The sequence below is a fragment of the Amia ocellicauda genome, chromosome 12 (genome assembly GCF_036373705.1).
Source record: "Amia ocellicauda isolate fAmiCal2 chromosome 12, fAmiCal2.hap1, whole genome shotgun sequence".
Lineage (NCBI taxonomy): Eukaryota > Metazoa > Chordata > Actinopteri > Amiiformes > Amiidae > Amia > Amia ocellicauda.
In genome coordinates this window covers 5,221,682-5,365,860 of record NC_089861.1, presented here as the reverse complement: position 1 = coordinate 5,365,860, position 144,179 = coordinate 5,221,682, and the positions used below count along the sequence as shown (strand labels likewise).

Here is a 144,179-nt window from a genome sequence, read left to right as displayed (position 1 = left end):
AGTTTATAAAACATTCAAATTGCCTCTTCTTTGCACAGTTGTTTATTGCTCTCATTAAGATGTTATGTCCTTCCCCTGTTTTTCCAGACATAAACGTAATAATATTGCAGCATCTTACCAATTTCAGGTTTCAGCAGCATTAAGACCTGAAAATACAACCATAATCTTTTTAACACATCTTCTGTACTAATGAAACAGTATTTAAACAATGTTTTAATTTTAGTATTAAATCTTAATAGTTGCTTAAATAAAAAGCTAATTTGCTAGTGATATTTTCTCAAACCTTCTGAAGAGGAATACATGGATATACATTTAATATTTTACTAATCTGATTATTTTCATAATGATAGTACACAAATGTCCATACATTTGTAAACAAATATTAAACCATACTAACTATTTATTTGCTAACATTTATATAGGATGAGACAATATAGATATTAGGCATCATAATAATAACTTGAATGAGCCAACAATAACAACAACAACAACAACAACAACAACAATAATAATAATAATAATAATAATAATAATAATACCACACCAGTCAGCAAATGTATAACATTTCCTTAAACAATTATTTAAAATGCAATGTTACAAGAAGGCAATAGGTGTCAACCAGCTGACAGTGTTTTTAAATGTTAGGACCAGTGTTAGGAAATAAGAAGCACTAGTATTTATTTTAAAACTCCTAAAAAATTAAAAGAGGCAAGTGCCTACAGATATGCAGACAGGCTGCCAAGTAACCTCAACAGAAAGCTATTGTGAGCTTAAGAGGCGTGTAATAAATTACTGCACATTTTAAATGTATTAGCGCTTTTGGATGACACAATGCCATTTGTCAGATGCTGACAAACAAATACAACTGACTGCCTAACCAGCAAATTGCCAAAGGAGTATTGAACTGAAGCATGCAATAAAACATGGTTGTAATAAACACTGGGTATAAATAACTACTTGTATGAATGGGTTTAGAACCACAAATCCTGTACTTTTTAATTACAATCACATGCAACAGGGTTTATTGTGTTTTGGAGTGCACTGCATTGAAAACATTGGAGTTATTCCATATAAGGCAGACAAATGTACACATTTTTCTGAAAAGTAGGTATTACTCAGCCGTATATTAATGTCTTTGTGTCATGATTTGGTGAAGGGATTCCCTTGGCGTACCTCATTGTACACAAGCACATTTTAGATAGATCACCAGGAAATTAAAAAGACCCCATGACAGAAAATCTCTCCATGTAATACAAGACTGTAACACTCGAACAGGAAATGGAGGGAGAATTAAAACAACGCAGAGGATTGACGTGACTGTGCGCAACATCGATCACTCTAAGGGTATATGAGAATCGAAATTAAAAAAAGCTTCCTATTCTGGTTGGACAAATATACAAAGGAAGTAACATATCTACAATACGATTTGGCAAATACACCACTGGTTATTTTGAAAGACGAGATTGAATATCTGCCAGCAAAGGGAAAATATCGCCCACTATAAAACAATTAAGATGTACACTGTGATATTATAGAACTGCGCTTTTGGCCGTGATGTGACAGCAGGATAAAAATAACATTCCTAATCAATCTCACATTTCTTTTGTCTACCGCAGGGACAGCTGGCATGATTGATGGTCTTTATCATGTTTCCTGGCATCATGGGACACATCCAAGCCAGTTTTCTGCGAGAGTTCCAGCCCATGCCCAATCCAGTTGGCATAACTCCCCCATTATTCACTGCTTTCTACAGAGGAGAAACACGAGTAAATTATCAATTGATTAAGGAGAAAAAATGTTTAATTAGTGAAACCCTGATCACCGAGGGCTCAAGGATAATTCAGCTGTCAGTTCCAAATGATCCATAAACGTGGTTTTAAATTGATGAATATGAGGGCGACCATATATCCGGATAGATCGCGTCTCACTGGGACCAATGTTGGAGTCGCCTGGTATATGGACTTTGTTTCCACGTTTCACACTAACGCATTTTACTTAAGATATCAGACAGTTTCATGTTGATAGTTAACAACTCAAGACTACACACTATCGTGCTGTTCTTTTTCAGCTGAACTCCTAACTATGCAATAGGGTTGACAGTCAACAACACATACATAAGAACATAAGAACGTTTTCAATTGAGAGGAGGCAATTCGACCCATCGTGCTTGTTTGCTGTCCATTAATAACTAAGCAATCCAGTCTGCCAATCTAGGTGTACAGGGCAGTTAGTTTGGAAACAGGAACATAGTATCCCAGACATATACTCTGACTTGGGGATAGGGAGACAGTTTGTCTATTGGAAGGCCCCGATAGAAGATAGCAATCAAGGAGAGAGGAAACTGTGTTTATTTACTCAGCCCTTCTCCGGACCATTTTGGTCTGCAATGCTGAGAACATTTATTTATCATTCTTATCTTGATTTAATTTGATTTGATTTTGTTTTCATTGAACTGTCCTTGTGTTCTGTCAGCACTGACTAAATCTGGACACTTGATTCTCCATATTTTTAATATACTAAAATGGATCCCTTTTTGTATATTTAAAATACATGGAATGTACTTTAAATACAGACTGTAAACCATATATTTATATTATAAGTTGAAAATAAATTGTGAGGTTAATTTCTACTGTATATTTTTATGTACCCCTTGTATTTAAAATATACACAAAGGGGGCAGTTTTTGTAAAATATGAGGATCACACTAATTGTCTTCTATATATTAAACATAAATGTTTGTTTCAGATGTGAAGGGCGATGCTCTGGGTTACCACAGGCTAACCATAGCTTGTCAATGAAAGGGTGAGTAAAAAAAAACACCACTACCCTCACAGTTTCTAACTTATGATTTTAAGTGCAGCCACATACAGTGTGTCTCCTAAAATGAGACCATTACAAAATTGCTGGTTAGGCTGTCTCATGTTTCTGATGTGATCTCTGTGCATCACAATTATACTAGCAGTTGCACAGAGGAATAAGACGTTCTTGATAATGCAAGAGATTTAGAGCACTATAGTTCCCTTCTTTGGTCTCTGAAATCTTCAAGGTAGTGGCGTTAAAAACCTTATAATGATCAACACACTCTGCAATATTATTTTAGCACCAAACGCAACATAAGTCACCAGAATTAAACTGCAGCCTAAGAGCATCCCTTTCAAATCTTTTCAGTTTCAAGTGACATCCGTATGATTTATAGACACTAGGCTGTCTAAAAGTACTCCTACACATGCCCAGGACATTATACAGTTTACGCACACTTATTCATACAACTCGAATGTAAATCTAGCTTCAGAAGTTTCCAACATGAAAGGAGATGGATCTATGTTTTGCAGACACACATCTAAAACCGAACAGACGAAGTAGATTTTTGAGACGGGAATGATTGAGGGCCTTGCTGGGGATCAGTTCAGTTTATAATCTCATCCGATCGTTTTTCAAACTGTTATTTATTAAGCAACTTTGAGAATGTTAAAAGGGGGGAAAAATTAATAAACAGTGTTTCATCCTTTACACAAAGCTTTCAGATCCATTTTCTCACTGTTGATGTGAATGGATAGATATTTAACTCTGTGGGCTTTGTCAAAGTGTACAACAAGATTAATACAACCTTTGCAAGGATTTACATTTCAGCTTGAGAATGCATTACATTGTGATGCATCTAAAAACATGCATTAGTCTGTCCCTTTTGTGTTCCTGCCTCACTCCTCTTCAAAATGCAATAAATATACCATCCTCTAGGCTAATTTTGTTTACTGACAACTACTACAACAATCTATGCGTTTAAATAGCTTTTTATTTGAACTTTCATTTCATTGTGATTCGGTAGCACAGTTGTAATTGGTCAACTTATCACTGTAATTCTAATTCAGACTCACAAAACAACTCTAATTGTAATTTTTAATTACAATTGATCACATGTCTGCTTTTCATTCCTGCATTCTTGGAAAGGGAGCGTTTAGCCAACAGCCCTGAAGAACAGACATACTGCTGAAATGAAAACCACTAATTGCCATTGCTTGTGTCATTTACTGATGCATTAACTGCTAACCTGAGGCTTCAACAGTGTCTGCTGGACCAATGCTGGAATATGTCCCCACTCTGTCCTTTATTTCTGCCTACCCTCATTGTATTTGTTTAAAAAAGTAGATAAAGAGGATTTAAGAAACTCCCTGTGATTGGTGTTCTGCACTAAATTCATGAATACAAAGTACAGTATTGATCACAACAAATTAGGATGAGTATAGAAGATAAATCTATAGGCATAGTAAAAATACCAAGCATGCTTTATATTCAAGTACATTAAAATGTGTTCTCTGCTTTAATTTCCAACTGATAATGGAGGTAATGAAACAAACAAATACAAAAACATATCTGCAAAAGCAAATATCTTGAGAGAGGTTTTTTGAGTTTATTGTGTATGCTTTTTAAATACCAATATACACCAATCATTATGACCACCTGCCTAATATTGTGCAGGTCCCACTTTTGCCGCCAAAACAGCCCTGATCCGTCGTGGCATGGACTCCACTAGACCTCTGAAGGTGTGCTGTGGTATCTGGCACCAAGACGTTAGCAGCAGATCCTTTAAATCCTGTAAGTTGCGAGGTGGGGCCTCCATGGATCAGACTTGTTTGTCCAGCACATCCCACAGATGCTCGATTGGATTGCCCATTTTTCCTTCTTCTAACACATCAACTTTGAGGACAAAATGTTCACTTGCTGCCTAATATATCCCACCCACTGACAGGTGCCATGATAACGAGATTATCAGTGTTATTCACTTCACCTGTCAGTGGTCATAAAGTTATGGCTGATTGGTGTATATGCAAAAAGTAAAATTATATACTGTAATGTAACACAGTGTCAAGGCGACAAGTGACATAGGACTTAATATATATCAGAGATGGAGAAAAGATCAGGTGTCTTGGGACCCAGACCAAGAACCATAAACCATTTCAAATGGGTCGAGATCAAGACCAAGGCCAAGATAACATTTTGAACACAAACTAGAGCTACAAGGATAATAATGACAAGTTTTTAAAGAAATGCAAAAAAAAAAAAAGTTTTTAACCCTTAGTGCATTAGTAAGGAAAATGTATTAAAACAATATAGTGGAGCAGAGGACAGCAACTGTCACTGTATTGAAATGTTTATGTTTTTAATGAAAACTAAAAAGTGAACTATTACAGTCGACGTGAGTGCAATTTTGTAGTGCGAGTGGTTTGTTTTCAGTGTTTTCCACCAGATTTTGAAATGAGGTCAGTTACATAGGTGAGCGAAGGGATTCATTATGCATTGCTTAATCCTACGGGTTGAATGGGGATTCTACACTTTCGCTGGTACTTTATTAATTTACAATAGATCAACCATTTTCTCAAGAGAACTATTACAGAAACATGTTGTGTGGAAGGGATCCAGTGAGTTGGTTCAAAGGGAGAGCCGAGTGTCTGGTGAGGACACTCTGAATGTTACCCAAGAGTACTGGATGATACATAACTTACATAACATACATAAATAATTCTGAATGTTAAAAACGGGCACATAATCCTTATATATTAAATAAATAAGATGGTGATTTATGTGCTACTATGCCGACATGCTGAGACCGAGACCGAGACCAAGGCATCAAAAATTGGACTTGAGGCTGGACTGGAGAGCAAGACCAGGTCATGAGACTCCATCTCTGATATATATATATATATATATATATATATATAACAATGTTACTTGATGATTATAGCTGTCAAAGTAAAATGTTTTGCTCCTAAAAATAATGTGTTTTATATGTCAAAACAAATATTTGAAAGTGTCCACTACCATTTCCTGTAAATAATCAAGCAAAAACCTATTATATTATTATAAATTACTAATCTTTACTACACTGAAAACCATTCTTTGCTAATCATTTGCAGGACACACTCATGTTGAATTACTTAATGGTTGTCATTTCTTGTATAGATTAGTATTAAAGATAAATGACCAAAAAAACATTAAAATATAAATAACCCCAGATAATCATGGCTCCACTTTTAAACAAACTACATCACTGAAATGTAATACCAGTACACGTTTAAAAGACAAATTGCATGACTTCATTTGAAATTGTTCCAAGTTACTCCATGTATTGTGAACAGTTTCTGTAGACCTAGGGCAGTAAGGTTATGGTTTATAGAGGAAATGTTAGATTAAAGGTGATTAGGTTTTACTTGATTAAGTGTAAATGAAACACTTAAAAAGCTAAATCAAATAAAAAGTGTGTAAGTACTGTTAGTGTCGTGACCCTGCAGAGGACATATGAAATTATGATTTACAAAAATCTGGTAACTTGTTGCCAAAAAAAGTTATTTTGATCAAACATTTTATTAAACCTAGATGTTTCTTTTGGAGCCATTTATGAAAGCAAGCAAGCGAAAAGAATGCATCATGTCCATTACAGTCAATCACAAGGCTTATTGAATTATTCGGTTATGGGTTATCCTAGCCCTGTAGGTTGAACAGGTCACAGAATTCTCCCAGCTACACAAAAGGGCCGCCTGTGATCTTGTTTTAACTGATGAAACAAAGCAGTACTGCAACGTTGTTTTAAGAAGATATCGCATTCAGATTGTGTACGTCATTTTAAGAAAATAAATACAAATGTTCCGTTTGCCATTGGATTTTAATTTTTATCAGCAGCTCACAAAACAACTTTGAAACCCGTGGAAATCCACCTATTTAAAATGGGTCTTCCTTCAAACAGGCTAATTGAATAATAATATAAAAAAATATCAATGCAGAATAAGCCATTATAACAATAGGGTGATTTTGCTGTTTTTTTATATTAGACAAGTTCAATAAATTATTGTGATGACTAGCACGGTTGTCCCATGACAGAATGTTTCAGCTTGTCCTTTAGACCTACAGAAGTTACAGAAGTACAGATTCAGCCCTGTGTATAGAGCTGTTGAAGGGACTGGCATTGAAGGCCAGTAGAACCACACTGTAAAGGGAATGAAGAACTGCGCTGACAGCAGTTGAAAGAAGTAGCAAGAATACCTGGGCTAACCAAGAAGCTGAATATTTCTACATCAAATATTTATATTTGTTCCTCTTATTTAACTTTATTCGAGAGTCCTCTGCCTATTTCATCTGTCTATCTCACTCCAATCCAAGCCAAAATCATCCATGTAACAGTTTGGATTTTTTTTTAATTTGTGACCATGTTATGTTTGGATTCAAAGTCATTCTCATGTATCTATCCTGGACTTCTGTTTCTTTGCTCCAATAAAAAGGCTCCTCTGTATTGGTTTTACCCTTGAAATGTAGTGTAAATGTTGTTGATGTTGAAAAAAGCAAATAATGTCATTTTGGATGAAGGCATCTGAAAAACAACCTTGAATGAAATAAAGAATAGTATGCATATGGGGTTAGTTTGGTTTTGGTGCACAATACAGTGCCATATGATGAGATATCAAGTGACACTGAATGTAGGCCTCAAGGAAAGTAAGAATTTAAAGATGTACTTGATTATATCTATCATACTTTGGCAAATACACATACTTTTGTTCTACTCTGGGTTTAGATTCAATTCCAAGCAAGCCTGCTGCATCTTATAGCTGCAATAATAATAAGAGATCCACTTAATTGATTAGTCTGTCCCGCGACCCACATGGATAAGCGGTTTCGTAAATGGATGGATGGATGGATGATTAGTCCGATTCTGTCTGAATCTTTTTTTTTTTTCTCGTGCCAGAAAAGAGGATTCAAAGAAAAGAAAAGGAAAAAACTAAACCTAACTTAATGAATGCACTGAAACACTTTTTAAGTTTCACAATTAATAGAAATTGTGCTCAAATTCAAATGTTCAAGTGTAGAATCTGGCCTTAAGAGTGTTTGGAGGATTCAGCAAAATTCAGCAAAATAAAATGTAGAATTAATGTAGAATTAACTGGGAATGAATCTTTTAATCAAATATAGGTTATGTCATAATACTACAGAAAGCGGTCCAGATATAAAGTCCATGCCCATTGGAACACAGCTTTTCTGAACTTGGTCCAATCTGGAACCTATTGACATTCCACTGCATTAATGGAACCACTTGTTCATATTGTTGTTTTAATAAATATATATACATATCATGTCAGACACAAGTTATGAGCACGCTTTTTACTCTTTAATTGAGATTCTTGGCCACTTCATAAAGATTAAAAAATACCAAAAGTCATCTTTCTGGGGATCTTTGTCTTGCCAACTCCAGGGCTTAATTTAGCCTCATTCTGATATTCTAATATAACAATTTGACTTTCTCTGTAGTTATGTAGAAATTATAACCTTTGATATAATGGAATTAAGCTTGTCTTTACTTTACTTGTCTTTACCACGAGTCACATCTGGGTCAATAACTGACTGTGGTTTCTTCCCTAAATGATTTAATAGTATAATGACTCTCATAAACTTTAAGGCAGGTGAAAAAGGCCGATGTCACTGCCCTTTACACAGCTGCTACTGTTTAACATTGTCTTTCAATTTTGAGTTTGCCAGCTGCCTCAATACCACATTTTTATGGAGGTCAAAGAAAAAAAAAGTTACAGTATTATCATTCGTGACTGTAGAAAATTGGAATAGTTCACAATTGAAAGGAAAGTAAATGTAAAAATAAAACTATCAAGAAACAGTATTTTTATCTGCCTCTCTTAAACCTTCTGTTTGCAGTTTTACATGCTAATTTATTTATTTATTTATTTATTTATTTATTTATTTATTTGAAGAAAGAAAGAAAATCAGGTTTTGTGTATGCTAAAGTGAGGTAGTACTTTTACTGAAATGATTTGAATGACTAAACTACTATTTGTCACTTATCAAAATACAATGTGTTATGTAAACAAGTAAAGCTCAGTCAGTCATAACAATATAATAAGTATGCAGTGGTTTAAATCATGCATTACAGGAGCTGATGTTGTAGCAGTATACAATATAGAAACAATAATTAAACGAGCAAATCAAAATGGTGCAGATTACTATAATATTAATAACTATGCAGAGTACTGCAAAAGAAGTTAAGTATAAAGTAGATTAGGAGATTGCAGTCACAGTTGAGTTTGAGGAGACACCAAAGATAAAGGATGTGAGGTGGATTCTCCAGGAATCTTCTTAAACAGTAGTTAACAATCCCTGGTCCTGGAGTATCCTTAACTTCTGGGTGTGTTCCAGCTGAGCTCTAAATTACTAAATTGAACACTTAACAGAAATAAATTGTTTAATTGTACCATGGTTATTTATTGTCAGCTGTTAAACCCTTTTAATAAGGCAATTGTTTATTTAATGACTCACTGAGGGCTTGGTTGGACCAAAACAAATACGAAAAAGGCATATTTCAGGACCCAGGCAAAGAACTATAGTTCTAGACTAGGGCAAGTCACCTCTGGTCCTGGAGAGCCACAATGTCTTCTGTTGGTCTATAAAACCTACTGGATTGAGGCTCCCCAGGAAACAGGGCTGTTCTAGTCAAATATTGACATAATGCTATTGTCAATAAGCTACTCACAACTGGCCAATGAAAGTGGTGGAGGAGACATCCATTATTTTTTTGGTTAATCCACAACATTACTGTTACAGGCAGTGCTCTGTATTTCGATGTTCTGGATCCCTCAAGAGCTAAAGACCAAGACTGTATCCTAATTGTCACTTGGACACACTCTGTGCTCTCCTCAAACTGCACATGATGACACAGCTGAGCTATCACATCACATGCTGGCCCTTTTAAAACTAACCAGACCTAAACGGCTCCCACACTCAACGCCCCTATATGGCGATTAGTTAGTTAGCATGAGTTGTTGAAATCTACTCAACAAAATAAATGAATGGCAGAGATTTCAAGGGTACTGGCTGCAAGAATGCTCCTCTTGTACTGATGTAATTCTCATTCCCAAATGTAATGATACAACTCCTGATATTCGAGTCCTTGGTTCGGCAATGCCACTTTGCTTGCATAGCACATCGTTCGTGCTGGATAGTGCAGCGTAAAGGAGGGTTGTGCCTGAAAGCGATGATCACAGACTTCTTGTATTGCAAAACGCCCCACAGGAACACTGAACTGCAGTGCCCCTATTTCTTGGCAGCCTCTCAAGCAAGCTTGAAATCATGTATTTATCAGCCATTTGAAGCCAAAGAAGTCCATGCATTTTTAGGCTGAAGCCGGATGCCAGGAAAAGCTGTGATAGATATAGTAGTATGATGGAAAAGCTTCCAAGGTCAAACCACCAGATGTGTATTACAAGAAAAAGGGGGGTGGAAAATACATGGAGAAGATGTCCGATGTGTCAGTTGGGGATCGAGTCATGACGGTAAAAACACACGCACAAATGCTTGTTTTGTCAGAGGACAAAAGCCAAGGGGGATGAAGAATCCCCCCCGGGAGCAGGGCTGCGCCGTGCACTGCCGTGTATTTGGTAGAACAGGAGGTGGTCTGATTGCAATGGCTGGGGTTTCAAGGATCTGTGGCTTTTTGTGTTGTGAAAAGGGATTTAACTGTTGTGTGTGTCCCGGAATCCTAACAAACATGTCAGGGGCTAATTTCAGGCCTTAGACGCAGATACACAAACATCACAAAGCAGCTAGGCTAAGGCCTAACACGGATCTCAATGAGAAAGGGACCTTCTCTATTGACAGGCAGCTGGAGAATGTGCCTGTTTAGAACGTTCCTCCATCAAGATTCAAAGCACCCTCTGGCAAGCCGCGCATAAAGAATAAATGAGCCCTGAATTCCTTTATCCAAACCTATCATTTGCCATGACTGCATGACTGACTACTGTATTTTGTACTCATTTTAGCTCATATTTCCCCGGACATATGCTTATCATATTTTTTGGCACTTGTTGTATTTATTGTAGGTTGTAATGCTTTGAGAAATGTTTCTTTTAGCAAATGTAAATTGCACTGGGTAAGGGTGTCCGCTAAGAAATAATAATGATAATAATGATGACAGTAATAATAATAATATTGACTCATGCCATTTGTGTACTTTACAAGTCTGTAGCCTCTTCTGTTTCACTGTTTAGCTCATTTCTGTTCAGTTTTGTCAGTTCTTGGTCACATTGGAACAATTATCTGGTATGACATAACATATATATTAAGTGAAAGCGATTCTTAAAAATGTCATTTTAAATATGTATTATTTATTTAATTCAACAGACCACCACATGTATCAGCATAATCATGCATTTGTGCATTGCTTATGATCCTCATACAAAAACAAGAAAAATAAATCAATATAGGCTCATATGTTTTATTAGTGAATTATAAATATAAATCACCTGCAAGTTTTATGGTTATATATGACATGTTATGTTACATGCTATGTTGTGTTTGGATGCTGCATTTTTTCTGTAAATAATTTTCTCATAAAAGCAACAATCAAAATCAATAACATAAAAACTGTCAGACTAAGCAGTCAGGGTTAATTATGTTATTGAACTTATTCTTTTTAATACCACTTGCAGGTCTTAATTGGCAAATAGAGCTGCAACTATTAGCATTTTGATTATCTGTCAACATGAGATAATGAGAGGAAAATTGAAATGTGTGAACGCAACATTGAATTAGAGTCAACACTTACAATTTTGCATGACAGCTTGAAGAACACCCTGCAATTGAATGAAGGACCTTGTCAACCATATCACATTCTCCTCCAGAGAAGGATACATATATCTGTATCATATAAAAAAAAAAAACATATTTCCTTTAAGTTTTTTGTCTTTGATTGTTTGCAAAGTGAACCGAATGTAATATATTGATAGTTCTACTGAAATGTAACAATAACATAAAAACAGGAGAGGAAAAAAAATATATAGTGAATCTATTGTAGAAACCGAAAATTAGTTGAATGCCACTGTTCTGTACTGATATCAATAAACGAATAAACTCAAGTGGTGTTGGTACTTTTGTTCCATACCTAATTTGTTAAGTCTGCAGAATGATAGGTTATCAGTTCCAACATTACGAAACACACTTTCGCAGAACACAATGTGTAGTAATCAGATCCATTTAAAAGATTAAATATGCATCCCAAACCTCTTTCATTGTTTAAATATTATTAAAGAGGAATGCAAATTGCAGCCTGTTCTTCTTCAGTCACTTTTGGCTGTTTGCCTAGAATAAGGCTTTATTTATTCTTTTATGACAGAACATGCACAAACATATTTTGATTTAATCACTCGGCTGTTAGTTTGCCATTGGATCCTTGTTGCTTTCCAGTCGTCTCACCTTAACTGCGATGCTGGATCCTTTTCAGCTTTCAGAGATTCCCCGTTGTGCAAGAAACAGCTGGCCAATGACATGGAGATAATGGACAGAACTATATTTATTGAGTAGAGCAATGTCTGTTGGGAAGTTGATATTTTCTTGAGTAATGAGTGTAATGACTAACCCCCCCAACTCATCTGGGACATAGATCAGCCATATTGTTGCAGGCACCAAGTATCTGTTACTGTGTGGGATCTCATACCAGTCCTTCTGGGTTACTGTCCAATGGCAGGTTATGTTATTTACCATAAATGATATAGGGATATAGTGTTCCCATGTTCGTTAGCTGACTACTCACTGGCACAGTGACAGTATTACTCTCGTTCTGCACTGGAGATTGAGCAACACACTGTTCACTGCACACAACAGGTATTTCACACACACACACACACACACACACACACACACACACACACATACACTGTTCTACATTTGAAATTGAAAACAATTGAAATTTTGTATCATATATATACAATACCTTTTGAACTCCACCTCTGTATTAAATCAATGCGATTTCCATTTGCTTTAGATTGAGATTTCTTTAGATCTTGCATACCTTAGTGGAATCGGTTCCAACACCAGAGACTATTTTACAATGTTGCATTTTAATGTGTCTGCAGTCTAACACAAAGAAACCTGAAAGCTTGACACGTTGTATCATTCTACTCAATCACCATCCCCCACTCCCACCCACACACATGTGACAAGAAAATATTCAAACAAAAATGCTAATAATGGGTTTTAATAGAAACTCTAAAACTGGTTTCAATTGGGAACAACAGCCAAGACAGATGCTATCACCCCCCCACCACCCAAAATGTCTCCATACTTCATCGCTAATTACATCTGGGGCATTGAAACAGACTAGAACAATCATTAAACATATGACTGGATAGATCTGAAACCTTTGTATCCTGGAAAATGTTTTTGAATTTACAGTGATTTCCTCAGTCTCTTTTCTATCATGTTATCCATATGATATTACCATTCTTATGAGAGTAATCTTTATTAAGTACATTCATGAATACAATTGTTTTGCAATTAAACTGTTTTCTTATCTGATTTATATGGGGATGAACACAAGACACCATAGATGTATGGTGGTCAAAAGTACACAGAGAGTATAGAGTATGTAAAGAGTATGAAGAGATTTGGATTATGCAATTTAAGTTTTATTCCTTACAGGAATATTACAATTATCTTCAGGGAATAATACAATCATTCATTAGGTGTACTCCATCATAATAAAATATTTAACCCAACTTCATTATTCATAAGCTTAGTTTTAAATTAACAATATAGACCAGATGGGATCCTAAAAACAAACTACATTATATTATCCCTTAGAGCCTACAGTTAAGCTTGTTTCTTGATTATAGGATGTTCTATTCTCTGACTAAACCGACCAAAATTAATAAATGACCTATTTAAAACCCACAGGTAAAAAAAATAAACATCATACATAGATCGCACCAGTGAACCAACTGCTAAAAGACTGGTTTACAGGAAAGATAAGATAGTAGTCCTTGAGAAAACTAAAATAGTAGACAGATTGAAAAGACACAGTGAAATAAGAACCTCGTGCCACAGAAAAATGTACATATTTTAAACAATTTTTGGAGATTGATTTGTGCAGCAGAGACTGAGAAAAGAGAATGAGGTCAATAGAAATCAGAAAAAAGTAAAGAACAGGGAGGATACTGGGAAACAAATTACGGCCAATAAATTAAGTATAGAGGTGACATCCCACATGGAAAAGTCCATATTTATTACATGTGTTTATTTATTTATATTGTATTCTACATATATTAAAAATACATATGACAGCTTATAACATATGTATTATAGTTATGCATGAGTTTTCCATATGGGATACTTAAAGATTTAGAAGTTTGTCATTTGTATCCCGTGGAGATTCACGACTCGTGACAAACAGACAAACAGCTCAGGAAAATTCACGTGCTGCCCATCTTCTTCTAATTAATTACTCAGTGTGGTTCCTGCAGGCTGTTACTGGGAGTTCCTTCATAGGCAGTAGTTGTGAATTTCAAGAGGAATATTTAAAAATGCACTAAAAATAACAGATTTACTTCAGTTTTGTCAGGAATTGTCTGAATTGGAGATGTAAATGAGCAAGAGTGAGGGACCAAATATTGACCCCTGATGGACACCAGTGGGGTTGAGGCAGGAACTGTTATTGAGCAGACTATTTCAACTGCACTGGACACCAATGTTTGTATGAATAAACCAGGCAAACTTTTTTTTAATAGATAAGAAAGGTTACCAACAGCCCATCATTGCTTTGCTTGATCTTAGATTCACTTCTAAACTGTTTTCCTGATGCCCCTATTTTCAGTGTAAAGAAGCGTCTCTTGTTTTCAATCCTAAATGCATCTGCTCTTAATTTCCACCTCATTCCTCTTTCCATTGTTCAACTTGTGGAAGTCCTTTGGGTTTGCGTTTGTCTTCCTTTTAAACAAAGCCTATTGTAAAGTAAATTAAAATCCATGTTTCCCACTACAGCAGAAATTAATACTAGATAGTGTTTCCTGATTTATACAATAGGATATTCACTTCAGATGGTCATTCCTTCTCTAAAACACATAGCTCATGACTCACCACCACTGACCCTATGAAACCCATGGAGGGGCACAATCTGTTATAAATCCATTCCTGTCAATGCAGAATAAGTTTTGTATAGCTTAATTAACAATGGAACTATATGTATATGTGTTGAGATTCTTTGCTGACAAATGATCGAATTGGGAATTGAGCACATCCAAACTGGAGATTAACAATTTGGCCAACTACCATTTCGTCAAGGTGGTCCAAAATTTGACGTATATGATTCTAGGCAGCTGTTGATCTGGGAGTTTCAAGGAATTTAATTCACGGCCTCTACGGAAAGGTTTTAATTATTTTTATTACAATTGTTGAGTTGTCAAGTGGAGCATTGACTACACACTGTTACCGACCCGCACCAAAATTATTAAATTGTAGTAGCGAGAGGGAAAACATGAAATGTTAATGTGGCACTGGCAGTGACTGAACCACATCTACACCACTCCCCGTTTGCTTTAAAGTGAGGAGGGAGGGACTCACTAAACCCCTCTCTCTCCATGCAGGTTTGGCAGACAATCCCAGATATAAATTCCAGTAACAGTTGTAAACCCCCTGCAACACTAACATTTCAAATCAATGTATCTTATGAAATGTAAAATAATCGTCCACACTATTTTTATATATATGTACTTTTTGCTGTTGTTTAAAATATACAAAAAATTGTCTACAGCACATTTAAGGATTAAAAAGTTCACCTGGATAGAAAACTTGTGAAAAATGTAATATACAGGATAGGTCTGATTGACTATAAATATCTTTATCCTGGTTTCCAAAATAAGGAATGTAGAGATGTTCATTGCTATCTCCATGGAGAGAGTGTGGGACCAAGACATGTTCAAAGAGAGACGGAGATGGCATTCAGGGAAGAGGCGAATCAGCCTCAGCAGACCACCGTACTCAGTCTGGGACATAGTGTTGATCAAGTTCAGGGCGCTTAAGAAGGTGGCAATGCAGTTCCTTGAGGGTAGGCAGGAGGAGTTTGTACCTGGGTTCATAATTATATTTGCTGATGGATCTATAGCTCTCCTCACAACCGGTCTATGCTCGCCACTGAACCAGAGTTTCCTCTATCTCCTTGATTTTCTAACAGAATTGCACAATAACCGGGAAGTCACTAAAAAATAGAGATATCCCGAGGGTCGAATTTTGCTTTATATGTAAAATGGCAGATATCTGGCTACAGAAATCATGGCACAGATTAAATCCAACCTTTGACCTCACTTTGATGGGGACTTTTTTCCTTGGCAGAGGCCTCTTACTTACTTACTGGCCTTGCAACTGAAGGCTGCGATGAAGGTCTGGTTTTATCTGGGCCATGGTCAGGACAGCACACATGACAAATGAGTGCACCATAGGTGACCGGCCTGTAGAAGTCTGGTAAACTCTGAGAACTTAAGCAATCATTTCTGTAAAAAGGAGTCCATTTGTTTACATTTCGCAGAACTCAGGGTCCTTGGGAATTCATTTAGATATAGATTCAAATGTGCTACAGTAGGGGTCACAAAAAGGGTTTAAGTGTTACAGCCAGAATAATGAATCAATCAAGGTTGATCCTTGAGAAATGAACCCTTGAGAATGTTTTCCCTCATTTTGTGTCCAGTCTCATTTGAAAAGTAAACCACTTCATTCATTATATCATTTTAGAAAGTTATCTTTCAAAACAGCATTGGCAAGGAAGATGAAGGACAGATTAAACTGTAACCCGAGAAAGGAAACATTTATTTATATATTTATAAATTCCTGGGTATAGCCTGCTCTTTATATTAAAAAAACAAACAAACAAAAAAAAACCTTGGTAAATCCCTCTTTGAGTTTGCTACTATAGTGTGCATTTTAACTGTCTGTCATCTAAGATTACAGGCAACCCTAGAAAATTATCAACTACTGTGATAAATCACCTAAACAGCTTATGAACCTACAAAAGGTAAGCAGATCCAAATAATGAAATGCAAGTTAAATGGGGTGTTTTACGAAAAGAATGGTCTTGGGCATATTCCTAAAATAAATGGAAGAGTGCAACAATTGGTACAAGTAGCTTAGTATTTAAGTCCATCATGCTATTCCATCTGGTATTGATTATGCCTCATTTCATATTCAAAGATGATGTGGACACCACACAGATGTCCTAGAAATTGCCAAACTATAATTTATAACTTTAAACTTGCTTGCTACTGTATGCACACACACACACACACACACACACACACACACACACACACACACACATATTAAAGATACTGAGACATAAATCTGACAGCTTAGCTTAAAGGATTAGTCCTAAATACTTCCACTTAATTTAGTAAAACGAAGGTGTTTTTAACATAATTTAAAGATTCTAAAACCCGATGATACATAAATGCAAATTTAAAATAATAATTTAACTTTAATTGTCTGATTTTATCAACATAACAAAAGCTTCTAAAAAGATTCACTTAATTCACTGCTCTGAAATAAGACTAGGAAGCAAGCGCACAGTCATTGGATCTTTACTGTTTATATTGCAATGGACAGCAGGGATATATTAGCCAGGAAGACCTTGGGAAACTCTTTAGATACAGTGGTAAACAGACAGGAAGAGATAGCACTCATGGTGCCCTTGCTCCAGCATTTGCCTGTTACTAGTTTGAAAGGGCCCACAGTCAGTGTGTGTGTGGGGGGTGTTTCTTGTTAAATCACATGACTTAATTTATTTGGCAATTAAATCTTGTAAGCTCTTGTGATGTTGTGTATAGTTAGCATATATATGTTAGTGGTTAACAATAAAATACATGTAAGTCACCTTGGATAAGATGGTGTAAAATGTTTAAATAAATAATGCATATTCTTAATTTCAGACTGTCCTATAACTCACCTACTACAAAAAAATAAGCATTACTCCCTTCAATACATCCTCTTAATGCTATACCGGTCATTTAAGGAAATACACTGGAGGAGAATAAAACTTCAGCTCCTCAATCCAATCTTGTTTTTTCCTCTAAGATGGTAGTTTTGTATTTGTCGTTTATTATAATTATGATTATTTTTTCATTTTATCCATAAGTGATAACTTTCCTTGTAATTCTAAATGCACAAATAAACCTTTTATCTGCACTAAAGCCCTGCACGGGCCTCAAATCTAGGCCCTAGCCCGGCCCTGGCCCGAGACGCTCAGGCCCCAGCCCGGCCCTTGTCCGACACCTTATCGCAAAATTATCGGCCCGAGTCTGACTGGAGCCCGTGTTTTTTTTTTTTTTTCATTACACAGCCTATACTACTGTTGCAGCCATTAAAATAGTTCAGTTTTGTTTTTAATGCCAAAGTAGTTATATTTATTTTAGTTTCTTTATTAAGTTAATTTAGAAAAATGTTTGGAGCATTTTTTGTTTGTTAAATTCAAGTTTTTGTTTTTCAAAGTGACGACCAAGCAGGCAGCGGCCGACAGTGAGTTGATCACGTTTGATCAATTTAGCCTCTCAAATCAACACTTGACTTGCCTACAATAAAATCGATAGATATAAAACACTTCAAGCATATCACACAATGTTAGTTTAAATGTTTATTATCACCACCACAGTAAAAAGGCATTTTTGACAAGCTGACGAGGCTGCTCTTCTGCTCGCAATGGAGTGAGGAAAAATGAACGAAGGGGCTGTACGATCTAAACAAATACAATAAAACATGCAGGTTATCAAGGCGTCACCACAGAACATGGCCATTCTGATTTCCAATAGTTTCCAACAGTTAGACTAATGAAAATAAAGTCCAATCAATCGAAAAACAAGACAGCCTCCTAGTCTTAACATGGCTACAGCCAGAAAAACAGTCTCTTACAGAGCATTGTGGAGAAAAAGCACAGCGTCCACAGTGGAGGTTTCAGTCCAGTCCTGCTTCTTCTCTAACTCTTCCAGCTGCGCTGAAGACACGCTGCCGCTGGCGGGGACACTAAACACCGTGCGAGCCTGTCTGCGCAGGCACGTAGCATGCTCTCATGTTGTCCTTGGGAAACCTGTGTGCGTGTGTGTGCGTGAGCAGACTGTGTCATGCATGTCAGTGTGATAGATTATATAACATCTTTCTATGTTTGTTTTACCATCATCAACTTCTCATAGTTTCTTTTAATTAATTAATGTCTAAAATATAAAAAGGAGGAGGAGCCTAAAACAGGCCTGATTCCCGGCCCGCGTGTGAACTATGACGTGAAAATTGGCCCGAAGTCCGGTCCGAGGGGTGTAAATAAGTCGGGGCCCGTCGGGCTCGGGCTGAAATGCAGGGCTCTAATCTGCACCCTAGCCAATGCTTGGGCAAACATGATGAGCTTCCATTGAATCTCCCTATTGTTTGGGGTTGGTATTTATGACTGGAAATACGCCCCACAGTTGCAGTTACGTGCGACTGTTGATTAGTTGTACATCAAGGCAAACTTAGAAGGGCACAGATATGAGTCATTCAGCTTCCAAGAATAACAAAAGTGTGCCAATGCTATCCCCAACCCGTGGTTCATTCTGACCACCTAGGGAATGCCTGCCTACTGCCTGGAAACTAGTTGTAAAGTCCCCTTGTTGTGAGTTTTCATGTCTGCCAACTCATGATTGCTCACTACCCCACACAAATACTTTCAGTGATCTTGTCGATTATGAGAGAAGAAATGCTGAACTTATCTCTTGTTCTAACATTTTTTATGTTAATCTGCAATGCAAATCACTTTGTAAAACCCACAGAGACCAATACTTAGATTGAAGAAAAGAAATCGTGCTTACAGATAACGTTCATGGTCATACAATAAGTTTCGGAATGAGTGCGTGTGTGTGCGTGTGCATGTGTGTGTGCGTGTGTGTGTGCAGTTACACACTGATTCGGAATAGGAATTCTTTGCCTGAAAGTGACCAGGTTCATAAAGAGTGATTTTTGTTTCTTCTCTCCCAAGGGAATATCATCATGACAGACTTGGCAACCCTGCCTGGGAAAAGTCCTCTGTACCTCCTACACAGCGGGAATGATTTCCGAAAATCGAATTTCAAGATTCAAAGAGGTCTACAGGGCATGAGTGACATTTTGATTAGCGTTTTGTGCTGTTAGCCCACTGGCATGCACAAGTGCCTGGCTTTCACTGTCGTAATGTGCAGCCAGATGCGTCCTTAAAAGGTTGGTCAAGTTGATTTAAATCTGCTTTTCCCACTCAGTATGAAAAAGTGGTTTGCTGCACTTTACACTGGAAAAGGAAACCCGAGCAACTGTCACGCACTTGGACTCCGGAGGAAAACATGAATGTGTGTTAATGGAACACAGTAACAATGAAGCATCTTGTTTTTCTTTTATGAACAGAATGTATATTTTCACTAAATATGAATGAAAAGGCATAAAACTTGTTTTTCTTTTCTTTTTTTGAGCAAATGTCTGGATATTGGGGGTGGCAGGGTCTTTAATTAAACCACTTAAAAACTTACAAACATAATTGCTCCTGCATTTATTATGTTTGTTCAGAAATGCACATAGTTTAGGATGATGATAATTTCCCAGGAGAATATTAGCACAAACAAATGCCTTTATCAGAACTAAAATCAGTGTTAATAAGTTTCTTGTGTTTTTGCTGGAGGAGGTCGTTTAATAGCTGTCAATCTCAGTCTTTCGTTTTCTTTCGTTTTGCTGGTGATAAATGTCTATGTATTGTTGACTTTTGAGTGTGATCTAGTGATACATTAGAATTTGTGCAAATAAATTATAACCATTGGTGTACACAATATCAGGTGTATAATTTGCATGAGTTAGCTAAATGAAATGCTTTTTCATTGGACTTTCTTGACTGTATTCAATTGCTATTTATACTGATCATAATTCACTTTCTCTGTTTTCCAATTATTCAAAGTGCAATTTGTTGTTTGTTGAGAGGTTGCAGGGACAGAACAGCAGTTGAACTGAATTTTTAAGAAACATGTCACAGAAAAAGCAGAGCTCAAGCTATGACCTAAAGGGAAGGAGTTCTGCATAACTGTCAATGACAAAGCAATGATGTGGTTTTGCTAAAGCAATTATGGATGCCTGGCAAATATTTCCTAGAGAACACAGGATCTGACCAGTCAGTAAACTTACAAAAAGTGCAGTTGAATGCATTCCTGTGGATGTTTATTAGTAAGAACATACTGGATATTGGTGTACTCATATTCACCTGGTTTAAAACCTCAAAAATGCTGAATAACTAACAATAACAGCTAACAAACTATACACCCCAGACATCCATTTACCATATACATGAATATATAGCTTAATTTGATTTGCCTTTTGAAGTGTATTTCACATTAACATGAAGAATAACATATTTTAAAAAACAAAGAATTTCAGAGCAACAGAGAGATATAACAATTTATTTTACCACCTAGTTGACGCCTGTGATTACTGGCATAGTCGGCAGGATCTGGGTTTGGAGGGGAGATAATTTAGATTTCCAATTTTTGTGGATGTACTTTGGGGACTGGCTCAGAGATGGGATTAACAGAATGGAAGGAACACATACAAGTATTTTGAGCATGCAGCAATTAGGTACAGCTCAGAATATTGATATAGTCATGGGGGCTTTAACTGGGCATGCAAAGTGAGAGGTTTGTGTTTTGTGTACCGGTGACTGATATTATGTAGGTAAAATAATTAGGAACATGGAAAGTTTATTTGGTGATCAGGTCCCATTTTCAATTTTCAGGTAAAATTTCTTTGTTGAAAGCATGGAAAGGCATGTATCCAAGCTTTTACAATGTGTCAAAAGATTGCTGCATTTGAGGAGCCAGAAGGCTACAGGGCTAGCAAACATGACGTTAGATTTCCAGCTCAGAGTAAGATTGTGGTCTGAGCAAGGACTGGACCCAAGGGGAACAATTACTGTGGACTTGTAGAAGCACTGATGGGGCCCATAGCGATTGTGAAACATGGGAGAGTCACTGTAAATATTCTAAGTATGAGTGTGATGGAGTAGGCCCATCCTTCTGTTAAGAAAAAACCTTCCAAACAAACAAAGGCTTACCTGGGGTGGGGTTGTGGAGCGGCCATCTTGGGGAAAGTAGGGGAAGGTTATGGAGGCCGTGTTGGGAACGGACTTTAGAGACCTGGGTCGCCTTATCGCTGACATGGGAGGGGGTTCATGCTATTGTTTAGAGTGTTTATTTACTTTGTTTATAGTTTAAATTGATTTTATAATCATGCATCACCTTTATTATAAGTTTGGTATTTTTATGTAAACCTTTTGTGGAAATATATGTTTAGGGATGTATGTATTTAATGTTTCTTTTGTCATCCCTATTCTCTAATGGTTGGGTCTAGGGGGTGGGGCCAAGCTTAAGGAGTTCAGTAGGAGAGAGCTGTGGTCCTGTTTTGAGGATTTGGTTATTTGTTTTATTTTTTTTTGTTTGAAATTATTTAGTCAGTGTGTTAGCAATGATTACACTGGTTTTGTTCTGGCTTTTTGACCAAAAGACAACAAATGTCCCTGTTTTTGAAGCCTTGCTATCCTTGTTCATAACTGTCTGACATTGGGATCATCACAATGAGTTTGAAAGGATGCCCTTCGGGTTGTGTAATGCATCAACAACATTCCAGAGACTAATGCAACAATGTCTTTATGGTCAAATTGAAGAATTCTTACTGGTTTAACTAGATTACATAATTGTGTATTCTGCAGATTTTAAGCCCCCTTGCAACATCTAGAGGAAGTCTTTGCAAGGCTGTGGAGGCACAGGCTGAAGACCAGACCAGTCTAAACTGTTTTAACGCCAAGTGAGATTTTAAGGGCATGTGGTGAATTGTAATGGGGTAATGCAGTTCACCTATATCATCAATTATAAAAACTTTGCTGTGAAGTAATTGGGACTGGAACCTTTTCATAGATTAATGCAATTGCTATCCCTTGTTTTAGTGTTTCTTTACTAATTAAAGGGTGATGAATAGTGTCCACACAAGCTGTCAATCTTGAATTCAAACAGTCAGAAGTGCTTAAACAGCTGCATTTGAATTTGTAATCCTTTAGCTGGGTTGTCTTCTGGAAATAATTATTGTGGAAAAACAGGATCAGGTTGTCAAATATCTAAATAAAATAAATGGATATGATAGTGCCAAGTTAGACGTTTTATTGGTATTTCTGTCCTGCTTTGCACTTTTGCATGAGATCTTTTTCTGGCAACATTAAACATTTTGAATTCCTGCTTTTCTGTTGCCTAACTAACTCAACCCCCCTGCCCTGGACTTAATCACACAGGCTGATAGCTCAGAAGGTTTCACATTTGTGACACTGACTTCTCAATTTGTAGAAAACATTTTCAGAAAACAGTTGTGTTCTATTTCCACCATCTGCCATGCTCATTGTAAAGCTCAAGGAGACAGAAATATGTGGGACTCTGGCCAAGAGTACGCATTGTATGGCGTTGTGATTTGTGTGCAGAAAGAGCAGGTCTTGGCGGCAAACCAAGGATGACTTGGCAGGTGAGTCATGTAGAGAAGCTAATTGGTTCTCAAAAACTATGACAGGAAAGTCAGCTGGATGGGATGCACATGGGCTGCAGTGACCCGCAGTTTTTTCCGGTCCACAATGCTTGGGAATGTCCTTCCAAAATCTTAAGGTTGTTTTCATGATGTGAAAGAGGATATGAACAGAGGCAGACTTCATTTTTCCATCATTAATCCTCCTCACTTGTGTGGAAATGTGACCTCAGTTAAACAAATAACATTAATCTGAATGGATTGGGTGGAATGGCAAAGTGGTGTTGTCGAAATATCTGAATTTGAGCTGGTACAACAAAGTATATACCTCAGTCACCCAGGTCTTCATGATTGAGTGTCTTAAGGGGTTACAGAATTGTTACACGTGGACATCCTGAACATACCCTGACATCATTGACATTATGTAGTGTCATTGCATTGTAATGTCTCAGAAGGGCTTTAATGTTGTTTTGTCTGTTATCTGAAGCAGTTTGCAGCACCTTGTCCGGACATTCCTGCTTGAACCACAACCAATTAACTTGTGTAGTTCATGGAATTTGCGATGTGTGATGCAGGAAAGTTTTTCCTCTGTCGCCAGTTTTCCTCAGGTCAAGATGTGTTGTAGGTTGCTGTATTTGTTGTGCAGTTTCCTTTTGGGGGGCAGTATATTACTAGTTAAATAAATAAAAAATAAATATTATTGCAGCAGTCAACACGTGGCTATAGTAGGATGTGTCTGAAGAGGTGGAGTCAGGGCGGGTGCTGCCAGTGACAATTCTAGTTAATCCGTGGAGGTAGATGAAATACGGGCGTTTTCATATTATATCATCCTTTGCCTCTTTCTTTTGACACAGTGCGACTAGGAGCAGAGATGAGCAGAGCAGACAGCAGGTGCAAAAACTAATGTTGTATTTGTCCCCTCATTTTTAATTTATTATTGTGGTTTCTTATGTTATGTTGTGGGGGAAGCAGCAAAGGTATTAAGGTTGATCTAAGAGCCTGATCTCCAAAGGGCATGGTAAGGGCATACCTCTGCCTGCCATATTCTTTTTATGAATAATAACATGATTGATGGATATTTCAATTTGCTGCTTCTTGTTTGCATGTCGATGCACACTCAGCTCACAAACCTCACAGATGTCTTTGCAACTGCACCTTTGTTTGAGAAAGGTAGGATGATCTCAAACAAGGACAAAACAGATGAGCTCTTTTTGGTCTCAGCGGGTTAATTCTAATGCCTCTTGAAACAAGGAAAAAGGAGCATTACGACCAGATTGTTTGTTTGGATAAGAACTAAACTGAGGTCACACAACCGTCTGCTCTGTTCTCTGACCCTGAAAGGTTAGCGCATTGGAATTTCCTGAGATGACACCACAGTGCAGTCAATGGAGGTATCGTGCCGCTGAGACCATTGGGGAGAAAGCTGTTAAGGGGAAGACATTGTGGATGATATGTTTACATTATGTTGTTTAGGAAGGAACCCATAATCAAGGCGCATGGTTGCCTACAAACATATTTTAGCCTAAAAAGGTAATTTAAAAATCAGAACAGAGATTTTGTTTTGTAATTTGTTATACTCCTACCATTGGGGGATTTAAAGAACTTACTTGTTTACAAAAATGCTTTTTAAAAATAAGCATAAAGAAATAACTTTCCTTATACTCATCCACCCCACTTCTGCTCAACATTAGTCAGTTCAGACCAGCTATCAGCAGCTTCAGGGATTACTACATTACCTGAGCTCAATTAAATGAGATTCAACACCTATTAAAATAAGCCTAACTTGCTGCATTCAAGATACAGGAAAGGGGGTAGCATTCACATCTATTGGACTTAGACATCCAAAACTTGGATGTCCATTTGACCTGTCATGCCTGTTTGATAGCTAGTAACCCATTGCTCCAGAAAGGCATAGTCCAATCAGTTTCAATCTTTTTTATGATCATGAGTGTTAGTAGCACCTACCCATTTTATACTACTTTCCAAAACAGGCCGTTCTGATGGTTCTTGTTCACACTGTATGATATTAGTCCCACAGACAGTCTCCAGTTCTTTAGACATCAAAGCTTGTTGTGTTTGTTTGAGAGAATGTTAATGAAGATTCATCACTTAAAATCTTGTAATCCTATGATATGAGATGTATACAAATTAAGATGTAGATTAGCCTGTTAGGCGTCTCTGAAACATATTTGGTGTATCAAAGCTTGACAACAAAGAAGGTCGATTGTGGTCAAAGAAACCTAAGACAATAGGAAAGGTAGCACTGGTCAACAAATGTAATTATCATTCACTTTATGCTGCTAAAATAATTAGCAATGCTTTATCCCATTAACTGAAGAGCCTTTTAAAATGTTGTTTTCATTGCAGTAAAATTGCTTTAAAGAGCTGTAAATCTCGTGCAGGGGTTATTTGTGTGTGCAGATCGCTGTTTATGTAATGATCTAATCAAACTACTAATCTATGTGTCTGCTGCCTTTGAAGTACCTATGAACACAGCTTAGACCTTCAACAGCCTTGTTTCTTCTAGCATTCACAGAGGCTCAATGAAAATTTGATCTTGTGAGCTGGTTAAGACTGGAATCAACGTACTTTTGAACTCTCTTAACTACGAATGGGAATACACCAAGCAATAAGCGTTAATGCAAAAGAGATTTTCTGGAAAGCATAATAGTGCAAAACTGAACAAACAGCAATTAAATACTCTACAGTTCCTTTAACTAGATTCTTAAACTCCATTTGCCCAATATAAATTGGAGTAAATCTCATTAAAAGATGTAAGCTATATATGTTTTCTACACTGTGTATCTGGTTATACATTTCTCTTCTCTTCCCCATTTCTGTTGCTATAATGTGACTTTATAGCAAGTGTGAAAACCTTTCCTTACTACCTTTATACAACACCCAGATTGTGTACACGAGGATAAACAAGACATAATTAATACTCCAAAATTGTTTTCTTTAAAAAGGGGTTGTGGTGGGGGGTATTTGTTTAGCTGACCACAATGGAAAATCCAGTACTCCATTCTCTAAACAATTTAAATTCACATTTCCGAAGAGCATTACATTTCATGAATGTCAGGAATTTTGCAAATTACTCCAAGATCTATTGTTTTAGAGCTGGACTGTTTCTGCTCTGCTTCCTTACTTCTTCGAGGAGACTCCTTGGGAACATTCAAGAAATAGACTGGATGTGATTCTTGGATCACTAAGGTATTTGCTACCAAATACACATGATGGCTGGTAATGCCTTCTATTTGTAACAAAATTCTTAAGTTCTAAAAACGTATGTTCATTTATTCTTATATTCTTGGAATATTCCAGAATGTACTCCCAATGTTTCATATGTCTTAATATCATACATCTAAATCTGAATCTATAGCGTGAGTTTGGTTCTGCTGCATTTACAGGCAGTTATTACACACTCCTTAATTTTATAAAATGATACTCATACGTTTGGCTGAACTATTCAACTTTGAGATGGAAATTAATAGAAAACATTGCAAAATAAGTTAAACAATTCACACATTTTCGTTATTGAGGTCTTTCATAGTTTATTACAAATCATCCTTATTGGAACAGAATACAAAACACATTTTGGGTTTGGGAATATTTGGGAAGCACTAGAACATAAGAACATAAGAAAGTTTACAATCGAGAGGAGGCCATTTGACCCATTGTGCTCGTCTGGTGTCCATTAATAACTAAGTGATCCAAGGATCCTATCCAGCCTGTTTTTGAATGTTCCCAAGTTTTCAGCTTTAACCACATCGCTGGGGAGTTTGTTCCAGATTGTGACGCCTCTCTGTGTGAAGAAGTGTCTCCTGTTTTCCGTAATACACTTGCAATTACGAGTAGGCTACTGTACAAAATATTGAAAAGCATGGATTACTGAATTAAGTGTCTATAATATGTCTGTTGTTTGTATCACACATGTATCCGGTATACCTTCAAGTTGGTTGTCAAGGTTAATAAGCTTTAGTCTAATATCTAAAGCAATGACCCCAAAGAGACCCTGCAACTTCTCTCAAGTCGTTCCTATGAAGTCTTAAGATCAAACTACATTTTAAGTTAACAACATGACTTTCTCTGCCCCATGACAGGCCGGTATTATAAATACACCAATTTCCCAAAGAATGCTTGCACTGTTAATAATTGCCTTGTCCACTTACTGTACGAAAACATGCTCGTCTGAGCTCTGTTTGGGAGCTTTCGAGCCACTTTTACTCTTCAGTGTTACTTAACCCGTTTACATTTCACTGAGGTTTGGAATTCCTGACGTGCTTTCAATAACTGTTCTTTAATACAAAAGTTTTACAATGGTGTCTGTAGATAAAACTGAGCTGAGCCTGATACTATATTTTGTTTGTTTGTGCAGCTACAGCCTGTACCACAGCAATGAGGATGTATTGAAGAACCTGGGTTGTTTGTTTGCAAGAACAAAAACGTAATATTTGTTCCCATAAATTACACTGCGGTTAGCAATACTAGGTGTTTTAAGATTAATTTCTTCTTAAACTGGCTCTGCTGCTGAAACTAACATATAATCCAACTCTTGGCGTAACTCGAGTCCCTCAGCGTACCTTTTTCACAGTATCTATTAGTCAGCCCTAACTGAATATCTTAGAAAGTCAACTCCCTCAACAGAGTTTCAAAGTCACAGTTCCACGATTCCTTTTGAAACATCAGCCCACTTTCATTTCAAAGGTCATTTAAATGCCATCTAATACTTCACAAATCCTTCCTTTTTTTTCCTTTGGAAATATTCCATGAATGCAAAGGGCACACATGTAGTTCCTGCTTTGACCTCTTCAAAGAAAGAAAGCAGAAAATTGCTGGTCACCCCATGTTAATAGATTTCAACTGCACACAGAACACATTAGACATGAAAGGTGTTCGTTTTTTTTTTTGTTTTTTTTTAACACGAGCTTTACTAAAACAAAACATGATTTGCAATAATCTACAACACATTGAGGAGGATTCGTGAAAGGGGAATTGTTGCCAAACATATTCCAATTACTGAGCACATATTTCAGAGAGAGTAGGAGTAGTTATTTATAGCGTTCAGGTCATTATCTAATGTTAATCCCATCAATTTCTTATATCTTGTCTGCAGTTTCTTTAAAAACAGGTATGCTCCTAGTATACCACTGATAGATATCTTAAGCAACCATAGAATGTTATCTCATATAAACAAATAAAAAATGGACGTCCGACAAACGTATTTAACGGCAGAGTTCTGGGTCACTCATTCACTGCAGCTTCACTAATTGTACTCACATACAATTACAGCATGATCGCAGTAAGGAAATACAAAAAACCTGGGACAGACGCACACCACGGTGGAGATCCTCAGGTAGCTGACAAGCTTTTTCTGTTTGGGTGGTTTTTTTTCCGCTTAATAATCTAGGATTCACAAACAAAAAGTCACCCTGATCCCTATTCAATAGCTTTGATAAACTTCCCAAGAAGACTTATTTCCATACAAATTAAACCGGGCCAATGAGTCTATCCATCTTATTTGTAGCAGCTACTGGGGCACATCAGCCCCCTTGTGTATTAGGACTAACCCAGTGTGAGTAATTTGCTTGGGACACATATCAAAGCACCCAGGTCAAATGGCACAATAGGCTTTGACCCAGAAACCTGCATTTTTGATTCTTTTGATTTATTATCGTGCACCAATGCCTCCTTTTTTCATCCGTGGAACGTTCAGCGAAATTTGCAGCAATTATTGCATTTATAGTAAACTGCAACTTAAACAAGGAAGAAGAAAACAGGTTTGTAGTAAGCCCTGTTCCTAGCCTTTTCTTTCAGCCATCAATATGATTTAGAAACATGTCTGCTTTAGTTACATTTCAAGCATGTCCAACATCTACATCAAAATCTTTGCTAAATTGCTGCTTAACCAATTAGTAGCTCTGATCCCGCCAGTGACAAATAATACAAGAGTAAAGGATGGTTACTTTGTTTTAGTTTTTCATTACATTTGTGTTTTTTAAGCAGTTACACACATTGAAACTGTTTCTTCAGACATTCATACATGTGAACAATAAGTGCTCAACATGGCAATAAGAGCAGTTAAACAAGAACAAGTTTTGGAGCACACACTGACAAGTCTAATTCCCAGTCCTCAGTTGGAAACCAAGAGCAAAAAATGTCCTTTAATTCAAGTAAATCAAGTCAAGCCCTCGTCTGCCACAAAGTACATATCTGGCTCCTCTTTATATCAATTTATTTTTTGCAAAAGTAGATCCAGCGACATGTCTTCCTCTGTATTCGAGACTGATATCCCTGAATGCACAAAACACCCTGTAATTTGAAAAGGCACTTTCATGTAAATTGAATCCATAGCAGACAACTCATCTGGGGGTATGGTTGCACATGTATTTGTAAAATATAGATATCTGCAAAAATATCCATCCAAGCAGTCTTGGGGGATAAATTGCTTTAACATTTTACTAAGGAAAACAAAAGACACAATTATGAACATGTTTGGGAAAAACACTATGTTACAACCACACTGGAAACTTTCAAAGGCTCTTATTTCTACTGAATAGGGTGACACATTTCATATAGCATACACTACTGAATATATAGCTTTTTTTCTGGTTCATTTACAAAAACAAAAACAAGAATCTATCTCACTAATGAATACATTTAGAATATAATCCTTCACCAATATAATTAACTGTAAACAGTGTCAGTGTTGGAACAAAGGAGTCCAGAAATAAGTCTTATCTAAAGCTGTGCAATGTCTCTCCTGGACACAGTCGATTAGTCAACATTTATCACACAGCAGTCAGACATTTTTCTTTAATGACAGTCTGTTGTTTATATTGTAAATACTGCTGTTACTATTAATACTAATACCATTAACAATACCAGTACTAATTAAGATAATAGGTATGTTTTAAAATAACAGACACAGGTCCTAATTATTTATTCTGCATTCTGATGTTGGTCGCATGTGTAAACCCTAACACCAACCCTGACCCCAACCTTAACCTTAACCCTTAATATAACCTAAACATCAGAAGGGCACAAGGTATTCATTTGCAATTCCTCTGACATTCAATCATTAATTAAATAGGAATGTGTGGCCATTATTCTAAAGGGTAATGCAATAAGAGAGTAATAATAATAATATTAATAATAATAATAATACAATGTTTGGAATTAAAATGAGGCAGGCATTCAAGAGTAATGTAAAACAATATGCTGAGATAGGACCTTTCCCCACATATTTGGAAAAAGTACACAAGGTTTTACAATCAACACAAATGTCAAGGCTTGGGAAATACTCAAGGCCTTGGCTTTACTTGAACATTTATTTGAGCCGCAGTTGAGAGAAACATGTGCTACTCGTGTTTTAAAATGAGTTGGGAGCCAAGCTAACTGAGGGAAGAAAGGAATTTCTTCCATTTAAAAATGGCTTGTCATTCAAACTTGAGCATGAGAAAAAACAACCCATCTTTACTAGGACTAAAAAGAACCAAAACAGAAATGTGAATAGAAAAAAACAATATTTTAATAAATAAAGTATATATAAATATATGTAAGTAAGTATTAATTGAAAGATAGGATAGGGCTTATAAATAGCTTTGAAGCAGATGGGACAAGGAGAGAGCAAAGACAGACAGAGATATTGTGCATACTGTGCACACAGGCACCAAAACAAATTAATGTCATCCCTTTCACAAGGAGCACTTATGTTCCTTAAACCTACATTTGTCCCTGTGTATGGATGTATGTATGTAAATATGTATACAGTATGTATCTATAGAGAAACATATACACAATTAAGAGGCTGAGAAGGTCTACTAAGAATTGAAGCTTTGTTTTTTCTGTCTGCATGCAAAGTGAGGCCCAGAGATTGATCTTGTAGGAACAGTGTCTCCAGACACAGGGAAGCAATGCATCAAAACTCTGTCCAGCATGTTTCTATTCACCTTGGATCATTACATAATGTAATCATACCTGAGCATTTATATACATAGACTGACATATATATATATATATATATATATATATATATATATATATATGTGTGTGTGTGTGTGTGTGTGTGTGTCAATATATTATTGAACTCTTACACATAACTCCCTGTTCTGTTGGTCCTGTCTTAACCTGGGAGGTTCAGAGGGGGTGACGTTGCTGTTTTCAGTACTATTGTGTACGTCAGATTCTACACAGATGCTTTAATAAAAGATATTCTTTCTGCGTGACAGTTTTGGCCGGCTGGGGGGTAAAAGCCGCCTGGGAAAACGGGATTGAAGTGTCTACAAAACATTAGCATTACCCCCACTTGATCTGTGCCGGGACAAGGTTGGACTGAGATGTTTAAAGGCTGACAGGGCGCCATGAATTCAGTTTTGAACCGGGCCCAGCGATGCTGAGAGTAGGGGCTCTTGTCCTTGTCTGCCCTTTCATTGTTGCCAAGTTCCGTTAGGGCAATTCTGATGTGGGAACAAGCTGTGCACACATCCTTAGACAAGTGAGAGGATGGGCTCCAGTGAGTTGGGGTCCTATAATAACCCTCATACAAATTCCTATAGACCTCGTCCTTTGGTTTCCACATTGACTAATGCTCATGGTTAATAGCACGTGACACTCGATCCTGTCCGTTTGTTTCTGAGGTTTGCTGAGCTGGGAGCACCACCTATTCAGCCAGAATACAGGGTCAGCTGAGAGATTTCAGTAAAGAATTAAACCGGTTTACAAATGAGTAACTTTCCTATTGTTTTGTTATCTCAAAGCAAGCCTCTGCTGTAACTCCCTGTGAGTATTGTACAGAATGAAGGGTAAGGAAGCAGGTTTAAGATTTTGTCTACCTTTCCTACACTGAGATTTCCTAATAGACCACGTTCACTTTTTATACTCTGTCAACCTCATTAAAACCATTAGTGCCTTAGTTGAATATTTAATGAATGTACAATAATGCTTGATATCAATATAAGACTGAATAAACTTTGCAGTACACTACTATACATATGTATATATTTAATATATGCATTAAAATTCTATATAATACAAAAAGACATAGCCTGTTTCTCAAAATAAATAAATAAATACATATAATATATTTACAAGCCATTCCTCAGACCAGGAAGGTTTTTTCTGGAGCCAAGAGTTTGGTTGGTCGTTGGATAACAAGCCTATATAACTTTACTGGGGACTCTTGTGCAAGAGAAATTGGACACATACAAATTTATGAAAACAAAAGAAAGTACAGCATTGTAACGCAAACAACTTTCGCATGCAGTTTCCAAATTAACTTGAAAACAAAAGTCTTGATTGGCACTGGTAATCGGCCACTTCCCTACCACTGAAACCAGCTCATTTGAGTGAGGCAGTAGTGTGTTGGTCCTTAGCTTTCAGACCAGTATTTGATCTGCTCTCGGTTTTTGGCCACTGTGCTTTGAAGTGCTTTTTTCCTGATAATCCAGCTCCACCACTCTTGCTAATTATAAACCCCAAGCTGTATTAGTTTGAACTGCTGCACCTGCACCAACAGAGCCAGATTAAATTAATGATTTTCGACCCTATCTTCTTCAAATTCAATTTAAATTACCCAGCGATGTGGCTGAAGAGACAATTTGGGAACATTTAAAAACAGACTGGATAGGATCCTTGGATCACTCAGTTATTAATGGACACCAAACGAGCATGATGGGGCGAATGGCCTCCTCTCGATTGGACAATATCTTATGTTCTTATACCATCCAGTATTAGAAGAATTTTTGTTATAATTATTATTACTTATAGTAGTGTTTATACCAGCAATAATATCACTAACTTTAGTAGCACAATTCTGTTACTGTGGTTACAAACTGGCAATTTAACTGGATAATATATTGCACACACATAGAAACACAAAATAATAAATCAGTAGAGTGTGGCTGCAACATGAGTGAATTACTCCATTGCGCTCAAAAGCATATAAAATATAACATCCTCAACTTGCAGACCACACACACACACACTCACATACAAAATCTATGTAATACTGTTGTTAAGCATGTTATATCAATTAACTTTTTTAATAAGAAACAGCTCTAATCATTTTAAATGCAATCCTTATTTTATATGGTCTCATTACAGAAGCCAAATTACCAATTCTGCTTTTTATTGACAGTTATTTTTTTATCATATTATTAATAACGAAGGAAAATCGCACCTGTATATAGACTATATACTGAAGACAGAGATATTGTATGTTTAAATATTTAAGTGAAAACTTATTCCACAATAGGTTGCCTTAAAATACGCCACAATAAAAACTACCAAAGCGTCATCAGTAGAAATGTGAATCCATTAAAATGACACAATGTATTAAAATAAAGTATTAGTCTAAATAAATTCCTTTGGAAAACAATCCTGTTATTAGAGCAGATAAAAGCATTGGATACTTCCAGTAAAGTCCATAATGGCTGATGAGTAAACATTAAAAACATTAAGTTGTTATGATATCGAAGGTTCCACTTGGTTTTAATGCTTTATTACACACATAACTATGATATGCCTCACGAACATATGAAAAAACAGCCTCAGCAACAACTTACGTCTTACCAGCTTTGTGCTAAAGATTTTAAATAACCTTAAACTTTAAATGATTAATCACCCAAACGTTTAAAAGCTCTTCCCTACAGTAGATTGAGACTGAGACGTTTGCTCTCACATGGGAAATGCACTAATGCTTCTTCTGCATATTACTGTAAGTACGGCCCATACTGTATGAACAGCGTTCTGTTCAAAAGATATGCTGCCAGTTAAGATAAGTGGGACATCTGGTCATGTGCTTGAATACAATTGGGAAAGGGCTATTAACCATAAGCTGCTGATGTAGAGTACATTTATGCAACCGTTCAACTACAAATGCAAAACAGATTATGCTGTGCTGGCAGTATTCTTGTGGTGGCACAGTCACAGAAGGTGAGAAAGGGGCTCAATGGTATATTTTGTTTTAAGTTGTTAATTTGGGTGTGTGATTTAATTTATTTTGGTTATATGCTTGTTTTTTTGTATGATTGGTTGGTTTGGGTTGTCTATTTATGGTCTATATGAGAGGGATTTAGTAGGCATTAGTATTGGTTAGATCTTAAATGGAAGTGAATGTGAGATATGTGAATGTAACTCCTTCGATATTTGCGTTTGATATAGATCTCTTGTCTTGTGCTACTGATGTGTAGATTGTTAAGAACATAGGAACATAAGAGAGTGTCCAATCGAGAGGAGGCCATTCGCCCCATCGTGCTCGATTGGTGTCCATTAATAACTAAGTGATCCAAGGATCCTATCCAGTCTGTTTTTGAATGTTCCCAAATTGTCTCTTCAGCCACATCGCTGGGGAGTTTGTTCAGATTGTGACGCCTCTCTGTGTGAAGAAGTGTCTCCTGTTGAAGAGAGGACGTCCTGAGATCCATCTGAGTCTGCCACTGGGAATGGGGGAAATTGATGTTCCCCTCACTCACTAATAACAGGGGTAGCATAGCCTATTTGTGGGAGTTACACCCGTTACACTAACAATTGACCTATTTGCTCCCCTGTCGAGCACATACCTTACTATACACTCTCACAAATCTTTTTCAGGTTCCATCTTTAGGAGAACCAATTGCTTATTGCCCGGTTAATCAGGTGCCTTGTCCCAGATTATCACATGGTGCTCTTGGCTCAGTTACTTCTAGACGCTTTCTGTAGCCTCTCTCAAGAAAGAATAATTTACACTGTGTTACAAAGGGCAATAGGATCAACGTTATATATTTTTTCAATAGCAGTTCATATTACTATACTTATATGTATAAACAACTGTACAGGTAAAAATGTTGTAAACAAGGTCCAGACATTAGGAATTGTCAGGTTATCACTACAGTTTTTCTTTATCTTAGTGTTTCCACGACGTAAAAATAACAAGACCGATTAATTAATTAACAAATCAATCAATCAATCAATCAATCGATCAATCAATCACAATGGACTGGCGTACCAGCTAGAGTGTACCCTGCCTTGTACCCTGTGTCCACTGGCTTAGGCTTTGGCTCAGTGGGACCCTGTACTAAGTGTTTTTTGAAAATGGATGGATGGGTATTTCAGTGTTTCATTTGTTTATGTTTTTATTAAACTATAAATATTTATTATATAGTTTCCGAGATTGTTATTTAGCTTAAAGAAACAATCCCATATGACCCGACTGAGTTAAAACTGTGCGTGAGTGTGTGTGTAAACTTTTGACTGCCACCCCCCCTCAGCCTTCACTCAGTTTATCAAGATAAATCTTTACTGTATGATCTATGCATACAACTGCATAACTTTTTTTTTTCTCAGACTAACTACTGTATAGGTCTGTTGCCAATGCCCCAGAGGATGCCAGACGGATTGGAAAAGATCCACCTTGGGGACGAGACCTAAACTTTGCCACATCTTCCTTTGTGTGGCTCACGGCCATGCTGACTCCCGGAGCCTCTCAACGCGATGTCAATGGTCTTGAAAATTGGAAATGTTGAAAGACCTCCTGCGGTGTGTGGCTGTCTATACAATTTCCTCGTCCGCAGGCCGTGGGGTGGGACATTGGCAGAGCTGCTGTGTCTGGTGCATGCCTGAAATGAACTACTGTAGGGAAGCCAACCCCCTTTCACTCCCCCAGCTCCCTCTCTGAACAATGAAGTCCCTGCTGCACAGCTATACTTGATGCCTGTCAATACAAAGAGCTGGTTTTTGCTGCACTCGGATTTGTTAGGACATTCTGTGTAGCTTGATCATTTCAAATAATTTAGTTTTTTAAAGCAGGAACTAAATTAGATTTGGATAATGGATTTTCAGTAGATTGGGAATAATAATAATAATAATAATAATAATAATAATAATAATAATAATAATAATAATAATAATAATAATAATAAAGGAAATTATTATTCTTACTGCCCAGCTTGGACTTTTTCAAAATCGAATTCTTGTAAATCTTGTAGTTGATGTCACAAATGGCACAGAATACACAAGCTGGGATTGATAGACTACGTTTTATGCATATCTTCTAGAATCCACCAGCAAACTTCTTCCTCTTCTTCTGCTCTTCCTCTTCTTCAGTGATGCAGTGATCAGAGCTGCAGCAGTTCAGCCCGTTGCGTCACCGGTGAGGTTTGGGTTAGAAGTGTCCTGGAGAAGGCGCACGCTTCCCGACTCATATTTCTTCCCCAAACCTCCTGCTTTGTATAAATAGCAGCAATCCTGACCGGACCAGCTCCAGAAAGAAAAAAAAAACAGGGGGAGGAGAAGGAAGGCCAGGGGGACACCGTTAAATTGTATTAACCATGCCATGCCCCACTCTCTGGCTTTTCACGCCATCTGAAGTGGCTGCGAGCTGGGCGCCTGGTGCTGCTGTTGCGAAAGTTGTGTGCCAGGCAACACGTGAAAGAGCTGCGTCCTGAACTGCGCTTTTCTTCTTGATTTCTCCTTGTCATCTGCTCCTCTTGACCTTCTGAATTCTTTCATTAAACTCGGATACCTCCATGCATCTGAATCCGCCTGGAAAAAAGGGTGCAGAACAGTGTGGACCGACTCCCAATAATCAACACTGACTAAACTTTTTTTTTTTTTTTTTTTTTTTTTTAAGGAAATACTACCAGACTGGTTTGGGTCTCGGATTGCAGAGAAAATATAAAATGCACCTCCTTGGATTATCTCTTTTTCTCGTCTACACACTATTGCTTTACAGGGACCTCGCTTTTGAATCAGGTCATGATTATTATGAGTATGACCAAGATCAAGAAGATACCAAGGTAATGTTTATTTTCTATTGCTTTATGACATAATAATAATAATAATAATAATAATAATAATAATAATAATAATAATAATAATAATAATAATAATTGTAGTAGTAGTAGTGTGTATGGTTTATTTAATAGTTTATTTTTGTTGTCTGTTTATCAATCTGTAAAACACTGCGAAGGGCACAATACAAAGCACAAATTGATTGATTGATTCATAGTAGTAGTTTACGTTGCTGAACATTGAATAGTGTATACAACATAAGGGTTGTATATGTGTTTTTATTATTATAAGTGAGTGGGTAATGTTGCATTCAGGTAGTAACATGTGTATTATATTTCCAAGTAGTTGGTCTGTAATAGTAATAGTTTTACTCTTCAGTTTTGATGCTTAAAGTGTCAGGCATGCTGTTGAGCAAGTACCATATTGCTTTATTCCGTGTTAAAGTAGCACACAAATTGCAATAATCCTAAAAACATACAGCCATTCACCGGGGTATTTCTAGACTGGTGCAGGAGATTTGATGGGGTTATGTGGAAATGTGCCGTGAAAGTGTACAACACAAATGATTATTTCACGTCATGTGTTTATGAATTTAATTATGCATGTAATCCCGTGTACAGTGTACATGTGCAATCCAGTGTGCGGTGTTAATTCCTTGCTGTGTAATAGATCACAAGTCACAACCGGCATACCTGCAAGATGCATTTTATGAGGAATTTGCCTGGTGTGGAGTGTGATAGAGTAGACGAGAGGTGGCAAGTTTCTTGAAGAGGTGGAGAGGCAGGTGCCAGGCAGGTCATAACCTGTATGTGGGTGTGCTTGCATGGGGGGAATAAATAAATAGACATAGGACATGATTCGTGACACGTGTGTATTGTATGCGATACACTTAATAGGTACTTTGTGTGTGTAAATAAAAATGTATATTTACCTGAGCACAAAGAGCCTTGCAATTACAAAATTCATATACTTGAGTTTTTTAAAGAACAGGCACATTTGTCAAAGTGATCAATACATACCTAAGAGTTGAACAAAACTTGAACCAGCATTTATTCATCAGATAAAACGTCTATATTTCGACCAATATATTACACTTTACCCTGCACTGGATGAAGAGGAGATTGACAAGGGATGGATGGATATTACATTATTTTCCTCACAGTTTATTACTCATGCATGTTGTATAGGAGACTCCATGAAACCTCACCTGTGTGAAAGGCTTTTCAGTAATGTTAGTTTTTTTAAGTCACATTTCTCTTACTCAGACAACTGCTTGGGGATTTCACCTGGTCACAATGGATTCATGTTTGAGTTTCCCACTTTTAAAAAGACCCTCAGAAACTGTAGGGCATTCAAGGAGACTATTGTGTAACAATTATGAAACTGAAGAAGATGGGACTGGAATCACTCTAAGGATGATGTAGCTGGTTGTATTTGCAGAACAGTAGATGGCAGCACTTTTCCCACTGGTCCAGAAAATCCTGAACTGATGTCTCATTGTGGCAAAAGGGGGCAGTGTGAAGGGGAATGATCCTAACTCCATAGCAGATAGTAAATACCCTGTCTGTGTCAGCATTAAGGAGCTAATGCAATGCCACTCTTTAAAAGGTATTCTTTCTTGTAAATTCTCCCTAGCTTTGCAGGTTCAAACTGTTCCCTTATGAGATGTGATGGAATGGTAGACTTCTACCAAATGACTCCTGCCTCCCACATTGCATCGCACAATTATCGGATCATCTCTGTGTGTGTGTACCATGAAGGGCTTTGCGATGTCCTAGTTATAAAACATGCAGTGGTCTGTCCCTTTTTTATGTCAGTGGCATCTAGTAGCCATAGTTGATGTAGAGGTTATGGGTCGAAATAAGTAGCTGATAAGGAAATGGTCTTGATAGGTAAGGTGCACTAAAACATGCCAGCCGAGTTGAAGAAGAGACAACCTCAAGGACTGGCCCTCCGTTGGTAGCACATACCAACAGTGTCTAATATAGCTTAACAAAAACTGATCTGTGGACACCAAGCGCTTCCCCACAGTTCCCTCTCCAGCTGGACTCTGGCTCTCTTTACCCAAAGTGATTGTAAACTCTTGTATAAACCAAACACTTGAGCTTGCATTCCTATAGCTAGCACACAGACTCAGTAATAGAGCCCCCCCCTTCTCCATAATTCACTCATCTGCATGGGTGATAAAAGGCTTTCCGCACGCTCCATCCGAGTTCCACGATTGGCCTCTGAGGATTCGACACAGATGCTGTGCTGTACAGCCCAGTGCGTTCATACCTTTGCACTGAATCTGTCATGGCGTTGACTGAGGTCTGCGTTATGAAATGGCAAAAATATGAGGTCATGCGCAAAGAGCCTGTAAGCAATAGGAGTCACTTGGGTAGTAATGTGTATTTACATTTCTTCAGTTACCCAACGGTCTCCAGTTACCCTCAGTGAAGCTGTAAACCAGGCCCACGCTGGGGATTGAAACCCTGCTACCTTGTCATTGCAGGGCTCTCCTGCTCACCTCTGTATGAACTTTATTCTCTCAGTTTGGAAGCGAGGCGCTGCTGGACTCGTCACGATGCATTATACAGTCAGAGAAGGCTGTCAGGCCTGCCTGTGCAGTTTTATACACAGTACCTGCTCCATGCACTTGGCTTGGTGTTTGTTCTTGACATGGCCAAAGTCCCCAAATTCCCTGCCCAGATTGAGTTTGCTCTTCTCCTGTGGTTGCACAATTTATACCGGAAAGGTCTGTGCAAGTATTCGGGATGAACCCCCCTTTCAACCACCATTTCAATATCACACAATCTTCTGATTAAAATGAAACTGATTCTCGACAGACATGCATTACAAACTAGTTCCTGAAGAAGTTAGTATTGTGCGTAGAAGTAAATCTTTTGGCGTTTTATTTATATTTGCCCTAAGTGGATTCTCCAGCATCCCACTTTTATATTTATTCAGTGTTAAAACTACTGTAATAGCAGTCCGTTATTACTGGTTTAACTTCTGGCGCATAAACAAACAATTCGCAAGATGCTATATTAAGAAAAATGTATAACAAGTTTAGTGTTGAGCAAAGGATAATCTGTTTTTATTTAGAACTGCGTGAATTATATTTGAGATGGTAAATCCATTTTGTGGTTTAAAATATTGTTGGCAGCCCTTCAGTAAAACCAATATATATATATATATATATATATATATATATATATATATATATATATATATATATATATACCAGAAATGATCCCAGATGCAATATATCACAATGGTCTTATAGAAGCAAACAACTTCCTATAGTGTAAGCTTCTATACTCCCTCCAGCCTTGATTAAATTATATAATTGAATCATGATTAATTACTTAGCAATTCAGTAATATGAAATAGGGCTCATTCAACAGTGCTGTGATTTTTAAGCATGTATTCTGATTTTGTACTTGGGGAATATTTTCTTATGGTTGTGGTACCATTCTGAATATTTTTGTAATAATTAAACAGAAACCTAATCCCATACACATATGGTTATAAAGAATGTTGCATACCTTTGTCAGTATCAATCATGTCCTTTATGCACTTAAGATCCAATTACTTTTCATAAATGTAAGTATTAGCTAGTGGCATTTTCATTAGATTTGTGGCACCATGATATTGGTGGCTGGTCCTTCTTATACATTGTATGTTCGCAAGGAGTGTATATTTAGGCAAAGCATTAAATGTATATTTTTTAGTAACTTAATTTGGTTTTGTGAATTTAGTTAAAATCCCAAACATTTTGTAACAGTATTCTCCCCCTCTAGAATATTGCAACGGCTAGCCTATATTTAAACCTAAATTGAGGTTTTGATGATAATGACAGGAATCTCCCACCACAAAGTAATGGAACTCCACAAGAAAATATGAAGAATGAGTTTATATGTCTATGAAAGAAATGATAGTTGCAGAATTGTGGAGTAGACTGGGGGGGTAGTACCCTCTATGGTATGCAATCAGTCTCCATATTTCCCTGTGCAAAACGCTATTGCTACAATTCAGAGGGACAGGATTGCTCTTTAAAAAGCATTTTACTTTGGGTTTCACCTCCACGCTCCAAAACAAATAAAAACATTCATAAATATTTCTTCCCAATCAGATATTGACGCACCTGTGTCTGTTTTCAGAAGGGACAAATGAGAAGTGTTGTTGTTCAGATAATTCAGTTTCCACATATGCTGTCATAAACTAGATTATCTTTAACACATATACACATCAAGATGTTTATATAATTTAAAACATTTTCTCTTCACTTGTTCACTGAAAGTAAATTGAGCACAACATGTATCAAATGCTCCACTCTGAAATATGGAAGCAAAATGTCCGTCTTATGAATGAGGTTTGGTGTTGCTAATAAGAACTTTTACCAATATTTACCTTTTACCATAGGTTGACATGAGAGACTTTCATGTAGAAGCCATTTAGTGTTTTAAAGCAAACTTAGGCTATAACCTGTAGCTGCCACTGTGAATTAACATTTACTTTAACAAACTTTCCAACTTTTTAGCATAATAAAATCAGGTGACGCTTCTTTCTGATAACTCATTTCCTGCTTGTTGTTTCCCCAAGTCTAGTTTTAGTTGTGGATACATATGAGAAACAGTGGATTTGTAATGTGGAAAAGGTGTATCATCACAGCATCAAATAATCACACCACAAACGTGTTTTCTTCTTAAAATGGGCATGCCAGTTCCCCTTGATTGTATCAGCCATAAGAACATTGTAATCAACAACCTCACACTTGAGAGCCACTTCCCTGCATGAACAAAGTGCCTTGGATATTCCATTGTAGAAAAAGGAAATACGTCTCTCTACAATGAAGGCACTGCTAAAAAAGCGCACCGATAATAATTCAAATTTCTGGTGGCCCTGTCTTTGATTGAAGCTCAAACAATCTGGTATATTCAAGCACATTAAAAGTCTGATACGACTATAGAAGGCAAAGTTGTATCAACATGTTCTTATTGATGGGAAATTGAAATCTCACACTCGTTCACTGTCAGCTGTGTTTTCGCTGGAAGACGCTTCGGCCTTTCGGTCCAACAATAATAATCTATTCAAAATTACTGTTTCACATTGCTCTCCCAAAATAAGTTGGCACAGTGTCGCAACCTCATTTTTAGCATGCATCAACCGATTATGAAACAAAGTTACATATATTTGAATTATGTTTGTGTGTAAGCTATAAAGATTGACCTGACCCATATTTAGGATTCGTAATTGAACTCTGTGTCAGGGAAATAGAATGATCAGTTTATTGATATTGCTGAGAACAAGTGTGAGAACCAGTCTCGTCCCAAGTTAAACTTTATTTAACAATAAGGTGTAATTACGAGAAAACCCACATCTATAGCAGGTGATGCAGACCAGCAGTATTGACTGAATCCTAGACCTACAGCTTGGTTCTGCTTTGAAATGATGTGCTGAAAGTTCAAAGCTGGTAAAACTCAACAACTGTAGGATCATGTATGAAACAGGCACTTGAAAGGAGAGAACGACTCTGCTCTGTCTGCCTCCTCCACACGGTACCTGCATGAGCTATCTAAAGAATATATTGCAACCATGTGCAGCATCTTAAGTTCAGAGATGTTGAGGGAACTGTAAGTCTGCCTGCTGAGATGAAGGTGATTTGCTGTCAACAGGTAATCAACAAGAAGGACTTTTACAGAAGCGAGATTAATTGAGCTGTAGAGGTGGACAGCTGAAAGGATATGTGTTACCTGTGGTAGAGGTGACTGAGTTTAATGATTAGGATCTGGGCATTTTAAAGGCAGTGACTGTGAACCAGGTTTCTCTTTCTACCATTACATAAAGCAAGCTGTTCTTTGTGTGGGATCTCTTACGTGATTTCAAACCGAATTATAACATGGATGTAATAGCGCTCTTAAAACTCTGTGTTTTCCATTTCTCCCAGTTAGCCTCGACAGTGTAGTGTGAAATAGTAATTTCAGGAGTTACCCACAACCTTTCGAAATCCACCGCATGTTAGTAAGGACACAAATTCATTATCACTATCAATTAAAAGCTTCCTGTCTGACCTGAATCAAAAAATATGAAAATCAGTTCCAAATACATTTTATTTGCAGAACTGTTAATGTTTATTGCACATTATAGGTTTCCCATAAGCCTTACCAAAACACCATCAGCTGTCTAAAACACACATTTTGGCCCTTGTATTTACCCTTTTTTGACTACCCAACTAGATTTAGCCTCTTATTACTTCTTTTTGCAAAATGTTTATGCCCCAAGTGATTTAAGTAAGACCTATCTTATTAACTATACCAGTCATTTGAGTTTTTGAATGTTGCTCATTGGCTACATTTGCTACATTTTGAATAACTCACTGTAGCTCGACCTTTCTAGATGTGCACCTGAATTGTGAATGTGAATTGTTGGAATCTGATGCGTCTTATGAAATGGCAACAGATTCCCTTTTGACTGGGCCTAGCACACACGCTATAGTAACTAACATCTGCAGTGGAAGTCACGTTGTCTGTAAAGTGTTACACTTGTGTCGACCGGAAGTTTTTGTGCTGAAGCACTGAGTGTTTTGTGGCTTATTATTTAGTTTTATCAACCCCCAGAGGAGCGTTTCACAGTGTAAGCACGAACCCTTATGTTTGTCTTACAGTTCCTCAAAAATGCAGCTTAAATGCTTTAGCAATGAAGCATGTGATGCTTAAACGGCCATTTGGGGAATGCTCCTCGACCGCAAACGTCTGCGCAAAACAGCTCCGAAAAGGAGGACTTAAAACAAAATAAAAGAGCTACCTTTTATCTGATTAAGATCTTAATTTTGTGCAGCAATACTTCAGAAGCTGTCTTTTGCCAAACAAAAATTAGGCAACAGGTGGAACAGTTTGTTTTGCTAAGCCTTTTCCAGTGAGACTTCCTTTCTTTTGTACGAACCATAAGTATTTGGTGCTCTACACCAAAGCAGAAGGACTTTAGCCTCCCATTGAAGACACGCATCAAGCATTAGGAAGAACGCCTCAGCTGTTGGCATGCTCCAGGACATGAACTGCGCTCCCATATGGTCTTCCAATCATATTCAGTTTGATATCTGTTTTATGTCTTAACAGAGTGATATTTTTAACCTCTCTCAGGCAAACTGGCTTCTTCTTTTCTGCTTCCAAGACAAACGTGTAAAGCTCGCGAGCAGCCAAGGTCAATAGTGACATCTCCAGATTTCATCTATCGAAACACATCAACTGTAATTATGAGATTAACTCTAGAGCTCATGGGCAATTACCTATAAATGAAATCTTTAAGAAATACATTGGGGAGCCCTTTTATCGACCTCCCTTTTATCCATTGGCAAGCTAAAGGCGAATTGCTGTTGTAACATCATTACATTATATCCATCCTATAAACAAAGCATTCCTTTCACACTGCGAGATCTGATTTTACAGAATGAACATTGGAGGCGCACCCTAACCTTTAGCCACCCTTCAGACTAGACTCCCAGGGTATAGATCATGGCACCTAAAGCTGAGATGATGCTATCTGTTTAATTCAGGATTATACAAACCAAAGTCAAAAGTTAAGACATTATCTGACAGTCATCTAATTAGTGGATCAAACTACAAAAGGTAGTGGCAGTATTTTGCAGTATTATTCTTTGCTAATACTTGTCATGACATTTGAAAATGTGGGCAACAGCACTGAAATAAGAATCAGGCTCCCTGTCTTGAGGCACATACCTCACAACTGTGTTATAGTTTCTCAGCACTTCACTTTGAACACCTTAAGTCAAACACAATGTCCGTGGACAATTGAGGATTTCCTGGTGAGATCCACACTTGAAATTGTGTGCTGTGTGTGAAAAGCACACTTTCAGGGAAAGGACGTGAATGTGCATTTGGCCGTCCTGCACGGCTAGTTAAATACGAACACATGTCTGCTCCTTTGTGTATGATGTTGTGAGTCAAGTGTCGGTTCTCAGTGCAAATACATTGACAGCCAAGATGATCTTTTACATGGCCCAGTCAGATGTTGATATAGAATACAGATATAGAAACAAAATTAAATATATGAAACATTTTCTTAGGGGAAAGAAAGCACAATGTTCTTGTAATGTTAACACTAATTAGCTTTGTGGTTCAGCATTGCGGCTCTGGTTAGAAATCTGGATGCATGCTTTGCTCTTGCAATGAACCCTGCAGCTATAAAATGACAACTTATTAGGAAAAAAAAAGAAAGGAAATGGTGAAATACTGGGCATGATTTAGCAGCTCTGAACTGATTTTCACCTTATATTACTTACTGTGGTTAACTTTGCATTACCTTTCATTAACCTCTGTAAAGTCCTGTGGAATATTCCTTTTTATCCAGCTATGATGCACCTGTTTCAGTCAATGCACCCCCCCCCCCCCACACTTTTGTATGAGTTATCTCTTCCTACCTTATGGGCACTTTCTGAACAGTTGAATCAAGTGTAAGTACATAACATGGACACATTTGTCTGCAGTTTTATCTTTATCTGCTGGAAACCCATCTCGATTTCTTTAAACATTTACAGTGATTCACTAATTAAATAATACTTGTAGCCTAAACAAAGTGCTTTCAGTGGATTAAGTCATCTCAACACAGCATTCTATGTTGTTGACCAATCCGCATAGGAGGTTTGTTTATGGAGTTGAACGAACACAGCAGAACCTTGCTTACAGATTTGTACATTTTACATTTCTCCAAAATAATTGACTCTTTTTGATTGCAAAGCAGACTACAGGGAAGGAACTCACTTTTCTATTCAATATAAGGCCCTGCATGCCTTATCAACAGTGGTTGCTTGCTGGGCTATTTCTAATCCTATCGTTAACATACTTTGGCAATCATTAAAATCCTAATCCCTTTCATTCACCTCATAATGTTTTGTGTAGAAAGGAATAACAAAGCCTGTTTTATGTGCAGCGCCCAGCATTAGTGCATTCATTTAACCTTGAATTTAAAAATCAAACTAAACGCAGACCCTTCTAATATAGGAAAGCTAAACTCTGCCTGGTGAGGTTTATATGCATTGTTTAGAATATTGTCTAAACCTTCTTTGAATTTTATGTTTGCTGGATCTGTGTATGAAATCCATGTTTTGTGATGAGAATGGGAGATCCAATGAGCCACTAAAGTATTGCAGAGGTGTTCGGTATTATTTGTCAATATTGTCCTAGTGCAGATTTAGCATTGGCCATCTTGTTTGATGTTGGATACAGTGCTTTTTCACATTTGTGATTTTAATATTTATATTATTGCTTGTATCCCCTGTAGGTGAGGGAAAATATTATGTTGTTTAATGACTAAATACAGGATATGGTAGATACATGGACAGCTCTCTGTTTTGCTGTTGCAATAGAAGTGTTTTCCAAAGATAAGTAGGATGACAAGGTAGGTGGTCATCTAATTATGATTTTCCAAATCTGTAGTAGTTATATTGCTCATGATTCACCATAAGCCCACTTAAGTAAGACTTGTTTAGGAAACACACATTTCCTTGTTGCCTCAAAATACCATTAGTTCTCTAAGCCACAAAAAAACTAAACTCAATAAAATATGACAAGTGCCCACACAGATGAGACCAAATTCAGTTCAATGAAAGGTGTTAATGTGTGTGCTGTCTTCACGGGCATAGTTCACATCACTTATAAAACTGACTAGGCCAGTGAATATATTATGAACTATATGTTTCTCAGGAAGCTAAGGCTCTTGGGTGTCAAAATCTCTTATTTCCAAAAAAACATAATTTGGCTTTCAGCAAATACGTAACTTTATTCAAGAGTGTGCAGACCCTGTCACAGTTGTAAAGTGCTAACTGGTTTCAGATGCTAAGTTTTCCTAAACAACTGAAATATGTGTGCTCATTTGTGACATTCATATCCCACCTCATAATTCCCAAGTTGGATATATAACAACAGTTCTTGGCATTACTGGATGAGAAAGATGTTAAAAATAACATTCAACGACCGTATAAACATGCATATTTCATATGGCTATACTATCGGCATGCCTAGCTCCAAAGGTAACAAGTGCAAGTTCACAGTCATATTTTAGGCTGCCAAACTGCATTATTGTTATTACCTTCCTCTTTCATTTCATTTTCCTATTCATTGCTCCAAAATGTAGACTCCATAATGTAAGGTATTTTATTTCACTGCCTTCATTATTGACTAATGCCAGAAGGTTGGTTTCTGAATAGTGAATGCAATTGTGTTGTTGTGTTTGGGATGTTTGTCTTTATAACTGAACATCGGTATGCTGTGTCTGAAGGATCTTGGAAGAAAATAAGTAATTTATCTTAGGAGGAGGCCGCATGGATGTTTAATTAAAGAATTTAAACCAAACAAAAACAATTAAGAGATGACAGAAATGTCAACCTATTAAAGAATTTGGCACTGACAGGTCTGTTCCAGAAACGTCTTCTTCAAATGTCACACTGTTGATGTGGTTGTTCATTTTTTGGCCACATAATAGTTTTGACATTTCCAAACTATTCCCAAGAATTGCTATTTTAATATGTTATTGTGTACAATTCACAACACCACACACATCATGTAAAGGCCAGTAAACATATTGAAATGCTTTACTTTGGAGCTTGAAGAGCTGAAGTTGAATGACTACTTCTACAGTCTTTCTGTAAAAGCTCAAAAATACATTATTGGACAAAAATAATCTTAGGTTCTATTCAATTTCACAAAGCTGGCAAGAATGTCTGATTTAGATACCTGGTCTGGTTCTACTTTAGAAATCTGAATTGTAACAGGCTTTGTTCCACTGATGATGTAGGTTGGTAGGTTGGCAATAATTTCCTCTAGAGAGAAAACCAGACTAGCTAAATAGAAACAGCACGAGTATTTTTCAGTAAGAAGATGTAAGATGAGTCCTGCCATCTATAGTTTGTTGAGAAGCTTTTAATAGAATGGAAGGACATTCCGCATTTAATAGGAAAAACAGAAAACCAAGAGAAGAATGTTGTATTTTAGATATATTTGAGATAATTATTCACGGTGCCTTTCATTAAGTTGCTTTTGTTCCACAGGGGCTATGAAAGCTGAAATAAATTGTTACCATATGCACAGTACAGCGTAAATAATTATTTACAATTATTGTGACATGATGAAGCACAATAAGTGAAATCAAAACATTCTTTACCCCTACAATCAAAATGTGATCAAACTCTTTCCATGCCTATTGCTATATATTTTGAAATTCGTATAAATCATAGTAACTAAAAAGTGACATTGCTGAGGTCTTTGGCATAATTCATGTTGGCCTAATTCAACATTGTTCCTTCCTATGCAATTAACTGTACTGTGTAGGAATTAGTGGGAACATTTCCTACCATCCTACCACTGACACTTCCTAACTGCTCCCAGTTTCCCATGAGATGTCAAAGATCCTATTAACTTTTTACACCACTAGAAGTAATGATGGCAAACCTCATAACATTATTGTAATTAGAGCATAAATAAATCAAAATATTTGCTCTAACAAGTTATAACAGAGAAAACTTTCATACTGTATTTACAATCAACAGTTAGCTCTTCACACTTACAATGTGTTAGACTGTCATGTTTGTGTTTTTCAAATCCTAGAGCTGATTAACATAAACTGTCAGCAACATCATTAGGTATGGAAATCCCTACTTTGTCTTTATCATCTTCGCAGACACAGATTGCCCTTCATGTCTGTGAAAATGAAACATTTTTGCTACGGACATTTATTATCAATGAGCCTTCAACTCTTCAATTATTGTTTCTCTTCCAACACTGATGTCTTCTTTAGGTTACGTTAGAGCTACAATACATCTAAGGTTTGAAATGTATTTATTTCTTATTAACTAAAATTAGGGAAGTGTATGCAGGTTCAGTAGGCATTAAAGAGTAGTATGTATATTAATGTTGAAGTATATCAGATATGTCCACCTTGGCTAACTAATCAGCAGAAATTGAGCTATATCTGAATAAATCTAAAGATGAGTGAACATGTGATGAAGCACATTTCGAAGAAACGTCACACTATTAAAAGGAAATCCTTCTACTTGCCTCAAGAGAAGTATCTGAGCAATGCATACTACCAGTGCTCAGTCATCATTGCTCAGAAACCTGGTCACTAAAAGCAGAAATCATACAGAAACTGCAAACAATACCAAGAAGCATGGAAAGATGTATGGTTGGAATCACTAGAGGGTATAGAAAACCGTTTTAAAAAAATACACACACACACACAAATATATATATATATATTTTAGGTCTTCACTCATTTACAGTATGGGTGGGCCCAGGAGAAAGATTAAAGTGTTATATTATATCATATCATGGGTTATTAATGCACCATTGCCATTACAAGAATGAGGGCAGAAATAATAAACCCAAGCACTTGTCCTATTTATTTTTCTTCTGGAAAGGGTCAAAGGGCGTGAAAGAAAGGTAAATTGATCCTGGTACTGTTAAAAATATGTATGGATGTTAAAATGGGAAATATGTATGGATGTGGAAATAATAATTACAGGTATTACTTTGACAGCTGTAGCAACAAGAAAGGAAGTACTGTGCTTTACTTTTGAGAGCCCTGCTATGTTCCTCATAAGCCTTTCTGATCCAATAAGATCAGTTAAAACTGCATTATAGACCTTTCACAAACCCGATGTATGAAGAAAGATGGAACACCTGTGTGGGAACGCTGAGAACTGGGTGGCTCACTTTAGGGTGGCTTAAACTATTAGAAATCTCTCTTTGTGTGAGAAGATCAAGCCTGTAAAACCTAAAACAAAGGAGGAATTCCAACTTCGGAAGTCACTGGCATAGTTTTGAGAATCGTCTTTTAATATTTTGGAACGAATGCCTTGCTACTCTTTTATTATGGAAGCAACTTTGCAATTTCATGAACAATGGCTTTTTATTTGTTTAATGTTACAAAAACTCCTTAAGAAATAATCCAGACCTCGCATGATCTGTTATTACATTAAGCAGGATCCGTGTTTTTTATCCACACTGGATAATTTAGTGTTATTAAGTTTAGCACTTACTTCCATATGTGTGTATTCTAAAATAAAGAGGCAGATGCATATTTACACGAAGCAACATGTTCTCATGGCTTTTTCCACCAATTTTGCAGCCTCGTGAATATGCCGTTCTTATTTTTAAACATCTTGATATTTCACTGATACAGTTTGGTTACAACTGTTTAGCTTGTACATTTGCTTAGTTTTGAGTCTCATTCAATTATACAGACGTGTTGTGGAATTCTAAGGTCTTCCCAATCTTGGGTTTTAATGAAGTCCTTATTTTTCAGTCTTCTGGCATGGTCAGGCATAATCCAAGGGTATTGTTTAAGTCACTCTCCTCCAACTACAAGTGTACAGATCTTTCATTTGTTTTATCTAAGTAGATGAGGTCACCTCCCATGAAGGAGATAACATTTTCATCAGCTTGACAGAGACTGAATGAAAATTAAACATGTGGCAACTAAATTAGCACTGGTGTAAAAGTAAGCAGTGCTGGAACTATTTGTTTGGATAAGATCCTGTTTCTCTCTCTAAGGAACTATAACCATATATTTTGACCTGCTCTGCCTATTAGGAAAGGATTCCATAGATGTATGCTTGTGAAATATTTCTGAACTAAGCAAAGGCACCTTTTGAAAGTTATATTTTACATAACAAATGTAGAACTTATGTTACTGCTAAATGTGTTACTGCTAAAAAGGATGTCTCTATTGCTCAATTGCATCGATTCTGAATCGTAAAAGAGAGTGTTGTCAGAGGAAAACAGATGAAAAGAATTGTCCTGAACGCTGGATAACATGTGCCAGATAATGACCCTGCAAACACATTTCCTACAGGCAACGTTGTGTGAGGTCGTAGTTTGTAGTCGACAAATACAACATCAGGAAAAAAAAAACTGTATAGGTGCCTTACCCTTCATTCTGGCATAGTTAAATAAAGATAATTTTATTCTGATATTTTACAATGTTTTGAAAACTTCCCCTGGCATCTACAATTTTGTGTTGCCACAACATCGTATTTAACATTGATTAGCTGGGAAGGAAAAATATGTATGAGCATGAACTATGAAAGGGTCTTAACAAATTAAAGACAGGATATGGGAAAACAGACTTAGAAGAACAATACATATAATATAAGTCTCTAAAAGACCTATAGGAATTGTTCAGCGAAGAAACGGCACATACTTTAGCTAAGGAGATCGGTAATAATGTAGCTAAATTATTTCCTAGGAACTGCACATGGATAGGGTTATTTTTCTTTATTTCTATAGCCAAGTTTGATATTGACTTTCTGCAAGTAATTGTGGAGGTCTTTCCTATTTCCTGGATCCATTCCTGATTCCTACTGATTTGACACTGTTCTGTATTGGTGGCTTTGAACTGCAACATCAACCTCCCTTAGCTGCTGTCTGTAAGCAGCTGAACTAATAAAGCCAGTACCAACGCCAAACCTGAACTTGCCATTGAACCGGACTTCTCTGCGCAGGCTTCTTATGTTGCCTCTGCAGCACCTACATTCATCACATGCATGGTCATCTGTCTAGAAAGATTACTGCAATAAAGACAATTAAATACTCCATTGAAGTCCTAGTATTTTCTGATATTGAGTATTAATATGTAGGCCATGCACTGTTTATCTGAAAATATCTGGCAGCAATAATATAAAAGGTGATATTCACTGCAATAATTTGTATTTTAGAAATACAACTAGCTTCAGTTCTTTCTAATATCAGTTTTTGTCATCTTTTTTTTTTTCTTCCAAGCAGCAGACCTTGCAATGCAGCTCATGAAATAACATACATTCAACTTTAAATCTCTGATAGAAGAAAGTACATGCAAGTAACGTAATACACTGTAAATCCCTGAACAACCAGGAACATTGTGCTTGAGATTGTAGCGGTTCCATTCCTAGTTTCATCTGTGTGCTTCTTATAGGTTAATAAACAGCGTTAAGTGTCAGGTCCGTGTGAAATTAAGATTGTGCAAAACTGCACAAACAAACCATTGTCCTAATGAGCTAAATAAGGGATGTCTTTGTTTTTTCCCCAACCTATACTACAGTGTAAAATTGCTCAATGTAATCTCCTTAAAGCAGTTTGTGCAGTGGGATTATTTGAGATTAAGTTTGTATGCAGTTTAGCAATGTGATAGGGAGACTGCAGGTTTGAAATGTGGTGCTGGCAAGCTGAAAACCTTGGCTTGGAATGCAGAAGGTATGTTACATTAGCCCTGATGTCCCAATAGGCTCGAGCAAGGAAAAATGCCTGGGGTTCATTTGCTTTACTGCACCAAAGTGACCCTAAGTGACTAGGCCTCCAGTGAGGGCCAGCACAGGCTTAGAGAACTAAACCTCAATCTTGTTTCAGTAGTCATGCAAAATGACAGAAATATGTCAAGAGGATGAAATTACGTGGCAAGAAATATGTCTCTTAAATGAAATAAGTGGCTTTGGATGCATCCCTGGACAGACCAAGTCATGTAAAATAAAGTGTATTCAATGTGTATTCAATCAAATGAAATATTTGGTATGGCTGAAAGTGTGCAGCTGGGAAACATTAGACCAGAGTAAATTGAATATTTAAAAGCAAGTGAAAAATGTGATGAACTGTAAATGCTAAATTATGGAGAGGAGTGGGAGTAATTAGAGAACGAGGCAGGTTAGAATTTGATAAATTAGCACTTTTTAAAATTCCAGTCAAGGCTCTTGTACATATTAGTACTTCTATAAGGAAGGGCATGTAGCCATAGTTGAGTCCTCTGAAGCAGATCTACAACTTTCTATTGTTTTTAAAAAGGTAGGACAAACAGCAGCTTATCACAATCACTTTCCTGCCAGGAAGCACTCCGCTCTATTTATAATCTTCTCTAACCTCCCAGGCAGTAGATCAATGTATTATCCAGTGGGAAAATGCATGTTGGTGGCAGGAATTTCATCATATCCTAGACCGTGCATGTTGGGTACAAGAAAACACAATTGATATATGTTTCCCCCCAAGCTTTGGCTCCGTCAGTTAGACTTACACACAACAGCACTGCTAGATTCTTGTAGTTGTTTTACTTGCGTCGAGCAGGAAGAGCTATCTGTCCTGAAGGCTTTTATCCAATTATTACTTCAGTCAGGCGGGGGGGTACAATGTGACAATGGTTGTCGTAAAAAGTCGTTTGCAGTGTCTGAGCAGGGAAACCGTGAATTCTACGACGATTTAGAGTTGGGATTAATTTAATGCCAGGTTTCCCACTATTATCTCTGCCCTCCTGTTTCTAGCTACACCGCACTTAAATGACAGGCTTTAGTTTGAGGTTAGGACTGTGTCAGCAGAGCAGGGTTGTTTTTTTTAATGCAAAGACTCATTTTCTTTTCAGTAAGGAAAAGGCAAGCTGTCACTCATTCTGAACTACTGTAGGAAAAATGGCTTATTGTGTTACTTAAATAACATGGCAGTTGTCCACATATAAAGACATGTGTATGTGTATATGTATGCATCTCATACATTCAGCTCATTACTCAGTTAGTGCACCATTTCCCTTCCAAAGTTATGCCACAATGATGCTCTTTTTTGTGTAAATGTTGTCATGGGTGCTTTGATGACCCACTCAGACTCGAACAGTCCTCATCTCATCCTCTCATCTACAAAGTAATAAGATTTATTTCCGAAGCAGCAGTAGGGCTTTACTATCCCTGTCAATTGTAACTTTCCAAACAGCAGAGTTTAGTGCATTGCAATCGTGTTACGCAACCCGAAAGGAAATCCAAAGAAATGTAAAACAAAAAAAACGCTGGAAACAGAAAAACATGTCTGCATTCTGCTTCATTACTCACTGTTGTTAAATCAGCTAAAGTTGCACTTAATGTCTACTGTTGTTTTAAAATGTACACAATAACAATCAAGCAAGTGGCAACAATCAAGGAGCAATCAAGCATCATTAATTTATTGTGATTTTATATTTGACGAATTCTACAAAAATAATAACCCCCAAAAATAATTTCCATTGAGTCAATTGTTTGTTTTTTGGTGTTTATCTCACCCATTTAGTATGTAACCTGAGGGCAATGTAGGGCATGGGCAGTTGTTCTGTAGAAATAATAATAATAAAACAAACAGCAAAATTGGGGCCTGGACCAAGAAATGTGTGAATTTGTTTATAAAACTTAGTTTCTATTGTTCCTGATAGGAAACAGACTATGGATATTATCTCAGGAATTGGTCTAAACAAAAGAGAGGGGAGAAATCCAGCACAATAATGTTTTTCAATCTTTGCTGGAGCATTTATGCTTCCTTAACAAAACAAAACAAAAAAGTAAAGTAAAAAAACTGTAGGTGGGAGCGTTTACTTCCTGTACAAAATATAGTCTTCCTATTCATGTTCCTTTGATGAGGAATGTAGTTTTGTGGTGTCATGCATTGTTTACACTGTTCATTTAAAGATACTACTGAGAACGAAAATAATAATCTTAAATAATTGCGCTCACCGCTGTTTCCCCTGAGAGATACTGAAACTGTACTGAGAAACTTCAGATTGGAGACCTATTCATGCTTTTGGTAAAAATACTTTCTAGTGAGGATAAGTTTTAGATATTGTGCCACTAGGCGAGATTTGCATGTGACTAGGTATCCTCCCAAGTTATTCAGTGCTACAATTCATGAGTCATAGATTTGGAACAATGAAACATTAAATTGGTGCATTTTTGTGTCAATGCATAGCATTTGCTGCAGGCTTTTGTAATTCTTGGAAGGATATGGAGTATGAACAAATCTGGAAGTGTTATTATAATGTACAGCTTAAAAAATAACAACCAAATACATAAATTGATACTATTCATGAAAAACCGTGGAATGTTCAGTGTTTTTTTAATAACTAATATTAATAAAATAAGGCTAAGTAATAACAAATCACTGTTTCAAAAATGAACCAACCTGGTAAACAAGTTCGTAAGAATAAAAAACCTTCAACTATTGCTTTGAAAATAAAATTCAGCTCAGTAAGATTATATTTCACTTGTTTCCTCTTTAAAGTAAGTGATTTGAGAAACTGGATTAGATTCTTTAAAGTTAGGCAGTTCTTGTTGTGGTCCAAACTTGCAATTTAATATGATAAAATTTGATATGCTGGTATTGGTTTATGCACTTGCCATGTAGACATACCCAGCTTGTGACTGTGTAAAGCTTCTTTAAATAACTTACAGGGAACTGGAAACACTTATGGAAAACCAGCAAATAAAATAATTTCCCATCTTGTACTATCTTATTGAGCAACGCTTGTGTGATTTAAAGCTTCATAGCTCCTAGTGGCCATGTTGGATTGCTTCATATGAAAGCTATGAGTGCCTCATTTGGTCTCTGATGCGGTCAAGGTGTCATAAGCTGTGTCTAGATGATCAGTTTCAGTGTAAGACGTGCATGTGCAAAGACACAATCCACCCTCATGACTTACTTCAAATGTGAATCCATGGTTGTGATTTAGCTTTCCTGACTCACTTGAAGGCTACTGTTGATGTCTTCTTAGGACATGTGATCTGGGATGCTGTCTGTCCATGTAGATCCTTACAAGCCAAATCACAAAGAGTTACCATTGAGTAGTGTTGACTTGGACCAGGTTGTTACCTAGACCATATCCCTTCCAGATCTGGATCATTTGGCTTGGAATGTGGCTTCTTGTTTTCAGAACTGTCAGAGTCAAAGTAACATAAGTCAAGCCTGATGTCCACTAATATGAGTACTATTGATATGATGTAAATACCTAAATGATTAAAATGAGTACAGACTGCATGGAGACAAGCACATCAATTATTGTTCTTCTTCTCTGTACTCCCTGGATTACTAATATATTCCTGCTCCCAGACAGATGACTGACTCAAAAAACCTGATATAGTCACAACCACACAAGCTGTCTCAGAACTTTCATAGCAAAGATGTCCTGTGTGTGCGAGGAGAGCTGTACAACTGGGGAGGGTGTGTGTCTGGCCCGATAAATCAGTGCTTGCATTGTAAATGTTGGTGTCTCCAAACACACAATTATATTTTTCTTCTGATGATCTATCATGATCTGTCAATGCAGGAACTCATGGTTGTGTTTCTCCCTCCTGACAGAACGCATGCTACCTAAAGAGTGGGAAGACTATACTTTTTTCTTCTTTTGTTTCCCATGGAAATGCTTGTCAAGACAATTTTATTTTGGTAGCAAAAAAGGCATAGTGGGAAGGACTTTGAAATGGTGATATTGTGGACTTGTTGCTACTTTGGACTGAATTTCACCCATTTGATATATTTTTTTACATAAATTACTTTCTGTGGTAAGCTGTGTTTTCCGATTCAGTGAGTTGTGCGAACAGCTTCGGGTTGCTTTGATGCATAACTGTCTGCTCTGCTCTGCGACTTGCCAATATAATCCATCTAACCACTGTTAGAAACACTTCAGTGCAATTTGCCTGGCATAGTGAAAGCTTGGATAAAAATAAGAAATATCAATTGCACAGTAACACCCAAAACACACCTTAATAATATAGATTAGTTGCCAAGAGACTGAACTAGATATATGCAGTGAGAGGTTCAGAAGAGAACAGAGAATTGATGTTTGTTAAGTCCAGTCATCAAACAGGCCTAGCAGTGCGTTCTTTACTGTGCCGAGCTCAAGCCTAGAGATTGTCCACTGGTATCCAGAAAAACACAATGCTATAGCAGATCATTGTCGACCATCTATCTTTATAGTGTGTGTGTGTGTGTGTATGGGGGATTTAAATTGAGCAATTTGAATTGAAAGATGAGATGGCACTAAATATCCATTAACGGGTTGTTATTAGTATTGAAACAATGCTGTACACTGCATTGGGGCACTAATGAGTATATGTTCTGACTTTAATCAAGGAAAAATAAGAAAGCATGTGCAAGCAGTTATAAACATCAGCCTACAATGACAGCATTGGAAAAGAATGATTGATCAGCCTGCACTATTGAATTAATTGGTATCTATCGCTCCCCCAAACCGCGTGTGATCTATTTTACATTTTTGGAGACTTATCTTTTCAGATTTATCACCAGGGCCGATCAGTCATGAGGGTTAGCGGCCATGCTTCCTGCAATGCTCCAGACAGGAGTATCACTTTCCATCAGCAGTCCCTGGCAGCCCATGCAACAGTCCACACGTTTTCACACTTTCCAAAGGTGTCTCCCGAAGGGGTTGCATGCTGCATACTCACACTACAACTACTGTGTTTAATGGAAATTGCCAGACCAGCTACAACCCTGCTCGTTTTACTAAATAAGCATGGCCTTAAGAGTTGGTGGGCGAAAGAGGATTGTGTGAGAAAGTGTTGTGAAAACAATGTAAAGGCCACGGTTTGTATTGTCGCAATCGATTTCATTCCAGGGAAAGAAATGCCGCAATAGTGTCCTCACAATGTGGATGTCCTCAAATAGCTTTGAGTACACAATATTAAAAAAAATATCTGTTTTGTAATAAGTCTTTGTTTCATATGGTAATTTCCAAATGTTAAAATGATTGGGAATCTGTCAGTATTTAGGAGGTTAAGGAAAAAGCAGCGAAATATTGATTGAACATGAAATTACGAAAGCAAAATTGGGTAATTATATAGGGAGGGCAATAGACCTCCAGACAGGAAACACTTCACATTGGGTTTCTTTGTGCAGTTTGAGTGGGTGCAATGTTCATTATTACAATGACTTGCATGTCAAAGCTCAGGGTCACTGCTAGCACAGAACCAATTTATTCCGGGCACCCATGAGTTATGACACTTTTTTCCTTTAACTTTACAACAGCATATTCCCCTGGCTTTCTCTCTTTCGTTTTCCTGTAAAGTGACGCATCTCATAGTACAGCGATCTTTGAACAAATGCGTCCAGGTCATGCTTTAATGCCAGTGTGGTTTCAGTGCAAGTAAGAATAACCTAAATAGTTTATAAGAGGATAATATCTATGTGTACAAACAGTGATAACCTTAAACAACTGGTTTATTAAAAAAAAAAAATCACAAACACTTTCCATTGCAAACTGTTTTCTTTGTTTGATGGAAACAAGAACAGATTCACCCCCTGTTCATTGCTTACCATTTTCTTTCTGGGGGATCCTCTTTCTGGGGGGACCGTGGGTTTTGCGGGGGTGGCATGTAGTAGTGTGGACAGGTAGTTGTTTGTGGAGTGTGTTGATGGCTGGGAAGGTTGTTGCAGGACACAGACTCTTAACTGTGACTTTGCACTGTGAGCGCCACATAACGAGCCAACGTGTTTCTTTATTCGTTGGATGCAAAGCCTTTGAACAGAAAATGTGGACAGTGGACAGCTCTCCAAATGTAGCTATTTCCCCCTCCTCCTCGATGAAGAGGTGGCAGAAATACTTGATTTACAGTCCAGTAATACAGCCTTGTGGTTTCAGCTGAACAGGCAGCATATCAATATTTTATGGTTCATTGAAGACACTGCCTTTATATATATATTTGATGCAGATGTTCATCTTTTGTTCTTCTTAAGAAGTCTGAGTCACAGGCTGTTCTCACCCCTGATGGTAAAGTAATATTGTTTTTACTTCTTGTCTCATTGACGTTGTTTTCTTCGTAATTGGTTGTGGCACGTGTTGTTGAATGGATGGTTATGAGCCTCATAATGTGGGTTTGCAGAAGTCATTTTATACTCCAACCCCAACTGTGTTCACAGCTCTTGAGGCTGAAGTTCATTTATCTGTCGGGCCGCATGTGGCTTTTGCATTTACCTGTCCGGACTCTTCAAACACCTTGGTGAATAACTGAGTCTCATGTAATACCTTTCCTTTAGAAATAATGTCGTCCATGCTGTATCTGTGGTTTTGTTGATAAGATGGAGTAATTTGCTAAATCGCTGGTCAGCTTATTTGAATTCACATGAGCGGGTTGAACTGCATATGAAACATCGGACACGGCCTCAGTATAGCTCATTTTGCTATTGCTATAACTGTTTCTTCTTATATATAAAGTCCACATTGGCCTGGCATATAGAGCTGCATGTTTCACTTTGATCTTGGATTGGCATGCAGTGCTCAGCCTTGACACTTGGCCTTAACCCAGGGAATGTAACATTTAAACTGGCCCTGATCGGTGGCTTTGAATCAAACACTGTTTCTATAATGCCGATCTCCAGTTGTTCTGATATATTAAGAACAAAATAAAGGTTATACACAAGGGCAAACCATGTGACTGATCTAGAACATGTGGCTCCTATGACACCAGAATCCCACCCAGGAGATTCATGAACTTACCTGTGTAAATTGGAAGTTGTAAAATGTATTTTACTTTGAATTGCTTTGTATAATGTAAATTTGAATTTGTAATGTTGATGCCTTGTACTTAACTTAACTGGATAAGGGCATCTGCCAAAAAAAAAAATAAAAAAATAAAAAATAATAATAATAATAATCCCAGTGAGTTTGAATAGCCCACCTAGGTGCGATGTTCTTGAGTAGCAACCCCAAATTGTGGTACTGGATGGGCCCTGTCCAGAATCTTTTCCATAGCCCTATTAATCACTGACACTCTCGGAACTGGCAAGAGTAGTTCAATTGGCCCCATTAAACAATAATGAGCTCAATGAGCTAGATGAATGCTCAGGTGGAATATTAAACTGAAGACACTGCGACCCTCCAAGAACTGGTTTTGTACACCCTGCTAGAGAACTGAATCATAATAACCACTGATTTTGTGTGTTTCTCCTTCAGGACCAGGTGTCACCAGATATAGAGGAGCAGTTGCGCTCTGCTTCCAGTGTGGATGAACTCATGAAATTAGTCTATCCGAATTATTGGACGATATTGAAGTGTCAATCCAAGCGAGCTCTGCCCATCAGAGAGCCGGCTGCCTCGGACTCGAGGACCGGAGAGCCGCTAATATTCGCTGCAGCTTTTTTCAGCATGGAGATTTATAAAAGTAAGTTATTGTCAAAGGCGATGTTCATGTTGTGTATCTGAGGTCTCACTACAACTGGATTAAGGGCAGCACTACCAGGGGAATAGGCATTAGTCTTGTAAAATCATAATGTGCAAATAATTCAGAGTGCAGAAACAAATTGCAGTGTTGCAAACGAATTGCTTTGAAGTGGAAAAAACAAATACAAGCATGTGACCCTTAAGAATATCCTCCACTAAGGCTAAATTAATCCTGACCTTATTATGTTAACTTTTATTTTTCCAATATTTTGAATCCAGTTGTAGTTCAAATGACCCAGTTTATTTGGCAGAATAATAATGACTAACCTGTTGATTTTATCCTTTTTTTCATTACTACTCTATTTTTCTTTCCTACCATATTTCAGCAAATAAATAATTGTCCTTACCTGTGGTCTGCATAAGAGTTTATTAGCAATGTTTATGTTATACTGGAGCCAAGAAGACTATTTGCAGAGCATTGAACCTTATAATGTCTTATCTGAATAAATTAGCATAGGTCTTGCTGCCGTTACTGGCTGAGATTCTTTTTTTACTATTGTCTTGATCAAACGTTGCTCCTGTAAACATTCAAAGATGCAACACATGTATTGCAAATGTCTAAAGATGTACATGTATTCTGCTGTCTGATCTCTCAACATGCATTTAACAGGTATTGAATCTGAGTGGAGAAAGACCGAATGCATGCCGCGAGAAGTTTGTTTAGATGTGGGAAAAGAGTCTGGGGGATCGACAAACACCTTCTATAAACCATCCTGCGTGTGTGTCTACAGATGTGGGGGCTGCTGCAACAGTGAAGGTCTACAGTGTGTGAACATTAGTACCTCTTACGTCAGCAAATCAGTAAGTTCTGACATGAATACCGACGGGGGCACACAGCACCAGCCACCAGTCAAGCGACTAGTCCAGACACCGCCAAGGTCAAATGGTGACATTTGCCGAAACAGATCAAACGCAATTGTCAAGTGTCGGGTCCTGGTTTGTTTGTATCACTGGCGTTGTGCGGCAGTGTATTTTGTAGTTTTATAGCCATGCACTCGAGAGCCACGCCAGAAACCTCACAACTTGTGCGTCATTGTAAGCTGGACATTCGCTGTCTGTGAGTCGGGGGCGATTACTTAATTAGACCACTGCTTATCGGCCTCTGTGCTTCTGAAGACATGCCGCCTCGAGGTGTTTGGACTGAGTCTCGTTGGCTTAGCTGTTAAAGCACAGACACACATCCAGCTTCCCAATTGAGATAAGTAAAACAGGGTGTACAATTATATAAACAAACTGTTACAACATCATGAGTGCTGAGTAATGATTTTCGTCTGTTTTGATAAACCTAGTCATTTGACCTTTTAGGATTTAAGTAAATAATGACTCCTGTTTCTGCTTATACTTGCTATTTTTTTTTGTCTGTGGTCACAGTTAATACTAAGTGAAAGGTTTTTGAACATGTTTTAGAACTGTGTGAACGAGTTCAGTGTCATTATGCTGAAATGGGCTGCATATGGCTGACATACCTTTAAAATGAAGGTAATTGACACGTCCTGATGCAAAAACAAGTCACCCCCCACCCCTCCATGTCTAAATCTGGGACATTACGAACCTTGCAAAAGAAAACAGTGGTCAGAGTTAATAACCTGAATGCCTAACTCCTCCTGAATGCCGTGGAAGAGCGCATCATCCAAGCTCTGCGGAAATTAAAAAGAACGCAATTTGTTTTTGATCCAGCAAATATTCAGATGAGACAAATAAATGAAAGAACCCAAGTGGAAGTAAAATTCAGGGGCATTTAGGACTTAAGATTAGAGGCACTTCTTTATAGAGAGAGGGAGGAGTTTGCAATTGGAGAATAACCCGGCATCCTTCAAGAAAAGGACTTTTAATGCGATAGTTTGCGATAGTTTGATAGCAACCAAATGAGAAAGACGGACAGAGCTGTGACCTTTCCAGGGCTCTTATGTTTTAAAGCACTCTTAAGCTAGTAAAAGCCAGACGTGCAGAACTTGAAGCAACTCTCCTGGAGTCACCATAACTCACTTGTTGTTGGAGTGGAAAGACTGGATTATGTAGCCAGGTGAGCTTTTATAAATGTGATCTGAGTACAACTATCAAGTTTCACCTGCAGTCTCACCCTGACCATGGACAAGTTGTGGGGCCTGCACCCTGTCACAGCTACACATTCACAGGCTTTGTAAAGACAGGCATTTCAAAACACACAAGGAAAGTAAATAGCATCACAGGACAGAGCAGAGGGGTAATCATTTACGACTCTTTTCACAAGAAGAACCACTATATAAAAGGTAAAGGGCACATCATTAGTGATTTTCAAGTCTTACCTTGTAACTGTAAAAGGCCTATAAGAATATATATTTCAGTCTGCTAAGAAATAGAGTAATAGTATTCCTGGGAATCTGGCTGATAGATATTGGAAAATGTAGAAAATAACAAGGAGTTGTGTCACAATGGAATTTACAGTTTTCATCCAGGAAGATGAAATGGACTAACATTACACATACAATGGGTAACGCTGGCCAAGCAGGCTGTAACGTTGGAGAAAGCAAAAACAATACAATACGAAACAAGGGAAAACAAACACATCTATAGTGTTGCAGTTTCAGCTGACTAAAAGCAGATCTCCACTGACCTGTAATAAGAGAGGTGACATGAGTGCGTAGCTTGAATACTTTTATAGGATTGCTATGTGTACTGTGTGCTCGACTCCTTTGTTTAATACTGGATCGAGGAGACATTTTATTGGAATGACACAGATGCCAGGTGTCACTCATGCACTTCATCCATATTGAAATGGTTTTCTAACAAGGTGTGTTCCTTCATATTCATTTTCTCTGGCAACTATTTCATTTTCAGGCACCAACCTAAACACAAAATGAAAACACAATACATTGGCACATAACATGCTTTCGAACACGATGGAAAAGGTCTCATTTTTTCCAGAGAGGACTTCCGCTCAAAATGCTAGGAATGCATTTGTACAAGGGCAGATCTGAATGTTTGAAATCCACAGTCAACTGTGGTCAGGAAAAATTCTGCAAGTGAACCAGACTGAATGTAAAAACATAAAAACAACAAAAACAACAACACAATTGGCTTTTCATTCACAGCACTCTGATTTGAAACACTTTCAATTGAAATAGTTACATAAAGTAGCCCCATTCTACTATTTTTATATTTCTTAGCAGACACTCTTATCTAGAGCAACTCATAATTGTTACAATATATCACATATATTTAGGATATTTAGGAAAAATCACATTATTTTGACATCAGATTTATTCAGCTGGGTTTTTACTGTACCTTGTACCTTGCTCAAAGGTGGTTTCCCCAACGTACAACTGAACTCACAACCCAGGAGAGCTTAGCGGTTTATAAAATGTGTTTTGTGAAACTAGACAAGCTTTAGCCTAGGTAAAATCTATCGATTATCTGTTATTTGAGTAACTGAAGAAATCCTTATATACATACATACATACATACATACATACATACATACATACATACATACATAATTGCAGTATTAATTTATAATTGAAACAGAAGTTCAAACATACCTTTAACATATAACTTATCTTAAACATGTACCACAAAGACTACATGGAAAAGCATCTAATATAGTTATTGTGACCAATCAGGAGTGAGCAAAGTGTAGCGATAAATCCAGTCAGTGGGCTGCTTTACGACGTGTTTTATTTGCTCCTGGTGCATGAGTGCTGGCCTTGCACTGTCTAATTGATCCGCGTAGACCTTCAGTTATTTTGACATGTAAAGATATGACTGTTTGACACCTTCGGATTCCACAGGGTTTCAGGTGAAAGGTTACTGGGCTAAGGAACTGTGACCCATTCCAGAGGAGGTTTATATATGCATATAATTAGAAAATCATATGTTCTTCGTACGCAAACGTTCATCAGTTAGCCTGTGAAGGGAAGAGCACCTCCCTGTTAGTTAGGTGGTGTCAGTTCCCAGGTCAAGTCTTCTTGTCAGATCATCTCATTACCGCGATCAGGAAGAGAGAAGTGGTTTTAATATTTAAGGCAGGCCCAATGAACCTGTGCCAAGTCTTTGTGGTTGAGAAGAACTCTGTTGTTCTGCCAAACAGTAAGAGTGCTCTGACCGTCAGGCCGTGGTGTGAAGCCAGGAACGGGTCAACAGGATTAGTTTTAATGACCATTGTGGACTGTGTGTCAGTGCGTGAAGAAGTAGAAACAGCTTTCCATCTCTTTTCCCATCAAGACTTTCTAGATTGTTCAAGGACTATTTTCAGAACTATTTATATTTCTGTGTGTGTGTGTGTGTGTGTGTGTGTGTGTGTGTGTGTGTATTCAATCACTATTTTGGTAAATAAGCTCAAACCATGCATATGCATTTTATACACAAATGTACTGCAGATGACTCTATATAATTTACTCCACTGAGGGTTTCTAGTTGAATATACACCAGCTGTACTATTAAGGGGTCCTCAATTATACCCTCACTCTACAGGGCGCAACTTCAATCCGCTTGTGGTCTGTACATCAACTGTGTAGCTTCAGGTCAGGAGTTTATTGAATACAAAATGATATGCAGATGAAATTATGATTCTAGTGAATGTTATTGCCCAACACATTCTGAATTTCACAACATTAAATCAGGCAATACATACATACATTAATCTAAAACAGAATTCATTGTTGAGGCTTCTGCTTTTTGAGAAGTGTTTTGTCTTTGGAAATGTCAAACGGTTTTCTGTTTTTGACAGTTTCACTGATTGTATACCTTTTTTCTTCTTTCTTTCTCTTCTTGTTTTGTAGGTAATTGAGGTAACCAGTCCAGTGCCTCAAGGAACAAAGCCAGTCACAATCAGCTTTGCAAACCACACGTTATGTCGCTGCTTGTCTAAGTTGGATGTCTACAGACAAGTGCATTCAATCATTAGGCGGTCTCTACCAGAGTAAGTACTTGGCTTTTATATCCAGTGTTATTGCTTTATGTGTCTACCTGTAAAGTACTGTTTTATTCTTAAATCTTCAAGCAGACAAAACACACGGGGCTAGATATTCGTAGGGTTTGCGCTCCAAAATGCTAATTATTTGCCATATTAAAAACCCCGTTCTGTGCGGTGCAATCCATTCTGCGCCATTCACCCTTTAATTGTGTGTGAGGCGCAAAATGGGGGGAGTGGCTGAAATTATGCGTGATTCCTGCTATATTCCTAGCTGTGCGCCACGCAAAAAGCAGATTTGTGACGCGCAAAATAATGCGTTGAAAAGGGTGGCATTGGCTCCGCGCACAGCACTATTTCAGGGGACAGCGACTGGACAGCAAACAGTCAACAATGGGGCTGTCTGTTTTTATTGATGTTTGTATGTGTGCTGCACCAGAACAAGTTCCTAACAGTCTCTTTTTTGACAGAATGGCAGTACATGCATACATACATACATACATGGGAAAGGCAAAGAGCCTGCAGGGTGGCCGGCCTCACACAGACACAATTTGCCACCTCATATGTTCTCCACATGTTCTCGGGGTTGCGGTTGCTGGGTGTACAGTGCAGCATTGCTGTCCAAATGTCCACAGACATGCTGCATGCTACTAACTACGTTTTCTGTGTATGTATGTATGTACTGCCATTCTGTCAAAAGAAAGACTGTTAGGAACTTGTTCTGGTGCAGCACACATACAAACATCAATAAAAACAGACAGCCCCATTGTTGACTGTGCGCTGGAATGTGCTGTGCGCGGAGTTAATGCCATGGTTTTCAAAGCGTTATTTTGCGCGTCGCAAACCTGTTTTTTGCGTGGCGCACAGCTACAAATATAGCAGGAATCACACATAATTTCAGTCACTCCCCCCATTTTGCACCTTGCATACAGTTAAAGGGTGAACGGCGCAGAATGGGGTGTTGAATATGCCAAATAATGTGCATAAAGCAATTTGTGCCGCGCAAAGCTTACAAATATCTAGCCCAATAACAACGTGTTTGTTTAAATGCAAACCATTACTTAACTTGATTCACTTGAAGTTTCTTATTTCCAATAAATATGAAACAGTGTATTGGTGTGCCTTTTAAAATATATTCAGAGTGTTTAAATATTTATGGTAAAACTGAATATACAAATCTTAAAATGTTTTCATTAAAACCAAACAAAATGTGTTTCTTGGATTCATGGCTTATTTATGTATTTATTTTTCTAAATAAAACTCAGACTGGTTGAATAGGTATATGTGTAAATATTTACTAAACAACAAACATTTACAAAAATAACATCAACATCAGACTGTCCAGAATGGTGTTGTGGATTCTAAGCTCAAAATAATTTCCTACCTTTGACGGTTTTTGTTTTGGTGCTGACCGTAAGTCACAAACCCCGGGGTAAGGAAGGTTATAAAATAAATAAATAAAAAAGTACTGTTGTTTGCTTCTTTTACAAAATCAAAATACCAAAAAAAAAGACCATAAACATGTACAAATCTGACTGTTACAGAAGAAATGGACAGGTAACACCGGTAGCATAAGGAATTTAAATTCCATTCAGAACATTCTTTGACATTTTATTCTGATTCATATGAAGCTGTGTTAGTTGGTGAAAATTGTAATCAGATTTAGAGAAAGAGATTTGTCCGATATTTTGGGCATATTAAGCTATATTTCCCTGGTTTAAATTTACACTTGAGTTTGGTGAAAGATGAAGTGCCTCCTCTAGAAGAACATTTGTCTTTGGGATTTTGGGGGTTTGTTGATGCCTAAGAAAACATTTATGTTCCATGAAGCTGATGTGTGCAAACAGTTGAGCGGTGTTCCGTGACTTCAGAAACATCTGGGTTTTTTTTGTTTCTCTTTTTTCTGTCTTTCTTCAGGTTGTTATGTATCCAATTAAGCTATTTCCTTACAGTCTCCTGGTTTCCTTATTCCACACCCCACCCCCCAATGGAAGCTTCCTGCCGTATCGAATTGTAACGAAATTGCTTTCACCCCCGCCCCTAGTTTTCCATTGTGTTGTGTGTGTTTATCATCCCAGGACTGCTTATGTAGCTGAATTAGTGTGTTCTTTGGATGCCGTGGCTACATTTGTGCCATTTGCAGTTTACAGTAGCACTGACATCCTCCTGAGACTATACCATTTCACCTTAGGTAATTTAGTGTGGACACTTATAGTGAACTTCCTGTAACTCTGTTGTTATAGAGATAATAGAGGAAATTCCAGGCAGGATTTTAATGACCTTTCCATCTTGGGCATAGTAAAGCACAACTGGATATAGTGTAGCAAAAGACAATGATTCACATTTATGTATGTATGTATGTATTTATTTATTTATTTATTTAAGTGATTATATTTATGTACTAAGATGAGCACTACTATTGGTCTTGATTTATGGTTTATTCATGTTTTTAAAATAGTGTTTACCTAATTCAAGAGCTTGCTTTGGGGAGATTATTATGAAATTAAAGCTATATATTCATGTGCAGACTTTAGTGCGAATCTCTGGAATTTGGTGGCCGTCGTTTTGTGTGTGTGTGTGTTTATTTTCCGTGCACAGGGTTAATATCAATAAACTTATCATAACATTTTGTTCCGCCGTGGCCTCCGTAAACAAACGTGCGCATGCAAGCTGTCTATAACCACAAGTCTGTTCCTTTGTAACACGAGGAAGGAAAATAGGCTATTTGGAAATGATAATAAATTATTGTGATTGGTCTTGGCATTTACAGCGCATACTTTTGAGTTATATCTGAGGTTTGCCCGTAGTATCATGCAGGGCATGTTGTTTATAAATATTTCAGTCTCATGGATTTGCAGCTCCATCGCAAAAAAAGTCCACTGTCAAAGAGATTTGAAAAACAAAAAGCATGGGGAACTGTATCCCTTGTGAACCTTTGGAGATTCAGTCTGTGAGTAAGAAAAAGCAGATGTTCTTTAGAGAGAAAAACATTCCTGCTTTCTTTAACAGTAAACTAGGAAAACATGCTGCAATTTTCACATTTCTTTTCTGTTATGCTTTTGTAATGTTCGTCTTTTGCATTTACAGTGAGGGAAAAAAGTATTTGATCCCCTGCTGATTTTGTACGTTTGCCCACTGACAAAGAAATGATCAGTCTATAATTTTAATGGTAGGTGTATTTTAACAGTGAGAGACAGAATAACAACAAAAAAATCCAGAAAAACTCATTTCAAAAAAGTTATACATTGATTTGCATGTTAATGAGGGAAATAAGTATTTGATCCCCTATCAATCAGCAAGATTTCTGGCTCCCAGATGTCTTTTATACAGGTAACGAGCTGAGATTAGGAGCACTCTCTTAAAGGGAGTGCTCCTAATCTCAGCTCGTTACCTGTATATAAGACACCTGTCCACAGAAGCAATCAATCAATCAGATTCCAAACTCTCCACCATGGCCAAGACCAAAGGATCCAAGGATGTCAGGGACAAGATTGTAGACCTACACAAGGCTGGAATGGGCAACAAGACCATCGCCAAGCAGCTTGGTGAGAAGGTGACAACAGTTGGTGCGATTATTCGCAAATGGAAGAAACACAAAATAACTGTCAGTCTCCCTCGGTCTGGGGCTCCATGCAAGATCTCACCTCGTGGAGTTTCAATGATCGTGAGAACAGTGAGGAATCAGCCCAGAACTACATGGGAGGATCTTGTTAATGATCTCAAGGCAGCTGGGACCATAGTCACCAAGAAAACAATTGGTAACACACTACGCCGTGAAGGACTGAAATCCTGCAGCGCCTGCAAGGTCCCCCTGCTCAAGAAAGCACATGTACAGGCCCGTCTGAAGTTTGCCAATGAACATCTGAATGATTCAGAGGAGAACTGGGTGAAAGTGTTGTGGTCAGATGAGACCAAAATCGAGCTCTTTGGCATCAACTCAACTCGCCCTGTTTGGAGGAGGAGGAATGACCCCAAGAACACCATCCCCAACGTCAAACATGGAGGTGGAAACATTATGCTTTGGGTGTGTTTTTCTGCTAAGGGGACAGGACAACTGCACCGCATCAAAGGGACGATGGACGGGGCCATGTACCGTCAAATCTTGGGTGAGAACCTCCTTCCCTCAGCCAGGGCATTGAAAATGGGTCGTGGATGGGTATTCCAGCATGACAATGACCCAAAACACACAGCCAAGGCAACAAAGGAGTGGCTCTAGAAGAAGCACATTAAGGTCCTGGAGTGGCCTAGCCAGTCTCCAGACCTTAATCCTATAGAAAATCTGTGGAGGGAGCTGAAGGTTCGAGTTGCCAAACATCAGCCTCGAAACCTTAATGACTTGGAGAGGATCTGCAAAGAGGAGTGGGACAAAATCCCTCCTGAGATGTGTGCAAACCTGGTGGCCAACTACAAGAAACGTCTGACCTCTGTGATTGCCAACAAGGGTTTTGCCACCAAGTACTACGTCGAAGGGGTCAAATACTTATTTCCCTCATTAACATGCAAATCAATTTATAACTTTTTTTAAATGCGTTTTTCTGGATTTTTTTGTTGTTATTCTGTCTCTCACTGTTAAAATACACCTACCATTAAAATTATAGACTGATCATTTCTTTGTCAGTGGGCAAACGTACAAAATCAGCAGGGGATCAAATACTTTTTTCCCTCACTGTACATCTGTGATGCCTTTATGTTTTAGGGACAACAAAGGGCTTTTCTAAGGTGCAGGCAGGCATATATAGTAATTGTTCAGTAAAATGAGAATTTGATAAAATATCATATCAGTGTCCAGGCAGTGTGCAGACGTGTCTGGGGATCTTAACTTAAACTTAATGAGTGTAATACAATTCTGTTTGCTTTATACAATAGAAACAAAATAAATGTGTGTCAGGGCTACCCCTAGAGATACACTAATTTTGCCCCAATTCATATTGTTTAAAGTTGAAGCTGAGAACATTAAGCAATGCAGCCTGTCATTTACAATATATATGAAAATCACACAGTAAAATTTCATTAATAGACACATTCCTACCCCTCAAAAACGGGATGTGTCATAACTTACACTTGGTTCCCCGGGTTTGTTTTACATTCCTCCGATGCATTGTGACTTTTTCCATGTTGGAGAGCAAGAATGTATGTTGTGCATATCCCCACATAAATAAATGGGGCTATCATTGTTCTCCAGATGTTCATCTTTTCTCACTAAGACTGTGGCAAGGGTTACCCGATACAGCACAAATACACATATATGTTATACATTTGTATTCTAATTTCATAGCAGATGCCCTAATAAACATTATTTTTACACACAGTTACCCATTTATGCAGCTGAGCTTTGTAGTTTTTTGTTGTTTTTAGTGGCACAATCTTACTGTAGCTTCCAAAGGTGCATGATGGGTAGAATGGCCTCCATGTGTTCCCTTTGGCATGGAACTGTAGCAGGGAGCTTCCACAGAGCGAGCTGATTAGAGTTACACATTCCAGTTGGTTAGTAAGGCTACACAGCTTAGTAAGTCCCATCCATTGCCTTAAGTGCCATGGACCTTTTCCATCAGTCCAAGGAACATTGGAGACCGTGCCAGTGAGAGAAAGCACTAACAGAGAGCCTATCTTCATCCTGATAGTCAAGAAGGTCAACAGAAATAAATATAAATACATATTATATATATATTCCTGTAACCTACCTTAACGAGACAAGTCATAACAACAAATTATCTCCCTAATAATGTATGTAGCTTTTGCCACTGGTATAACACTATTCATTGCTTATGGTTTTAAGTTGAAGATGCTATATTATATTCTAGTCTATATTATTTGCTTCAAACCCAATGTTTAAAACATACAGCCCCCTCGGTCTGCATCATAAGCTTTAATATCTTGACTAGATTCAAAAGTACATTAGAAAGACACAGCTATTTACGATGAATTTTTTAAATACTGCATATATCTAGATTGTGAGTACAAGGTTTAATAGTATAACGTTGTATTAATGTAATTAATTAATCATTTATTTTCGGAACGTTTCTGACAAACATATGTGTTAGTACATTAGGGAGACGTTGTGCAGTGGATTGTGGGAGCAGTACTTTTATTAACACATTTTAGAAATAACCAGCCAAATAATAGCTTATGTTTAAGGCTAAAGTTAAACAGTGTGCATATTATAAAAGCATGACTTGTTCATTAATGTATAAACATTATACATTATATTACCTGATATGGTTTCAGGGTAAAAAAATACTTTGGGAGACAGCAATAGGGATACACACTGATTATACCTTTACCCAGGAGCAAAGGTTTCATTTCAGAATTGGGGGAACGTGTCCCTTACACATATAGAGCTGGGGATACAGTATTGGGGGGGTAATTTAACTTTCTCTCAACATTGGGTCCCCCCTAAACCTGTCTGTGCCTTTACCCCTTATATTTGTATTGTACTTCATTGCGAAAACTAACAACAGGCCTTTTATCAAAGCATAATCTGTGTATAATAATATAATTAAAAAATGATTATGGCATATACACACACGTGTCTCCTTTAGGTCCGAAGTTTTTATTTTGTCTCTGTATTGAAGGTTATATACACTCACCTAAAGGATTATTAGGAACACCTGTTCAATTTCTCATTAATGCAATTATCTAACCAACCAATCACATGGCAGTTGCTTCAATGCATTTAGGGGTGTGGTCCTGGTCAAGACAATCTCCTGAACTCCAAACTGAATGTCTGAATGGGAAAGAAAGGTGATTTAAGCAATTTTGAGCGTGGCATGGTTGTTGGTGCCAGACGGGCCGGTCTGAGTATTTCACAATCTGCTCAGTTACTGGGATTTTCACGCACAACCATTTCTAGGGTTTACAAAGAATGGTGTGAAAAGGGAAAAACATCCAGTATGCGGCAGTCCTGTGGGCGAAAATGCCTTGTTGATGCTAGAGGTCAAAGGAGAATGGGCCGACTGATTCAAGCTGATAGAAGAGCAACTTTGACTGAAATAACCACTCGTTACAACCGAGGTATGCAGCAAAGCATTTGTGAAGCCACAACACGTACAACCTTGAGGCGGATGGGCTACAACAGCAGAAGACCCCACCGGGTACCACTCATCTCCACTACAAATAGAAAAAAGAGGCTACAATTTGCACAAGCTCACCAAATTTGGACAGTTGAAGACTGGAAAAATGTTGCCTGGTCTGATGAGTCTCGATTTCTGTTGAGACATTCAGATGGTAGAGTCCGAATTTGGCGTAAACAGAATGAGAACATGGATCCATCATGCCTTGTTACCACTGTGCAGGCTGGTGGTGGTGGTGTAATGGTGTGGGGGATGTTTTCTTGGCACACTTTAGGCCCCTTAGTACCAATTGGGCATCGTTTAAATGCCACGGCCTACCTGAGCATTGTTTCTGACCATGTCCATCCCTTTATGACCACCATGTACCCATCCTCTGATGGCTACTTCCAGCAGGATAATGCACCATGTCACAAAGGTCGAATCATTTCAAATTGGTTTCTTGAACATGACAATGAGTTCACTGTACTAAACTGGCCCCCACAGTCACCAGATCTCAACCCAATAGAGCATCTTTGGGATGTGGTGGAACGGGAGCTTCGTGCCCCGGATTTGCATCCCACAAATCTCCATCAACTGCAAGATGCTATCCTATCAATATGGGCCAACATTTCTAAAGAATGCTTTCAGCACCTTGTTGAATCAATGCCACGTAGAATTAAGGCAGTTCTGAAGGCGAAAGGGGGTCAAACACAGTATTAGTATGGTGTTCCTAATAATCCTTTAGGTGAGTGTATATATATATATATATTTATTTATTTATTTGCATAATATGCTTGAAAATATGCAAAGTATTACAAGGTTTTTCTATAGCAACTCCAAAGCTGTTTAACAGGACAGCACTTAAATAATAATAACCAAATAACTAACAGTAAGTTAGAAAGTTTCTTAGATTTGTATAACCCAACCGGACTATAACCAAACATTTGACATTTCTCAGTAGAACAGGTTAAAAATATCTACATGTTTCAGAGAGTTTCTTGCACCTCCTCAAACTTGTTTATATTTGATTGTTAAGATACCATAAATAATGCTCCTGCAACAGCATGCTTCATTTAACTTTAAAAAGCACATGCTTGTTTCTTCCATTCCCTTTAGATATCTTGTGAGTCTAACCCTGCACTGCTGTTTTGTATTATGTAAGGTGCAAGTGCATATGTTACTCATCAGGTAGCATTTCTGTAGAATACAATGGTGACCGCTGCAAGAAATCCTGCCTGTCTGCAGGAATGCGTTCTGTCCTTTTAAATCATGGAGCACATGGTAATTGAAAGCACACTGAGGAAGTCTCCTGAGCGTAGCTTCATAAAACAGTCATATACTTTTTTCAGGATTTAGGTAAACAGCCCTCATTGTATGCGTTCTTGCATCTACGTTAAACAGCTCTGTGTGCTTGGATCAATTGATTGGGTGCAAAACATTTTCACGGTGTAATTCTAATGCTATCAGAGAGTAAGCAGATAATTGCACCTGTCCTGCCTCTACACATAGTTGGAATTACACCTTGGCCCTCTTACCCAGCTCTTGTAAAAGATGAAAAGCTGGCTAACACAGAATATTATTGTTTAGAGGTCTGGAATATTAACAAACCCTGTATAAAAGTGGCACATTCAAAATAGTGCCTCCTTGACTATTATGTAATAGTGATGTTTTTAATTATGTTCCCTAGTTGGTTTGTTTGGTTTGTTTTAGAAGGGGGGATGGTAGTAGCTTTTTGATGAAAAACAAATATTTTCATTAATCAAAACCAAGTGATTGGATTGTCGTCATTATCCACAGTGAGATATTGAAGCATGCTGACTTCAGCGGGGAGGAATGCGTTCTTCGTTCACTGGCCAATGTCGTTTTGCCATTTGACAGGATTAGTGCTTGAGCGGGCAGAACATGCTTCTGTACTTCAAATATAGGAAATGACGTGGCTCCTGTTAGTATTTGGAGGTCGATATACATGTGTGTAAACCCTACCCACAAGCGAACATTAAAAAATTAAAAGGTTTCAATATAGTGAGGCTCTGTCAGTCACAGCGAGAGGCCACCGTACCTTGAGGAGGTAGGTGATATCATCGATCTTGTTTCTCTCTTGTGCATACAAAGACTGTTCAGTGGCAGGGCTCAATCCAGGGTGTATGGTTATGAAAATATGTGTGTTTTATTCAACATAAATAGCCAGGCGTTCAGTGGCTTGCGTATCATTTTGCTTTACAAACTGTAAATCTGTAATTTCTGATTTCTACCCATAGACCTTTCCAATACACTACGATCATATGAAAAGATGTGGTACGGTTGAGTGTACTGGGAAACAAGGACTGCAGGAAACATGGGGGTGGGGTAGTAGAGGGGGCTACGTGATAAAGCCCCCTCATTTTTAAAATATACCACTTCACCACTGCGGATGTAATTCCAAAGAATGTGGGACATCGGTTTATCATAAAGTAAACCCTATTTAGCAGCACAGACATTTTCAGACATGAACTTAATTGATGTTCTCTTCAGTCTTGCTACTTGAGGAGTACGTGTTCACAGTGGACGCAGACTGCCAAGGAAGGAGGAGGAGGTTTGGAAACTTTGGTGGCTCCAGACCCCTAGGACTCAGTAGTGGATGTCTGCTGCTGATAAGACTCCAATTCATGTGCCTTGCCATGAGAAATGTCTTTTAATTCCTGTAAATATACCCCCCATGACCAGACCTAACCTTTCGCCTAATGCCCCAGAGTAGTATCAATCTCCTCCTATTTAATCCAGATGCAGTACAAGCCTGAGTTAAATTTTAGCTGTTGGTTTCATACTGCACTTAAGAATGCTGATCAAAATCCCAGTGAGGTCACCTGTAATACTGCCCATAAACTGATGACATCACAGTGTGTAAACGCTGCTATAGAGAAGCCGTTATATATTAAGAATTTTGTGGGGTGGTATCTTAATTGAGATTAAAGATTTCAGGGTCCTCTTTCAAATTCCTGCACTGTTCGGGCTCAACTGATATTGGTCACGGTTTGCGATATTGTCAAGATGTTATCTATGTCCGTGTATAAACAGCAATACCACTGTAGGGTAGCAGGGTGGGCTCCACAGAGCAGCAAGAGGTCATATGCAGTTCTTCATGCTTTAAAATATATTTTACTTTGCCATTGATATTGTGGAAACCCTATTTTAATCTGTCCACTTACACTGCCAAAACAAACCAAAAAAAAAAGTCTGGAGAATGACAAACAACTCGATTAAAGCCGCACTGGGATAACGAATGGCATTATCTTTGCAATCTGTCAGAGCATTTCAATTCCAATTCTGTATATCCAGCCGTTTACCGGTGTGACACCTGCGGCACCATGTTCCTTGTGGACTAGGGAGGGGTTTTCTGAACTTGCATGATGTGGGTGTATGTTTAATTGTGTGACAAATGCCTCTTGGGAAAGGTCAAAAAGTGAATGTTTTTTTTTTTTTTCTATTATTTTCCACAGGCTGCTAAGTATGTTTTCTGGCACTACTTCCAGGCTTTGAAATATATCAAATCAACACTCTGGGGTACTACGAGTTCAGTTCAAACGTATTTTTTGGTTTTTTGGAAAGGGCATGGAAATTCAGAATTTCAGTTTGTGTTCCAGATTTTTTTCTGTTTTTCTTTTTAGTTTACAGTAGATCTAGGCAGGTTTTTTATTTGTGCTTTACAGCCGGGCCAACTCAGTCTTTCCTGCAAAATACTGGTAGTTCTGAGTCTCTGATCAGCGATAGGGAGAGCTTTTATATAATTCTCCCTCCATTGAGACTTTAGCCAAATACTCATTCTGCTGTTCGTACTCGCAGTGGCAGATATTTTAAACCAATCCAAACCATGAAGTTTTGATCTTATTTCTTATTAATCCTTTAATGCATCTGCTAAAGTAGTATGCCTGCATAATTTGAATGCTTCTGGTTTTGCTTTTTATTCTCAGCCAGCTTTACAATTGTATAGTACACGAATGTAATTTCCTCATTCTTTTCTATAGGAAGCACATCTTTCTGAATAGTAGACTAGTTCGGTGAACTGTTTCTATTTTCTCACTTCAGGTCAGGGATCTCTAGCTATTGTTTTAGACCAGGGCCAAAATCAAAATTGAAAACCAGCAAAGGCCATTCCTTGATGGTGTTTTTGCGTAAAGCCACCATCCAGCACTGGATTTAGTCATTTGCAATTGGCGTGAGAGACAAAGTTTGAACTTGATCCCAGCCTGCTCCTGAAATCCCTTCTTTTAGTTTAAGTTCCTGTAATGACAGATGAAAGACTGATATTCTATTTTACTAGCCCGTATATACAAGCAAACCGTGAGATACCGCAATAAACAAAGATTCCCACAACAAAACAAGTTATTTCGGGTGGCATAATATGAAAGAAGATGGTCTTCGCTTTATTGTGTTTGTTTGTTTTAGCACAGTAGCTGCCATGCTTCTGATTTGTTCTAGTACCTGTATGTGCAGGTTTTCAGCACAGCCAAACCACAGCCTGCTACAGTTCATTGGATTTCCGATATCATGTCTTAGTTTCTTCCCCTGCAGACAAATGATTGAATGTGTTGTGAAACCACATGATTAACAACATGGAAGGTGTCATCTTTCTTTAGAAGTTGTTACAATAAGTCCCAAGACTAAATAAAATGAAAAGCACTGCTTAATGTAGCCTGGGGATATACTGTGCCGGATACAGGCATTATAACGTCTGACTGGCAGATCTGTGATCTTTAGGTATGCGTTTCGAAGACTTCCTGCTATGCTACACCTTTATTATTTTTTCCAGAACCTACTGGCAATATTTATGGTCTTTAGAACAAAGCAGGGTCAGAGGAGCTAGTCCAAATTAAATGTCTTTTTAGTCCAAATTCAAAATATATATAGGTGCTGTACTCTCCCGTGGAATGTAATCATTCTGTCTCCTGTGAAGAACCCCACAGTGCCTGTTTTGGGTTTGTGTCAGGTCTTTAATCCTATGGAGCACTGACTTAACGAAGAAGTTAAACAAAGAGTTGTGTTTATATGAATTACACCTACTTTTAGTCACCATACTATGAACTGGTTGGATCTTCAGAGAACTATGGGTCATAATGGAAACAACCAAGGCAAAATATAACAGAAATATGTTTTTTTTTTTTTTAAGCGAATGTGCAAGTTATGATCTCACGATATCTGTTCAAGTCTGAAATCAGCACTGTGTAGGTGGATTTATTTATTTAAATGCATTTAAATTGTACATGTGATTTGACAATGTGGCCATCTTTAGTGCACATTGCCTCACATAAATAACTGAGCAAAGCAGAATTAAATAAATAAATAGATACATACATACATACATAAATAAATAACACTACCCGCAGAAAATATATTTCAGGTGTGTCCTTGTAAACTGGAAATTCATTGTCTTCCATTCTTTGAATTAAGAAACGGTGGATGCCAACTACAGCATGTGCATTTTATTAAAAGTGAGTTCCTTAAAGCAGCAGGTATTCCTTAACATTTTTTACTGCATTTGTAATCCCTCTTCCACTCCTACATTTTAATCCCTGTTGACATTTACCGCACAGATAAGCCAAGGCAGGGTATTATTTCTGACCAGGAAGTATTTAATAATATTCACAGACCATAAAAAAGAAGGAGGTAAAAAACAACCTTTAGCATAGGCAGTGCACAGCTTTATGTTCAAAAATATGGCAAGCGTTAGTCAATCAAATCTCAAAGAATGTATTTCACATTTGCTTTTGTTTATGTCCTGGCATGTGGTATTCAGGGTTACGGAGAAAAGGTGACTCTTCACCAGACACAACTGGTTTCGCTGTTCTGAATGAATATAGTCACCACGACCTCATACCCTACATCAGTTATTATATATGAATGGATGTAACTAATACCAGCAACATATTTTGGTTTAGGTTTAAAGCAGTGGCCTCGAGCGCTAAGTCTGATGATTTCAACGTGGTACCACCCCCCTGGGCTCACCAGGACTAGGGTTGGAGAGTTTTAGTTTAAAGGCTTTAATGGGTTATTCTTTCCATTAATGAGTAAACTATAACACAACACTGCTTCTAATAAAGATTAATAATAGAGTTTTAACAACAGTGCATCATGTTGCGTACTGATCATGATTTATCTTGCAATAGATGTCAAAGCTGGGAGTTCCTAATGTGCTTGGTTTGTGTTTACAGTTTTCTGTGACAATTGTCTTTGTTATTTACTCCATTTATGGCAGACTGCATACAATGCACACGCAGGTTTTCGAGTGCTGTAAAACCGGGTGCAGCTGCCGATTAATCATATCCTAAATGTGACAGGAACAGGGGGAAGTCTGTGGGTCCTCAGCCCATGTCAGGTGCCCCTGGGACCAGTCTCTGTGAGCCTAGATCCTGAGCTTGAATCACAGTACTGGAGAATAGTGAGAAATACAACACTGCTGTTTCTTGTTGTATTTGGTGCCAGGTGTTTAATATGAAAGGTGTTTAGCTCTGATGCTGGGACATTAGTTCAGATGGACCACATCATGATAAGTAGGACATCATGATGTTGTACAGATATGGAACAGTCCGACCATTGCTGGATTTTCAAAAACAAAACTGTATCAGGGTTGCTCATAATCAGATATAATAATCAAATCTAACCATTGTGTCCTGTCAATTTATATGATCACTTTCTCTGTAACACATCTACAAAATAATTCCCTGGATTTGAAGTTCCTATTCCCCATGACTATCCTGTAAAACCAAGCGAAAGCTGTAAAACACATTGGAATCATATCGTAATCCTTAGATTTTATACCTATTTTGTAATACATTCCCCATTCTCTTCCAACCCCAGCATGTTACACAAGAGAGGCCTGTTTTATTGCTTCCAAATAAATATGACGTTGAGGTTTCCATGTATTCTACTGACGCAAATGCCTCCATACATTATAGATCATGTTTATGCTCATAATATACTTCTGCATTTTTTTCTGTACCGCACGTTTAATTCGATTATTTTGTTTATTTATTTTTAGCAATTGCAATGCCTTTGGGCAACATTTTTAAAGAATGCAACTGATTAGTGTTTCAAATGGAGCATAGCTTCGGGGATTGGAAGGCCAATTCCTGTCAGACAGGCTCCATGTGTTCCCTATCACCACAGCAGTACTTTGTTTTTGATTTAAAATGGAAGCAATGCAGGGAAGGGAGAGAGGGACAGTCCAGAGTACCCGTTTCTTGAGTTCCTGTTGAATTAGCCTCTTAATGCATGTTCCATTTCCCTTACAGGTGTCACGTGGCTAACAAAACCTGTCCCAAGAATCATGCCTGGAATAACCGCCTCTGCAGATGTGTGAAGCAACATGACTTTGGCTTTCCTTCACAGTACTCAGGCTCTCGTAAGTGTTATTGCATTTTTTTCCCCCCTGAGATGACATCCCTTCCCTGAGCAGTATACATTCATGGCCATATACACCATTGTATTGAATGATAACGTTTTATAGAATTAAAATCCCTGTGGCTTTGCATTTAACGTGTGGGAGTCTTTTGATGCACAGGTGAATGTGATGTGACTTGACTGACGAGCTTTCATTCTTAAAGCATGGTTTTGGTGTACAGATGTTGCTTGAAGCTCTCTTTGCCTAATATAGGATGAGACCTCAGAGATAGCTGCATTTCATTAAAGTCTTCAAATAGTTCACAGGTGAATCTGAATAACCTGTTTCATGTTAAAACCGCAATTCTACAGTCCAGTCAATCCAACTTAGTAGGTACATCCAGCTAAGTGGCAGGCAATAATAATTAATTAACTCATAAACTGCTGGCTCATTACAGTGGAAATATATTGGGGAGGCAGTTGATTTGAAGCAAAGGTCGATAACTATTCTTTGGTATGATTTTGTATATAGATTGTCAGCACCCTGCTCTACCTGCAGAATACAAAGCAGTAAAAGGGAATAAATCATTTTTGAATATTGTGACTGACAATATTCAGTATGAACTATCGACATTTCCTTCAATTTAGATTATTTTGCTTAAACCACCCTCATAGGGTAGCCCCTCAGATTGTTAAATCTTCAGTAAAATACAGCAGTTTATTGTCCCTGTGGGAAGCAGTAATAACCCTAAAATTATTTTACAGCGAAAGGATAAAGTATTTATATGTTTAGAAGGCATAAGGCAAAGCAGTCATTAAAGACATATCTCTTTTCCCCCACTCCTTGTAAATAATTAATATTGCCATATGTTATGTGGTTTTTGGCACATCATGTTTTCTGAAAAAAAAAAAAAAAAAACAGAATACATATTTCAGACACATTGCCTTGTTTGAAACTTATAATGAACGTAAGGTTTCAATTTTATATATGTTTCAGCGATTGTGAATGACTTTCCAATCCTGTTTGTCTGAGCCTTTCACTCTCCTGTTTTCTGTAAACAAAAGGCAGTAGGTCTGAATAAACCGACTTGAAAATGATTAAACTCAAATCAACAAGATACAGTAGACCATTTTAACATAATACAAAAAACACGTGGTTTGATTTCATGGTGTAAGAGATTATATGCTCCCATTAAGTGTATACTTCAAAGAGTAAAATAGTCTGTTATAAAGGAGATTCATGACTTTAATGATTTCAATCAGACATCAAGCTGTGCGCAATGGTCAGTGTGACAATGCTTGTGCTCCGCTGGGTTTATTACTCAAAGGGGGAGTCCTGGCCAGTTCTTCCCACTGACACTGACGATGATTGAAAGCATTTGTACATCAGATTTAGTAACGTTTCGGTGATGTCACACAAAACGGTAACAGAAACCCATCCACTGCACGGTGAAAACAATCCCCAGAGATCGTCAAGAGTCATGAATCAGAGTTGATCCTTGCTTCTAGTTGTAGTCGTTTTCCAAACAAGCCTGAATTCAGCAGAAGGCATTACATTCATGAATGAAAAGTGTCTCACCAACCCAAAACAGTGGATTATTTAAGATGGCCATGTATCAAGAAATCTATTGTAGTCAGTCGCGGTTTAAAAATAATGAATTGGAGATGATTTGGCTGATTAGGAGGTGAAAGTGAGGAATTGCTGTAGGTAGTGTATCAGAGTTTAATATTTCAAAGGATAATCATTCCCATGCTTTACAGTTTACTTGCATGCCAGTAATTGAAATATTGTAATAATAAAATCATAAGGACTTTGTTGTTCTTGAAAGGATTTTCTTTTTGTATGTGAATTACTGACTTTACACTACATTTGCTAGTAAAAAAAAAAGTATAATTAATCTTGAGAATGCCAGTTTTCTGTTATTACAGATGTTGATATCAGGTCAGTCTGAGAATTAATCAGACTATTTGAAAAAATAAAAGTATTACATAACTTGGTCGGAGCTCTTAAAACTGAAACATTTGAAATGACTAGAATTCAGAATCAGACACATTGCATTGCTGGTTTACGGTACATAATTGTAACAGAATTAACTTAAAAAGGTAGTTTTTTTGTTGTTTTATTGTTGTTGCTGTTTTTCTCCAAGAATGCGAAACATTAAGAAGCAGCTGTCAGGGCCACAGGGGACACGGAGTATTGCAAAGAATGAAGGCCAGGAATGTGCGATTGAGAACAGTTCATCTCTGAAACAACAGCAGAATCTGAAAACAAGACGGTTCTCTAGCGTCTCTCGGCTGATACCAACTCTTGTTCAAAATAGTGATTAACTGATCAGTAAGAGTGGAATCCAAAGACATTACTCAGCAGGCAAAAACTATAAACTGCTTACAGATGCCCCGGTTTATGCTTCACACTCACAACACATTCATATATAGTTTCTATACAAACTAAAAAGTGTTGGGAAATCATAACCAATCAACCCAGTTTCTCTCAATCCAACTGAAACCCACACATCCACGCACAACAGAGCGTGCACCGTTGATAGTCATACCTGAAACAAGGACTCTCCTCATTGGATAAGGCAGAATGCTGCCCTCCAATCAGAGCTTTGTTGCGGTGATAGATACATTTATTTCAAAACTGAATTTAGATTTTACAGCTACTATAAGAGAACAACGATGATATTTTAATCTGTTGTTTTAATAACTGTTGATGAGAATATGAAACAGAGGTAATTTAATTGTCCTAATAGTTTCTTTGCCACCTGTAAATACACAACAATGTATAATACAGTCTGTGAAGATGTAGTGTCTCAACGGGTATAAAAAAAGCTAGGGTAGAAAGTAGGTTGACTCTTACAGTCTAGACAGTGCTGGTTCAGATCTGTGCTGTGACAATTGAATGACCTGAATTGTTTTCTGGGACAACCATCCAGTGGTCAAGTTCTACTGGGGTCATAGTTGGCTTTGCATTCATGCAACGGTGATGTAGGTTAACTCTGGCGTAGGTTATGTGACGTGCTGAAAACATTAATTAATATCTTCCTACATTTTTATGCTTTCTGTTTCCCAGACTCTTTTGCCGGATTCGATGATATCTGCGGACCAAACAGAGAACTGGACGAGGAGACCTGCCAGTGTGTGTGTAAGGGACGCTTGAAGCCCAGCAGCTGTGGACCTAACAGAGAACTGGACAGAGATTCTTGTCAGTGCGTTTGTAAACTACTGCCATCTTCATGTGGACCTAACAGGGTTTTCAATAAGGACACCTGCCAGTGCGTTTGTGCGAAGGCCTGCCCAAAGCACCAACCGCTAAATCTTACAAAGTGTGCCTGCGAATGCACCGAATCTCCCAACAGATGTTTCTTGAGAGGGAGAAGGTTTCATCATCCAACGTGCAGGTAAATCAACCTTTTCCGCCACCATTAAAACTTGACAGATTTGTATACAGACACCTAGACTGAAGGTTTTGGTTTGTTCTGTCACTATAGAACTATAGCTTCGGGAACAGAAAAAATAAAATTAAAAAATCCCTAAATCGCTAGGCTTAATCCACACAGACTCAATCAAAACTTTGACCCCAGTTCCAATTGCAAACAGTAACACGTTGCAGGTTTTAAACTATGTAGAAGGGAGAATTGTGTGTCAAATAAAAAGTCACCTTCAAGGACTGATGATTAATGAGAAATCTGGTTTATTATTACATCATGCACTCTAAGAAAGTGATAGCATGCGAGATGCATCAAAGGAAACTGAAAAAGAAAAGCGGTTTCAGTTGATCTAATTTATGTTATATAAGTCTGTGGATATATCAAGTTGCCTAGACAGAATTATTAATATGTATGTGTTGTATTGTCTTCAGCCAGATAGAAATCTGAAAGAAAAGTGAATCTTCAGAAGTGTATTTTCCAAAACCACAAAATATGGTAAAACAATGCCAAACATTAGAGAACTATGACATTGGCTCATAGATCAATTAAAGGAAGATCGCGGTTAAAACAGCTGTCTTTTGTCAGGACCAAGGCAGTAACGATGATGTATTGCAAATAAAACCGTCCTCCAACTGTGGTTGAGAGAAATACACAGCAAAACACTGAAAATATGTAATTCAGAGTTTGAAAATGAAAACTTAATCTGACGATTCCAAGAAAGAACTCCTGAGACCGCTTCCAAAGGCATGTGGTGTCTCCGTACCGCTGTATTGCAATATTTCAACATTTCTGAAAATAAGTAATCGATATGTAAAACTGAACATTATCAGCTAATTGCTTATCTGTTAATTGAGCTCCAGCTATGTTAGGCAAACAGCTATGATGAGAAAAACCTTAGCAACCCGGTGTGTTTGCAATAGCTCATATGGACATGGACGATTTGCTATACATCTGTTTACAACTGAGAGGAACTCGTGGACACAGCCATGCAGATTTGCAGGTAGTGATACCACCCAGTAAATACGTTTCACACCTGTGATATGAACAACACGGTATCTGAAAAAAAGATGAAAGCATTGATAGCCTGCTTATCATGAAGGTAAAGCAGAACAGGCAGACCCCAGCTAAAATAAACACACACACACACACACACACACACACACACGGAAGACACTTGTTTTCATTTTACTCTCGGGAATGTGTCCAAACAAAGATTTTGTGGAAAAGATGTCTGGGTTAACTTGAGCTTGAAGCATCTCTTCCAAAGTCATGACCGGCATGCACATATCACTTCACATTGGTTCATTTACATTAGTATAGACATTTGCACATGCTCTAAAAACATACTGTAAAAACATCATGAGAGAAAATTAGATTTTGACTTATTTTACTACTACTGATGACAATAATAATAATAATAATAATAATAATAATAATAATAATAATAATAATAATAATAATAACAACATAATAATACATTTTGAAGAAAAGTTGAAAGACAAAAATGTCTTGTGATTTTCAGGTAATGGTTGATAAAATAGTTCCATAACAAAAATTCTGAATGTGTACGACTTTGGCCGAGATTAAATCAAAACTTAGACCTACCTGTTGGCAGGTCCAAGTGTCTTTGAGTTAGACAGGGTCTCTTTGCGATTTCTATTTACAAAGCATCGCAGAGTTGGCTTGGAATTTGCCATTGGCAATTGGGCGGAAGTGTCGATTTAATCCTGGACTTTGTCGGGGGAATTAGGTTTCCTGCCGGGTTGATATGGTACATTTGGAAGATGACAGCTTGGATTTATAATATCTAGATGGATAATATAATTTGTCATGTATTGAGAATGTCTAAATCTTATGTGTGAAGCAGTTCTGTCATCAAGTCATTAAATATGAAGGTTTTTGGTTGAGGATAAGTTATTGCGAGTTGTATTTAATTCATCTGATATATAGATATGTGAGGCAAGAGTTTAATATGGGGTTAAAGTGAAACATATCAAAAGTGCTAGAACGTATAACACTTTGGCCGCCTTACAAGAATGCACCGCACAGCAGCTGAGCCTAATTTGCTCATTTTAAAGCACATTTCCGATATAAGCATTCAATGTATAGAGTGATAAACAGCTAAGCTACCTATGACTGTTTGAAGCATGATTGTCTTTCAGTGGAGGATTGTTTTGAGTCACAAAGATAACTTTTTTCATTTATTGTTCTCTGTAATTCAAGGATTATTGCTGCCTTTACAATTTTCTGTCGTGATCTGGCTTAGAAAATGTATATCTTCTTGATTGATCAATTTCAAAGAACACTTATGTTGGAAGCATAAGTCTCCATTCTTAGCTTAATTTCTCTTATATTCTGAAGTTCTACATTTGATATTTATACTCCACAAACCATAACCTTAACAGTCAAACATGCATCGTACACAGGTTAAGACTCGAAACGGATGTCCGCATGACAGATTTCATTTCACCTGGAAGAGCTGCTTGGGGCAATGATTGCTGCTTTAACTTTTTATGTTCCACAGTTGTGTCAGTAACTTGTATTTTATGTATGTATTTATTTTTACATTTCCTTGAACCATAGCTCTATCTGGTACAAATGTTCTGTATCCACTTGTAAGTGAACAGTCGTGATTTGCTTTCATTTTTATGAAGGTACATCATTTACATTTGTTGATGTGATACATTTGAAGGAAAAAAAAAGTGAAATGTTTCTTAAATGTTAAAATGTTTCATAAAGCTAAACCTCTCGAGGCAGTGACTCATAAGGGCCAGGGTTATGTCCGGTTCCTGTGGCACAGATGGATGGAGTTGACATTCCCCCTGGATACCCTAATGTATTGCAGGTTAGCCCCCAGCTACAAGAGCTAGGTTCTCATCCACAGCTGAGTGGACTGGGGTTACGCACGCAGCTGATGAAAACCAGCGTGGAGCTTGCATGTCACCACTTCCAGCAGCAACTGGATTTTCCTTTGGCAGTCTCCAATCCATGCACTGCTCAGCTTATACATTGTCCCGATATGAGGCTTCAGATACATTGTAGTACTCGCTTGGCCAGATAGTTTTGAAACAGCACGAGGATATGTCCATGCATTTGATTGTACGACAGAGATTTTACTTTAAGCCATAATTAACAGACTAAAGGTGCAGCTGGAAGCTTTCAATCTTTTTATTATTACTCTGTTTTGCCTTTACCAACATGTTATACATTTGGTGGAGCGCTTGTCTTATAGATATATGAGGTGGAAGTTTGACATATTTATGTTAATAATAGATTTTACATTAATTGATTTGAATGCTGTCTGCCTGTCTAAGGAGATATGAATGGAAAGCTGTACTTTTGCTTTAATCATTTCAATACAGAAGCCATTCTGATATATATCTAGCTAAAGAATAAGATGTGATTAGATGTTTTCCTTGGCTTGAAAGACTGAGCCTGAATTTACTCTAGGATAGTTATTTGTGAAGATATTAATGTCCTTTTTGGCAATTAGAGAAGACCATTGGAGTTTATTTTTAGTAAACTGTGTTAATTAACATAATTTGTATCTTATCTAAGCATTGTGTTGAATTTAATATTAGCATTTGCATGCAAAAAGGCACACGAACTGTATTGTATATACACAACCTGGCAAAAATAATGTGCTTTTGGCATGAACGCTTTGGTTATAATTAGTAAACACACACTCTATAACTGTATAGCAAATATGCAGACATTTGCAAGTTGTTCAGGGCTGGTTTATGTATTCCCAAAGTCCACATTTGAAACACATTAAATAACTTTTTTGGCGTTTTAAGGGATACGTATAAAGGTATAATACCATCCACTGTTGGCACCATGTATTGAGATTTAATTGAGCCTCTATCAAAGAAGTCTTGATTGCATTTCTTGATTATGATGCTGAAGGTACAGTGGCAACTACAGTCATTAGCTCAGTAATGCAACTAATACAGTTTAAACATTTCCGGGGTAGGATCTTAGTTGAGCTAATCAGTCAAGTCCTAGCGTGACCTAGAAAACTACTGTGTGTACGCCTTAATCAAATTCACATATCTGTGTCTGTTAGGAAAAGCATCAGCTGAAGCTGGGGATGTTACCTGAACAGCATTTCAATCTGAAAGTTGGGCCTGTTCACCCTGCAGCTCAAGCTCATCTGCTTTCTAAAGAGCAATTTTTTTATTTTATTTTTGACTGCATTAGTGTAAGTTTTCACACAGAACATTTAATTAAGGAAGCAGTAAAGAACAATGGTTGCCGTACATCAAATAATGTTTAAAATCCTTGGTTTGAAGCAGTGCAACTTAAGTGTACATTAAATAATATGTCATACTTATTATTATTATTTTTCTGTGTAGAGGCCCTTAATATATCGTTATGTATCAGATCTATATTTCTTGTTCTTGTCTTTGTTATCTGACTGATAGGACATGATATTCTTACATATAACCTTCATTTTACAGCACCTTGGCTTTTCTGTCCTCGACACCTCTCGTGTTAATGCAGGAATGTCCTTCCATATCTACTCAGTCATGTGTTTCAGGTATATTATGTCCTATTCTGGAGGGGGAGGATTTGCCTTTTACCCCACTTTGTGTTGATTGGCTTAGCATTCAAACCTTTTTTTCCAAATAAACTCCTGTAAAATGTAATAACTTGCTATTTCCCGATACATGTGTAATCTGTAACATAAATCTTAAAATAAACATCAGATCCTATTACACAACCTTATAAATAATGTGTTCTAGTATCCAGCAGTCGAGAAGGTACTTGTTTTACTATCCAAGTGAAAGCAATTCAGTACGTTCTGGTCAATTAGTAAATCTTTGCCAGTAAGAAACATTTTTTTAAGGTGCTTTATAGGCTATATTTGCAGTTGTTGATATATACAGCTCTGGAAAAAATTAAGAGACCATTTAACATTGATTTCTGAACTTGGAGTGGTCTCTTAATTTTTTCCAGAGCTGTGTATGTATATATAAGAGTAATCTGTATATACATTATATATACATAAATATTACAGACTATTGATTTCATCTATATTTCTGATTACACTTTTATTTTATTCTTTAATGGCCCATGTGAATTCCCTACTGTATTGATAAAATCGCCCCTTATTGGACCGCAGATTCATATATATATATATATATATATTGCGGTTGCCTCCCTTTTTATATAGTCAAGATGCATATGCCTCTGAATATAATTAACCCCATTATTTGTTTACCTCTTTTTCGTTGTAATATACGCTACATCGGCTACTGTTACTTGTAGTGTAGGAGGCTCGTGCAATGTGTTACTTTTAACATTAGCCCTACACATTACACATTCTCATCTGTAAAGCAATAGTGCAGAATTTTAAAATGCACAGTACAGCATTATGGTTACTCTATGCACTGTATAAGCTGTGTTACTAGATGTATTACTGCCCTGTTTATAATCTCTGAGGCCTGCAATGAAACTAAAATCGATGGTACAGCGATTGTTCGTTTTTTTTCCCTCTCTCGCTATATCGTGGCCTCCGATATTAGACTTTTTATTAGATTTCATCACCAGCGATATAACAAGGGGGTGGTGTATTCTATTAGTCATTCATATGATTTTTACATTGCATTGCTAGTAAAAGTGTCCCTTACTTTTGATTAGTGCACCACAGGAGGGTTAGCGGATGGAATTGCTATGACAAAAAGAAAAAAGAAAGTTAAATGAATGAAAACAGCTGCTAGCATTAAGGATTGTCATACTTCCTGATATGAAGTCATTTTTTCTCGCTTTGGGAACGTTGGGACATGATTTGTGCGCGTCAGAATTATTTTTACTGCAACACTTCACTCGCCGTTGCCAGTTACTGGTAAACACAATGCAAAACGCATTATTTACAAGGACCTTTGCAATAAATATGAATGTAAAGTATCTGCTTATGTGATTACGATCGTAACCAATACAGATTGCTCCACTGAAATATTTTAATCATAGTGTTTGGCTGGTTTAGTATTACCTGAAGACATTTTGATTAACGTGGAGATGAAAGAGGTCTATGAACGGATGTATTTATTTATTCCTTATTGTTTGTCACATTCTGGCGTGACCTCATGCTTTAGCAAAACATGTTCGCCGCCAAAAGTGGGTTAAACGTCCTCACGGGATTGCCAGCTTTTCCCTTCCTACTGAGGCATACTTATGAGCAGAGACCTTTTCTTTAGAGGAGGGATTTATTTGTATGTTTGCTTGTCTGTTTTGGAAAGTAAAACCTACACTGTGCTTAACAGTATGTTAAGTATTTAAGTAACATGTTTGTATAGGCATCATGTTACAAAGCAAGTGTGGCTTGTAAAGCAAGGTACTTATTTACTACCTTCAATCAAATAGCAGTAACCAGTGTGTTAACCTGACACAACAGGCATTTGCAATGACCTCGTGCGCACACACTCGATCACTCTACACAATGATAGTGAGGTTTAGATTGACAGCGCTTTACTAATCAGTGGCTCCCACACTCACGTTGCTTTAATGGACCCATATCACACAATACAAAACAGTAGAGCTAGCTGTTTCCCCTCAGAAAGACTGAGAGCAGAACAATTACAATGAGATCCAGTGGCTTGAAATATTGTATGGAAATATTTACAGAACTTGCTCAAGCATTTCACATACAACAATTGGTCAATGTGCAGTCTCCCCCAAATGAGTATTTGTTTAAAGGTAGTAAATCAGCTTCCAGTTCAGGCAAGGCCATGTAAACTAAACATTTCTTCTCATTTGTAAACATACTATAGTAAACATGGACACATTCAGATAGACCTATACATTATGTATGGGGGGTTCATAGGGTGTTAGGTGGTTTATTAGATATATTACAATATTCCGTCAGTTTAAATTCACTGAACTGTTCCAGTATAAACTGCAGTTTTAAGTGGGCATAAACAGAAGCCAAAGAAAAACTACATTCTGGACTGAGAACAGCAGGTACTTCTTTCAGACAGAGGGGTGGGCTTTTCTGTGTGGATTTAGTCTTTAGAGTCTGGAGGTCTACTGGATCAAAATGGGCCAAATGTCTTTAAAAACGTCTTGAAGTATCTTCTCCAGGCACAGAGGTCCATGCAATGCAATACATTATTTGTATTAACCTTTATTATTAACCTTTCAATCCAAGTTCCATTAAAACACAGCAGGCAACTTTCCCTGTACTCTAGGGAAATAAAAAAAAAAAACTCCCCACACAAATCAAGCCCTAAAAGTCTAAGTTGTGAGCGAATATCTAATTACAATAGGCTAGACAGAGGCAGTCTGTTTTCTGGTTTCTATACACTACCCGAGTACAGCTTCCTTACCCATAATGCATATGCTTGATGTTTTCTTTGTACACTGATCTGTTGAACCGAATAATACATAAATATTAGGCCATTATTCAAATTCATATTTCCAAACCTGCAACGATCTACAATATCATCTAGAAATACTGCTCCCCTAGACTGAATCTCTGCAATCCCAAAACTAAGTGTAATCACCTCCTGAGCCATGATGGTTTCTATAACATGATGTTCTTCAGGCAGCATTCTCCAGACATATGTTTAAGTTACAAACTTTCTAATCAAAGGATGAGATATTACACTGAAGCGTTTGCAGGTATAAGAATGCACTTTTGGGTAATCCTCAGCAATTTCTCATTGTTGTGGGAGGCGGTGGGGAGCGTTTTCTTCTCAGTTGGTCCTTTCATTTTGACTATATCCATTCTTTTGAATTATTATTTTGCAGTCTCGAAGCTCTCTTTGAGATTTCAAACTTTTTTCTTTGGACTGGTCTGCCTCTGATTATTATCTCGCACACATTTCCTTACAGTTCCTGTACTCTTCTGTTTGACTCAACTTTTTTCTTTTTTGTAATTTTTTAACATTTAAGTAGGTTGCTTAATCTTTAAATTTGACAGTCTTGTCTTGAGCAAAGTCTGTTGTGATCCTTTATTTATTTAAATAGCGTCAGGAAATAAAAATGTTCTGCCTCAACAAGCTTTTATTTCCAGAAAGTGAAGCTGGATATTTTACTCAAACAAATCCTATCCTGTATTCTTGCTTGTGGGGTTAAGGCAAGCCGAGTGTGCTTTGATTAAGTGCATGCACCGTTTGACTAATTAAAATTGATGTATTATTTTATACTTACCATCAACTCTCACTCACTGAATATTTTGAGTTCAATGCAAAACTGAACTGTACTGTGGTTTTGGTAAGCATCAAATCAAAGATCTGCTTGTGTAAGCTGAAAAGCTGCCAAACCCCTTTAAGTCAAGACAGTGTTGCACGAAGACAAACAGTAAAAATCAAGACCGGTTTCCTTTTTACACAGGCATTTAATTTCCAAAGTGGTGTCAGTAGGGCTTTACATCTCTTGTACTTTGTTGATGGAAACATTGGAGTTTCTTCGGAATAGATGCCAAACTAGGACAGATCTCACACACTGCTTTCTCTTGCCACTACCTGCAGTAGGTTCAGGAGCCTGTCGGGTGGATAGGAGAGGAATAATTTTTTGGTTTCATTGGCGATCAAGAAACAAAAATGTTAGAAAGAACATACGAAAACATAAGAAATCCTTCAGCCATTACATCCACTTTACTGTCAGTCCACATGCTATTGTATGTAGCTACTTTGTAACAGTTTATAACACACACGAGCTGAACACTTTGTGTAGGCCAGCAAGATTAGACAAAATAATGTACTTTTTATTTCTAGGTTTATGGCCTTAGCAAGCCTACAACCAAAGTCAGGAATCTTTGAGCTCAAATACGTTTTCTCTTTGTATAAAAGATTCAACCAAGTAACCAAAACAGATTTATTGAAAACATTGACCTATTTGTCACTCTTGGTTAATTACGAACCCAGTACTCGAGAGCTTGGTAAAAGAAAGATGTCTCTGGCAAACCAAAGGCTGCCAAGAACTACTAGATTGTCCCTTAGGAAGTATTTTTAGGATTGGCAGGTGGGTCAAAGTTGATGTAATCCAGGCCTTGGAACGTGTATATTTGACAATTGTAAGACCCTGTGAATAAGGGCATCTGCTAAGAATTAAATAATAACTATAACAACAGTATTACCATTATTCTTAAGATTTACAAAGAATGTACCCTTTGAGAAGAAAGACATTGACAAGCACTCTAACTGATCTGTTAAGCAATCCTTCTTCTGGGACTACAGCTTATGGGAAAGTGCATTCAAGAATATATTAGCATATTACCTCATGTAATACCAACGTGGGGAGGTGTGTTAAACAAGCATGCTGAACTGGGAAGTGGCTCAAATTGCTGAATAATAAAGTTATTATTTCGCTCTCTCCTTCCGCAGTTGCTACCGGCCACCATGCGAAGCTCGGAGGAAGTGGTGCGAGACGGGGCTATACTTCAGCGAGGAAGTATGCCGCTGCATCCCAACGTACTGGAGAAGACTGGATTGAACGTGTGTGGAAGACATGGGGGATGTTTGTCAGATAAACTATGACATTCAAAGAGACAAATACTAAAAAGAAATGTGCACTGTTTGGATTCCCACCGAAGGCCACCACAAAGGCCCAAAAGACACAGACACTGCTTCTCGAGAAAGATTGGGAAACAGTTTTTAACATTAAGGTTGACATGAAAGTCATTTGCAGAGCTTACAAAAGACTCCTGGGAAGAGAGACCAATGGCACAAGCTTTTTTTTTTTTTTTCCAGATAATGATTATATAATTTATTGCCACTAAATGTTCTGCAGCATTCTTGTTCATAGTAATTTCAGTCCTTTACAAAAGAAAATACACTGTGATCAATATTTTTGTATCTTGTGAAGTATCTTTAAAATAAAATATAAAACTGTATTACAATGTTGTTACATGACGCGTCAGACCAAGCTGTTCATTGAGTGACTGAAACAGATACCCAGGACTGTCTCCCCTCCGCTTTTTCCTCCAGACCCCGGCAGTGCTGTCCTACCATAGCGAAGCGCTGATGAACCACAAAAGGCACATGTGTTTATGGTTATAGTTGTCCAGCTCTCCTAAGACATCCTGAAGCGATACTGTCTGGAGGCCAGCTCTGTATAAGTGAATCCCTGTCTCCCGCAGAGGACTGTGGTTCAACTATTCACTGTGACCTGTCTGTCACAAGAGTCTTTTACAGAAACAGCTCTGTCTTGCCAAATCGTGAATCCAACCTCACTCAGCAGTCTACCCGTCAGCTCATGAGTTCACCACAGATGACCACTGTAACCAATCAAAACTCAGGATACTAAACAAGAGGCATTAATTGAGCAGGGAATCAGGGAACTCAAATTGTGTCATCTGTGATGAAGCACATTCACTGCATTCAAATCAGTTCAGTTTTAATTTAGTACAACACCCTTCACAACAAATGACTTCACAAACATACGCATATGAATATAAACATTAGTAATAACACTAATGATAGATAAAAATGATAATGCAAAACTTCAAATAATTACATTGATTGTAGGACTATTGATAATGAAAACTAGTAAAAATATATGACCATTTCTGGAGAGTTTTGCCCGGAAAACAACTGGTTATGATTCTTTTTATTTGTCGGGAACACCCCTCCCCCCGTCACATTATATTAAAACCAAGTGAAATATCCCATGAATGTGGGTTTACTGGAAACAGAATATGTAAGGGGTTGCAGAGAAATGCCAGACATCCATGTTTCTAAATGTTGTGCCTGACAGGCTTTACATGCCAAATTGGTTATTTACATTCATGAACAACAACACGAGAGGAAACGCAAACATTTACACATTAGGTATGCATGGAATGGCTCGTTAATACTGAGGAATGGGAAAGTGTATGGCACTGTTAATGACGAATGTCAGGCAAGAGCGTATCTGTCCTGAGGGCAGGAGAACAGACACATGGAAGCATTTATGAAAAAGATTTGCTTATTTAATCTGTTTTGTTCAGTCATTTTGTTTTTAATTTAACTTGGCATAGTTATAAAATGTGATTGTTGGCCATTGTTTCAAGGGTTTTCAGCTTTTCTACTTTTTCACCTCAAAGACTAGACAAGGTATTTTATAACATCATCAACATTCAAGTACAGAGCTATTTTTTATTATTAATATCAATGCATTTCATAAAGTTTTTTACTTGGCCATCCAAGTGTGTGAGTAAAGGGATTTGTAAATGTTTATGTTTTTTGCCTCTACTTGTTTTAGAGGTAGGAACTAGTTTATAAATATGGAAACTGCACATTGTGAAAAAAAAGTTATTTTTAAAATGTCTGTTTGTGGTAAAACAAGCTTGGAGACTGTTTACAGATATATATATTTCTTTCCAGATTACAATGATTGTTTTAGCATTTGTTTTGATACTGGTAGATCCATCAGCAGTCAGTGTTTACAGTGATATCCATAATGAGTGAGCAGTAAGGTCTTCCAGTATCCCACCACAATAGATAGTGGGCAACGCAAAGTTCCCGGGCCCGAAGGGAGACGTCATTTTCTGTTCCTGGGAGTTCCAGGGAGAAATCAAATGAACTACCAACATGGATATTTCAAACACTGCAGTATTATAAGGCATTTTAGAAAACAATCTGCTGTTTTTGTCATATTGTCAAATTGTATGCATTTATGTTATGCTGTAATACATCAGTGGGAAAAGGTAAAGCCCACAGGATGTACACAGTAAAACCCTTTTCACAGAAACTTTAAAGAGGATCACTCATTTACTGTATCAGCTGCCCTGGAAAATGACCATGTCCTGTGACTTTTAACTTTCCCACACTTTCTTCAACTCAGTAATGGTTGATTTATAAAAACACAACTGCCATAAACCAGATCACAGCACTGACCGCGTGTATGCATGATACAGCCAGATATTACAGCTTCTGATATTAATAATAATAATATCCCAGGAAAAGTACATCACAGACAGTGGCGGACTGGCAATCGGGAAGAGCGGGAGAATCCCCGCTGGGCTGGTCTGTTTGGGATTTTGGTGAATGGGATTGGTGAACCGATGTCAGCTTCTGTTGGAATCTATTGTATTGATAGTGGATGGGTGTCATGTCAGTCAAAGATCTTCTGTAGTAAGAAGATACTTCACTCCGCCTCAACTCCCATCCAGGGTAGCCAGACTGGGGGGAAACCAAAGCCAGGGGGGGAATATGGGGCGAAATATTGCATCCAGGGAAACATGTTTTCCTAATTTTAATATCCCCCCCCCGGACCTGACTTTATTTCAAATTTTAGGGGAAAATTTGTGACTGAGAGGATTTTTAGGACCAGTTTGGGGGGAAATGTGGAAGTTAGCACACTCCAATACACTTTCTGTAATGTTTAAACATGTATATGGCATGGGGCTCATTCGATAAAAAATAATGAGCACGTTACAAGTGACGTAACCCCTCTAAATCAGTACAGTGTTAATCATGCAACAACAGGAGACCCAGTCCAGTCGGAGGATCCTGTGGTGTGTGGTTCAAATCCTGTGCAGGGAGCTCCGACCTGCGCCGGCTACATTAACAATATACAACTGTTGCTTTTTTTAATGATACTTCATCAGCGTTCATTATTATTTCGGTATTTTGATTTTGGCATAAATGTGGGCCGGTCGAGACTTGAACTTCCCGGGACAATTTTTGGTCCCAGTGCGCCCCTGAACAGAGACCATGGGTTTCAACGCACACAACTATGTATTGTTTTCCCAATATAGAACTGGATTCCTGTCTTCCTCTTACACTTTACTATATTGCTTCCCCCAACCGCATACTGTGGCTAAAAGTGCAGAGAGTGTAGATCTCATCCAAAACAGTCTCCATTATTAATCAAACTGAAGTCGGAGGTGGCAGTTGTCTCAGTAACGCCAATCGTCTGGGGGAGTACTGCAGGACTAGAGTAATTTACCTCTCGGAGCAAGGAAAGTCTGAAGTGCTTTGCTTGACCCACATGCAGCTGCGTAATTGTACAGCATCCAAAAACAGAGCTGTAACATGTGAAACCTCATGTTAACATGCACACAAGAATACAGAATCTTAAATAGTCTATGGTCAGTGAAAGGTTATTTAAGAAAGTGTCCATAAAAACATCATTTTATTTTTTGGATAGGGATCTTTGCTTGGTGGTTTTAAAACCGGTCATGATTTTTAAATGAGGTTCAAGAGAGCAGTAATAGTGAACTCCAAAAACTGACAGGTTCAGGTTTGTCGGGCATTTTCCTGAAACATATTTCCAAACACACCTCAGGTGTTGGCAATGAACATGCCGTAAAGAGAGCATCTAGCTTGTGAGGAGGTATTTGTGCGCACAGATGAGCTGTTTCGGATGTCGAGTGAGACCACTCGGGGGGGGCGGCACACAGGAACTCACAAAAACTAGGGTTCCACCTGTGTGTAGCGCAAACGGCGTCCGGTTGTCCGACTTCATGAAGTTCTAAGATGTTTAAACAAAGAAGTCCATCCTACCTGGAAGTCTTCCTTCGCTGCTCAGGGGTATAGTAGAAAATGCCGGAGGGAAGCACCAAAATGGAAGGGAAGCACCACCCAGGAGACCTTACGTCACCCCATCACACACCTCCTTTATCTTCTGAAGTAACACACCAGGTGGCCCTTTCCTGTCCCACTTTACCACATGGAGACACAGGCTGGATCATACTGGATGCATTTGCTCCCTACATCTGGAACCTATCATACTACCTATGCCGTTTAATAGGGCTACATCCTGTTACAGTTTGTTTAAAATGGCATTTATCTGTTCCTCTCCCAGGATAAGTACATCATTCCAGCCCTGATTTACAGATTGGCGGTGTCCAGTGGGGGTACGCAGTAATGTTTCATCAAAGCTATAACTTTCAAATGAATGGTTCAAAATAACTACCAAAAACCTGCTTGAATTATTCGAATTTCTGGTATCTTATAAACCTGGTTTCAAAAATAAAACATTTCTCATCTCCCTGCTCAGGGTCTGGCTTCAGTGTGTGCATTTTCTTTCGACCAACCGGAACATAAATGGTCTGTAAATCAGTGTTGTGTCAGCACGCTTGCATGTTTGATTCCCTAAATTGGTTCCCAGATTATATTTTGATGATAAGGATAAAGAAGCGAGATCCAGTTACATTTGAAACCAATACATCGCAGAACCTGTGTGGTCCGGTGAACTGCTAATTATACCGAGATTATGATTGTATTACCTGCACATTCTCCCAATCCACTTCCGTTTGATTAAAACGTTCCAGGTGGGTTGTCTGCAGATCGGCCAAGACCCGGCTGGCTGTCATAAGTGCCTGCGTTATAAATCACTGGGTATAGAACCAGAATGTTTACATGTCATGTTACACAAAGGAGATTTAGTTAATCTTATCAGCATCCATATCCAATATCACCTTTTTTTAATCTAAGCAACACTCAAACTTGTTTTTGTATGTTATTGTGAGTTTTAGGAGTCCAACACTAAGAGTCTAAAACCGTTTGGCTTTAGTAGTTGCTTAAAGACAAGTTTAAAGAAATGGAGGAAATTCTTACAGTGTGTTAGAATGCATTCACAGGCATGTATCAAGATAGAATAATCCAGAAATTAAGTCTAATTTAATTAAACTACAATCAGATAATCATTTTTTCTGGAATTACAGATTTTGTTGTAGAAGTATATAATCATACAATCATACAAAGCCAGTATTTGTTTCCATGAAAATAAATTCATAAAGGTGCTAGCAGAAGTAGCATGTCTATAGAAAAAGAACAACTGTCTTGGGTGGGTCAATATGACAATGTAATACACATAAGCATCAATTTGCATATGTTGCCTTTATATCGGGCCAGTTCGTCATCTTGTGAAAGTTTCCCGATTGACTCCATGACTTTGACTGCCAGTGTTTGTACAATGAGTGAATGTGTGTTCACAACTGGAAATGGACAATCTTTCTGAAAAGAAGAGGGCAAGGGGTGATATCAAATAAAAGAGACAATTTATTAATATGAACATGTATTGAAGTGCTCAGAAATGTCTAAATAATGTGCGGCAGAAGTTTTTCTGGCTGACATCTCATGTCAAACACTTCTCACCAAAAACATAGCCCTTGACAGTTACCAGAGATTAAATAAACCTCTAGGCATTCAGTCACTATAATATCTGTATACTACAATCCATTGTGTCCATTCAGTCAGATTCAGCTCCCTGGGCCTGGGTTTTGCAGTACCTTTCGTCAAGTTTAATTCCTATCATGGCAAAGTTTGGGTCAGGAGACTAGACACACTAACCTTATTGCTCACCCTGTTTACTTTAACCTTGACTTTATAGTAACACTATTACCAGCAATTCCTAAAGTGGCCTAAATATTGGTGTAAAAACTTCATTTTGTGGACAGCGTATTGAACTGGTGCCATTTCCCATCGCTGATAAATATTTTGCCAAGTTTATGTATCAGATTTACTTGTAGTTTCCACAAATGTTTATATTAGCCTAGAAACACAACCTTAAACTACATTGACAAAGCCGCATTAATTAAATTAACGATATTCTCAGACTGCTCTTTGGCTTTATTGCTGCGTGTTTTCCTTGCGCTTCTATGGAAACGCGAAACAAACTATGGGGCCGCACAATAGTTTTAAAAACATATACAGGAAGGGTGTTATGTACTTCAGTGGTTTTATATTTAATGTAGATATAAGAGGCTCAAATAGCTCTAAGAACCTGCAAAGTGGAAGTTTAATCAAAGCCGCAATCAGCCTTCCTTAACATTCCCCTGTTTATGTAAAGCTGTTGACGTTTGAGCAGCAGGATGAAATGCTCTCAGTTTGCTGCGGATTTGCTGGCTTTCAGAGCAGGAATTGTACTCAAGTTACTTCAGTTTAATACCATGTGCACAGCTTTAGCAGATGTGTTCAGACAACAAATGAATGGACAGGAATAAGGCGAAGGATCGTATGAATAAACTTGTCCACCTAGTCACTTTTCCCCTGCTATGGACACTCTAGCTGTTGACCATAATGAACATATCGTTATCATAAGCATCCGACACTATTAATAATCGTTCCATCCAGTTCAGGGTCCCAGTGAGCGTGAGCCTAACCCAGCAGGCACAGGGCACTGGGCAGTACCACAAAACCCAGCTCAGGTGATCTCATATAAGGTGTTACTGGCTCAAGCCCTGGTTTCATGATGTGACACCTCTGAAAAGTGTGGCATAGGAAGGGAGCCAGCAATGAAAATGAATTGATTAGTTGCACATGAGTGGGTTCGTAATCATGAACAAAAACAGTGTGACAAGTACCATTTACCAAGTACTAAAAGAGTTTGTTAATGTTTGCTTAAGAGCACATCTTAATTATAGTTTGTTTCTAATTTGAAATCTGTTTTACTCATGCTACCTCTCTGTGCTCCCTGTCTTTCAAGGCCAGAGTCATGTGTAAATGGTACTCAGCATGTGTTTCGTGTCATCATTCTTCTCTGACGGTTCTGTCTCCCCTCAGGTGGAGTCATATCTGCACATCTGCCCTTCATCAGTTTTCTACTGGTTCTCACTGGTTCTCAGCCATGTTTTTGTACTCACTACAGTACTGTGTGCACATATTTGTGAACATCTACTGGTGGAATTGTTGTCCACTTGAAAACAAGGTTGGGATGTGATTCAGTTTCCCAGTGTGAAGGAAATGATTGAGAAGACATGTAGGGCATTTATATTTCAGTCACAAAAGGATGCTTGCTGGTAACAAGATTAGGAGCTGTGAAATCTCTTGAGTTGTAATGCTGTATAAAATACACATGTGCTGTCAAAATGGAAATCATGTTTTGATAAATACTGTAGACAGTTATGGACAAACCTAATACATTAAGATGCCACTTACTTAAGTGTTTCAATCAAAGGTTTTTAAAATGGGAAAATAATTGTTAAACAGCACACAGCTAACCTTTCCCAGTTGTCTTCAATTGTGTTCACTTCTTATTTGTCCATTTGTATTTGTTCACTTCCCTCTGTGCCAAGATGGGTGCTTTATCTGCAAGTTTGAAACGTGTGTCTTCTTCTATAAACATCTATAAAGGGATGCTTATATTTAAACTCATTGCTGTTTCTGGTTCCTCTCACATTCACTCAATTACTCAGTCCTGATAATCCACTCATGATAAGTTTCACCATATACTCCTTCAATCATGCTCCCGTAAATGTCCTGTTTTTTACTAGGCTATTAGGTTTTTTACATTTACTATTTTCCCCCCGTACTTTCAAGACAATATAACCCCTTTACCTAACAAAATATCACTAATTTTGAATAGCAGAAAGCAGAAAATCGACCTTAAGTTACCGACCTTGTAAATTCTGCATATTGGCATACAATCAATCATGCTTGCAATATTATTAAATATACACACTGCTTTTCTTTCCTTGCTTTCTTATTATGATGGTATAAAGCAAGCCATAAGAGTAGCCATTTTAGGTCCTGCTGACTTAGGCCATGCCAAACCTTGGACCAGAATTCGATAAAGGCCTACACAAATAATGCATATCATGTATATGAAAACTTATATTCGACAGAGACACCACCCTCCGCATCATTACTAACCCATTTGGCAACATCATCATTGTTGAAGTCAAGCTAGAAGACCCTTGCAGATGCATCGAGATGTTTTAGTAGTTTCAAAGATCCCCAGCTGTGAGGACTCAGTGGTGCCGATGGTCCAGCCTCACTACAAGGCTCCACAGCCCTGCTTTGACCTGGCCAGCGCACTCACAACACATGGGCGCTGATGCCGACATACATAAGATGAGAGGTGGCTACACGGATACATTCCAGCGCAGTGTACAGTTGTAAAACCAACAGTGTGTCTGTCTGTGTCAGGTTTCAGTTTACTGGGGCAAAACCTCGCTACATAAACACAAATATAACATTTATTATGCATGTTCAATGACTCAATTAACACCTCCCGGAACCAATATATTACTCTGCCAGTGATGATAAATAAAACCAAATTTATGATCAGAGAATATATAAATGCAGGTAACAAAAATGTCCAGTATAATTACACTATGGGAGGAATAGAATTAGATGAAGTAACGCATGAGAAAGACCTAGGAGTCTATGTGGACTCCTCACTTTCTCCATCCAAACAATGTGGGGAAGCAATAACAGATTGTTAGGGTATATTGTCAAAAGTGTAGAATTGAGAACAAGGGCAGTGATGTTCAGACTGTACAATGCACTAGTTAGAGCTCATCTGGATACTGTGTAGTTCTGGGCTCCACATTTCAAGAAAGATATCGCTGCTCTAGAGGCAGTTCAGAGGAGAGCAACCAGACTTATTCCAGGTCTGAAGGGAATGTCCTACTGAGAGACTGAGGAACTGAACCTTTTCACCCTGGAACAGAGGAGACTACGTGGGGACTTGATCCAAGTCTTCAAAATCATGAAAGACATCGACCACATCAAATCAGAGGAGCTTTTCCAGATCAGCAGGGACACACGCACCCGGGGACACAAATGGAAATTGGGCTTCAAGGCATTCAAGACAGAAAACAGGAGACACTTCTTCACACAGAGAGGCGTCACAATCTGAACAAACTCCCCAGCGATGTGGCTGAAGAGACAATTTGGGAACATTCAAAAAGACTGGATAGGATTCTTGGATCACTTAGTTATTAATGGACACCAAACGAGCATGATGGGGCGAATGGCCTCCTCTCGACTGGACACTTTCTTATGTTCTTATGTTCTTATATCTGTGTGTGTGATTGTGTGTGTGTATAGATAGATAGATAGAGAGAGAGAGAGAGAGAGAGAGAGAGAGAGAGAGAGAGAGAGAGAGACCATTTCCATGTAGTTTATAGTAGGTATGACATCTGTATGCAATGTGAAGTTAATTAATTAATTAATGCATTACTGGGGAAATTCAAGTGTATTTTTGGAGTACACCAGTAGTAACCGCAGCATTTGGCAGTACCTGTGATAGCAGAGCTCTCCACACCTACAGGAAGACCAGGCGCTGCCCTCTGCTCCCCTCTTTGTCGTTCCACTTGAGTCTCAACCTTGCCCTCTTCCTCCCGGCCTCTCCTAGTAAGCGCTCCGCCCAGACGCCTTTCCTTAAGAATGATACTAGGGTAAACAAAGAGATGGAAAACCATCATCTCACCTCGGGACGTGTGTATCCAAGAAAAAGAAGACGATTAAAAAAGTGTATATGAAGTGCTTAAGACAGAGGGCAGGGATTCTTCATAATAGTGTACATTAACTTTAAGATATGTATTTTACATACTAAGTAGTAGTAAGGGTGTTGTATTTCATCACATCATTTCTGTAATTGTTGAAATGAATGAACCTCTAAAGTGTTTTGATTTGGAGTGACAAGCCTGGGACAAGGAACGCTCTCTTCCACTATCAGACAACTATATATAGACAACTTCACTGGAAATGCTACAATAATACCTAGCAATGTGTTTCATATTAATTAAAAGAAACTGAATCCTACTTGAATTAATATTTGAGATCAATATAGGCAAAATGTAATGTATTTTTAAAGGCAAAACATGTCTAGCGCGGTGTAGATAGGTTTAACTGTCAGCCAGAATAAGCAAATTTTTTTTTTTACCCTTGGTATTTGTGTAGGCTGTGGGAAAGGAAACCATTAAGTGGTAATGAAAAATTAATCTAATAGCAAGAAAAGGAGGATGTAGACTTTGGCATGTGGAAAACTGTTTTTCTTTCTATATCTGAGATGTTTTAGACATCCACCTGCGGGAAAAAAAAAGAAAATTAAATTGGGAGCCGTACATTCAGAATTCAAGTTGGAGCCTCTTAATTGTGAGTAGCGTACGGAAAAAAATATACATTTACAAGTATATTTGGTTTGGTAATTGTAAAGAAAATAAGCTGCGGAATGAAATACAAAAAAGCTCTCCGTTGTCTACAGATATCCGAAGTTTGTAATAGTGGGAGGGGCCAGTTTGTTCCGTGTGCAGGTCACACCATGTTATAACTGCATTGACTTGCTTGGCCTTTAAGGATAGTAATAAGAGAACCACAGCCAGAGAGAAACTCCACTGTGCTGTTGAGCATAACAAGAAACACCAACATTTTAGTCCTGGAAACAAACTGCTCAAAGAACATGACAATAAACTGCTGGGGATGTAGTCACAACAGAATAAACAAACAAACTAACAAACAAATACAAGAAAAAAAAAGGTCCCTGACATATCCCTAGTCAATGTTAGTACACGTCCGCTTTTGTTACCACCTTGAAGAAGTAGAAGCAACAGCAGCAGCCAAAGAAAGTGTTGTTTTTGTTTAAGCAGGAGACAATGTCAAGGAAGACGAATATGTGATCATACCATGTTACATACAGTGAGGGAAAAAAGTATTTGATCCCCTGCTGATTTTGTACGTTTGCCCACTGACAAAGAAATGATTAGTCTATAATTTTAATGGTAGGTGTATTTTAACAGTGAGAGACAGAATAACAACAAAAAAATCCAGAAAAACGCATTTCAAAAAAGTGATAAATTGATTTGCATGTTAATGAGGGAAATAAGTATTTGATCCCCTATCAATCAGCAAGATTTCTGGATCCCAGGTGCCTTTTATACAGGTAACGGGCTGAGATTAGGAGCACTCTCTTAAAGGGAGTGCTCCTAATCTCAGCTCGTTACCTGTATAAAAGACACCTGTCCACAGAAGCAATCAATCAATCAGATTCCAAACTCTCCACCATGGCCAAGACCAAAGAGCTGTCCAAGGATGTCAGGGACAAGATTGTAGACCTACACAAGGCTGGAATGGGCTACAAGACCATCGCCAAGCAGCTTGGTGAGAAGGTGACAACAGTCGGTGCGATTATTCGCAAATGGAAGAAACACAAAATAACTGTCAGTCTCCCTCGGTCTGGGGCTCCATGCAAGATCTCACCTCGTGGAGTTTCAATGATCATGAGAACGGTGAGGAATCAGCCCAGAACTACACGGGAGGATCTTGTTAATGATCTCAAGGCAGCTGGGACCATAGTCACCAAGAAAACAATTGGTAACACACTACGCCGTGAAGGACTGAAATCCTGCAGCGCCTGCAAGGTCCCCCTGCTCAAGAAAGCACATGTACAGGCCCGTCTGAAGTTTGCCAATGAACATCTGAATGATTCAGAGGAGAACTGGGTGAAAGTGTTGTGGTCAGATGAGACCAAAATCGAGCTCTTTGGCATCAACTCAACTCGCCGTGTTTGGAGGAGGAGGAATGACCCCAAGAACACCATCCCCACCATCAAACATGGAGGTGGAAACATTATGCTTTGGGGGTGTTTTTTTGCTAAGGGGACAGGACAACTGCACCGCATCAAAGGGACGATGGACGGGGCCATGTACCGTCAAATCTTGGGTGAGAACCTCCTTCCCTCAGCCAGGGCATTGAAAATGGGTCGTGGATGGGTATTCCAGCATGACAATGACCCAAAACACACAGCCAAGGCAACAAAGGAGTGGCTCAAGAAGAAGCACATTAAGGTCCTGGAGTGGCCTAGCCAGCCTCCAGACCTTAATCCCATAGAAAATCTGTGGAGGGAGCTGAAGGTTCGAGTTGCCAAACGTCAGCCTCCAAACCTTAATGACTTGGAGAGGATCTGCAAAGAGGAGTGGGACAAAATCCCTCCTGAGATGTGTGCAAACCTGGTGGCCAACTACAGGAAACGTCTGACCTCTGTGATTGCCAACAAGGGTTTTGCCACCAAGTACTAAATCGAAGGGGTCAAATACTTATTTCCCTCATTAACATGCAAATCAATTTATAACTTTTTTTAAATGCGTTTTTCTGGATTTTTTTGTTGTTATTCTGTCTCTCACTGTTAAAATACACCTACCATTAAAATTATAGACTGATCATTTCTTTGTCAGTGGGCAAACATACAAAATCAACAGGGGATCAAATACTTTTTTCCCTCACTGTATGTGGAGGATTTGCAGGTGTCGGGGGATAACTGTCTTCCCATGAAGGCGAAATCTTTGAATGCTTCGGAGGTCACCCAAATCTGTTGCACGGATTGTGCAAGAGTAAGCAATATTCACAGATTGTGTCAATACCTCCCAAGTTGTGTGCTCATAATGGCATGCAAAGTTATGTAACACATACGCTGCAATAATCAGTAACAATTAGAGCAAGAGATGTCAACATAAACACGCAACTGATTAATGAAATTCCTAATAAAACGCTCAAGCCAAATTCCTCCCAAACAATCAACTATATACAGAATAACTGTAACAGACACTTCATCAGTTTTATAGCCACAGTATCTCGTTTGACAAATTAATAAACAGCCTTTTGTCTTCAAACAAAAAACAGATGTACGTCACCCAAAATAATACTTGGTAAACACACAAATTCAGCTCATCTAAGTAGTAATTTTCTAAACAAAAGCTTTTAATTTTAATACCCCCAGCACTAACCCCCATGAGAATTGAACATACTGAACTAGACTAGACAGCGGGCTCTTTCAACATACAGGAAATATCCTCAGATTAGATCCGTATCGAAAGAAGAGTCACACTGGGCTGAGTTCAACCTAAAGTGTTGTTGTAAGAATTGCTGGAGTGTCTCATGAAAATCCGTATTTGTCTAAACTCAAGGCAGCATTTGACCCTTTCCATCAGAAAAAAATAATAAAGACAACAAAAATAAAAACGGATACATTAAAATAATACGCCGTCCAGTCAAATTTAATCGATACGGGCAAGCCCTGGATAGATGTGTGTTTTTCCTTCTTCTTCTTGCTAATACCCCTTCGGTAAAACAGAACAAATCTACTCTGGATGCAGCCCAACACATCCACTTTATTTGACTTTCTCTTGGTTTACGGTTTCAAGTAACATCTTCTTGTGGCATCAGTATAACTTCAGACTGATGGCTTCACATAGCAGGAATGCAGTGGGAATGTGGGTGGTCTAAAGACATGGATGTATTGATAGGTTATCGCTTTGGGGTTTGCGTTGCTCATCGGATAACAGAGGCAGCCACACGATTGGGTTGTTCTCGTTTTAGGGCTCCAAGGCTTCAGGTACAATGCTCTGTTGACTATCAAGAGTATTTAATTACCTCAAAATAAATGCAAGTCTAATATCAATCACAGGAGCCCAGATTCCAGTTGATTCCCATACCTCTGTGTCCTTCAGCACTTTCACAGCAGTACAGCGTTTGCTTATTTGAGTTTTTCTCACTGTTTACTTTGAAAACTTTTATAGTCCTGGAGTTTTTCATACATTATTTCTCAAACATGTTTTATGGAAACCCCTTTTTCTTCCCAGCATCATTATCATTGTTGTTATTATTATTTCTGACAGTGGAACTGGCTGTAGCCTTGCCTGTAGTGTGACTGGAACACATTTAACAATAATTATTATTATTATTATTATTATTATTTTTTTTTTATGACAGCAATCTGCCAATACATAATTCTTGGCTCCTGAAGTTATTTAGGAGATTGTCTATCATTCTGCTGCCCAGCATCTTCTCAGAACACATAATAGATTGTAATCAATTTCACACATTGTATTCGGGAAATACAGTAACATAAACATGTATGATAGATGGTTGCCCTTTAGTAACATTTAACATTCTTCTTACTAAAGTAAGGGAGTTGTATTGACCTTTTTTATGTCTCTGAAGATTAACATTGTAATACCACAAATGTGGAGGAGAAGGATGATATTAAATATTTAGATTAATGCAAGAGCAAGAAAATGCAAGCAATGACTTACTCCCAAAATGTCTGAGAAAGAGTCTCTTGACATTTTTTTTAAATGCCTTTAATTCCATCCCCAGCTTTTTATGCTCTTCATAATAGTCCTTTAAAGATTTCTGTTGCATGAGTTGCGTGTTCTCAAACCATGATCTTAAATTCTGGAGTCACACGTATGAATACAGGCATGTGTCGAGTTTATTCTGCATATGGAATGAGAAACAGAGTGTTCCAATTCCTCCAGAAAGGCAGTTTTTGAAACGTACAGGCGAGTGCCAAGACATTAATGATTTTCAAGCCATCACTCTCCCAGACACAGTTGAGTTCTGTTTCTCATTTTGAGCACACGACATGTCCTCCAGTCACAGCTCCAAACATATGTTTTGGATGGCCAGCCAAGATCTAATAAGAGCAGGTAGGATTATTCTGGTAAAGATAGCTGATTACTTTATCAAGATATCTGAACAACTGCCTTATAAAGAGCTGCATCGCTGAACAGAGAGTAATCTTATATCTGCCTTTTCAATTCACATGCCCTCTGTGTTTGTTTTTGTTATTTTGCAATTGGCTGTGAATATTCTGTCAAACGTTCTTGGATTTTTTTTTTGTTCTGTAGAATTTTTTGATTTTCTACCAAGGAAAATAAGGCACTGAGTTTAAAATAAATAAACAACATATGTATAGAATAAATAGAGAATTTAATTTACATTAACGATCGTTGAATATTATTCAATCTGAAAATACCAGAGGCTGCAACTGAATGGAATAATGGAATATTATAAATATATAAATAAAGGCTATCTATATTTCAGTGTTAGTCCACAGCAACTTCAGTGGAAATACTGTTCTTCACACAGTCATGGGTTTACATTTTGGAGCCCTCACATGACTTCTGTACATGTTCATTTATGGACATCTTTTTTATCTAGGGGCTTTGACCAACAAATTTGCAGTTCTCATGTCAGATGCTTTGTTGTACTCTTTTGAATATAAACTATATCAAATACATGCTTGTAGTTTGCTACAAATGTTAAGTTCAATGTTTGATTTAATCTGACCCCAGCGACGGTCCTATTGTATCTATTGGTATTGCTTTGCCGACACTGGATAAAATAAACCATACAAAATAAAACATACTCAATATTATTGTGCAAAGCTGTTGCATGTATCGACACTTTAAATTCTAGTTAATCTTAAAATCCCAGACTTATCATCTCAGGCACAAAACATAATGTTGTTGTTGTTGTTATCTACACTTTTCTCATAAGCTACTCCACACCCATGACGTCTGGACTTTCCTTTTGCCTGTTCTGTGCTTTGTGGCTTTGTATATTCATTAATTTGCATCCACTGTGAAAATCCAGCTGCAGTTGATAACGTGATAGACAACTCAATCAGTAACATAAAAACATAAGAAAGTGTCCAGTCGAGAGGAGGCCATTCGCCCCATCGTGCTCGTTTGGTATCCATTAATAACTAAGTGATCCAAGGATCCTATCCAGTCTTTTTGAATGTTCCCAAATTGTCTCTTCAGCCACATCGCTGGGGAGTTTGTTCAGATAGTGATGCCTCTCTGTGTGAAGAAGTGTCTCCTGTTTTCTGTCCCTGCTGATCTGGAAAAGCTCCTCTGGTTTGATGTGGTCAATGCCTTTCATGATTCTGAAGACTTGGATCAAGTCCCCACGTAGTCTCCTCTGTTCCAGGGTGAAAAGGTTCAGTTCCTCAGTCTCTCAGTAGGACATTCCCTTCAGACCTGGAATAAGTCTGGTTGCTCTCCTCTGAACTGCCTCTAGAGCAGCGATATCTTTCTTGAAGTGTGGAGCCCAGAACTGTCCACAGTATCCAGATGAGCTCTAACTAGTGCATTGTACAGTCTGAACATCACTGCCCTTGTTCCCAATTCTACACTTTTGACAATATACCCTAGCAGAATACAAAATACAGCAATAAATAAATAAAGGGGCTTATTGGCCATTATATCTGAAGAAATACTTTTGGAGGTATTTTACATAAGCTGAGAAACTCCTCATTTTATTCATTTTCTGTTTTAACCAGGATCCTTTGCTATGATTGTGTGCACTCATGCAACAGCACACATCACTTGAAATCATTCTCAGCTCCAGTCCTGCAAGCTTTTTCTTCCTTTTAGATTCTCGTCAAAAAACAGACCCCCTACATTTTCACAAAGATACATTTTCATATAATAACTGATGCGGAACCCTTTTCTTAACTGCAGCCTGCTGTGAGACGCAACCATAATGACATACATTATACGCAGATTCATCTAGGCCATATGAATGTAAATTATGTGGCGATACCTCTTGCAGAGTGCCACCCCAATAAAATAACAGTTTTGGTAAGCCAGTGATTGTTGGAAATTGGCAGAATGGATATGCGTGTTATTTCACATCTTCGGGAGGACAAGTGGGCAGTCAGTAAGAAGCCCATAAGATGCCACATCATACCATATGCAAAACAACCTAAATAAACAGTGTTTTATAATAGCATCATGGCCACTGCTAAAACCGAAAGATCTATTATGTTTAGGGACAGATTCTAATTGTGGAGCCGAGAGCTGGTAACAGTTAAGCTTTTCTGAAACAATTACAGTTTGGAGGGGGAATGCCATCTGTCCATAAAGAGTGGAGCCAAGCATTACAAAAACATCATAACAGTATCAGCTAGGGAATGAGGAAGGACCTTGTACTTTTAGACAATTGGTTTATTCTATTTTTAATCCACAAAGTGAGCTCAGATATGAACACTTCAAGGATATTATATACAATACAGATTTTTTTTTGCTTTGTTTTTACCAAGGGAGCAGGGACAAATGGACTAGCTCAATGATATCATAGAAGGTAGCAGGGCAGAGGAGAGTCTAAGCAGGGAGTCCACGCTTTGGCAAAGTCGCCTGAGTCTCTCCGAGAAGTGAGATATAATTTGAATATCTGAAGTGGGTGAAGGCCAGAATCAGACCCCAGCATCCCCAGAGGACCCATCTCATGGTATAAACCATGTTCGAGAGTGTGGGGATGGAAATTATGGCAGGTGTTTGTTTTATTAGCTAACTCAATTTTTCTTGTCCATATCCACCTTTGCGATAACGTTCTGTTATCCAGGCCTGTCTTGTCGCTTGATTCTGAGTTGCTCTCAGACCACTTTACTGTTCAAGGTCAAATTACCAAGAGACCACCAAGGAAAGTTAAACCAGCTGTAATCCAACCAAGGTATAGGTCATGTGGTAGAAAGGAACTATGGAGGTGGAAGCCTATGATTAGATAGCATCTGAAAGAGAAAAACTCATTCTATTAGTTTTATTGCACTATTTATTAGTTTTATTATTTATAAGATTGGTCCAACATCTTAACAGCATAATTACATTAAAAAGAGATTGTTACACTAATTATAGTTTGAGCTTCACTGTGCACCAGTCAGTCCTGCAGTAACTTCTATAGCACTTAAGCTGATTCCTTTTACACTTCAGACTGGAGAAAGCTGTGAAAGCCCAGGTGGATCTACAGTTAGGTCCATAAATATTTGGACAGTGACACAATTGTCTTCATTTTGTGTCTCTACCCCACCACGATGGATTTGAAAGGAAACAATCAAGATGTGCTTTAAGTGTAGCAACCCAAGACTTTTTTAAGGCGAGAAGTGGAATGTTCTGCGATGGCCAATCAGTCAATCACCTGACCTGAATCCAATTGAGCAGCATTTCACTCGCTGAATCCAAAACTGAAGGCACAATGCCCCAAGAACAAGCAGGAACTAAAGACAGCTGCAGTGCAGGCCTGGCAGAGCATCACCAGGGAAGAAACCCAGCATCTGGTGATGTCTATGGGTTCCAGACTTCAGTCATTGACTGCAAAGGATTTGCAACCAAGTATTGAAACTCACAATTTAATTCATGATTATGTTTTATGATTATTACTTTTGAGCCCCTAAAATTGGGGCCACACATAAAAATGGGTGTAATTCCTACACCGTTCACCCAATTTGGATGTAACTACCCTCAAATTAAAAATGAAAGTCTACACACATCTACGCACATATTGATTGTTTCCTTAATCCAGTAATCCATTGTGGTGGCATACAGAGCCAAAATGATGACAATTGTGTCACTGTCCAAATAATTATGGACCTAACTGTATTACTACACCATACTAGTCCTATACATTGAGTCTTTAATAAACCCATTGATTCAACAATATATAACAAATAGAAGATATTGATCGGAAGCTAGGATAAAAAATCATATCACAAAGTGTTTTTTTTTCCTAGTTCAAGGGCAAGTACTATTCCAAAGTATTTGCCTGCCTTTATAGCATAACTATGACACCACCCCCATTTTCAGAACTGTCTGATAACTTCCATCTGTCCAAAAATTACAGCTGCCGTGAGTCTGTTCTGGACCCCATAAAAGATTTTTCCTGGAAAGAAATTCAAAAAGAATTATAGGCATGCAACCCATTTACAAGTAAGTTCACTAAGCCATAAACACACAAAAACACATCCTAAAGAAGCGTTAAAGCTGTACGATACCCTCTGCAAACACCAAGTGGACCGAGTGGATTTTGTTAGTTGTATCTAGCTGATAACATTGGGATAACTGGTAAGTGTGACCAGGAATATAACTGTTAAAAACTTTATTAATGGAAATAGTCTTCGGAGTCCATCTTGGATAGACCATGATTATAGCTATAATCCTAAGGAATACTCATAGATGATTTAATTTGAAACCATATTGAAAGCTTATGTATGAGGACCTGAGCTTTATTGTTAATGGAGTGTATTATACTGTCAAAAGGTGATGCCGTCATTATGAAAATGTTTTTTAATACATATACCATTATATAATATATATTTTACCGTTTACCTTATATTATACACCAAATCTCTCTTATGTACTACTTATGTAACCAGTTAGCAGTGACTAACAACATGCTCATGACTTCAAGAGTCCATGTGTTACTGTGAATGTTTTGACTTCATATAGCTGTTTTGATCATATAGCTGACTAACTGAACGCTAAACTGAGTGGCATGTCTGTAGGAGGAATAGGTACTAACATTGTAATAAATGTTATGGAGCCTATATGGCCCATGTGTCATTTGTCTCCATGTCTATAAACAATTTCCCTAACCTCAAATGAGACACCGCAAAATGCAACCATTAGTGGTTATTAGTGTCTTAGGTTTCTTTTCAGCAAGATTTACAGCGAATTATAATGTGATTTTACAGTCAAAATGAAGTAACATCATAATTCCAACATGTGGCACTTAATTGGAAAAGTGTTAATCCATTTGACTGAAAAAACACAATTTTGTCCTTAAATACATTGTACATCCAGAAAGCCATAATGAATGTCTGTTATTTAGAAATCTTTCTGAATTAATTTAACTTGGAAATCTCTCCCATGTTTAACGCTGTGTCCTATTAACTGCTACACAGACGCATGTTGGTATTGTTCCCTCACAGACATCTCATGTTTTCCCACAACAGGCGCTACACTAGCGAAAGTATTTTGTTAATCGGACCCTCTCGCTGTTGCCAATCAGTAAATCCACATCGGAAGTGCTGTGTCACCTCGTTCTCTCCTGCTAGATCCTTAATAATAAAGAAAAGCACTGTTGTAATGTCTGTCAGTAAGATGCATGACAAAAGCTGTAAGGTCATTATCCAGGCAACTGTACAGAATACAACATACACTGTGGCTTCTTAATGAAAGGTTGAATTGTATTCTGCTGTTTTGACTCTCTCAGCCTAATTCCCACTTCCCGCAGTCTGCCTTCGAGAAATCTGTAAATATTTACACACACACAAACGAAGAAACACACACCAACAAAACCTTAGTCATTTCCTCTCAGGTAAAGAAAAGGAACGCATGCCTGTATTTTTGAACTTATAAATATATCAAGTAAACTGAATTCTGATTCAAATACGCCTGAATAAATAAATGAAGTTACAGAATGCCTCCACTCTCTATGTGAAGAAGTGTCTGTTCTCTGTTGCGAATGCCTTCATAGTCAGTTACTAATTGTGCTCCTGGATCATCATATAATTGCTGGTCTTGAAAAGGACATGGGCAACATCTTATAGCATTTTGAGTAGCAAAATCAAGTCCTCATGCTATGTTCTCTGTTCCTGGCAAAATAAAAAGATGCAATTCCCTGTATCTGTCCAATTCGCTGCAGTCCAGGTGATTGTCCTTAGAGCAGCAATATCTTTCTTGTAGTGTGGTGACCAGGACTGAACAAAATGTCCAAGTTCTGGCAATCATACTGCAAGAAAAATATACATAACAAAGCATGCACAGTACAGTACATTTACTGCATTCGAGATCAGGAAAATGATAGCTGGGGAGAGGGTTATGCATATGCTTCCATGTTAAAACACCACAATCCCAAACTATCAAATATGATGTATTGTGCAGCACAAAAGGTGATACAAGATATATACCAAACCCAATCAATTCAATCATCTCAACACCCAGTACATGCTTGGCAGAGAACAGTTGTAAAAATCATAGTCATTTTGACGTCCAGATGGCACTGATTGTGTCCGGCATAACAGTTTAAAAAGTACCAAGATAAAAGGCTCTCAGAGAAGGTATGCTGCACGCTCTCCCGAGTGACATGTTAAGCAGTCGCAGACTGTCCTTAGCTGCTCACCTGCAACCTTGTGTACAGTGAGTTATGTGTCTGTTTCTCCATTGTTCACACAGGCAGATGGAAGTTAATGTACAAGGATAAATCAGCAGCGATATAAATAGAAGGGTAGATAGATGTGTTTCATTTTGCTTTTGTTCGATTGGTGTGTTAGAGAAGAGTTTGACAGGTGTACAATGTCGACCATGCTCCACCGAGTTCAAAGACAACGGACCTACGCCAAGAAGCTATGAGTCACACGGTCCCTAGTGGCCATTTATTAAAGGCATTTGGACCCTTTCTATTTGACATTGAACTTAAAAAAGTACCATTCAGACCAACTAATAACACGGTGAAGGATGTCTTGTTTTCTGGGATTGTGTTTTTCCATTCATTTTTATTTTTTAAGAACTGATTGTACAAGGCCACATTGCTTTTATCTGTAAATAAGCCAATTTGAACTGACAAAAAACAAAGGCCTTCATTCATATACTTACAACTCCACTGAGAAATCATCATTGTATTAGGATGAGATAATAGTGCATTACTTCACCATAAACGTTTGAATTATTACAACAAACACATTGGCTGCTTTTAAGAGTTATGCTATCACTGCAATATGATATTACATTATTTTTCAATAAGTACACTAATACTCTTTTGCAAATGCAGTTTTACTTCGAATAAAACTGTTCCTATTTGTTGCACCCCCTTTCATTATACCCATAAAATGAACTCACATTTGATTTTTTAAGCAGATTGTGCTTATTTAACTGCTAATAACAGATTTTATCATTTCTTTGGGTAATTTCTCTGAGGATCCAGCATCAGCCACAAGGACAGGTTGATTGTTTTTGGATTCCATGACTGTTTTCATTTCTTTTTTTAGCTGAAGAATCCCCTGAGTTGACATGGTTAATACTTCACAGGATTCTGCACTCCTGAATCCAGTCCCTTTGCAATCTCCTCTCTTCTAGACTAAAGCTATTCAGAGTGTTTAAACTGCCTGTATAAGGCATTCCTTTGAGAATTAGTGCTATTCTGGTCACAATATCCGAGGAGTAATACTTAGTTTAAAGCTTGCCCAATGCACATTAAACAGGGGACACAATAGTGCAAAAGTAATTTATAGTGAACCGCTTGCACAGATAGGGTGTCCAGATATTTCCCAAAGACATGACACTTCGTCTGGTGTAACCTTTGAGCAGGATAATATTACATTCAATGTCAATTGCTAAAGGGGACAAATGTATTTCTATAACCTCATTCTGGTCACTTAATAAAAGCCCTTTCAAATGGTTCATATAACATGTATGATGTTTCCACTCTATACACCATGTGGCCAGCTTCTTATTTTGCCTCTTTTGAAAATGATGCTCATTGTATCTTGTTTAGTCATAAGTCAGTTTGTGGACATCTCTCTTTGTAAAGAAGCCAGAGGTGAAAGGCAGATTTTTTTTGTATAAGGATGTATATACAAGTATGCTTATAACTGCATTCAAGAATGGATTTGTGTTTCAGGATTTTTTACTTTAACTTCCACACATTAGTGTGGCAGAGTTTTAATGTTGATGCACCTTTAATATAACAGTATGGAACCCCACTCTGTTAGAGAAGATATATATTAATCTATCTATCCTTCCATATATATTTTTTATTTTAATTAAAGCTTCATAATTTGAATCCATGTTTTAGTACTTAAAACCAGCAATAGTCCAACTAAGAGCTGACACACATAGATCTATAAAATACATGATTTTAATTTGAATCATATCCATTCTACACTGCAAAATAAATGAAATAAATAAAGCAGTAACATCTGATAATAGTTGCAATTTTGATTGTTTTGCAGTCTAAACAATTATGCATTATTATTCTGCAATTATGCAGTCTGTAGAGTATCATAGGAAAAACTGTTTTGTTTTGTTTTGTTTTGTACTATGACTATGTAGGGAGAGTTGGAAAGCCTGTAAACAAATTCTGTTGAACTGTTTGGCTTTCACATTATGAGCCAGAAAATAAAACTTTATGAATCCACCATGCTGGGTTTACACCTGTTTTTGCCCCTAAAATGAAAACAACTCCATTGTGTTATATGTATATAGTATACTATAGAGTTGTTTCTATTTATTTATATATAAAATTTGGCAAAATAATTGGGGTGCATTAGAGAGTAAAGGTATAAGTATAATGAAAAAAGTGTGAACTATAATTTACTATTATTATTGTGTGCATTACATAATCTGAACTGTTACGAAGTGTGCTTGTCTCACCACAATACGATTTAATTGTTAGTTTGTTTTTGAAACACAAGAAGCCTTTTCTAACAAAAGTCAGTATCTAAACAGTTTCTTAAATGACGACTAATATCCTCTCAGACAGGAAGGAAGCCGTGTCAAGTGTCTGACCTTCGGGCTAGAGGGTAATATATATATCATGGCCTCAGAAATGTTCACACCATTACATCACAGAACCCATTATTTATTATCATACGTTTTTCCTGCCATTGTTGTGTTTTACAAAGATCTGTGACCTTAGTTGTAGGGAGTAGCTGAGATTTGCATTAGGTGTGTTTGTGTATATGTGTGCATGTGAGTGCACAGGGAAGATAAAGCTCTGTGGTTTGCTTCACAACACTTAGACCACACATGAGGCTGCATCTAAGACAAAACAACATGACAATTACAATGGACTGATGTTTTAAACATGAGGATGGGGAAGAAAGGCTTAAATGCTACGATTAGAGCAGAATTCATGATTTGACTCATCTACAATACTTAATAAAGCCAGCCACTTATTCTACTATAGAGAAAACACTTTTTAAACTGCTGGTTTTCTTGCACATTTAAAATGAAGATCAATTAATGATCTCTCTCTGGTAGGGTCCCTCAGTGTTGCCTAATAAAGTGATAAGGTCTCCTTGAACAACATGCCAAAGATATGTATGGAAAATGCAGCTAAGGTGTAAGAAATTAGGCATTTCCTATAAGGAGACATTAACAGTTTGTGTGTGTGTGTGTGTGTGTGTGTGAGGGGGGGGGGGGTTATTATCAAACACACCTAACAGAAACAATGCACTAATAACAAGAGCCTTTGAACATGGGCCTTCAGTTGTTTTATCCAAGACTGCAACTTCAAACAGTTTTTACGTTCTTTAAAAACTAATGATCCTAATGATATTTGTGAGTCACCAGTTTTCGGGAATTTTCCCCCAGTGGATTCTGTGTCGAAAACAACCAGAGAGGCACAATGAACTGGAACAACAGCATGACGTGTTCCCTAATTAGCCGATCAGCTGATAAACATGACACTTTTTGCCACAAAAAGTTCTGTATCGGTTGTTGTTGAAACCCAAAGGTCAGTAGATCCTTGCCCATCAGATTCCCAAATCATTTGAAAGTGCCAAAAACAGTTTTTTATTCCTCCCTTCCATACAATTCCTCTGTGCTTGCATATATTCTGCACATTGCTGGTCACATACTTTTGTTTGTACTCTGAGCACTGTGTTTCAAATTTATTCTGTGCTCAGTTACTTCATTGTACACACTGTGGTAAAAGAAAATCATGCATCACACAGCGTCACTCTTGCATGCAGGATGGGATTCCTCAAAATCAACAAACCTTCATTTCACCCCGATTACTGTCCTGACTGAACACGAATGATACAATCCTACTAAAAAGACAGCAACAAGTAGTTTACTTTTGAGATATCCAGATTACAAAAGAACAGAACCTACATTAAATACTACAATACCTCTGAAGATATAACTAATAGCCTTACTCCTGGATGGCAGATTTTAAGACTTATTTAACAAACTCCGGGAGAACACATGCTACAGGGTGATAATGAAACAGATAAACACCAATTGTATGGCTGTTTACTGACATCAGAAAATAATTTTTGAATGTATTTATGTTTTTACAATGTAGGCTGAGATGAATGTAGCCTTCAATGTTGTACAGTGGTTTACTTTGAATTCTAGTGTTTGTGGCCGTTGATTACTCTACACTCCATCAATAGAATCTCATTCCAGAGGACAATTCATCCGCAGATTATGAAATAAGAGTTGTGGGGGGTTCACTATACCCCAGGGTGAAAGGAAGTCTGCACACTTTACTGGGTTTATGTTACTAGAGACAAACGGAAGTAAAATATGCATTAAGGCCCTTAACAAACTAGTGCCAGTATATTTCCAGTCCTGAGTGAATGTCGTTCAGTGAAAGATTCAATATTAGGCTGTTGACACATGAGATTGAAAAGAGGTATACTCTGATATCATACAGAGGTTAACTAGTCATGTTTAAGAGCTCGACTAGACTGGACGAGGTACAGTATATGCATCATTATTATTATTTGAAGTCTGCAATTATTTTGTAATGTTATACTCTCTCTGTTTAGAATCAGTAATTGTTAGTAAACGAAGGTGACAGGTATAGCTCTTGCACTAAAACAGGTCAGATAAATACAACGTACATACATGCTCAGGAATGTACACTGCAGGAGACACTATAAACAGCAGCCCGTATTGCTAACATGACCTTCCTCCTGCAAATAAAGTTATTAATCATTGTAATTATTATTTGTGGTAGTAGTAGTACTTAGCTACGGAAGAGCATTAGGGCCACTTAAGAGAGAGAAAAAATATATGTATTTTGTGAAAAAAATTCAAAACTTTTTAGAAAAAAAGTTTTGAGATTTAAAGTCAAAATAAACTTTTGAGAAAAAAAGTCAAAAGTTTTGAGATTTAAAGTTGAAATAAACTTTTGAGAAAAAAAGTCAAAAGTTTTGAGATTTAAAGTTGAAATAAACTTTTGAGAAAAAAAGTCAAAAGTTTTGAGATTTAAAGTCGAAATAAACTTTTGAGAAATAAAGTCAAAAGGTTTGAGATTTAAAGGCGAAATAAACTTTTGAGAAAAAAAGTTGAAAGTTCAGGTTCAAACACAACAGCATCGATATGTTGTTATAAGGGGACTGGGTAAAACCCGAAATGGGTTCTAGATGAGGAGAAGGTTATCGTGAAGTTAAAAAGACTGTGTAGAGTTGTATTGAACTGAAATTTAGGTATAAAGGGAATTATTGATGCCTGAATTACTGCACTCAACAGCACTGTGCAGTAGTGGTTAGGGCTCTTGACTCATTATTCAAAGGTTGTGGGCCCAAATCCTGGGTGGTGCAGTGCTATTGTACCCTTGAGCAAGGCACTTCACTTAGATTGCTCCAGTAAAACGCCCAGCTGTATAAATGGGTACAAATGTAAGTCACCCTGGATAAGAGCGTCTGCTAAATGACAAATAATGTAATGTAATGAAAAGTATGCCTCGGAATGCTAATAAGCCTTATTAATCGCTTGAATGGACAAATATTGTAAACTATTTTGGGTGTATGTTTCCAGTTCCAATAATAACTCCCCAGCAAAAAACTACTGTACCTTAAAAAGGACTATGATGATTTTGGGGAGTTGTCTTTTCAATATTAGAAAGCAACCCTTGGAAAGCTAACAACCCAATCTAAGACACAAACTTGTGGCATTGGGGACACTTATTTGGTTGTCTCTTCCCAGTCCGACAAATGGCTCCCCAGCATGAAACTGTTGTAGCACTATTGCACCTTAATACCACTATTACTTTTACAAATCCTGTTCAGTTTAACAAATTGTAGAAAATGTGTACATATAATAATAATAATAATAATAATAATAATAATAATAATAATAATTATTATTATTTTATTGGTGTTGTTAATGTTATTATTAGTATTAAAGTTCATTATTAATATTATTTACATGATGTAATACAATATTTGCAATTAAAACACACGTTTCTGAAAGCCCAGAATAAGTATTTTTCTGTTTTAGACGTCTTTGTAAATCTTTCCATTGTTCCGGCGTTTTGGGTTTTACCCAGTCCCCTATCGACGCCATATTTCGCCTTTAAATCTCAAAACTTTTGACTTTTTTTTCTCAAAAGTTTATTTTGACATTAAATCTCAAAAAATATGTTTTCTCTCTCTTAAGTGACCCTAATGCTCTTCCGTACTTAGCTGATGTCTGTGCACAATGCAACCTGTTTCAAGAAGGAACTGTAAAAAGTTAAAGTGAAAGTGTTTAATAGTTTAGTGGTTTTACCAAAATAAAACGCAGCAATACAACATGATAATAAGTGATCCACTGTAGCTAAATACTGAACAAAAACAGCAAATACAATAGAGGAATATTACAAGCTTGCATGGCAAACATGTATTGCTTTTTGCAATCATCATTCTGACAAAATACTTTAATTAGTTTGTGAAGCTCCTAGTTTGGTTCTTTTATTTGTTCCCCACATACCATTTTTATCAGAATCACACCATGAACAAGCTGTTCATCTTACTTGCAAAAATGTCACCAAGGAAAACCTCATAAACACATTTTTGCTCAGTTATTCACAGGCTTTTGAGAGGCAGATAAATGCTGTTAAATGAAAGGAAATGGCTTGTCCAGATATGACTTGTGTATACAAAGCACGGGACTGTGCCAGGGACTGCAACATTTTATGTCACAAAGTCAGAAAGGGTTCAATATATATATTTTGGATCAGGGTTTCTGGAAGACATTAACCCTTGGGTTGCATATTTGCTGTATTGTTCCACCTTCAAGAACAGCAAACTCTTCCCTCAAGCTCACTAATGGGTTCTTACAGCCCTTTCTGGTCTCTGTAGTCCTGGTACTGTAGCTTTCAACCCCCTCCCCTGCCCTCTTGTACATCTTGTAATCTAGCAGGGTCTGCTTTGCTTCCCTACTATGTCACTGCAATTCAGACCTCTTAAGATCACTACAATACCCAATTATTTCCATGTGCTGTAAACAGTATTAAATGTAATTCAAAAAACCACAACTCCTACATCTCCTGGTCTGCTGCCCCATTTCACTGCAGGTGGCAATTCTTGTTCCTGGTCCTGACAAGCAATTTGCACACAGGGGACCAGCTACTGCAAAACCGCTGCATAATTCCCAGGTTTGAGTGGAAACAGGAGTGGCCTGTCCTGCGCAGGAGGTTTCTGTGACTCAGCGCGCTGTAGCACATGTGTTATTTGTCACCGTGGGTTTCTCGGGCCTCTGGGCACAATGGGTCGTAACTTGCTTGTTGCCATTATTTTTAATGAAAACATGACAGTCCTTAAAAACACTGCAAACTTTTTAGTTAATAAAAGCCATTGGTTTTCAAAGGCAAGCTGTCACTTTGAGAGCTGAGATGCGTAGTTGTGGGTTATCAAAACTGGAGACATTCTGCCATTTAATTTGGTGAGATGAGCGCATCAGTTTCAGTACCTTGTATTACTTTTTTGCCTCGTCCAAACTTGAACCAACCACAAATTGCAAATAAACACAAACCCTATTGCATTTTTATTAAGAAATAGTAGAAAGTGGACTACGATGCATAAACCTTGTAGCATACTTTGGATCAGGTTGCTAGTTGCATTCCTGGGGATATATCATGAAACTAAAAATTGAATAATCTTGTCGCTATTTGTGCACCAGAAAAATACACCCAAACCTTTGCCTGACTACCTCTATCTTATACTGTAGGGGCTATACCACATTTAATAATTTCTCATTTGGTTTTCATCTAATGTATATTAACAGAGGCATGTCTACTGTTTAATTTGAGTTGCAGAGATCTGATGTGGAGTTGAAGTCAGCAGGGACCTCTGGTGCTGCTTTTCATCCTTCTACCTTACACACTTTTTGCTCAGATACCAGTTTCTCTGTATGTGGCGACTGTGGTCTGTACTCTGAAAAGTACATGCATTCCCAGCAATTTCTCTCTCCAAATAACCATCCTTGTGAAGGTTCACGATTTTTGGGTCACAACGTTTCACTGAAGCTGTTTTTCATTTGGGAGGTGCGGCGGGGGTAAAATAGCAGTATGAACTTTCTGTACATTAAAATGACTAGCTATGTGTGTTTTCATATGAATAAAAGTGATAGATAAACTATTTTTGTCATTTTAAATTAAGCATGTCTTATTACAAAATGATGTTCTTTTTTGTGAGGTTTCTTTAATTTTTCCCCCCACATGCATACCAAAGATTCTTGTATAATAGCTCACATAAACCTGCAGTTTGATTTATTTGCCAAGATTAGATCAAAGTTTCTTAAATGGTACTATTTTACTTGGTATAATTCAGAATAATCTGAACTGCGGAAGTGACATCAGCCATCTTGGCTTTCAAATTACTATTGTATATAACACAATGGATTTTTTTTTCAGCAGTTTGATGCCCGTGATTAGTGTTGTGATTCATGAGCCGTTTGATGTATTTTCTTTTCCTTTTTTCTCTCACTTGTGAAGTACGGCAATTGTTCTCCAATTGAATGCTTTTTAGTTTGTGTATAATCCAAATTTCCAGGGTTACCTACCATTGATTTATTCACGTCAGACTGTTTCTAAAAAGGCTTCCTTTGGGTAAAGCATTAAGGAACTCTTCCCAGCTTGGGGAGGTGTACAGGCTACTGGTATTTCTCAAACAACATGGTACAGGAAGTAGTAATTTACAAGAGGCACTTAAAAGAAGTCTCTAAATGAGGCGGTGTAATAGAAGCTACAGTAGAAACAGTCCCTTTCCAAAGTTTACAAAGAAAAAGCATGTCCAGTGTTGCTGCTTGCTCTGTACTGACATGAAATCCCAGTAAGATTGGGGGACAACTTTTGAAAATGAGAAATTATAATAATAGACACATTCATTAGGAGTGCATCACCTAATTCATTATATGAATTAACACCCCAAACTTGTCATTCAATTGTTTTGTACTGAAATATATGAGAATTCACTTTTTAATAGATAAACCAGTCGAGTACATTTTGAACCCGGTGTCCCGTTGCAAAAAGATTCAACCATACTCTCCGCAAATAAAAAAGAAAGTAGATCCCTCTAGTTGAAAATAAGTTATGTACACTTCATATCTCATATTATTACTAATTAGTTTCAAATTAACTAGATCATGTGATACAATATTCATTTAGTTTCATAATATCATAATTAGACTTCACTATTCTATTCTATAAATCAAAGGCATTCTTGAAATGAAATAAATTATACAAGTTTAAACAGGTAGGACAAATACATATAAAACACAAATTAAAGTCAGCGTGATCATATTAACAGTACCCACACGCAAATGGACTTGTGGCAAAAAGGATTGTTCAAATTATCCATATCATATTACATAATCACTACCCTGTTGTAATACATCACTTATTTATTTTTTATTTAGAACAGATATAGGTTCAATTCTCATTTCCCTAATCGAGGTATGGGTGAAGTCAAACACACTACACTACTGTGTGAGCTCTACAAAATGGAAAGACATATACTGACACCTTCTGATAAGAAAGGATATATCACACTTTCTATACTTGTAATTATATCAATTTGTGTAGTCGATTGCTTTACTTTTCAGTCTTGACATTAATATTTTTTAATATTATTCAACCACATTTAAATACATTGTCACCACTTAATAAGGAATTTAGATATGCTCTGGTAATACTTTGCTTCCCTTCTCAGCAAGTCTGTGCACAACCACCATAAAGGAGCTTTAAAGTCATCACAGCAACTGGAAAAATTACATTTGTTTCAGTAAAATCCAAGAGATGTTTGGGATACAAGTGCAGTCATAATGCCATTTAGGTTCTCCAGGAAAATGACAGCACACCTTGAAAAACAACTAAAAAACTAAACAAAACCCGATTTTCACTTCAGTACGCTGGATCCAAAAGCAAGCCAGGCTTTCCAAGGGAGCCTCATACACTAATGGGAAATAAAAATCATTGCAAGCTGTACAGTATGGAGCACCAGTTTGTATAAGCGGATGTTACTTTTACATGAAACAAGGTGTAAACATTTATAGGGGAAAAAAATTAGCACAGTTCAAAACAAACGACCTAATACTAACGGAAGCTTGTGTGTGTGTGTGTGTGTAGGGATCTTACTTCATCACTGGACAAATGTTATATTATTGTGAACCTGAATTTTTGTATTTAGTTTGTAGACTCAAAAAGCCCATGGAAACTAACGATCTTATCTGAACTAGCATCGCAATACGAGCCACGCATTTTATGGAAGCTGGACTCTATCTGTAGATACCTAGTTCAATAACACTGACCTGTACCAGTATATTCATAATATACCCATTACATTTTCTGCAACTGGACTCTTCCATCTGCCTACAATTCTTGCAATAGCAGTGAGTGGCAGATCTGAATACAGGAAGCCTCACTGGAGGACCTCCTTCCAACCTCATTGAACTCCCCACTTCAACTCAATTGCCAGAGGTCTGCATTTCACAGTTTAAGCTTCACCAATTAAGCGTTGGCTGTTTGACGTCTTATAAACGCAATGTGCTACGCACGATCATCGTACATTTTCTGCCAAACACTCATTGTCTGTTGACAGAAATGTTAAGTTATGGCAAGCAGAGCCAGCTTGTAAAACAAAATCATGTGCAAAGTTGTAAAATTAAAATGAAATCCATAACTTTAAAATGTACTGCCAGCACTGAAAGAGGAAAATCGACCGGAAACACTAATGTAAAATGGCTACCGGAGCTGAAAGTGACAAACCAAGAAAATGTTTTAATTATATAGCAAATTGTGATAGACAAGAACAAAAAAAGTTACAGATTAACCCGATTCAAACTAGTTTTAGTGATCGCAAAGGGCTATTCATTTTAATGACAGATAGCCTGTATTAATGTCTGTATCACGATGGACAAGAATCTTTAAATATATGAATAAACACTATTTATAGATTATACAGATACACCATGATACTGTGCTAGAGATTTGTGATTGAGTATAATGCTTTAAAGTCACTTCAGTGTGGTAGAAAACATGGCTGACAGATGCTCACACTAATAATGTAGCTCACAGGTTTTCGAATGCAAAATTAATGAGCAGCAATGCACCCGTTAGAAATCCACTTCTTTCCAATATGGACAACCCAAACTCTAACTGCAAATATACAGTCGGAACAAGAACAATACAGAACGGAGACATGTGGTAAACTTTTATTAAAACTCATACAAGATTGTACACCATTTACAAACAACCTACAGAATTCAGTAGCTCTTCGTTGCCTCGTAAGACTCCGGAAATGGAATAGACTTGTGTCCCGAGCCCATGACGAGAGGCAGGATGCCGGCATTTGGTACCACGTTCCACGACAGTGTTAAGGTGATGTTTTTATTGGCCCTTTCATGAAAAGAAGTCCGTTAGTACTAACTTTAAACACATACATTGTTGAAGTGAAATACATTGTTTTGGTTTTGAAATCAGAATGGTGAAAACACCTGGTTTAAAAAACTTATGACAACTTTAATCTAAATGTATCAATACATGTTCATATTTTGTAATATATCATGGGTCTATGGTTAAAATAGTCAAGCAGAATAAGAAAAGCATTATGAATATATTCTCACTGGCACCGAGACCAGCTGTCTGCAAATCTGCACAAATTATAACACTGTAATATACTGCCATCTACTGGGCATTTAAACAATCATATGCAAGACCCATCCAAATGATTGCAATGGCAGCTTCGCATTAAAGAGTGACTTTATAGAAACCGTTAATTCCTCTCTTAGCTTTGGATTCGAAAGCACTAAAACAACTTAAGAGTTCCTTTAGACAGAATTATAAAAGTGTGACAGTAACTCATCCTTAGTTCTTACACAATACGGTTGTGAGAAGTTTTTTCCTAAGGTCTATAAATCATACATTTGAGAAAAAGTGCCTGTGGTGTGAGAGAATCACTGACAACCACAAGAAAGCACTCGAGACTGAGACCAGGAGAAGAAAGGAAATTCAACAGTAAGAGAATATGCAACTTTTCCAAACGTGGCTTTGATTTGACTTTTGTTTCGGGAACACAATGTCACTGGCAAATGGGCCGAGACGTATTGTAACAAAGAAGGAATGTGCACAGAAGTATCTGCAGGGCAACAGAATTTGCATTTAAAGTACAAATACAACTGGCCGCCGTCTCCATTCAAAGGCATACATGGGGACTATAAATGCAAGAATAAGGAATAAGAATAAGGATGCATATCCCAGGCCTTACCGAAGACCACTGCCATCATCGAAAAAGAAATACTTTGATTTCATGTCCTTCAGGTTTAGCTTGGTGCTCTCTCCCCTGAGCACAATCTTGTCCCACAACACCACCTGGTTTAAGGCCTGGAAGAAACCACACATTAAAACACTAATACATGTAATAAGATGCATCTAAATGTACAGTGAGAACTTCATTGTATACTCAAATGCATGACAGTTCAGTAAGCACAACATTTAAATATGGGGTAACAGGTTATATAATAGAACCACATATCAGACAGAAGTTGCTACTGAACTCAACTCACAGCACAACTCATTTTACTTCATTACTCAAACAGCAACAGAGACATCGAGGGAAAAACACACTTACGTTGCTTTTGGTTGCATATTCGGCTGACAGATACAGGAACAGCTGCTTGACATTCCAGTCAAATATGGGCTTCAAATGTGGTCAGTGTTAAAGAAGCAGAGCCAGAGACGAGGCCAATTAATGATCGTAATCTCAGAGCTCACCGTTGCACACACTGTGAAAAGCTGCACATCGGCACGTCTTTGTCATACCTAGGCTTTTGATAATACAGAATTGCTTTGCGGTAAAATACCACCTGCTCATTACTGCAGTAATGCGTTCAAAATCATACTTGAAGTCAGGATTGGTTCTCGATTTCTTAAACATAAATCGTAATTTTAACAAAAAGATGTACGATTTGAAACTTACCAGGCTCTCTCCATCATTAAAACCAACTCTACAGGACAGCGAAGTATAATAAAACTGCTCTATTCATTTTGCTACATTCGCTCACACTTCCAGAAAACAGCACTTGCACAGCTCACTTCACAACACACTGCCAGAGCGGACCCAGAAAGAATCCGAATGGTTTTGATAAAGGATATCGGCCGAAATGTCAAAGGTGACGAAACCCAAGTCACTTCTCTCTCTTGGTCCCGTGAAGTCGTCCACATTTTTCCTAAGAAAAAGGTTTAAACCAATTGGTTACTTTTCCAGAAAAATGTTCCAGGAAAAAAAACTTTTATTTTTACAATAGGCAGCTCAACAAGATTTGAAACAGATGACAATACAATCCAATTATACATCAGCATTGATTTCAGCAAGAGTCGTGCTTAACATGCCTTTTGCTGGTAATTTCTTGTTCAACTCACACCATTTAATTACATTAAGAGGGAAAGTAATAGTAATCTTGTAGTAATCATTTCATTACCCAGAGCACTAACACAGTCACAAAGAAGAGTCACTGAAAACAACACGATTGTAGCTGCCCATCAGCAAGCTGAGGATTCTCCAGCCGACTTCAGAGCCCCTTCCACACTAGCACACTGTCCCGGGGTGGGGAGGGTGCAATTGCATACACGTGTAGAAAGTGCACCGACTGAAGAACATAAGGAGGGATAGAGGAATGGGAGGAATAGAACTAGATGAAGTATCGCATGAGAAAGACCTAGGAGTCTACGTGGACTCCTCACTTTCTCCATCCAAACAATGTGGGGAAGCAATAAAAAAAGGCAAACAGGATGTTAGGGTATATTGTCAAAAGTGTAGAATTGAGAACAAGGACAGTGATGTTCAGACTGTACAATGCACTAGTTAGAGCTCATCTGGATACTGTGGACAGTTCTGGGCTCCACACTTCAAGAAAGATATCGCTGCTCTAGAGGCAGTTCAGAGGAGAGCAACCAGACTTATTCCAGGTCTGAAGGGAAAGTCCTACTGAGAGACTGAGGAACTGAACCTTTTCACCCTGGAACAGAGGAGACTACGTGGGGACTTGATCCAAGTCTTCAAAATCATGAAAAGCGTCAACCACGTCAAACCAGAGGAGCTTTTCCAGATCAGCAGGGACACACGCACCCGGGGACACAAATGGAAATTGGGCTTCAAGGCATTCAAGACAGAAAACAGGAGACACTTCTTCACACAGAGAGGCGTCACAATCTGAACAAACTCCCCAGCGATGTGGCTGAAGAGACAATTTGGGAACATTCAAAAACAGACTGGATAGGATCCTTGGATCACTTAGTTATTAATGGACACCAAACGAGCACAATGGGGCGAATGGCCTCCTCTCCATTGTAAATTGTCTTATGTTCTTATTTCCTTTATTACTTCAAAGGTCATAGACATGAGCTGAATAGATATGACTATCCCAAACTGAAAGAACACACACGAATATCAGGGCACTCTTGAATACTGACTTTACTAAATTAAACAGCACCTTTTAGGGGATAACTTATTTAAATAAACTGGTTGTGTCCATTGGGTGTGCTTGGATAGTGTATACGGTGGCAGAGCATATTTATATAAATGAAGATCCGGGAGCAAATTTCTCACACAAAACCCAGTGTCTGACAGTGACCTGTGGATTGAACAGCTGTATCAGTCCAAAACAGTCTAGATGGCAAAGACAATGCCCATCACCTGCAGCACACAGTTCATGCTTTTAAAGGAAAATAGCATTTGAATCGTCAGCAGCTGTCGGTTACAGATGCCGTTTTACAAACAAACAACACAAAGCATACGATGTGACAGTAACAGAGAGCAGAAACATGACCAGGCACATGTGTGAGATTGCATGCATGCATGTATCCTACGGATGCGCAGTTAGCGGCGCAGCGCGGAGACTGACGTGCCTGAGCGCCATTGGACAGCTAACCGCGCACAGCAGCCAGGAAACCACACACGACACATGTGCATTGCACTATTTTACACATTAAACACGACACGGGTGCAAACAGTGCAATGCACACTACTGAGCGTTGTGTAATTTGCAACTAACCACACATACGCAGCATTACATTAATGAGCGCGTATGGGAGGATACTAGGCTACGATAATGAGAAGAGACACCTTTCTGGGTACAGAACTTATATCCTGTTGCATGTCGAATCGGCCATTTTCTTGCAAAGGAAAACAAATCCTGGGTTTATGCATTTATTTGATATTAAAAACCGGTGTGAACAAATAAACAAAACCCCGATCAACTAAGCAGTCTACGTTTCCCATGCAACGCAGCATCCTCATAGTCTGTAAGCGCAGATGCATCAAACGCACCGACGTGCAGCCCCGGGTCTCCCCCGCACAATATGCGCAGTTTTGCGCTCGTCTGCGTGCAGGTACTCACAGCGTGACTCTGGAGACGTGGATGTTGACCGGGACGCTGCGGTCTTTGAAGGCCGTGGTGACAAAGCAGCCGAAAGTGAGCGCTGCCATCACGCTGAGCGAGAAGGCGAAGAGGGAGTTTGCCCTCGACAGCACGGTGTTCATGATCAATGCTCTGCGATGGCACAGACGCTGGACTCAACACACACCAGTCCCGCTGCCAGCTCTCCCGGAAGCCGCCGACTGCGAGCAGGAAGTCTCGGCACTGAAACACGGAAGTTCAAGAAAATCGCAAGTACTTCCCGGTTGTGACGCAAGGTCGTGCTGCCCTCTAGCGGATTGGAGCGGAATGGCGTACACTTAATTATGTCTTTCTTCCACACTTTTCACAAACACACTGCTAATTACAACACGTTCACACTATTCAACAATAAACAGCACCAGCCCTCAATAAAGTCACCCAGCATTAAGTACAACATACAGTGCAGTACAATGTATTTATTGATACAACCTTCCAGACATGTGTACACAATTTCTTTACACTAAGTAATAAAACTAAATAAATAAATCAATGTTGTGTCATGTTTTAAGTGTATGTCTGTTACTAAATAAAGAAACAACTTTTTTTCCCCCACACACAGGCGTACACTGACTTGAACTTTAAAACAGATTATAGTGGTTATTTCTTTGCCTTATGAATGCTTACGCAACCACTTGACTCTGGTGTGCATTTGCTCTCAATAAACAAGGGGCACCATTTTTTACCCCCCCTGTAACTCTGTTGACCTTGTGTGTGTGTGTGTGTGTGTCTGTATGTATGTGTGTGTGTCTGTATGTATGTGTGTGTGTGCGTGTGTGTCTGTATGTATGTGTGTGTGTGTGTGTGTCTGTATGTATGTGTGTGTGTCTGTATGTATGTGTGTGTGTGCGTGTGTGTCTGTATGTATGTGTGTGTGTGCGCGTGTGTGTGTCTGTATGTATGTGTGTGTGTCTGTATGTATGTGTGTGTGTGCGCGTGTGTGTGTCTGTATGTATGTGTGTGTGTGTGTGTGTATGTGTGTGTCTGTATGTATGTATGTATGTGTGTGCGTGTGAATGTGTGTGTCTGTATGTATGTGTGTGTGTGTCTGTATGTATGTGTGTATGTGTGTGTCTGTATGTGTATGTGTGTGTGTCTGTCTGTCTGTCTGTCTGTCTGTCTGTCTGTGTATGTGTGTGTGTATGTCTGTATGTGAAGTGCAGCCTTCAAACAACGTTGCACATTTGATTGAAATGTTGCTTTGCGGTCTCTAGCGCTGAAATGACAGGCAGCTTGTTTGCTAATATTATCTCGCTAGTTTAACAAACTAAACAATGACAGTAATTTACCAAAACCTGCATTGTTTGTCAAAACATTCATTTCTGTGGGTAAGCTTTTTCTCATTTCTACACATCTCTGTTCGCAGGGGAAATCTTTTCTGTAAGAGTGTTATGATGGTTTTGTCTCTTACTGAGTTTTATTCACATCTTAAAGTGCACATTAAAGAGGGACGAACAGTGGCATGCCCCTTTAAGCAATGTGATCAATTATTTGCAGTAATATCTACATTTACCTCTCACCTATCCAGAAAACTTAAAGAGGTAAACCTAACTGAAACCATTGTTGCTGCAGCACTTGTGACTAAAGCTGGACGCTCTCAAAATAATGAAAATGATATGATATCAGATGAAAATATTGATGTAGTTGGAAATAGCGAGCATTTGGAGGTTACTCCAGAAAATATCGATGAGACTTTATTTTTGATGAATCTTGCACTATTTTATCTGAAATTATAGGCAAAGTTGCTGCTTCCAGCCTCCATCATTCGGACTATCGTTGAAGATATGCAGTCAATTTATGATGTCAACCAGTCACACTTACTTTACAAACTAAACGAGAAGTTGGCTTCACTTGGGGTTCCAGAGGCTTCCATTAATGATGTAATTGACAATCTGAAAGCAAATGATCTCTTCCGAGCATGCAATAGCCACACTCTAAAAACAGACCAGCGCAGGAAAACAGTGTTCAAGAACAGTTTTAATTATGTTGAACCTATGCCCATATGTCTAGGACAGAATGAAGCTGGTAAGGAGTGCTTTTCTCAGTATGTCGCTATAAAAAAAGACGATTGAGGCCTTTTTTCATTGTGAGTCTGTGAGGAAACAGTACAGTGAAGTACACGGCCGTATCCAGTTAAAGGATATTTTTGAAGATTTGTGGGATGGTGAGAACATCTTAGAAAACTTGGTCCTGACAGAGAGTTCCTCTTTAGGCTTGATACTATATCAAGATTAATTTGAAGTTGTAAACCCACTGGGATCAGGAAAGAAAACGCATAAAATACTGGCTATGTATCTCACACTTGCAGACCTACTGCCACACAACCGGTCAAGTATTGACCAGATGCAACTAGTTATTTATAGAGAGCAAGATTTCAAGTATTTTGGTCAGGAATTGGTCATTCTGTCACTACTGTGATACTTTTGTTATTTTATTTTGTCCTTCTCATGTCCTCATTATTTAAACTATGTCCTAGGCATCTGCCACAACAGCTGATGTAGAAAGGACACTCACACTACCTGCAACTCCTCGACTGATACTCCTTGGTATGTATAGAAGTATATTTTTTCTTTTTATAATTACATAAGCCACCAGGTTGTTTTTATGCATTTCAGAAAAAGTGTTTTCTGCTTCTTCACAATACTTAACAATATCGGGGAAAAAATTACATGAGTTAAATACTTAAAAAGTGTAGCAACTGTGGGGGAAAAATATAGAAATCCTATCCTGCCTTTGTCCTTGGTGTGCTGTTACTCCTAACTTGGTTATCAGCAGTTTACATTCCTTTCTTGCAACGTATTATCTGCAAAGTACCTTCCAATGCAACTGGCAATGTAGAGGTTAATGATTATTATTCATGAGTAATAATTATAATATTGATAAAGATGGGAAGACTTAGTTTAGGATGCCAATGAAATCACTGCTAATTATTAGAAATGACCATTCAGAAACTGTTTGTAAAATTTTAAGGCCCCTTGGGCGTATATCCCAGAAGGGGTATAAAAGCTTTTTTCCGTCTTCTGAAGAACAGTGTCATGCTAGCCTTAAATCTTTTGAGTTGTGTCTGCTGATCATCCTGTGCATGTAATAAATTCTGATTAGAACTCCCGACTCCAAAACTTTCTTCCACCACTCAACATAATTTCACAATAGACACTATATACACCTTTTGACATCAATATCTGTCCCGACCAGTCCACGATCAACATATTGACATGCATTTCTTATGTTCAAAGAACAGGGCTCATCTGTGAATGGGTAAAATATTTCAGTTTCCCTTGCGTTCATTTGCAATGTGACAATAGCAAATTAATACATTTTTGATGTCAATGCTGATATGGGGTTTCTTTGTAAAGTTTCAGGTGAAACACCAGGAAGATATATTCACCACTGGATGATCAGCCTAGAGGGGCACATCATTTGTGAAGGCATCCAGCCAACTCTTCTGTCTGGGCTTGCTGCTGTTTTTTCTACTTACTACACCATCAATCTTCAGTACCAAGATGATGCTGCATGCACACTGGAATTCATTCAAAGGTTAAATGCTTACATCCTTCAGCTGTTACTATGTGATGTGGGCATTTTGAGGACCTTGTGTTGCTCCCATTTCATTTCACTAGTCATGTACAACTGCTCAAAAGATCTGATTGCTGGAGCTTGTTAAAGAATTTGTTCACCCAAAAATGACAATTCTCTCATCATTTACTCACCTTGATACCATCCCAAATATATATGACTTTTTTTTTTCTTCAGCAGAACACAAATGAAGAGGTTTAGAAGCTCTGAGTGCAAGTGCAAGTGAATGGGTGCCAAAACTATGAAGTTAAAAAAACACAGAAAAGCAATTCAAACGACTCCAATGATTTATGAAATGTCTTCTGAAGCGATCGCATCAGTTTTGGGTGAGGACAGACCAAAATGTAACTCCTTTTTTTACTGTATCAGCAGTGTCCTTGGCGATCATGATGTCAAGCTTGATTAACCTTCCTAGTGCTCGACGCATGGGCAGAACCACTAGATGGCACAAGGAAGTGCAATCAAGCTTGAAATCGATCATGCCTGTAAACTGCAATGGCAAGATGTACAGTGAAAAAGGAGTTACGTTTTGGTCTGTTCTCAACTAAAACCGGTGATATCACTTCTGAAGACATTTATTAAAGCATTGGAGTCGTTTGGTTACTTTTCTGCTGCTTGTATGGTTTTTTTTGAACTTCATAGTTTTAGCACCCATTCCCTTGCATTGTAAGCACTTCAGAGCCCTGATTTCCGTCTAAAAATCTTTGTGTTCTGATGATGATAGAAAATCATACACACCTGGCATGGCATCAAGGTGAGTAAATGATGACTGAATTTTTATTTTTGGGTGAACTATTCCTTTAAGAAAGCTCTCCTGACACTAATCAGGGCAGAGGAAACTACCACTTTCTCTGAACCATGTTTATATATTGATTTACCAGTGACAACTCCTAAAAAGATGCTAAAATGTAACATTAACTACACCTCATGTAGTAAAGGGCAGTGTTCTTGATACAAGAATACACTTTGCTATATTTATATCATCTCTTATGAGTAAACTTTTTTTCCATACTAATTATGAACACACACGTTTGTTTTTCAGGCGTTTCATCAGGATAAATCCTGAGAGAGGCACCAAGGCTGGACGAGGCAAAGTCCTGTCAAAGCGTACGGGGAAGGTCACCCAGAAAAGGATGACATCAGTCAACCCTCGTGTCTCCAGTCTACTAAAGAAACGAATGGACTTGGAGTGGGACTTTATATAAGTCAGTGAACCCAGTCATTCACACACAAACACTCACATACGAACACTCTCACACACACACAAACTCACACATGCACACGCACAGACACACACAAACACGTTCTCAGACACTCACACACACTGTTTTAGTCATTCATTCAGCCACTTTCTCAGTTATTTACTAACTTACTCAGTCTTTGTCTGTGTCCAGAGTTCAGTGTTTGGACAGACTGTGAGATGTGTTATAATATGTATTTATTATTTATATGGCTGAAATTTAAGTTTATTTACCTGAATCAGCTTTGGGCTTTGTTTTACCAATTGCCTTCTAATTTTGTACAGATGTTCTGCACGAATGGGTTGTTGCAAATAAAGAGAGACGTGTGTTGAGAAGACACTCTGAAGCTGTATTATTTGTGTTAAAAGTTTAAGTCAGTATTTCAAAGGCTACATTCATACACTGTATTAAAACATGGTATTTTTTATAGCAAGACTAAGGAATAATTGATTAAATCACCAGGTTTAGAAAAAAAGTAAACGCATTGTAGTCCTTTTAGCTAGCAGTCCATTACTCGATAGCTTATATTGTAGCATGTAGTGTATTTGTACTGTACTGTACTGTAGTTTACACTCTTATGTCCTTATGTCTCTCTCATGGGTCACTGACCCCAGCAGCACGGCCTGAAGCGGAACTGGTTCTGGGTGAAACATCCCACCACATGTTGGGAACCTAGATTTAAATTCATAGTGTTTAGCAACAGTGATTTGCTCATTCTTCTGGTACATCTGAATACAAGGTACGTTATGAAGTTAATAATAGGTGACACGCGTCAGCTACAGATGCGCGTCCTTTGGCCCCGCCCCTTGACCCTTGACCTCCACTATGAGGTGTTGAATCTCTGTAAGGAGCAGAAGCAATTTGGGAAAGATTGTGTAACCTATACAGTGAAGTGAGCTAAACATGAATTGAATGAAAAAAATAAATTAAAAAATACTTACCTGGAAATGCGACAATCCTCTTCGCGGGAGGGGGATTCGAGCCTGGACACTCCCTGCGCGCCACGGGCTATCCATTGCTATTTCCCCTCGGCCATTCCCGCAGCTGCGCACAGGCCGCGCTATTGCCTTTTATCCTATACTGGTCTGTTCACCAGCAGCCAATCAGCGCTGTGTATGCGAATCACGTCCAGGCAGTAGCCAATCAGCGGCCATGATTCCCATGGTTCGATTCCTCCTCTGTCGCTGGTATACCCTGCGCCTGCGCGCTGCACAGTGATTTGCACTGCGGTCACAGCTGTGTTATTGACTTCTGTATTAAATACGGTATAATTATAATACTTATACCACTGCTACTACCAATAATAATTATACTACATTACATGTGTGTATACGGGGCTTTAATACGGATTATTTGTCAGGTTATTATTCCATATTATTCAGTCTTTTCAGCATGCATGTTCTCTAGGATTGTACCTGCTTTAAAGGAGCTTTTACCAGACGATATCCCCATACACTACTGTATCACATCATATATACTACATTATATCAGTTTAATACTGTTGTGTATACTAATATACATTCACTGCCACTACTTACATACTAAAGTACATTAGTTTAATACTGCTTTATATACTAATACGTATTACACTGAGGTTACTACTACTAATAAAGCACATTAAACTCGTATATACGGGACTTTAGTGCCGATTATTAGCGCACATGTGAGCGCGGTGCTGTTTAAAAGTGCAGCCGAGTCTGCGAGCCTGTCAGCCTGCTATTAATCTCCATTATATCCCATTGCGCTCTGCGTTAAACATTGCATGTATGTGTTTAATATAACTTGAAATGCTTAATCTTTTGAATGTATACTGGTACATACTTTTTTTTATGTCTTTTAAATTCATAATAAGTCAATATAATCATACAGTTTGTCTGAGCACATCCATCATTTATAGTATTAGAAAGTGCCTATACTGTGAATGTGCGCAAAGTAATGGTAAGTTTAAAGCACGTCTTGAAAACCACGATATAACAAATATAGTTTAAAAGAAAGTCCCCACGAAATAGTGTCAAATACAACAGCACAGGATAGTCGAAACAAGCAAACTATATATATTGTGGCGATCCTGGCGGGTGTCTGTGTGAATGTGCCAGTAGGGCAGCCCAAAGGTGGGGGGTGTAAAGTGTGTATGCAGGGTGGGTGAGTCAGTTCAGGGACTCTGTCTGTCTGTCTGTCTGTGTGTGTGTGTGTGTGCATGAGTGTCAATGTGTGTTACGTGTGGGGTGTTGTTGTGTTGGGTTAGGGAGGGATGTTCGTGGGTAAGTGTGTCTGTGCGGCTCCCCTGTCTCGGGGTGGTACAGCCGGACAGCGGTGATTGGACGGGAGGGAGTCACCAGAGAGGGGAATATATAAGGGCCTGGTGCCGGGTTAGGGTTTGAGTTGAGCGGGAGTTTATTGTAGGAACAGCTCTGTTGTTTTGGGGCGAATCTGTAGGAAAGGGGGCGAAAGAGGAAACCCCCATGAACAGATCAATAAACAACGGGTTCTTTGTTTTTGAAAGACTCTGCCTCGAGTGCTTTTATTTCGTTAGCAACCTTTAAAAGGCAAGGTCGCTAAAATATATACAGCGAATGAAAAAACTACGGTGGCCTGCGCTGCGAGGTTCGGCCCCGCCCCTTGACCCTTGACCTCCACTATGAGGTGTTGAATCTCTGTAAGGAGCAGAAGCAATTTGGGAAAGATTGTGTAACCTATACAGTGAAGTGAGCTAAACATGAATTGAATGAAATAAATTCAATAAAAAATATGTTGAAGCAAAACTGAGGACCCCCAGGTGGGAGGGGGCTTCGAGCCTCGGCTCTCCCTGCGTGCCGGGCTATGCACTGCTCTCCACTAGGCCGCTCCCGCCCGGTGCTCACAGCATGCAGCTACTGCCTTTCAACAGGCCAGGTCCTGGGGTCGATGTACAGAGAGGGCAGATTGGCCCCTTCAATGAAGAAGAGTATCCTCTCCCTTCTTCACAAGAAGGGAGACACGAAAGATCTGAGGAACTGGCGGCCAGTCAGCCTCCTGTGCACCGACTACAAGATACTGGCCAAAGCACTGACGCTCCGGCTGCAGCGGCCACTCCCTCAAGTCGTGGGTCCCGACCAGGTCTGTGGTGCCCGGGGGAGATCGGCGGCCGACAACGCCATGCTGCTCAGGGATGTCGTGGCCTACTCGAACGAGAGAAGGCTTCCCCTGGTCCTAATCAGCTTGGACCAGGAGAAAGCCTTCGACAGAGTGGGCCACGAATACCTGCAGCTTGTTATGGAGAGGATGGGTCTCGCTCTTGGCCTGAGGAAGTGGGTCAAGATCATCTACAGCGGCCTAAGCAGCAGGGTCCTTGTGAACCGCCACCTGACCGAACCATTTCCGGTCAGGTCGGGGGTCCGGCAGGGTTGTCCCCTGTCGGCCCTGCTGTACGTCCTCTGCTTGGAGCCGTTCATGCAGTTGATCCGCCGGGACGTCCGGGTGACAGGTTTCCATCTCCCGGGTTCCGGCGGAGAGCAACTGAAGGCCCTGGCCTATATGGACGACGTGGCCGTGGTCTGCACGGACGCTCCGTCCGTGGCCAGGGTCGAGGAACTGCTGGACGGCTTCTGCAGGGCGACGGGGGCCGCTGTGAATAAGGCCAAGAGCGAGGTCTACCTCTCCAGGGCATGGCCTGTCGGCCGGGGCCCGCCGACCGTGTTCCCTGTGAAGCCGTTTATCAAGGTTCTGGGGATCACGATCGACGGGACCAACACGGGCACCCGGAGCTGGGAGGAGGCCATAGCAAAGGTCCAAAGGAAGATCCACGGCTGGAGCACAAGGACCTTGACGATGGCTGGTAAGGTGCTGGTCGTAAAGGCCATCCTCTTCCCGATACTCCTCTACGTAGGAATGATCTTCCCCCCAGACAAGGGTATCGCAAAACTAGTGACCCGAATTATATTTCGGTTTGTCTGGGGGAGCAAAATGGAGAGGCTGAAAAGAGTGCAGATGGTGAAGGGTACCCTGGATGGAGGCAGGGGGGTCCCGGACGTTGTGCGGCTGATAAAGGCGCAGGGGCTGGCCTATGTGGTTAAGAACATCCAGGCTGCTGGCAAGAAAGTGAGTTTCATGAACCGCTTTTATTTTGCCAGCAGCCTGAGACCATTCGGCCTCTGCGCCATGGACAACACCAGGCCGCACTCGTGGGATCCCCCGCCGTTCTACAGGGCGCTCCGAGCCTTTGCGCTCGAAGTAGGCCTCCATAAAGTCGTGCTGGCCTCCTGGGATTATAAGACCATCTGTAGTCAGATGAGATCTGCCCAGGAGACCAGCCGGATAGAAGATTTCCCTCCCGAAACCTGCCGGTTTATCTGGGCTAACGCTACGCACGTTTGCCTCACGAACACGCAGAAAGATGTCTCCTGGATGGCTGTGAGTCGGTGTCTCCCCACCCGAGTGTTTATGCACAGAAGGGGCATAGCTCCTTATGACACCTGCCCCTATAAGGGTTGCTTGGGGAAGGAGACGGAGGCTCACATCTTTAGTGAGTGCCCCTCCGCCCACAGGGTCTGGCTCCTGTTTTCCCCGTTCCTCCACAGGTTCGCCGTTCCTGCGCGGGCGACCGCCCAGCAGATCCTATACGGTCCAGCCAAGGGAATTTCTACATCTACCTTGAGGTGCTGGTGGCGTGTCGTCTGCGCAGTGAAGCAGGCACTGTGGGAGGGACGGAACATCTGTTTGTTCAATAAGCAGGAGCTGGACCCGATCGTCATCGCGCGGAGGGGCATGGTGTTTGTGAAAGACTACGTCAATCTGGAGGTCCATCAGAGGGGCAAGGAGGAAGCCTTTAAGAACTGGCGCATACAAGATCTGGGGGAGCTCAGGATCCCATGATGGGACCCACCTCCGGGGACGGTTAGTTCCCCCTGCTGGAGCCCGAGTCCAAGATCTTTTAAAGATCTTTTAAAGATTTTAAGAATGATTGTTTTTAAAAGAAGATTTTAAATAATGAATCTTAATTGTTTTTAAAGATTTAGTTGTTTTTAAATCACACTGTTTAGGGTTTTTGGTAGAGTTTTGTAATATTTTTTTGTCAAATACATTGACCGTTTTGGGTTTAATTTAAAATGCATTAGACTTTTTTGTTTGTTTTTTATTTTTACTTTTTAATTGTTTTTTTAATTTGTTTAATGCATTTTCTGTTATTTTCAATGTATTTGACTCTTTTGTTGGTGTGCAATTTTTTTGCTTTTATCACGTTTTGTTTATTTGATTTGAGCACGTTTATTTTAAAGTTTATTGTTTTAGTTTTGTTAAAAATCACAAAGATTTTAAAAATTTTAAGTGATTTTAAGAACTGATATTTTAAACGATTTTAATCATAAGTATTAAAATTGGAATTGTTTTTAATTTTGTAAAATGTGAAATACTTAACCCAATAAACAGTATTTTACTGCCTTTCAACTCTTTAACTACGTCAATCTGGAGGTCCATGAGAGGGGCAAGGAGGAAGCCTATAAGAACTGGCACATACAAGATCTGGGGGAGCTCAGGATCCCATGATGGGACCCACCTCCGGGGACGGTCATCCCCCCCTGCTGGAGCCCGAGTCCAAGATCTTTTAACCATTTTATGAATGATTGCTTTTAACATGATTTTTAAGAATGAATTTTTAACTGTTTTTAAAGATTTAGTTGGTTTTAAAACACAAATTGTTTAGGGTTTTTTTGGTTTAGTTTTGTTCTATTTTTTTTGTCAAATACATTGTCCGTTTTGGATTTAATTTTAAATGCATTGGACCTTTTTTGTTTGTTTTTTATTTTTACCTTTTTAATTGTTTTTTTTATTTTGTCCAATGCATTTTCAGTTATTTTCAATGTATTTGACTTTTATGTTGGTTAGCAGTTTTGCTTTAATCACGTTTGTTTTGTTGTTTTGTGCACATGTTTATTTAAAGTTAAGTTTTTTTTTGGTTTTGTTAAATCACAAAGATTTTAAAAATTTTAAGTGATTTTAAGAATTGATTTTAAAAAAAAGTATTAAAAATTTGAATTGTTTTCATATGTAATGTAAAATACTACAAACAATAAAACAGTATTTTAACTCTTTAACTCTTATATTTAAATGCAGTACATTACTGTTCATTTTGGTTGGTTAAATGAGTTTGACGTTATATTACGGTATTGTACCGTATTGATTGCTCAAAGGAAAGAAAACAGTAATTACAGTCTTTTTTGCAATGCATTTTGGGAACACAGAACTACAGTGAGCCCACACGTGTTTAAGTGCTGATTGTTTCACCTCCCGTCATCTTTGAATGAATAGGCGAGTCCCCTTTTGCCTTGCTTTTCACCAGGGCCGTTTTTACAGTTTGAAGAGACTAGGGGCTTAATTAGCCCAGACACAGACCCACCGCACCCCAAGCGCAAAATACATGCTGACAAATTGCATGTTTTGGAAGAACACTTAATCCCGTTTCAGTAACAACTACTGTATCTACCCTTTTCTGTTAATGCTCTGTGTCTGTCCTGGTGTCTCCATCTATTTGTTGTCTGTGTCAGAAAGAAATGAGGAATAGTACAATATGATGGAGACACCAGGAAAGACACAGAAAGACAACAAATAGTACTATATGATGGAAACACAAGGAAAGAGACACAGAGTCTGTGCTAATTTGCTCACAAATACAAATTGCTAGATTAAATTGGCTGATCAGTACAATGGTTGAATAGAATAGAAGTGTCTGAATGGCATCTCTCAATTGGGTATTTTTTCAATTGAGACTGAGATTATAGAGTTTGCAATCTAGCGATCAGAATGACTGCTGTGGCCATTCTAGTAGATACAGAATTCAGGTAGTTCTAGTGCTAATGATACAAAACAAATAGTACTCTGATTTGAAACATAATATATACATCTGTTCATATGAACACATGTTGTCACTAAAAGGAAACCGTTTTAGATTGAAACAGAACTTTCTTGTCGTGTGTGTACATGCACTAACCAGCAATGATATATAGTTCTAGCTAGGTGGTTTATATAATGTTAGGAGGTTAATTGAGTTGTTTCGTGTTCTCCCAAAGAAATGCTTACTGAACCGTTGTTATGCTGAGCCCTAAGGTTAGCTAGCTAGCAAACACAAACCTCTGCTGCTACATTTTGAGTTTCTGGTATCCTCTCAAACTCATCCACTGCTACTGATTCCAGTTCTAAATGCTGGCATTTTCCTTGTTTCTGTCTAAAAAGTTACAGATGTCAATTTTTCCCGCTTCGTCTTATGCTGCTACTCTTGACAGACGTCATACTGAGCGATAACGGGGCATCACAACTCTGTCTGGATTGGCAGCAGCTTTGGCTGTGTGTGTGTGTGTGTGTGTGTGTGTGTGTGTGTAGTTCATTATTGTACACAATCCCCTATGTGTTTTGGACCTACAGATCCTCTAGTCAGACCCATGGCCTGGGCTTGGGGCTCATACATGGGATCCACATCAGAGCTAAGTGGAAGTGCACAAGCCTTTAGTATGTAATTCCTCTGGGACTCATACATTCATTAATTAACACTTGGTGCCATTTTTGTCAAGTGTAAGAGCTTAGACCTGAAGCTTGTGGAAGACAAAACAAACCTTCAAACCTTTGCTGTTTCACAAGGGTTCGATCAAAGCTGACATAATGCCTTTATTTAATTTGCTTTGCTTTGAGGAATCGGCCTCTGATTGATGTCTGGTACATGTACATGTATAACATTGTATATAGTTGTTGTGCTTATTGACATCATACAGAAAGATACAAATCTCATTTCTCAGTGTGACATTTCAGGACCCTCAGGTTTACCTTCCAGGACTAAGATGTAGGGTGTTTTATTTTAAATCTCCACTGGAGGGCTCTGTCCTCTGGATCCATATACAGTCCTCATATATTACTAGATTTATATCAGCATTACTCATGTGTACACAAAAACACACACATTTCTGCTCTCAATACACAATGTTGTGGGAAAATGCAGTCTCTCTTTGTTTTTCCTAGGCAGTGAAAATCTATTAAGGATAAATACAGCTGCATCCACGAGAGCAAAATAATTTAGCCAAGTAATTTTAGGTTTTCATTGTTTAAAGTCTACGATTAAATAATAACAATTATTATTATTATTATTGAAGGCTCAGAAAAGCATTTAATAAAACTGCACTGGACTTTCCCCACAATGCCAGTGGTCGGACACACAGCCCCATGCTGTAGATGAGAAGTTTGGTTTGTAGTTCGCTAGTCAAGTTGTTTTGTGATTGTTCGTATTTTTGTCTCATTTGGTCTCTGTGTACAGCTGTGTGTGACTGTTGGAGACCAGCAGGACGCCTAGTCCTGCTCTCCCCTGCTCAATCCACGCCCCCAGCATGGACACCCGCTCTGGCCATGGACACCCGAGTAGTGTAGTCTATAGTCCGCTAACATTATGAGCTGTTACAGAGACGATATGTCAGTAAAGACTCTGACCAGCATCTCACTCCTGCATCTGTCCATTCGCCTGGAGGAAAACGCGCTCCAGAGGCCCAACTCCGTGTGGGGGTCGGTCATAACAATTAAACACACATTGTTTCTATTTTTATTTGATTAATTTCATATCAGTAATTTATTGAAAGATCGTATTGCATTTCTGAAATGTGAAACCTAGAAATCTTCAACACATTTGGAATGTGGATATTTTGTATTTATTTATTTATTTATTTATTTATTTATTTATCCTTGATGACATCACTTAGTGCTGTTGCAGGTCTGTCTAATCATGTTCTAACTGAGCAGCGGGAGTCCAAACCAACTTGTGAAATGCAATTCCTGCTCACGCGTTACTACATGTGTAAATGATGCTGAGTCAGCACGGGTCATGTATAGGGGTTCTGATTATCGGATTAAATGTTTTTAAATGGTGTGAACACTGCTGAACAACCTTTCTTTAATGAAGTGGAGAAGTCATGGAGAAGTAAAGCAGATCTTTATTATGAGCTCAGAAGAGTGACATAGGAGCAGTCTCCAAATGTCAGTCTCAAAGGGTTACAATAGGTTTGCCATAGGTTTTATACTTTTGAATCGTGGGCTGGGCATCATGGCCGTCACAGAAACAGATGGTGCATGTCGGTTTTAAATTAGAAACAAGAAAACAGAGAAGCATCCATTATCTTTCGTAAATAGAAAAAACACAAACAAACCCAGAGAAACTAAGTCAGCAGGTCAGCAAGACCTTATCCTGTTGACCAGTACTTGTAATGCCAATGTTAAGACCAATCACTTCAGTTAATATTAATCATTACACTTGCTTCTTCAACTGCTGTTGAAATAATAACTCGTGTGTTAAGAAGGGTGTCTATAATACAATCCAGGTGCATCACTTTAAAACATGCAACTTTTTTTTTAGCGAAGACAGCTTTGATTATGAAATGAGGCAGGTTTTGTATTAGATAGACAGAATGATAAGAAGAAATTGAGAAATAGACGGGGAGAAAGCGCCACTGGATCTCTGTTACTCTGTTACAATGCACTGCGTCTCAAAGACAGAAGACAGAATCCTTACCGTTCTCTCTCGGCCCAAACAGCCTTCCGTCACACTGAAAGCACATCTCACAATGTATTACACCCGTGGTTTTCAAACCTGGAGTCCTGGAGTCGGGGGCCCTGCTGGTTTCTGTCCCAACTGAGGTCTTAATTACTTAATTTAACAGTATATTGCTTTGTTAGTTCAATTAAGGATTACATTAAATAATTAAGACCTCGATTTAAACAAAAACAGCAGGACAGGGGTCCTCTAGGACAGGTTTGAAAACCACTGTATTAAATGAATATAAACCACTGAAAAACAGATTCTGATACATACATACTGAGATGCACACACTATAAACTCAGTACGTGTCTCAGTATATAATATGTGTCAGTATACAGTATATCTCAGTATATAGTGTGTCTCAGTATACAGTATATCTCAGTATATAGTGTGTCTCAGTATACAGTATATCTCAGTATATAGTGTCTCAGTATACACTATATCTCAGTATATAGTGTGTCTCAATATACGGTATATCTCAGTATATAGTGTGTCTCAGTATAAGGTATATCTCAGTATATAGTGTGTCTCAATATACAGTATATCTCAGTATATAGTGTGTCTCAATATACAGTATATCTCATTATATAGTGTGTCTCAGTATAAGGTATATTTCAGTATACAGTATATCTTATTACACAATTTAAAAAGTCAAATCTAAGCATATGGTGTGCAGCACATGGTCCAAAACAAACCTGAAAAAGCTTTGTGATGTAAGCAGAGGGTTGTGATTCTATTATAAGCTTTCAATCAATTCATTCAATCATGTGTAAAGCAACACAACACTTCACAACAAAGACCCACTGGACCATCAAACGATGAGCACTCTGCTTTGCAAAGAGATTAGCCCACAATGGGAGAACATCTGAACTGGACTGTCAAAAATGCACACTCTAATTCTATACAAGACAGTACTATCCTCTCTATTTTCCTGTTTAAAATCAAATTATACTTTTTAATTTAGTGGGTTTATTAAAGTTAAGGGCTAAACAATATACTCATAGCTCGTATCTTCTGATCTGTAAGTAGAACTGAATTTGATTCATGGACAGTTTCCAGCAACACTTCTCTGACGTATGTGAATGTATTCCCAGTATCTTCATATATTGCCCTTAAAGCTCAACTGAAACATAAGAACAGTATAAATATCAATGCAGCGAGTGATCCCACCCTCAAAAAAACTCACATTCCGGACTTTCATAAAAATGCTGTTTAGTTGATCTTTTGGGAAATCATATCTGCAGAGATTTGCAGACTGAGTTTGACCAATATTGACATCATCAATATCGCTCATAAACATATGCCACTAGTACAAAGTGCCAAGGAATGCCACTCTGGTTTCTAAGAGCGTATCAAGTTCGCAGACATTTGATGACCGACATTACTGCGTTTCCTCGATTGGCCCCTGAACT

General features: G+C 38.2%; 2 protein-coding genes and 1 long non-coding RNA gene across 3 annotated transcripts; 2 read left to right on the top strand and 1 right to left on the bottom strand.

Moving 5' to 3' along the window:
* Positions 1-36,482: 36,482 nt before the first annotated feature.
* vegfc (vascular endothelial growth factor c) lies at positions 36,483-92,657 on the top strand. The gene is made up of 7 exons (XM_066718148.1): positions 36,483-37,109; positions 59,818-60,025; positions 60,695-60,885; positions 64,842-64,981; positions 79,287-79,396; positions 82,448-82,775; positions 92,135-92,657. Exons 1-7 carry the CDS (start codon positions 36,993-36,995, stop codon positions 92,241-92,243), a joined length of 1,203 nt encoding a protein of 400 aa, XP_066574245.1. The 5' UTR covers positions 36,483-36,992; the 3' UTR covers positions 92,244-92,657.
* A 31,497-nt stretch (positions 92,658-124,154) lies between these two features.
* Positions 124,155-128,589, bottom strand: spcs3 (signal peptidase complex subunit 3). The gene is made up of 5 exons (XM_066718147.1): positions 128,353-128,589; positions 126,110-126,183; positions 125,586-125,662; positions 125,223-125,338; positions 124,155-124,354 (listed from the first exon to the last, which is right to left on the bottom strand). The coding sequence occupies exons 1-5, from the start codon at positions 128,493-128,495 to the stop codon at positions 124,222-124,224; spliced, it is 543 nt and encodes a 180-aa protein (XP_066574244.1). The 5' UTR covers positions 128,496-128,589; the 3' UTR covers positions 124,155-124,221.
* Positions 128,590-132,446: 3,857 nt separating this feature from the next.
* On the top strand, positions 132,447-133,565 carry LOC136764267 (uncharacterized). Its single transcript, XR_010821172.1, has 2 exons — positions 132,447-132,739; positions 133,028-133,565. It is a non-coding gene; the product is annotated as an uncharacterized LOC136764267 (long non-coding RNA).
* The last annotated feature ends 10,614 nt before the right edge of the window (positions 133,566-144,179 follow it).

Coding starts and splice junctions, on each gene's coding strand:
- spcs3 (XM_066718147.1), bottom strand. CDS start 128,495: ATGAACACCGTGCTGTCGAGGGCAAACTCCCTCTTCGCCTTCTCGCTC. Junction 126,184..128,352: donor CACGTCTCCAGAGTCACGCT/GTGAGTACCTGC, acceptor CCTTTTTCTTAG/GAAAAATGTGGACGACTTCA. Junction 124,355..125,222: donor GATGATGGCAGTGGTCTTCG/GTAAGGCCTGGG, acceptor TTTTCATGAAAG/GGCCAATAAAAACATCACCT.
- vegfc (XM_066718148.1), top strand. CDS start 36,993: ATGCACCTCCTTGGATTATCTCTTTTTCTCGTCTACACACTATTGCTT. Junction 37,110..59,817: donor AAGATCAAGAAGATACCAAG/GTAATGTTTATT, acceptor TTTCTCCTTCAG/GACCAGGTGTCACCAGATAT. Junction 79,397..82,447: donor TTCACAGTACTCAGGCTCTC/GTAAGTGTTATT, acceptor TCTGTTTCCCAG/ACTCTTTTGCCGGATTCGAT.